The sequence below is a fragment of the Rhipicephalus microplus genome, chromosome 1 (genome assembly GCF_043290135.1).
Source record: "Rhipicephalus microplus isolate Deutch F79 chromosome 1, USDA_Rmic, whole genome shotgun sequence".
Taxonomy (NCBI): domain Eukaryota; kingdom Metazoa; phylum Arthropoda; class Arachnida; order Ixodida; family Ixodidae; genus Rhipicephalus; species Rhipicephalus microplus.
Genome location: NC_134700.1, coordinates 292,924,961 through 293,032,968, shown reverse-complemented (window position 1 = coordinate 293,032,968; position 108,008 = coordinate 292,924,961). Strand labels below are relative to the sequence as shown.

Sequence of the window (108,008 nt, the reverse complement as noted above, 5' to 3'; positions counted from 1 at the left end):
CATTGGCAGACGAGATGCAGGAGGCATTGCCGCGACGGCCGCATAAGTCAGTGGCGCGGCAACAGGCGTTGGTTGAGAGGCAGGCGTAGGTAATGGCAACGCCTCGGAGACCTGCTCCTGAATAGCCTGTCTTATTGTCGGCGTTAGGCGGTTCGTTGGTGCTTCGGTGGTCGGCAGATACGAGAGACATGAAAGTTGTCGTGCGACCTCTTCGCGTACATATTCTTTTATCTGCTCCAGCAGGGAGCTGTCACCACCGACGGCCAGGGCAGCGAGAGAGTCGTCTGCAGTCGTCGACCTCCGAACTGCTGCACGTTGTTTCCGAATCTCTTCCAAGCTCTGGCACAAGGTCACAAGTTCGGATACGGTACTTGGGCTCTTTGCCAGCAACATTTGATAGGCATCATCGTCTATGCCTTTCAAGATATGCCTGATCTTGTCATGTTCGGTCATCTCAGGGTTGAAGCGCCGGCATAAATCGATTACATCTTCAATATAGCTTGTGAAGTTTTCGCCCTGCCTTTGTGCACGTCCGCGTAGGCGCTGCTCAGCACGCAGCTTGCGCACTGCGGGGCGATCGAACACCGCTGCGAGGGTGGTCTTGAAACCGGCCCAAGTGATAAATTCAGTGCGGTGGTTTGTGAACCACAGGCTGGCGACGTCTTTGAGATAAAATGGGACATACTCTAATTTCGAGGGGTCGTCCCACTTGTTGGCGGCGCTCACCTTCTCAAACAGCTGCAACCAGTCTTCCACATCTTGGTCCTCGGTGCCACTGAAGAAGGGCGGATCTCGTTGGCGCAGGGTGGTAGGCACGATGACCAGTTGAGATTGGGCCGTGCTTTGCTGGGTGGTGCCTTGCTCGGTCGTCTGATCAGGCATTGCTGATGTAGTGGGCAGCTTCCGGCTTCGAAGTTCCAGGTTTGCGTACCCCGCACACTTCCACCACTTTGCAAGGGGGTTTATTAGCGACGCCAGGTAATAGGCAGACAGCCGGTACAGAGACAAATGCTCGGGCAGTCCAGTGTTGTTGTTGTTGTTGTTCTCCTATCGTTAGTGGCGCATACCCACTGTGGGGGATTGGCCAAGAATCGAGTGGCTTTAAAATTTACTGTTCAGATTTAGAATGATGGAGGTATAACAGAAAGATTACCGATAGCCTATAGGCAAGTGTGGTGCTTAATGTAATGCATAGAAATATTTACATAAACAAATTTATTCTTAGATTAGAGCAATAGTCTGATTTTATACGTATATAATTAGGTGAACATGTTAAGATAATGAAACTGGTTAATTAGTCAACCTATTAGTTTCATCAATATAGTCCCGGACGGCCGCGCATACTGTGCCATTACAGAAACCAGAAATGGAAGCTCCAAAAGACAAAATGACAGGCAGAGATAAGTCCATACCAATGCCACGCAAAGGTATTTCTAATAGGGTTTTTCGTAATGTGTTAAACCGCCTGCAGGTCAAAAAGAAATGGTCTATTGTTTCCAGTTCATCACAGAATGCACACAGTGGCGAAGGTGCCTGAGCAGACCTGTGTTTATAGAAATTTAGATTTGGTACCCGGCAGCGCAGCCTTGTGATAGCTACTTCTTGTTTTCGAGTGCGGCAAAAGTCTCTTCGCCAGGGATATAATAAATGGCGATATTCTGTAGAGTTTGTTAGTGCTGAACCTTTAAAGACTTGCATAAGCGTACGTCTGCGGAATCGAGCAGCAGTCACATAAGCGGATGATGGACAGAGCGGTAGAATTGGTTCGCTGATTGACGACTTAGCTAAGGAATCTGCTATTTCATTAAGAAACAAACCTTTATGTCCAGGCACCCAAACTAATCGCACTTTTCTTAAATGCGCAGGTACTAATGCACGGAACGCCTTTGTTACGTGATTATCAGCACCAACAGAAAGTGCCGCACAAAGAGATAGGGAATCTGTTATTATGACAGCTGATGTAATTGCTGTATCTAACTTGCGTAAGGCGAGCACTACTGCCAGAAACTCAGCCACAAAAACGGGTATGAAATCGGGTAGTCGAAGGGAATAAATCCAATTTAAAATAGGGCTGAAAATACCAACCCCTGACTTTTCGTCATATTGCGATGCGTCTGTAGCAATAATAACGTTCGTTGTAATACGGCGCAGGTGATCTTGGAGTAAACCATCCAAAATATTATGGGGAAGTAATTTGGCATTATTAGGAAAAATGTCGTCGAATTGAATTTCTACCGGGGCTGAATTATAACGACTCGGCATGATGTCGCATATACGTACGTTTAGAGGCTCCAGTAAATTTTGCACAAATATAATTTGTGGCGTGTGAAATCGCGGCCATCTGGCAGCAAAAAATGATTCCGGTGTGGAAATAAAGGCTGTTTCTGAATGTCGTAATGGTGATTCATAAATTCTTAAGAATGTCTGAACAGTCAGAAGGCGAATTCGACAAGAAAGCGGAGGGACCCTCGATTCGAGATATAACACATTGTTGGCGACTGTTTTGGGAAGGCCAAGGCATAAGCGTAAAGCTTCTCTTTCCAGAAGAATTAGAGGCCGCAACTTGTAAGCTGGAACTCCAGAGAAAAGCACACAACCAAATTCCAAAATGGGACGAACATACATGCGATATATCATTAATAATGTGTCTCTTCTCATACCTATGCGGTAGTTACTTAGCCTACGTAATATGCCAATGGCCCGCACACCTTTTCCGGCGATATATTCGATATGAGATCGCCAGTTGAGCGATGTGTGATAAATTACTCCAAGGTATTTAACAGATTCCACCTGTGGTATATCCTCATGATGGTAAGACAGAGAGATGTTCACAGGGTATTGCAGCGGGAAAACAAGGAGGGCACATTTACTTGGATTAAGTAAAAAGCTGTTGCCATCGAGCCAGCTCTCCAATATATTAAGGTAAGTCTGCAGCCGTTCATATAAGGTCTGAATGTTATCTGCCATTGCAAAAAATGCGATATCGTCTGCATAAACATAAGTTGTTATATCCTGTTTACGTGGGATGGTGCTCATTAGTAAATTAAATAGCACCGGGGAAAGCACCGAGCCTTGCGGTACTCCCCTCGTTTGGGTATGAGTAGATGATGAAAACCCATCTTTAAAACAATAAAATTTCCTGTCTGCGAGAAAATTGTGAACCCACGCTACTATGTATGATGGAAAATCAAGGTATTCTAATCGATCTATCAAAATACAGTGCTCCACGGTATCATATGCTTTAGCGATGTCTAAGGTAACTAAAGCTGCATATTTTTTATGTAGCCGAGCTAATTGAAGCCTACTTTCTAAGTCAACGTGGGCATCCCAAATTGAACAACCAGCCCTGAACCCAATTTGACAGGGACTTAGAATAGACCTCATGGTAATAAGTTCATTAATTCGTATATTGATGATTCTCTCAACCAATTTCACTAAGTTTGATGTCAGTGCGATCGGCCTTATGTTATCCAACGTGTATGCATCATTTTCATTTTTTAGCAACAATACAATTTTGGCAAGTTTCCATTCTGGAGGTATCCATGCATTCCCCAAAGAGTAATTCACTAGTTCTAGCAAAAGATTAGGCGATTCCTGGAGTAAACATTTCAACATAGAGTTCGTAATCCCATCTGGTCCGGGAGCCGTCCTCGGTAAGCATAATACTGTCTGATTCAATTCAGCTAAAGAAACTTCTGGAAATTCATGCAAGTTTACCAGAACGGACTGAATAGCCGAAAAATTCGCAGTGAAGCGGCGTTCTAAACCCATGACCTACTACACTCCTGACCTGTTCAGATAGCGGGGTTCCTATGGGAGCGCGTGTCCCCGCTCTCGTTCAATCGCTCGCCGTAGGTGGCGCTACCTATAACCTGTTCGTCTGCTACTGTGCGGCCGGCAGGAGGGCGACGGACTGATACCATGCGTCTGCTTCTGTGACAAACTGCCTATACGTGTGATTGTTTTTTGCTGAAAAGGCTAACGTGTGCTATGTGTTACATTTTAGTAGTTAGGCTATACTGGTTGATTGACTTCTAAAGCTGTATATTTGCGTAGAAATGTCTTGCTGCATGGTTGTTTTTGCCATTCCAGCCTAAAAAAACTTCAATTTAGTATTCATAAAGCTTTTGACTAATAATGTACTCATTGGTAATAGAATATCAAACTGATTTTAGGTTGTTTAGGACGCGTCAGGTGAAACGCAGTGCCCCTGTTGAGCACTTACCTTGGACACTCGCCCTGGACAGGTGTTACACTTGTAGTCAATTGATAGAAGAGAATAATGCACATACGCCCACGGACGCATATCAAGGAGAGACACAGGAATTGAAGCTTTAACTCTTACTGTGACCTACACAACAAAAATTGTGCGTCAAATTTCGCTACGGGAGTTTGTCTGCTGGAACGGGGAGCGCTGGCCGATGCGCGTTTCTATGATTTTATATGTCCGTGCGATGAGACGATATGGTAAAGGCAGTGATGTGCCTATCGAGGGCAACACATTGCGACCCCAATAAAGTTTTTATCGTCATCATTATCATCATCTTGTCGAGCATAGTTAATAATAATAATAATAATAATAATAATAATAATAATAATAATAATAATAATAATAATAATAATAATAATAATAATAATAATAATAATAATAATAATAATAATGTTTTATTTTTCATCAATAGTTTGATGAAGGACAGCGGCAGGTAAAAGCTGCTCTTCGAAAGAGGCAGCTTGACATAGGCCCACAGACGCCTTTAGCACGACAGCACTGGCAAACAGTTAGCAATGTTATCTAAGCAACAATTACAAAAATATCAAGTTCAAATTCTAAAAATAAAAATAGCAACCATGATAACAATGTAGCAACTGCAAAGAAATCTTGAAAACTATACATGTGTATATCGTGCAATTGAGTTCGGGTACAGAGTAAGAAATCTATGCCAGCTTTCACATATTTATCAATTAACGTAGAAACTGTGTAGAACAACCTATCTGTGGAGTAGTTTGTTCTCGAAGTTTTTATTTTCCATGTTTCTTTATGTCATGTTTCGAACAAATTATTTGGCTGCAGTTTCGAGAGGTCGTACAAATAATGTCGACTTTCTTGAAATTGACGCCTGACCACCAATGCTAACTTAAAATCGTAGAGACGATGTAGGGGTGGTATTCCAGCCTGTTGAAACAATTCACTTCTGCGAGCATCATACGACCAGTAAAAAATTATTCTAATATACGTCTTTTGCATCAGGTACAGTTTTTGTAAGCGCGTGTTAGTCGTAGTCCTTCATACCAAGAAACAATAAGCAAGATGCCAACAGAACAGTCATTTATAAAGTAAGAATTTTACCTTGTATAGTAGAACAGTTTTGCCACTGTACACCGTGCCCTCTACGCGAGATAACTGACCCAGCACACTGTAAATGCGATCGTTTCAAAGCATATTGCTCGAAAATGTAACTCCAAGAATTTTTATACAATTTACTAACTCAATAATAGTATCGCCATACTTGAAATGTATGTTTTCATTAACAGACTTATTTTTAGGGCGGAATAGTACCGCCTTTGTTGTACTAGTGGTTATGTTTGATTGATAGCGCCCAAGGGCGACACCCGCAGTTGGGGCGCGTACACATGCTGAAAATGTGCCATTATACTCGTTTGTCAATGAAAAGCAGATCCCTCAAAGTGATATCAAGGTTTCTGCTAAAAGAATTTGGCGAGTGTATGCGTGTGATTCGAGCAATGTTACAGCACTTCAAAATGAAACAAAACACATTTGTCGCTTTACTTATGCGTGCCACAATATGCCAGTTAAAGCTGATGTTTCAAACAAAGTTTCTGCACTTTCGAAGAATATCCTACTTGCTGGCACACAGTGACGGCTTGTGTCTGCAATAAAGAAAAACATATGTACGCGTACAGAGCTGCGTGCATTTGGGTCATAGTTCAATAAAATGTGCTAGCAAGGTTCTGGGCGCGTACATGATACAATGGAGGCATGCAACTAAACTTTTAAAATCTTGCGAGATTTTGGCTTTTCGGCTATTCTCTTTCTCTTTCCTTCTTTGGCTGTTTTGTCCCGCACGTAGTTTGAGAAGAAAGGACGGCTAAATTTTTGCAACACTAGCCGCGCCATGGCTTCTCGGTGCTCGCTAGTAGCGCCTTTATGGCTGAAAAGAGGGTTCAAGGCCACTGCAGGTAGCACAGTTTGCACAAAAAGTGCCATCGGCCTCTTTTTGGAAATGGCCAATGGCGCAAATGCTTCCGCGGCCCTTTCTAGAGTGCTCACAAAGGAAAGAAATGAGATCGTTGGGTATGAAAGCCCTCCCCTGTCTAAATTAAATATCACAGCAGTAGCTGGTCCAGATGAGCTGGGAGCCTTGATTTTGCCGATGCAGTCGTCGCAAGTAATGCAATCCTCAGCTGCTTTCACCAGGAAGCCCGCTATAAGGCCAAGCGTGCTGGCCCTTATGCCTGGCTGTGGGGCACCTGTGGGAAGGTAGAAATGAAAAGTGTGCAAGAATTTTATCAGTATATAGATAAGCATGCATGATTAAACCGACACGTGTCCGTATACAAAATATGAGAATATATATATATATATATATATATATATATATATATATATATATATATATATATATATATATATATATATATATATATATATATATATATATATATATATATATATATATATATATATATATATATATATATATGGATGTTAATGCGCTTTCAGATAACAACTGTTGCCCCACCGCGGTGGTCTAGTGGCTAAGGTACTCGGCTGCTGACCCGCAGGTCGCGGGACCGAATCCCGGCTTCGGCGGCTGCACTTTCGATGGAGGTGAAAATGCCGTAGGCCCGCGTTCTCAGATTTGGGCGCACGTTAAAGAACCCCAGGTGGTCGAAATTTCTGGAGCCCTTCACTACGGTGTCTCTCATAATAATATGGTGGTTTTGGAACGTTAAACCCCACATATCATCAAGATAACTGTTCATTCAGCCGACGTTTGCGTCGGGAGAGCCCCGTCTTTTTCAAGGTATAATAATATTTACACATTTTCCGCGTCGATTTATAGCTTGTCACGACAGGAGGGAAGAAGTCCGGAGAATAGTATAAACAACAACATAAAAAAAACTGAGGGAGAAACGTTTAAAAATAAAAAAAAATCTAGGAGAAGAAGCAAGAGAAAGACGACGGGATTAGGAAGGGACAGCATCTCAAGAGAGTAAGGCGAACGCAAACGAGCCATGCCATCATCTGTGTGCCAGTTATGACAGCGATTCAAAACCGCCGAAAATTTCTTCCCCGATTGCGGGAAAGGGACGTCGGTTAGTCGAGTTGTGTGGGCGCCTGGTGAAAGCATGTTATATTTTTAAATGTAAGCCATAGTACCTGCTTGTACCATGGACTTATCGTTACATACATACACAGTATAACTGATTGAGAAGCATGTTTTCATCTACATCGTGCACTGACGCAAACGCTGCCTCACGCGGCTTGCATGTAACACAGTAAGCAGCGCAGAGTTTATAATATATGCATAATATCGTATAGTGGGGAATTGTTGGACGGTGTGTAATAATTTTTAAATAATGTAAATCATTCCATTACACGGAATCAACGAGATATGAAAAGCGCACCACGGCAAGTCTGCAGGGCTTCTAGATGTGGCCGCATCGTCTGGGTTATAGTAGCAGATGTCGATGCCGCGCACTCGCCTGACGACCCTTGATTCTGGTTTACTAGCGAGTGCATTTCCAGAGGTTGTCCGGCTTGCTTTACTGCTGTGGAGCACGACGCCTGCCTTGCACTGGGCGATCCAAGAGGAGACGTTGTTTGCTCTGTACTGCCGCTTGGTGATGAGTGCATCATTCCCATCACGAGGACTTTCTGCAGTGATGAAAGCGCAGCACGGGCGTCTGTCTGATCGTTGCTTCCTTGAAGCTGTCTGATGGTGGAAAAAAGTGCTTCGACAGGGTCACTGGAGAATTTGGCAGTCAACACGTATAGGAAACCTGAACGGATGAGAAATTGTGTGCACTGTACTGTGGACATTGTGGTCAGTTGGAGAGCTTCGTATGTTTCAAGAGATATGAATGCCCTCTTATGTGGTGCCGCGGCTTTCCATGCTGCGAAAAAGGGCAGAAATTCCTGCTCCAGCCATATCAACCTGAAAATAAAGCAGTTTATTGTAGAAAATATGAAACCTAGCGGGATAAATGGAATGTACCTGTCATCATCTGGGGAACTGAACGGCATCCTGTTTTGGTCCCGGCTTACTACGTGGAAGGTTGTATTTCTTATGTTGTGTATGGTGAACCATTTAAATATCATTTCCATCAGCTCGATGGTTGGCAGGCAGTCTTCAAACCCGAAAATGCCAAATCTGCGGCCGTATTGTAAGAGGTATCGTAAGGCCGATGTCACCTAGAAACCAAGGAGACGCGACATATTAAAAATGATCGGAATTATTTAGAGAGAGGTTTCTAAGCTTGGACGTTCGTATACAGCAAGTGAGACGAGTTACAAGTGGCACTGCAGTCATCAATAACGTGCACTTTTAAGTGAGTTTGTGTTAGTGAACATATATTTATAGAAGCTCTAATGATACGTAATTATTGTGTGGTAAGCAATACGCGCAGGTACATTCGTTAAGAAAGGGAAATTGTATGTTCAGATAACCATGCGCTGTTAGCAGCAGCAGTAGCAGCAGCTCATGTGCATGTTTTTATGTGACCATACTGATAAATATGTTAGCAGTTATATACGTATTGAATTACATTTTCACCATTTGCTTCCGTTTGGGTTCTACAAACAAATAAACCAGAAACTAACATGAATATTCACGTATCGTTTGCGGTGAATTACTATTAAAAGGCAGTTTTTGTACTGCTTCATTTGAACGAAAAGCTGCAAAATTTTTTCTGCTTCTGCATGAACATTCACTTGACGTAATATGATGTAAAATGAGTTGTGGCGTAATATTAGCGCATAAAAGTTTGCCCGAGCGCGCCAAAGAATTTGAGAAGTATAAACGTCACTACTGATAGAAAACTGCGAGCATGATTCTAGCTCAATTAGATGTATTTTTTTGTGTAATACAGGTTGCAGGAAGCATACATAATTTACAGCTAACGAAAAGGCATTTCCTGCATGACCTGTGTGCGTCACGCATTGTGATGTCTACAAGGAATACAGAGAATCTGGGAGTGTGTGACACTAACGCTAAATGGGTTTACACCTTTTCTTATACATGCCTGTGGAGAGAACACTTCAACGGCCCTCTTCACGCTTAATTTCTCGAAGTTCGTCGGGTAAACGTGCTTCTGCGTAAGGTTCCGAACAAGCTTGAACGACGACTGTTTTTCTGTTATGTCCAGCAACTTTCTCAAATACGTGGGGCTGTAGTAATGCCCATTGTTGAACAGAACGCGTTTGGTGGACAACATCTGGTTGCGGAGATTTTTCAGGATGTGGCAGTGGTCAAAAGAAAGGAAGAGCCTCCGATTCATATCCATTGGATGTCTGCAACAACAACAAAAAAAAATGAATAAATAAATTGGAGAAAGGCGGCGTTTGCGGTGTGAATAATTAGTTGCATATACGGTTTTCTGTTTTTTACCAAAGTAATGTAAATGTTAGCCATTCGAAGGACGTGTGCGTTGTTAATTATTACCTTATTATAAAATTTCTCCACTCATGCCATGATCCTGCAGGTCTGTGTGTGTGTTTTATTGAGATTACCTACACCTTAAATCTTCCGAAACTTTAAGTATACTCACCCATTCATACAGTCGCATGCAGGTGCGCATACATTACGCAAACGCGTAACGTCAATTGATTTGTAAAGACGGGCTATTTACAGCGATTGTACTGTTGATAGCAATCTTGTTATGGACACGGCTTTCTTATATGGCAGCGCTGATTAAAAAAAAAGAAGGGGGGGGGGGGGCTCTGATGCTGATACAGGCTTTTTTTTTTGTGCGACCAAGTCTTTTGTTTTTTTTTTCACTCAAACACGGCATGCATGCGCGTGCATACATTGATTGATAGATATGTGGGGTTTAACGTCCCAAAACCACCATATGATTTTGAGAGACGCCGTAGTGGAGGGCTCCGGAAATTTCGACCACCTGGGGTTCTTTAACGTGCACCCAAATCTGAGAACGCGGGCCTACAACATTTCCGCCTCCATCGGAAAAGCAGCAGCCGCAGCTGGGATTCGATCCATGCATACATTGAGGGCACACTGCGAATACATATAAAAAAATATTTACACTAGGCATTGCGCACAGCTTAATGCGAGCTGAGAGCAAAAATATATACTTAGCAACTTACGGCACAACTGGCATCATACGACCATTCCCTAACATGGTGAACATCTTTTTGTTCGAAGCGTGGTTGTCAGCTACAAGTCGGACCACTTGGAATCCTGCTTCTTCGATGGACTTAATTACTTCAAGTGTTAGTTGATGCAGGTGGTCTCCTTTTACTGACTGCGTGAAATAATATCCCACGGGTAGCCTGAAAAAGATAAAAATTAGCAGTATTCTGTAGCGTCGGTGTCAGCTGGGCTTAAAATCTCACTCCGTTGGAGAGAGGAGGAGAGCCAATTGCTCATCTCGAGTGCTTGTCAAATAAGTGCACAATGCTAAAGTTGACTTGCCGGGGGAAAGGGGGGGGGGAGCCCTCCTTAAAAAATAGAAGACGACTCCCCCTGCCCCTCCCCAGACTTTCAGCCCTGGTCGCGGAATAGCACATCATTGGTTAATTAAAGACAACGTTTTCTTTTTATATCTATAGGTGGGGTTAGTCTTTCAGTCACAGCGAAACGTATAGTGATAGACAAAGTGATGATTCACTTACGTGTAGTGCGTTGATAAGCCTACAAATACAAAGGCGAGAAGGTGTGTGGCCAGCTCGTTCTGAATGCCCACTTCTTTTTCTAGGCCTCCCATTTCGACTAGGCCATGGACTTTGTCTCCTTTTTTTTCGTACGTCAGTGCTTGCTTTAAAGACATTTCATCCACAATCAAAGAGCCCATTTTTTCCTAACAAAAAAAATGGGGGGGGGGGGAATTCACTGTTAACAGACATGCGTTATATATCGGCGGAGACAGTTAATTATATAAATAACCTTCTTTGTTGTTCCGTACATGACCCATAATTTAACAGAAATGATTAGGGTTTAGAGCAAACATAGCGCACTGCCGTATACTCTTAAACAATACATCTTACGTTCGAGTAATCCTTGCCACAGGTCTGGTCCCTGTTTATTCACTTTAAATCACTTTTCATTCGGCTATACTAGCATGTATTTTGATCAGTCAAACACTGCCGCGTGCGCTGCTTCCTTCGTTATTCGCGTGCATATTGTAAATAATTCTGATCGAAGTAACGTACCCGTTCGGACAAGTGTGTGCTTTCCGTGTGCAGCCTTTGCTTCATTAGCGACGAAACAACTGCTCCAGTACAGTAGCCAATGTAACGCTTCAGTGTCATGCGACTTGGAAGGGTGAGGCACCCAGACCTCCGCAACATTTCGTACCCGCAGGGTGATTTAGCTTGCCACATTATGGCCTGCCTGATGGTCACCTCTTTCCAACGGTGATTTTTCTCACGCAGGCATTGCAATTGCTCCTTCAAAAATTCAGCCTTCTTGTCGTTCTCGTCCAGCATTTCCTGATGATGAAAGGGCAGTTGAAATGCGTAAATCACGCGCAAGATAACATACTGGAAGAAAGCGGAAGTGCAGGGGAGAATGGAAGCTTGACCCGCTGAAACATCGTAGAGCAGGGAATGCCGGCGCATCCAACAATTCGACATTTACGTACTGGACTTGCCCTTGTCAAGACAAGTTTAGATGTTGTGGGAGAGTGAGCAAACGTTCACACACACGCTACTAAAGGAGGCTGTTGCTGTCCTGACAAAGAATAGTGCACCTGATTGTCGAAACCTTGCATTTGGCATCATTCCTTATTCAACAATTCATAATCGCGAGAAAAGATATGCGTTTACTCTTAAGACAATAATAGATGTTTCATGTCACCACGTGGACATTCAATTGCAGCTATGCTACATTAATGAATTGCGCAACTTCAGACTTGCGTCATGTTCAGTAACCGGCCACCGACTCACACATACGGACTAGCGGAAACTGTTCACTTACACTTTCCAAACCATTCCTTCCTTTTTGAATGCAATGCTGCTCGCTCAAGTTTATAAGGCAGACATCACATGTGCGTCAAGCGTGGCTTCCTGTACGAGCATAAACCGATCGGCCCATAGCACCAACACAACACAGCTTGCAAATTACTGTCTTTCCAGTTGTCAGTCCAATGTCCCTAATTGTTTGCGACGACAGAAATTTGAACTCGTTGTTCGCAGGATAAAGGAATAAACTCGGGGTGCGCCAATCACGCAAGGGGGTACACACCGACCTTCGTATCTTAAACACTTGCTCATGTGCGCGCTTACCCACCAACCTTCTTTTATTCCGTGTCCTTATGTCAGGCCTACACCTTCGTATGACCAGAAAGATTGCCAGCATCGGCGTACACTAAAATGTCACGTAAATTTATATGAAGAAGAAAATCTATAAACAGAGTTTCTCTCGAGCAGACATCATGACAGCGGACTTGTCATCCTTAAGGCTATAATTGTATTTCAGTCTTTCAGAAAACAAGCCTGCTTGTCGAAACGCCGCCTCGAAACAACTTTGCTAAAACTACTGATTAAGCGAGTTGGTTCATGATTATTTTCAGTGTTTGTGTGTGTGTAAACAGCGATTAAAGAATGGGAACAACCCCTGTTCACAGGTTTTTTACTGCAAGCTTCCATCCTCCCCTTTCTGACGTTTCTTACAAAAAAGTATAGGGACACTAAGTTAATAGACTGATAAATGAGTACCTGATAATTCTCTATCGTTCCTGTTCCGATCATACGACTATTAGAACAGAAAAAATTAAGACTAGGTTTAATGTTCTGAGTTTGGCGAACAATCTTCGACACGTGCACGTCGCTTTATGTTGCGTCGCTCCTTGTGTACTTGGCCGCATTGGCTGAGAACATTTCTTTGAAACTTGCTACTTCAGACCTTGCATCTACTAACACAGCAGTCTTAGACATTACCTGAGGCCGTCAAAGTATGACGTCACTGCTAGCCGATGCGCGAGAACTTAAGGGTAGCATCGCCACCTTTACAATCTCTTATAGTTTCGAGAATTCCTTCGCTCACCGGACGTCCTCTCGTAGTACGGGTGATGTTGATAGAATTGACTTACTCCTAAATTGTTATTATGTTCAGAGTCATTTAAAATTAAGTGCGAATATAAAAGGATTAATATAACATTCGTCCACTGACGTAACTGCGTACCTGCAGCGTTAGAGCGCCATTCGCCTCGGCGAGGGCTTTCATCTCGAAAAAATCTTTCTTTAGCTTCTCTAGCTGTGAATGCAAATTACTGTTCATTTCTTTCAGCCTGCTGCACTTCCGCCGCAACGTCTTAGTTGCCGCGACCAGGGAGCGCATCTTCTTCAAACCGATCGACGTTTGCGACGTCATGGAGCGCCGCACTGGCCTCTTCTGGTGTTCCCCTTGTATAACTGAACTACAGTCCTCCATGTTGTCCTGACTTGATGGAAAATGCAACCACTCGGCCTCTTGTGCAGTTTCAATTGGGTTTTCAGAACTATATACTTCCCCAGGCTCCGCTGATGCTCGCTCTTCTTGAGAAGAATCTGCGTTGGACGTTCCCCTGTTAAGCCGAAAAAATAGCGAAGCATGACAGATATATTGTCCCGCTAAACGCATAAGGGAATACTGCTAACATTATTCTTATCCGTTGTTGTGTTAGACTTCAAGTTTTACTTACAGTATTTTTACTTGTATGGGTGCCAGCGTTGTTTCCCCCTGCGTTCGTTTTAGCCGCTTTTTCCGCGGCATTGGATCTTGCCCACGTGGATCAGGAGAAGCGGGAAATAAGGAAGGCACGGCTGTGGGCTTCAACATCTTCCTTTTCGTCACTGTTCTGTAATCTTCAGCGGTAAAATGCAGGCTGCATACCTTCGACCGGTCGCTGGGCTCCCAGCGATGCTTTCCTGAACCTTCATCAAAGGTAAAGGCGTATACGCATGGCTAGCAAGATTGCAAAATAACAGTCCATAACACCTTTTTTGTAATTAATTTTTCCAAAATGTAACAAGCCAAATGGGGAGGTTAAGAAAAAGCATAGCCACGATTTTATTCTGGGGAAGTACCTGTATACCCATTTAGTGCATTTTCATATTTTCTCGCAGCCTTTGTAAATGTCTTTTTAGATGACTACATTCGTCGATTGATGTTTAGTGATGGTACGTGGTCGAGTCCAGTGGCATACTTGAAGCCCTTTATTCGAAGAGCTCATTGGCTATACAAGGTTTCATAACAAAGCTGAATTTCCTAATGGCTGCTCAGTAACGAAGCGCGACCCAATACGACAGAGCCGAAACCGAGGCGCACTTGAGCGCCTTGGTCTTGGTTTAGAGCGCAAACCTCTAACCTGTACAATGACTCCGCCGTTGACGACGATGACTTCAGTGGTTTTTGTTCTTTTGCATTCTCCAAAACGAATCTTTGTCATGCATGATGTAATCTCAGATGCAGCACGCACATAAATAGAGTATCTGTCGCTGATTATTCCAGGTTCCTCATTTCGGTTTCACCGGCTGGGTCTCTTAACCCTCACAGAGCCGATGGGCTCATTGCACGAAGGACTTCAATTATGTCATTATACCCGACCGCCTGCCAGCCCTATATAGAGTGAACAGTTAATCGCCACATTTCGTTACCGGCGTAACGTTTCTAATTACCTTAAGTAAGCTTATACAGAAACGAACAAAGCTGTATGGGAAGATAGAGGTTTGAGATGAGAAATACATTTGACCAAATTCGGTCGCTAACTTCAGTGACACCCAGTGTTCAAGAGTTGTCCATCGCTAAACACACACACACACACACACACACACACACACACACACACACACACACACACACACACACACACACACACACACAGAGAGACAAACTGTGGAGGCAGCACGTAAATATTTCATATCATTAATTTTTTTATGGATTTCGGCGGCATTTGTTGAGGCAGCCTTCGGGAAGGGTGCTCGAACCCCTCGCAACCCACCGCTACGCATTTTTACATAATTTACAGATTTCGTATATTTACTTTTTTCTTGTGTGCTATATTTAAATTTCTTGGCACTATTTGTGGAGCCTGCCATATTAGCCGCGGTACTTTAAAAAAGCTTTCATGTTTTTTAGCTCAGTGAATTAGCATAACACACGGAAATAAAGTTTACTAAAGCACCCTGGTGCTTCTTGCTAGCTTGCAACTCGTTCTGAATTGAAACGACTCTCAAAAACACAAGACTCACCTTTTCTTCCAATTGCCTCGATCCATTCTTCCCGTATGTCTGTGGCAGGAAACTCGTGAAAACTTACTTTACTTTGTTTGCCTTGTTCCGATTTGCAATATGGCACGCAGCAATACACCATACTTACATTTGAGGTGTCAGCTCATCTAAAAAAAAAAAACTGCACGCGGCCACTATTAGAGCTGACTACTGCAGCTATCTGCCGTCTGCAAGTTTCTGCACACGACCTACTGTGTTTCTGCGTATCTTCTGCAATTTGTGTATGCGTATCGTCTGGAACCATCGTGATTCAGTGTGAACAATGAATGCCTAACAATAGTTTTTTTATCTCGTTGGACTACGTTTTCATTCAAGAAATATTTTCATAATAAATTTTCCTTCATTTGTAGAAAAGTTCCCGTCTGCTTGCCACTGTGACCCTTTGTGTGCTTTTTTTACGGTTCTATTTCTGCTTCAAACGTCCACACGAATGCAGCCAACTCTGACGAGGAATCATATCGCTTTATTTGCCATATTTTACACATTCATACACAATTCATGCACAATAAGAACGATTTGCACTGCCACAGCGATGGCTGAAGCAGACGACAGCGAACAGGTGCTGCCTAGCGCCACGCCGCTCGTAGGTGACGGCCCTAGCGGCAGAAGGTATGAACTAGAACGTGGGCGCTGGAAGAGGTGCTCTCTGGGCAGGTCAGGAGTGTAGTAGGTCATGTCTAAACCTTGCGCTATGTCTTCTAGAGAAGTGTTCATTTCTACCGGCGTCAAGACACATGACTGCAACGTTAAAGGTGCTGGTAGTACTTTTCTTGTCCGAAGATAAGCGAACAAAGCACGCTTATTCTTTGATTTAGAAAGATAATCAAAATGTCTACTCTCGTATTCTTCTTTCGCGCGGTCCAGTGTCTACAGCTCGTGCTCGCGCTTCGCACTCAGCGATGGTCCCACTATCATTGCCTTGCGAATTCCCCACTACAATATATATATATATATATATATATATATATATATATATATATATATATATATATATATATATATATATATATATATATATATATATATATATATATATATATATATATATATATATATATATATATATATATATATATATATATATATATATATATATATATATTGGTTACTTTACTGTTGGCGAGTCAGTCCGGTTAAAATAACGTAATTTGTGCACAATTATCAATTTCGTTCGGAGAGATCAAGGACAATATTCAATAAAACTGAAATTGCGATTGAACTCTCAAAACAAATTACACTGTGATTATGCGCGCCTCGAGTCTTACTTACTAGGAGAATGGAAAATCGTTTCCGTCACGTAAAAAAACACAAAAAGATATTTGTAAAAAATCAAAACCAAAACTAAAAAAACGTTTGTAAAAAAACAATTAAAATGTAAGCTAACTTTTTAATTTATCTAGAAATTTTTACATATTTTTCATTTCTATTTGTGCTTTGAAATTGTTATTGCGAATTATTGATGGTCCTATAAACAATGTTACTTGCCAACTGCAGCGAAACATTTGACGTTAGTCAACAACACTGCGCAGCGCATGCATGCAGCATTGCGGTTCCGTATTTGTGTGTGGTGTTCTGCTGCAGCGTGAAATCTCCCAGCAGCGCGTTTTTCTGTAACGCGCTCTGAAAGTAGTAGCCATGCGGAATTTGCAGCTTCGACATACTTTAACTAAAAAGCTGCCATTGGCCGGCACAAACAGCCGCATTTGTTCCGACGCCGATTCCGGCAACGTTTACGTCGTGGATGGAAACTGCATCTTTTCTCTCGGCAGAGACCTAGAGGTACTCATTCTGATTTTAGTTTCCGCACGCTGCATGGTACTACCAGTATTGTTAGTGGATGTGGTATTCACGACCGTCATGATTATTTGAGTGAACTGCTGCTCTTTAGGAGACGAAGACACTGGTTGACGAGCTTGGAAATGACAGCGATGTCGTATCAAGCTTCGTTTTCATTTCGGAGTTCCAGTCATTATGCATCGGAAAGAAGTCTGGTGATATACTGATGTACGATGTCAGTCAGTGCAAGGTAAGCAACGTGGTTTCTTTTGAACGAGCTTCACTGCGTGAGTGTTTTTTTACGCTACCGTTGTGAAAACGGGCTGAGGATGTTACACCTGAGGATGTTGGCTCTGAAGTTAATGAAGGAAGAGGAACAAACGTAGTGATGAATGCGTTGCAGTGATCGCGTGCTGTAACCGAAACATGGCGCAGTTCTAATGTGGTACAGTTTTATGTTCTTGTTTTACTTACATTTGTACTTATCCTGAACGCTTGAGATGTTTGAACCCGTTAAACAAGCATCGTGCTCACTTTAGCTTTTGAAGTATGTGTCCTTGATTGCCCTCCAATTCGGCTGTCTGTAGGCTCAAGCTGTTGGCAGTGTTACGGGTGGAATTTTGGCCATGCAATGGAGTCCAGATTATGAGCTCGTCGTTGTTATATCAGGTGCGTACATTTTCTCTTTTGTCAATTCTACCGGTCGCCCTCGTGGATTGCCTATTTTGTGAAATTATGCAAGTACGACCTCAAATAATAGCTGAATAAAATGACTGAAAAAATTGCGGTACAGTCAATTGCTGCTGAGAACGAAGTTAGGGAGGAGACAGGAAATGAAGTAGAATGTACTCGTGCTTGTACTGTCCACTTCATTTCTTGTCTTCTCTCTAACTTCGTTCTCCGCAGCAACTGTAGTGCATTTTTTTTTTTCAGTTATGGAAAACCAACTAGCCCAATACCTCACTTTGCTCAAATAAATGGAGGGAAGGCATCATCAGTCACTGAGCTAGGTGAAGCTTCAGTCTCGAGCCATTCTTTCAACTAGGACACTCGTGTGACAGAGATAAGACGCCTTGTCACAACATTTGGTTTAAGCGAGGCCCATTGTATATCCATTGCTGATCGTCGATGGCAAACGTTGGTGATGTCTGTATACAGCTACGATGATGATATTATATAAATTATTCCTAGTTGTGGTTTTTAGATCGCCAGTTGATCTTTTCAGGGGATTTTCAAATGACGTGCTGGTGTTCGAAAAATAATGAAAAAATGACCACTATATTCATGTAATTATCAAAGCAGCATGAATTTTCTTGGTTAAAGTTATGTTCCCATAACGCACGTTCTGCACGTGAGTAAAGGAATCGCAGTAGGGGTTTTGACACGATCTTTTCAAATAGTGCCACCTGCTGTCGATGCTGTAGGTTCACATAGTGTGTATTACAAGTTCAACATTCTTTATTCCTTTGACGTACTTAATAAACTGCATACCTTTTTATCTGCAGCCCATTCTTATCTAAGAGCTCACCATAGAAAGAAAAATAATGAGGTGCTATCATAGGACATTGTTCTTACATATAAAATTCGTAACTTGAATATGTTGAAGCTCTTCATTACAAAAACCAGATGTTTGAAAGATACCATATTCTCGTATATAAGCTGAGGTGAATGAGGTAGTAAGATGTTGTACTTAGCGCTACTACTGATTACCGTTGCCACTATGATTATTGTTACAATGCCTTTGTTCATTGAATTTTAGGTGAAAACAAAGTGTTGCTTATGACAAAGGACTTTGATGTGATCTCAGAAAAAGATCTCCATGCTGAGGAATTTGGTGAATGTAAGTAATTGGCATATGTTTAATATTATTAGTTGTTCTGACCTTGTGTGTTCTCTCTAATTCTGTCTTGTATCCTTGAAACCTTCAGGAACTAAAACTATTTTAGCACCGTGATCATAAAACTAGATGTAGTAGACATACTGCCTGTGGTGGGAAAATACATTTTTAAAAAGTTTAGTGACACTTTTAAAATTGCCTTAAATAAAATCATTCTTGGGGCAGACTCTGCTAAGGCTGAATGAGGCCAAATAACACTGCTCACATCAGCATCATTTGGCCTTATTCATCTTTGGCTATGTTCGTTGCATGTGCACTAGTGTAGTGCACAACTTGCCAGCCTGTTTTGCTGAGCTCACTGTATTTTTCATTGGCATAGGGCATGACATCTAAGTAGTGTTTCATACTCTTTAGTTGTTAATTAATATGTGTTGCTGATTAATGCATTACAGTTCTATAATTTAAAAAAAAAGTCAAGGTGTGGAATGATGTTTTGGGAACATTATGTTGTGTCCTCATGATATAAGTGTAACAAAATACTGGAGTGGTGCTCTTTCATTAAGATTGTTGCACTTTCTTGTACTTGCAATTATGCAAACAATCTAGACAAGCATTCCTAGTAGATGTGTTGTTTACAATGAGAAAAGTCTTCCTGGAGTGTTCATATAATTGATAGTACAATGAAATGTTGGAATATTACTGACTGTATTTTTTGTACTTTGTGTCATCACATGCTGTATACGCTAGGTAAATGCTATATTTCTCAAACATCATAGTTTCTCAGGTCATTGATTCTAGTGCCGGCGGGTTACATTGAAAAATTGCTTTAAAATTGCTGGTTCCGAACAGTGGTCATAAAAAGCTTTATTCACAGAATGTGCCTTTGATGAGCTGTGCAAATAGCAAAATTTTAGAAGCAAAGCAACTTCGAATACTTCCAAGTGAAATCGCAGAAGCAAAGTTGGAGAGGATTCCTAGGCATACGCTGATGAGATAGCAACATGAGAGTGTTTGTTTTGCTAGGTTCGTGAGGTGCTTGCCAGGTAGTGTTTTATAGTTATCCTATCAAGAATGAAGTAATGCAGAGGCCAAATTGCATAGATGTACATGATTTGGTTCAACCAAAGTGTTGTCAATAACACTTTACATGTGAAAAGAAAGTATGTCATTTCCTCAGCCTCTCTTTAATGTCTGTGGAAGCCCAACTGACGTGGTGGACAAGGGTGTGCTCCTTTTGAGTCCGTAGTTGTAAATCTGCCTCATAAACGTCAATATATCAGAAAATCTGAAATTTTGGGGGTTAAATATTTTTTTTGTCCGAGTTTTTGGACTGCCTGACCAAATTCCAAGTCCAAAACAGCATTAATTGAGCCCATTTTTTTGCAGTATTTATTATACCCCACATGTAAACCAGCATTTTCTTGACCTAATACACAGGCAACAGTAGCAGAGCTTGAAAGGCAGCTTTGCCGCAACACGTGAATGTGATGCGGCAGTGATTCGGGTGAAGCATATTGAAAATTTCAAGAAGCCACTGGCAATCAATCGTACATTGACTGTATTTATCTTTGGGAAGTTCATATAGTAAAACTTCGGTGCAAGAATTAATTAGCAAACACCATTAAAGAAATATTCAAATATTTGCACACCCCTTGTCGTTTGTCTTAAGTGTTCTTTTACAGTGAAAAAAAATTTCAGTACAAGGTTAACAGCCATCACGTTAATGTAATTTCACTGGCTTATTCAAAAGTGCTTTTTTCTATCAGTGAATTTATACCAACGCAATGGCAATATACACCCAACTTGGCACTCTAAAGCTTGTAAGGATACCAGAAGACGTGGTGCACCTGCGTATTTTGCATATGGATATAGTGAATATGTAAATGGTTAGTGCATCACCTGAGTAGTCTAAGCCCAATGCTTAACCCTGCTATCTCTGCCAATGCTTTACCCTTTGAGTAAACCAACAGTAATTTTTTACATATCACTAAAAGGGTAAAAACTTGAGCTTGTTGGCGTGGATTTATCGTAAAAAAGCAGTGTGGGTAAACAAGAGAAGGAAGGCAACAGGACAGGGCCTTCGCCCTGTTGTCTTTCTTCTCTTGTTTACCTGCTCTGTTTGTTTACAGCGATTACATGTGATATTAGGAGAGCTTAATAAAAAGGACCAACATTTGAAGGTGTAAAAGCCAGGAAAGCCTAGCAAGCTGGAACATCTGTGATGTTCGTGTGCACTTTTCAATTTATTTTATGTACTTCCACAGATATCGAACCAATTGTTTATTTGAAAAGCTCGATATAGAATTGCTCGTTTACAACTCTATATTTTGCAGGTGCTCCCATCACTGCTGGCTGGGGCTCCAAAGAAACCCAGTTTCATGGGTCTGAAGGAAAGCAGGCTGCCAAGGTGGAGGATAAGGTAGTGTCTCAAGAACACGTGTCACTGGATGCAAGCTTTCTGAAGCTACAGTAAACTGCCAGCTGTTTAAAATTAAGGCAGGACTTTCAACTTTGCATGCTCCTATATTTATTGCTAAATTATTCTTTATATTTTTAGGCCTGTCACTGCTTAGTTGGATGACTAATGAAAAAGCAATGTATATTGTGTTGTCAACATTTTGCAATGTGCAGCCTCCTGAGCCTGCCTTCTGGTGGGATGACAAGTGTCCTCGTGTCTCATGGCGTGGTGATGGCCAGTACTTCGTCACTTCTAGCATTAATCCTGCTGTAGGTATGTCATATGAAGCCTCCTGAAATCGTTTTGTGGAATTGAAGTTTTAGGTAACCTTCATGTTTCTTTTCTTTAAAACTTAACAGAATCTCCTTATCTCATAAGACTCAATTACATCAACTTAAAACCAAGTCTATACAAAACATGCCAACAAGTGTTGTTTTAATCAAATGTAGGTTTTGCTATGTATGATTTTATGATTGCTGGATGCAAGAATATTACATGACTGCTCCAACATGTCACTATCAGTACCAGAGGTGGAACACCAACTTTCTGATTAACCTTGCAGGAAATCGTAAGTTGAGGTTATGGAGCCGAGATGGCACGCTGCAGTACACGGGTGCAGACATGCATGGCCTGGAACAAGCCCTTGGTTGGAAGTAAGTGTCTAAAGCACTACAGTTAATTTATGTTCTCTAATTCTTGGCTGCCTAGTGGTTGCCACAGTTTCTTTTCCTAAACTTGCTGCACTCTCAAGTGAAAAAATGCAGAGGTGAAGTTGCTTGAACTTTAACTGTATATATGGCTACTTTATTGATGCTAAACTAGCAGTAGCCAGAGTTTAGAGTAGTGCTGAAGTTTCATGACCATCATGGTCTGTTCGTCAGCGGTTGAATATCACCTATGTCAACCTGATAAGAGTGCTTCTCCTCAAGTTGTGGTTTGTTCAGAACTATTCCAACAACATCGGGGATGCTGCCTGCATAATGTTGGTCCATGTATTTTGCGTCAGGATAAAGAGGGAGAATGAGCAGCAAGAAGAGAAGGGAAAAGATGATAGATCTTTCCACAGCTTCGATCAACTCCTCACAAAGGGACCAGTGCCGACACATCAAGACTTCGTAAACGTTTCGGATGCCAATTCGGTCTCAAGAATTTTCCACCCAGTTAGATAAACTTCTGTAGAACTTGTTAACATATGAGTATTGCAAACAATACTGTATGTCACTGTCAGTGCTCTACTTCTATGAGTGTGCAAGCTGTTCCCATTAGCAATAATGAGAAGCTCACTTGCATCACTAGAAGTTAGCATCATAATAAGATGCATTGCTTTATATCTTTTCAGTTTTTTCAGTCCTTGCATAGGCATTAGTTTTTCTTTTTTTGCTTCGTAATAAAGATCCTCGCTTGGTTAATCTCTGGTTTTTATGTTGGATACACTAGAGGAGCAGTAAAGGGGGGCTCATTGGAAATGAATGAACATTCGTGAACTAAGGGAATTTCATTGCAATCTAATGTAAATCACTTAGACAAAATAAGCCATAGGCTTGATTCATGTTCTAAATATTTGATTCAAGGAAGATGACTGCTGTAAAATTTATTTAAGGTTTATGCACAGCCCTGTAATTTAAAAATACATTAGAGAGACTTCACCTAAACGAATATATGTATTTGTTGAAAACTTTGGCTGGTGTGCATCTCTTGCGGTAAGAAAATTCTGGTTTCAGACAATGCTTTGACAAAGCAACTTGTCTTCATCATTGCCCCAACAAAGATAAGTCACCTTACTGAAATGTTACCTTCAGTCTTGGTGCTTGCTTCGTACCCTTATTCAACCACACTCACCATAATTTAAAATGATAACATCTTGTTGAAAAAATCCTAAGTGGTCAGGATTATTCGCCCATCTCGCCCAGTGCCATGTCTCACAATCAGATGGTATTTCTGGCACATATTATGTCAGTGTTCAATATTATAACATCTTTTTTTTTTTTCAATCTGCAGGCAATGTTGATCACTTCAATATTTCCTTTTATGCTTTGTACCTTTACCATGTTTGGACATTTAGTGCATAGGGCATTCTTCTCGTAGATCATTTAACGCATTTTGATCAGAATAGTGTGGTTTGGTGACAAAGTGGGTGGTTTCTCGTGTACGAATTGCCTTTGACCTTTACAATTTATTATAAAAGTTAAGGCAATTCTACTGAAAATCTCTGGTTGTTTCCCAAATGGTCTGCTTTTTTTTTTAGTGTTAAGGCATTTCTAGTGAAAATATTTGGTTCTTTTCCAAATTGTCTGCCTTTTCTTTTTTTTTTTCTCAGACCGTCAGGCAGTGTGATTGCTTCAAGTCAGCGTCTACCAAACAAGCACATGATTGTCTTTTTTGAGAAGAATGGTTTAAATCATGGAAGTTTCCAGCTGCCCTTTAGATCGAATGAATTTCAGGTACTTTCCTGCCTCTTCTGTTTTCTTCTTAGTGGAGCATGAATTGACCTCAGCCTGCACCTTGTTTTCTTGCAGCTGAAGGAGGTATCCTGGAGTCCCGACTCCACCATACTGGCGGTGGTTGGGTCAATGTTTCCAGTTGATCAATCGTCACCACCTCCCAAAGAACTGGGTAAGTGCACTTTCTATATTTTAATAAAGAATAAAAACAATGTACGCATGTTTTAATTATTTTTGCGAATAATTTTTTTCATTATTTTCGTGGCAAGAAAATACAGTACACTCCTGTTAAGATGAACTTGACGGGACCGCAGTCATTTGTTCGTCTTATCAGGAGATTGGCTTATCAGAAGTGCCCCCAAAAAAGGAATGTGAACATGCCAAGTGCAGGGGTGAAACAGCTGCGCCAATTGTGCCAATTTGATATTTCTGCGCCGAGCTGTGCCCATTTCTGCGCCGTTTCTGCGCCGAGCTGTGCCAAAACCATAAATTACACTAAAATTGGGCCACGCTGCACCAAAATGTCTGTGCTGCTTCCAAATTTTCTTAGTTGCGCTAACTTGAGCGAGAAATGGAGGCCACCCGCAGTTTGCGTCATCAATTAGCCTAAGCGCACAGACCCTAACTCTAAACCACTGCGTATATTCATTAGGTCAGGACACTAGCAAGATATGATCGACCTAATAAAGTAACAACGCCAGGCGCCCGTAGGTCTGCTGACCCCAGCATATGCCGATTGATGGGACGACGCAGTTTAAACCCAAAGATAATTTGCCATAGCCAACAACGTATCGCTGGAAACATGAACTTTTTTGCGAAGGAATGTGGCTATGGCATTTTAGGAACTAAAGCTGGAAGCGTGTGTTGGGTTTTTCGCACGCGAACAAACTTGAAGGGCTGCTAATGCCGGCAGTGCCGGTGACCATGTTGATTTCCATAAAAACAGCGCATAAAACATTTTTATGTCTTGAAGTTGCGTCGTCCCCGCGATGGATAACCCAGGGCCGTCACCACACCAGTGGATGCGTGCCACTGTTACTTTATCTGTTTGGACGTGCCTTGCAAGCGAGCCAAAAAATTGTGCCCCATACTTAACCCCATCCTGAAAGGAAAAAAAAAGAAGAGGGGGGGGGGGGGGGGGGATAACGGAGTGGGTATAGTAATTCAAAAAATTTCTTGGCTCTGTATTCAGCTGCGCAGAATGCTGCTTCAGCCACCTTTTTCGCAACACAATGGTGCCCTGTAAAAAAGCACAGTCAGAATTTGAAAAGGGCTGTCACGGGACACACATTTCTTCGGATTACTCATGCTTGCATACGCCGCATAATTGTGAGCACCAGTATGACCGCTGATATATAAAAAGGAAAAAGGTTACTGGCTTACTGGCAGTTATTTGGAGCAGTATATTACATTTCTGCAGCTGTGAAAAAAAAACTGTACGTCATTTTATTTTGCTCGCCACTCCTACTTCTTAGTTATACAAACCTCCTGAACCACATTTGAATTTGCAGAGTCTGTCTAAGCATTTGACAGGTGCAGCAAGTGTTAATGTGGAATCCATTATTGCAGTGGGGTTGTTCAAAATACTACTTTTATTGAAACACAGTTAAACCTGGATATAACAAAATTGATAAATTCTCAGAAAAATTCGTTATATAGAAGTTTTCGTTACATCGAAGTTCGGTACAAAAATTCGGAAAATAAACGTGCAAATTAAACAAAAGGGGGACTGAAGGCAGAGCTAACCCCAAGCACTCATTTTACAGTAAAAAACTGCGTTATTATTGCGATAGCAATTATATAGGCCTTCTCGGCAAGTTCTTGCTGTCGCCACCATGTTCTGCAACAAGTCCAAATTGACAACATGCTCCCGCGCATTGTAACTTTCACAAGCGGGTAAAAGCACGCGAGCGCTGCTGAAGCAGAGATCACGTGAGTCGGCCCATCCCTATCGCTTGGAAAGTGCATAACATCTCCCGCGTGTTAGAACTGCCATTGAATGCTCAAACAGAAAGTAAACCATGTGTCTTAAACGAGCATGAAACAACGTGGGCAGGAGGTGGGGGGAATCGCTCAAGTACCAATAATAAACTCGGACTTTAAGGGCCGTCGTGATCGCTGATGCGCTTGCTATCTCTGCGAGTATCAGTGCGCTTTCAACGCGAAGGGACTGTGTGAAAAGAGCAAACGCAATCTTTCCGGTCAAAGTCGAAGGCGCGCGATTCTCCCCACCAAAAAATAAGCGCGCGCGCACGAGCATATAACCCCCCTCTTCCCCCTCCGCATTTGCAGGGCAAAGTACGCGTAGGAGATAAGCGCCCATTGGCACATCGTGATGAGCTGAGCGCCGAGCGTGGGTGCCCCCCCCCCCCCTTTTTTTTCTTGTATTTTCATATATATACATATATAGGTACGTATACACAGTGAATAAAGGCGGCGGTGGCAAAAACCCAGCCGTAACTGCCCATATACACAATTGCTATCGCAATAAAAAAAAAAGCAAAGCTGAACGTCATGGGGGGGGGGGGGGCACCATGCGCGCGCAGTGAAACTATGCACATGCGCACGGCGTTGAAAACGAAGAGTGAAAGACACGGACACAGACACGGTTACCGCAGAAACTATTCAGTAAAGAGCCCCGCATATGCAACGCGGCCCCACATGTGTGACGCTAACTAAAAGCGTGGCACTGCCAACGCGCAAAAGTAGCTTTCTTTATTATTTTGGTTTGTAAAAGAGGGGGGGGGGGGGGGGGCACACCCACGCATGCGACCGCGGTGGTGAGAAAGGGGTTAACGCTGGCCCGTAAAATGTAGGCCCACCCGCCCGCCTCACGTGGACGCGGCCCACGTACTCGCCGCTACAGCTTCGGCGATGGCGGGGCAGCGGCGGAAGATGCATGGTCGTAGCAAAATGCCGAAATGCGGAGCAAAGCTCCAAGATTGTCGGTGGGGAAAATTCGTTATATCAAGGTTGTCTCCTGCAGTTACTTTGTTACATCGAGGTTGCAAATACATGTGCCCCTATGGAGCGACGGTGGGGAATAGAAAACTTCGTTATATGCAGGAATTCGTTATATGGAGGTTGGCTATTAGCAGGTTTAACTGTAGCAGTGCTTATGTTCACTCTGCACAATTTAGGTGATGTTAAAACATTTGCACATAATTTTCTTTTTCTAAACGTAATTTTTAATACTGCACCAAATTTGATCTTTCGTGATAAAAATGGATGTTTTTTTTGTAACTTGCTTGTAAATTGGATTTTAGTGCTCGGAATGTAAAATTTTGCTGCTCCAAAAACTGCTCCAAACTCTATTTTGGCTGTTGCATCCCTACAAACACATTTAAATGTGTTGCTTAAAAATACTGAATGGAGTATACTTACAATGTGAGGAAGTGAACAAGAAAAAACATTCATTTTGAAGTAGAGTATTTGCAGTAACCTAACCAGCACTCAATTTCGTAACTTCATAATACAGTCAAACGAGGTTATAGAAAACCTCAGATAAACAATTAGCTATCAGATTGATGACTTTTTTGAAAATCTCTCTCCGAATGTTCATTGGTTTAATGTAAGAATATTTCACTACTACGAATTTCAGAATGAGGAATGCTTCAGAATAATGTATTGAATTTTGTACCCCTTATAGTATTTCCGCAACACTTCAAAATAACAAATAGCAATTTTAAAAAGTTACTCACGGCTGTACAATAATGCTCAACTGCCACTGTCATCATCATCAGAACGCCCGCGTATTTCTCTATCTGCCTGCCCTATGCAATTGTGTGATAGCCTTATCGCCATCATGGTTGCCTGGGAGTACTTGTTTTTCTGGTCAGACTTTGCCCCATTCTCTTTGTTTTGGTCAGGGAGCTTTACTTGCGTGCTTGTTACACTGCTGTTTTCTGGCCTTTTGGTTGGCGATTGAACGTTCAGAATGAGCTCCAGGAGAACCACAAAAGGAACGCTATGACAGTGAAAAATGTGACGCGAGTGACCTACGGGATGAAGTTGCCCATGATTACCCGTGAAGCATGCATGTGAGCTTAGCTGATTGATGACCGATATGATCCATACTATTTGTTGTGATGAGAAAACGGTGATGAGAGTGAAAATGGTGTTAAGGAAACAGCCTGTGCAGAATGTGAAGAATCGGTATTTTAACGCCGATGCTTCACGATGCGTAATAAGGAAGCGCACGCTTGAGAGTTCGTCTTTCAGCAGTTGAGCTGCCCACATCCGTATAGATTGTGCTTTTTCCCAAATAAACCTAGTTTTGTAGTATTTTATGTTTTTTTCATTTTTTCACGCTTTTTAGAGTATAACACGGTCGCAAATGTGTACACAGCACAGGTAGGCGACTCACGTCATTGTGTCTATGATTTTTGTGCAAATTTTTAATACTTTTACTTCAACAATTTTTCAAACAACAAATGATTTTTAGGGATCTCTTGAGATTTGCTGTATCGAGATTTTTCTAGAAATATGCTCATGAATAAATTGCTACAACATTTTCACAGCAGAACTGTATGACCCTATTTTGAAGATTAGACAAAAAAAGAAGGGGAGGAGGGGGAGACAAGTATAATTTTCCTTCAAAAACTGGAAAATTTATTCTTGTGTCTGTTCACCTTCTATGAGCCTGTTTTACTTGCCTTGATATCACTTTTGAATACGCCTCTGTTGCATGCTGTTACCTTGAGAAAGTAAATATAGGCAGAGTTGCTTAAAGGGGTACTGACAGAAAATTTCGCAGCCGAGCTTGCCTGAGGGATTGATTCCCCTGAAAATGCGTATATCAACTGCAAAATATCAACAGTGAATATAGCGTGGAATGTATTCTACAGCAATTTTCAAGCTTGAATATTGAAGGTATTGACACCACCTAAATGAACCCCTTGGGGTAGACGCCCTTACTTCCCTCACGCCATCTTGCTGCAGTCAATAAAACAAATTATGATGCCGTCATAGCTGCCATTTTTTTTTTGTCACATTTGTTCCAGCAGTCTATACTTCTTGGTGGCTGGTAACGAGTGCATGGTCGCGGTGCACGCGTTGAAAGTTCTGTGTTTGGCGACACTGCAGTTCTGTTTCTTATTCGAAAGGAATTCTTGATGTGGACTGTGTGGAAGTGCATCACAATTCTGTGTGCTGATGGGTCGAGAGCTGCACACGCTAGGTGGCGATAGTTTCACCTGGCTGCTTGTTGTTTTCGGAGCTCTCTCAAACTGAAATTGAAACTGGTCAATAATGAGGGGCCTGTAATTAATCATCTCTCGCATGCTGCAGCAAACGATGTGCCATGCTATTACCAACAAGCTCTTAGCAACAGATTGGTGCAAACAAATGCGAGGACAAAGTTTTTGTGTCAGTACCTCATTAAGCAAGCCTGCAAGCTTTTCTTTGAGGTTTGTATATTTTCTCATTTTCAGACCACAGTAACTTTTCCCGATTGTTGTGCAGCTGGAGATTTCAGTTTGTGCTACTCACAGTCACAAGCCGTGGGCACGTAGAAAAGACACAACGGAGCTATATTTAGTGTGCAAAATTAACTTCCTTCGTCGTGCACTTTCATAATGAAAATGGCACATGACAATTTGCACTTCACTGGGAACAGATACAACACACACTCGCCCTATGCAAAACAACATGAACTGACCACAACATGAGCTTGGACACCATTGTGTGAAGGTGATCACAATTCATCGAACCCGTCTGATAGTAGTGCTAGCGTTCCAAATATGGTTTCGGTTTCATATGCGATTATAACGCACATAAATTTTTTTGTTCCCGTTTTCACTTTCATTTTGCTTTTTTTGTTGCACCCCTTCCCTCACACTTTCCCCTCTAGCCAAGCTCTTGTGTTCTTCTGTTCTCTATTCTACTCCTATGGGGGACTCTGGGACGTGGGAGAATGAAAGTATGCAATGACCAAAGGGCCCTGTAGTTAGACTTGTTAGGTGGTTCGCTTTAAGGGAACATGTGTGTGTTTTTGTTTCTTGTTTTTATTTTTACACCAAAGTTACCAGATCACAAGGGCCGTTGAATTGTAGTGGTCCATCTCCGCCGGTGTTCGTAGCAACCACTTTGCACGAAATAAACTAGAAAACTAAGTAAAAAAGAACACCGAGCGAAGACTGGGATTCGGACCCGCGGGTCCTGCCAGCCACCCCTGTATTTTACCACTGTGCTGTGCCGGCATTTCAAACGCCATTGCGAACTGACTCTATGCAGGCTTCATGTCGAGAAAAGAATTGCGTTAATGTGTGTTATAAAGCATTTTAAAACAGCAAAGGAACAATCAAGCATCACACAATGTGAATTGCAAAATGAGTTGGTCTTCGAATGCTCCGACCCTATACAATGGCATTAGGCGCAATTCCTGGTCAGACACAGCGTCAAAGGAATTGCACAAAATTGCTTGCAATTCTGTAGTGGGTACCCCACTTCTCCAAATAATGAGGAAAAGTGGCATAGTGGATGCCTTACTACTTCACAAAAATATCATTTATGGTGTATTGGGCACCCTGCAAGAGTGCCCAATACACCTGAACAATCTCACAGAACGTCGGCATTGCAGAAATATTTTACTGTTCAGTCTCATTATCTATGAATCGCAATTTATGTCTGTGCTTTAACAGGTTGCAAGGCTACACGGTGACACTGGCAAATGGTACATTTCTTTTAAAAATGTTGTTGCCTATACCTTCCTTGGCCTCATTATCTGCTGATTTTTGTTAAGTTTGTGTCGAATAGAGAACCAAGCCCTAGAAAATGTTCTTTCCTTACACAGGATGCCAATAATTCAAACTGTATTTATTTCACTGATTCTTTATTTGTCAGCACTGCCGTGTAGTACTGGCACAGCACGACTGCACATTTGATGGGTAATCTGAGAATTGATTCATTAGGCTGTGGTACCTAGTATTTAACAGGCTGTGGCTGTTTAACAGCGTTGTGAAAGCTGGCAGTAAGACAGCCGTTAATGCGACACTTTTGCTGCGCCATGTCTGTGCTAAAAATAACCAAGCTGACACCGCGTCGAAGGGCAGCTGCCACCAAGCCGTTTCCACAGCAATCGCCACAGTTTCTTACACTTTGGCTCGGGGGGCAACAGTCTCGGCATAATTCGAGTGGCAAGCCTTGCGCATATTCCAGGTCCACCCATCGCCGTCTCTTGGCTGCTGCTTCTTCGGCCAAGCATGTTTGATCCAATCACCGTAGGCATTGTGATTCTTGTTAAGCAGCTTAACAAGCTGAGGATCAACCAGCTTTGCTGTTCTGGGCTTTGTGACACTTGGTGCAAGCTTTCGACATTTCATTCAATGTAAATAAATCTAAAAGAAATCTAAGTGGGCTCAATTTCAGCTCATAGTTGTGGATGCTGTGCTTTGCTAATGTAACACACGCATTACGTTATTGTTCATATTGTAGTTGCTGCGACTAACAGGGTCCCAGAAATTGGAGATGAGTCTTTTCGTGAAAAGGTCTATTTCGGGCAGGCTAGGTGACCACTATGGCCTTACATGTTGCTTTTTCTTTAGTGCTGCTGTATAGCATGAAGAACTACCAGTGGTACCTGAAGCAGACACTACAGTTCAGCACCGGTGGACTTGGCAGGCTTGCCGACCTGCACTGGGACGAGGGTAACATGCTCACTCTGCACGTGCTGTCTGTGGATGGGCAGTACTGGCATTACGCGTGGTCGTGGGCTGTGCACCAGAGCCACTGCTGGACACAGGAGAGCACTGCCAACGTGGCTGTCATCGATGGAGGTAACGAGATAGCCGTGTGACCACTGAAATCTGAAATTTCACTGAAATTACACTGCCCAAATGCTTAGTAGTTATGGCATGTTCTGTTAAATAGAAGGCCACAGTTTGTTGTCCGCGTAAATGATGCAAAAAAAAGGCAAAATGCTAAAGGAGTGATGAACTTACTTAGGTGCACAGCTATAAAAACCAAGCAGTTCCTCTTAACCCAATGACAGTCGAATGTTTTTGTCAAATGCAACCCGCCAGGGTAAATGCTTGTCTTGCCGATTTAATTTATTCACCGTGACCTTAAATCAGGCAAAAAATTGTCAATATTTTTTAGGGAGACCATAAAGTGACAAAAATATTGGAAGAAAGATACTCAAAAAAGCTTATATGGCTGTTAAAAAATTGTGTTACTTCAAAAGTTTAAATTGTGGATGTTCTTACTACAATGTAATCCATAAAGCTAAAAGTGGCTTGTGTCCGTGATAGTTTCGTACATGGCTGCATTCTATGTAATGGGTAGCATGCTTTAAACCACATGGAGTCATATGCGTAAAATATTTTCGAACTTGCCACGAAACCCACTACGTGGCCATGAAGGAATAAAAGCAGTATTGTGTGTGCCTTTTGTAGTAGGTGGCCGACTTTAAATCACGAAGTTATTATGATAATCGCATGTGCTGACGCCCGTTGGCTACGTACGCTTGTACCAAGCATTATTAATGCGACATTACATGTTGTATTGTGAAGCCTGTATACTGGGCGCGTGTGTTCGTAAAGCATGAAAGTTACTTTCACAGTACTTCTAAGCAGAGGAAGTTATTTTCACTGCATTTCCTAGCAGATGCGTAGCTGTGTGGTAGAACGCCTGCATGCCATGCAAACAATCTGGGTGTGATCATCACTCGCACACACAATGTTTTATTATTTATTTTATTTGCATCTTTCTCAATTTCTCTGTCACGCACAAGATGATGATCTTTCGCACACAACCAACCACGCCGATGCTGGAATTTCTGCAAAACGAGCTCTTTATCGCTGTCGCGATAATAAGTGCATGAAAAAAAGGAAAGCCGGCGTCGTCTTGCTGCGCACCCTTTTGAGATCTCACTTGCTCATCAACATTAAGGTCTAAACTTGTATCAACTCCTCGTACAAAGGGTTGATATCCAACAAATCAGACTCTCACTTGCCAGACAAGTGATGATTTGGGGGAATTGCTGCTAGACTCACATGCAGCTTATAAAGTGGTGTTTACTTTCACAGCGCAAGCAAGCTTCACTCGCAAATCCACTCAAAAAAACTGTATGGCATATTGCACGTCCAGAAAGCACATACGAGTCAGAAACCCATAATAATCCTCCATCTTATTTCCAACGAGATGGAAGCGAGAGTCCTCGAAACAGAAAATACAACCACAGTGACATCGTTTGCGTCCATAAGCACGTGCACAGAAACGGGCGTAATCGCACCTCATGGAGCAGTAAACGAGAGAGCAGCAACATGAGAGATTCTACACCAGACAGCCATCAATTGTACGAGTGCAATAAGCCGGAACTGACCGAAGGGCAATACTGAAGCTAGCCGTCACACCGCCCTAGCAGCAGTAAATGTAGATGCCATATGTTAATAGTTCTTTCCATCATTGCTGCATGTCATTGACACTGAAAAGGTTAATGTGCAGTTCTCTACTGAGGCTTTCTTGACCAGTCATCGCGCAGGAAAACTTTTTAAATTACCTATTCCTTACATCAACCGTTTTCCTTGTGGACGAGCAAATTTTTTCATGCTGACTTGTATGGTAACACAATAATGGCATGTGCAATTAGGCATAAATTAGGCACGTCAACAGTTGGCATTATTGTGTAGTGGCCATTGCCACAGTAGTAGCACATTTGGGTTTGGCGTGGAACCAAGTGTGCGAGGAAAAGTTTGTGTTACCCTCATTTCGTTCAGTTTTCTTTCTTTCACTACTGCTAATATGAACAAATGTACAGGATATTTAAAGATATAGTTTTCGTCACCTCCTTTTGCTATTTCTGCAGATACTGTTCTGGCAACACTGTTCAAGGAGGCTGTTGTACCCCCACCAATGTGTAGCTACAAAGTCAAGACAGGTGCACCTGTCAATGACGTGGCATTTGGAATTGGACAGCATGAGAATGATTTTGCCATTGTACTTCAAGAGGAAAACAGCCTCTTGTTCGTGCTCAGCAGCCCAGGTGTGTATGATAATCTTTGCCATTTTTCTATAGTCTGTTCATTTACTTTACCAATTAAATGTTGCTCAAGCTGAGCTACTGCTATGTTCAGTGCATGCATATTGAGAAAAAACCTTTAGCCAGCACTCAGCTTTAACATGTCTGCTGTTAAGGTATACAGTAAACCACTTCACAAGAGGCATGCTTCGGGCAGGAGTTCTCGTCTTTAATATGAGAGGTTTCTTATAAGCAGGGTACCTCGCATGCATTTTCTTGTCAACCCATATTTTACTGTAGGCACACTTGTGTCTCTTTTACCCATTTGTCACTTATATGAGTGTCTCTTATAGAGGGGTTTGACTGTATATGCAAGGGTGTTTGCATGATACCATGTTACTGGATGCTTCAAGTAACACCCTGTGAAACTTCATCTAACTACTCTTATTTGCATGTTTTCTTGTTTTTGACAAGTTTTTATCTCCGAAAAATAACAAAAAAGTATATACCTGACATGTTTGCGATTTTGATGCTGCTGCAAATTTACATCAGCAACGAAGTTTCTGATGTAATGGCTGCATTTGACAGATCAGGCTTTGCACCACCAGGTGGTGCTATCACTTTGGTCATTCACATTTGCTTCCAGTTATTCATCAGCACTAGTAAGTCTCCGAACCAATTAAAACACTTTACCTTCATGTATTTGAAATTTACAGTAAAAAAAAAGATACAAAGTCCCCCCCCCCCCCTCATTCATTTGCACACAGCTTATCACAGAACACTTGATAGGGATCGTACGAAAGAGTTGTGCAGTCAGTCATCTCACTTTGCAGGAGATTTTGTGAAGCCATCCAGTGGCAGTTGCACACTGCAGCTTGAAGGTGCAGGTGGAGAAAATGGCTTCAGGATTACATCAAGCATACCTGAATGCTATGGGCCTTACAGGTTGGTACTACCCTACTCCCTTATTGATTGCTGTCATTGGGTGCTACATATTGAAATATTTAACCCTTAGTATAATGAGCAACAGTAATTATCAACCATATAATTGGGACAATAGCCAATTCGGTGAGCATCTTGTTTCCTCTGTCAGCTGTACCTATTTTTTGATGACAGATTTCTTAATATTGCCTCGTTACAATATCATTGCTTGATTCAATTAGAGTGTACTAGAACAAGGAGAGTGCCCGGAACGGCCGCAGCACCAATGCATTAAAAGTGAAGCCCAAAGAGGGTCATCCGCTTGTGGCGCTGCGATCGGTAGTGTGTAATGTGTCATCGTTTTAAGAACCGCGCGCAGTTCCCCCGAAGTGGTCGAGGGGTAGAATGCTCGCTTCTCACTCAAAAGACCCAGGTTCGAATCTCAGTTGTGGATGACTGGATTTTTTTTTTTAAATTTTATTTGCCAAGTTGTCTTGGTTGGCTTTTATTTTTTTAAATCTAGCTTCAGTTGCTACATAATGCTACAAAAAATTCCACGAAATATGAAGCAAAAAAAAAAATTGACAGCGAGCACATTTATTTTTAGCGCTACCACACGAGATTCAACGAAAACTTAGAAGCATGGCTTTTGTCGTATTATTCTTCTCCTGTTCCCCCCCCCCCCCCCCCCCCCCCCCGTCAGGACGTTGTTGTCAGCTGAGTATAGCAGGCATTGCTCCGACTGCAAGCTTTGGCTGGTCACGGGGCAACCTGACCTCTTTACCGCCTATAATGTGCACGAAGTCTCGAAGCACATGATGCGGCTCGAAATGTGCCTCGTAGACCACACTTGAACTTTTCATATGCCCTCTTGGCAAGCGTAAGCTGTATTCCCATTTCGCCCTCTGGGTCGGACATGTTGGTACAGCGAATAGTGAACACTTAGTGCATTCAGTCGATTCTCTCTAGGTAACCCTGCTGCCAAGCACACAGCAGTGGCCCTCTCACGTTGGTTTCATTTGCGAAAAGGTGTAACAGGACATGAGACTCTCACTTGTACAGAGGGGTCCACATTTGAAGGGGAACACGCGCATTGTCTGCTCGCCTCTACCGTTGGCCCGCTGCGGCAACTATGAAGTTTCGCGCACGAGCGCTGTGGACGGCGCTTTTTTATCGTCTGCTACAAAAATATCAACACGTTCGCTTGTCTGTTCCCGCACAACTCGTGATCACTGTAATAAATGTTACACGCCAATAGCTTCCGTCTTTTGTGTCAGAAGGAACACTGAAAACTCGGACAAACCATCGCTGCTTTACCAGTATTCAAACCTTCGCAATTTCTCGCTGACCGAAGATCGTTTACATTCAGTTGGTATTTTTTTTTCTAAGCGAGCCAGTGGACGACGACCGCTGGCGAGTGACAGCACACAGTTTCTCTTATTCGCTAAAATCTCGGAAGCCATGCTTTTAAGTCTTCGTTGAATCTCGTGTGGTAGCGCTAAAAATAAATGCGCTCGCCGTCGAGTTTTTTTTTTCTTACTTCATATTTCGTGGGATTTTTTGTAGCATTATGTTGCAACTGAAGCTAGATTTAAAAAAATAAAAGCCAACCAAGACACCTTTGTAAATAAAATTTAAAAAAAATTTATCGTCCACAAGTGGGATTCAAACCTGGGTCTTTTGAGTGGGAAGCGAGCATTCTACCGCTCGACTACTTCAAGGGAACTGCGCGCGGCTCTTAAAACGACGACACATTACACACTACCGATCGCAGCGCCACAAGCGGATTGACCCTCTTTGGGCATTACTTTTCGGAGCTCGGTACAGGGCACTCCCCTTATTCTAGTACACTCTAATTCAATTTAACCTTAACTATGTTGATTCTTTCTACACTGATTTTATTACCCAATGATGGTGCCAATTATCTGTTCAAGTGATTACAAGACATGCCTGGCTCCACTCTTTGCTCATAGAGCTTTATGTGATCAGCTGAACTTACAGCCTAAGGTTTATTTAGTACATAGCACTCCTTATTTACATTCCTCAAGTTTAATTCCTTTTAATTTTCTTCACTAGTCTTTAGAATCATAATTCGAATTCTATGGCAAAATAATTTCTGACCCGACTATCGTTCGCTTTTTCACAAAGTAAGAAAGGGGACAGTGCAGTTATCTGGTTAAGGCACAGCAAGAAATTCTAACATAATTCTGTTTCTCACATTATATTGTCACGGGGTCGTGACGTGGCCGAAGACAGGAGACTTTTTGTAGGAATTTAACTGTTTATTTGGGCGAACCTTTGCCAGGTAAACGGAAAATCCGATTACAGTAGCAGTCTTGGACTGATAGCGGCGAACGGAGCGTCTGCCGTCGATCAACTACTCACAAGCGGCGAAGTGCGTCGACATTTATACTCTTGCCATCGAATGTTCTAGCGTTATCGCTGGCGGTGGCGTAGGTTCCAGAATAATCTGTACAGTTCGCAGAGTGGGCGTGATCTTATCGAAATGATCTACTAAAGTCTGGAAGCTTCTCGAAAACTGCAGGCGTGGTTTGCGCTTAGAATTGTGTAGTGTTTTGGGGCGATAACAAAACTTGAGAAATAGAACGTGGCAATATCACTATTTGCATTTTTTTCTATTCTCGTATTGGGTTGCACTTAATGGAAGCAGTCAACCCGCTTTTATTGGTGTGTCTCATTTCTTCCTTATATTTAGCCGCTGAATGTTTTCGCATCTATTAGAATCCTTTTGATCATCTACACCAATAAACTGACCAACTACTCCACTGCAAATTACCTACGGGTAAAATTTGGACGGTGCAACGATACAAGATTACATAAAGTTATTTTAAAAAGGCCTCAAGTGCAACGCTTTCATTCTTCAATCGCACCACAGCACAAACTGAATGGCATGTTGTATTTTTATAGAATAAAACCTGATGGAATTCAAATACCTCAGCATGCTATGAGCCTGCACCACTGGATATGGCCCGCCAAAGATTATTTGCTATGTGTGTGTACTAGTGAGGAATCCCATCACCTACTGCGAGTGGACATCAGACATGAACAAGAAACACATCTCGTTGCAAAGTAAGTGATTAGCCTTTGAAGAATAACTGCAGCCTAAACCTTGATGCTAGTATACTATACAAAGCACGAATGCTATTTACTGTTACGTTACCATGCCTATTCAAATTGATCAATGGTGATCAGCACTTTGGATCATTGATTTTGGCATGTTGAATTTGTTTCTCGTGCACCCAGTGCTTTCTAGTAGTTGGTCCAGCCACTCAACTTTAAGAATTAATTTAAATCTGCCCATTTTGGAAACACTTTTGACAAACCCTTGTGCAAACCAATGTGCGTGTAGTTTGGGAAAATGCACTTGGCTGGCGAATTTGACAGAAGTGCGTGCCCTCGTAGTTATGCAGCAGCATCAAATTTCTGTTGTCGAAAGAGTGTTTGCAAGTCAAATAACAAATCTATGTGTCAGCTTCACAATCTGACAATGTTGAGCAGTAATAACTGCCAGAAATTTATGCCACCTATTTAATAGAGAGCTGTGTTCAATAGAGAAGTCAGGGAATATTTAGTCTACAAAAAATATTTCTGAAGGTCTGCCACATGTATAAAGTGTGAAGGCAGCCTCCTCAGCCAGTTTCCAGCAGCTCTAGTTTTGCTTGTAACCTTATATCAGGCAGAAGGCAGCATCTAGTGTCACTAGTCTCTCCTATGGTGACGTCTTCATGTACGCATGGGTTCACACTTGTGCTGCGAGAAACACGCGCCACTCAAAATTGTATTGCAGCTGCACCTGAATTGAGTGAGGATGAGCTTAGAGTTTGACGATGACAACACCTCAGCTTCAAGTGTTGTGGCGACGATGTTTTGCGTTGGCCTGAGACATTCGCAGCCGTTCATGAATTTGTTTTGTTAACGGCCTCAAGTTGTCTCCTCTGCAGCAAGTGTGTAGCTGCTGACCTTTGTGTACAATGTTATAGCTGCTCTCTCTGGTTATGTGGGACGTCAAAACCTCGCTGAGGTGTGGTGTGCTGGCGCCGGCTGCAGAGCTTCTTATCACGATAAGAAGGCCACTGGAGCACATCTTGGTCCTAACTACGGAGCAGCGTGGAACATTGTAGATATGCCGCAACATCGTTTTTTAAACCATGTGCAAAAAATTCAAAGAAAAATTAGGGAACCGTAAAGCTTCGGCTTTAGGAGTTGAACACGATAGCGACATCCTGTTCCCAGTGTGCGTTTCAAACACTTAGTGCAGGAAATCTTTTCATATTTGCTATGCACCCACTATACGTGGCCTTAAGGGAATAGGCATAGTAGCGTGCACGCCTTTTGTAGTGAGGCACCTGCTTTCAACCAGTGAGCTATTATGATAATCACATATTCTGATGCCCACTGGTAATGGGCGCTTGTACGATGCATTATTACTGCAATATTTCATTTTGCATTGTGAAGCATGTATACAGGGTACGTGTGTTTGTGAAGCATGAAAACTACTTTCACTGCATTTTCAAGCAGAGGAAGTTCTTTTCACTGTTTTCACAAGCAGAGGCGTGGCCGTGTGGTAGAAAATTCGCTTGCAACGCAAACAACTCGGTTTCGATCCCCACTTGAATACAAACAACCCTGGTTCGGTCCCCACTCAGCTCCAGGTTTTCTTTATCATTTATTTACTTTATATTCATCATTGTCAATTTTTCAGTCATGCATAAGATGATAATTTTTGCTCACTATCAGCGAGACTGACACCGACACCAGATTATCTGCGAAACGAGCTATTTAATGCTAATTGTTAATATTGTTACGTGAGTAACGAGACAAAGTATTGCGAATATATTCGAAAAATATATTTGCAAGAGCGGTTGCAGCACTGGCCAGTCTGGCTCCGAGCTCGAGCAGCCAGCGAGCCTCATCTTCTTCGTCGGGCGCACACGCGCATTCGCACTATGGTTTGTGGCAGCCTACAGGTAGCATATAACCCCCGTCGGCAAAGGCGCCGTCTCGGCGCATCTAGATGTCAAGATCATTGGGCGAGTGGTACTGCTTCAGGCGTGCGACGTGTACGATGTCGCTGGCCCTAGGGGTGGATGAAGACGGCGAGGCAGCAGGAGTGATTTCATAAGTGACGGGAGTCACCTCACGAAGCACTCTGTAGGGCCCTGTGTACCGAGAGAGCAGCTTGTCAGACAGGCCAACGTGCCTGGTCGGAGACCACAGCAGAACCAACGAACCGGGCGAAAAGTGCACATCGCGGTGTCGTTGGTCGTACCGACGCCGTTGGTTTGCTTGGGAGGTCAGAAGGCGAGCACGAGCGGTTTCGCGTGCGTGGGCGGCCCGGCTGATGGCGTCCAGAGCATATTGTGAAGTTGGAGCTGCTGGTAACGGAATCGTCGTATCGAGGGGTAATGTGGGTTCGCGGCCGAACAGCAAGAAAAAAGGGGAGTAACCAGCCGTGTCGTGGCGCGAAGAATTGTAGGCAAATGTCACGTATGGTAAAGCGATGTCCCAGTCAGAGTGATCTGAGGAAACGTACTTTGCAAGCATGTCAGTTAGGGTTCGGTTCAGGCGTTCTGTGAGGCCATTTGTTTGCGGATGGTACGACGTAGTGAGCTTGTGGCGTGTTGCACAAGAGCGTAGAATGTCCGCTATGACTTTCGATAGAAATGTGCGGCCTCGGTCCGTGAGCAGCTGGCGTGGAGCACCATGTTGCAAGATCACGTCGTGTAGAAGAAAATCGGCGACGTCAGTGGCGCAACTTGTTGGAAGGGCGCGTGTGATTGCGTAGCGTGTGGCGTAGTCTGTGGCCACAGCTATCCACCTGTTGCCAGCAGAAGACAGAGGAAAAGGGCCGAGTAAGTCCAAGCCGACGCGAAAGAAAGGTTCAGTAGAAATATCGAGTGGTTGAAGGCGCCCAGCCGGAAGCGTCGATGGTGTTTTGCGGCGCTGACATTCCTCACACGCCGCGACGTATCTTCTGACGGACCGTGCCAGACCTGGCCAATAGAAGCGACGGCGAATCCGGTCGTATGTGCGGGACACACCCAGGTGACCGGCAGTAGGAACGTCATGAAGTTCGTGGAGTACAGCCAAGCGGAGGTGTTTGGGTATGGCAAGCAGCAGAGATGGGCCGTCTGGATGGAAGTTATGCCGGTATAATGTGCCATTCTGGAGTACGAACGAGCGATAGGATCGGTTCGATGGGGAGGAGTCGAGGCGCTCAATGATAGCTCGTAGGGCTGCATCACGGCGTTGCTCGTCGGCTATGTGGTTCAGTTGAGAAACGGAGCACACGCAGGCGTCGTTGTCAGGTATGGTGGCCGATGGGTCAACTGGATAGCGAGAAAGGCAATCGGCGTCCTGGTGCAGGCGTCCAGACTTGTATATCACAGAAAAGGTGTATTCTTGCAGTCGCAGAGCCCAGCGACCAAGTCGACCTGTAGGATCTCTTAAGGATGAAAGCCAGCAGAGCGCGTGGTGGTCGGTGACGACGGAAAAGTGAGTGCCATATAAATATGGACGGAATTTTGAGACCGCCCAGACAAGAGCAAGGCATTCTCGCTCTGTGATCGAATAGTTACGCTCTGCAGGTGTAAGGAGGCGGCTAGCATACGCGATAACGCGGTCGTGTCCCTGTTGGCATTGGGCGAGAACGGCTCCGATACCGTGACCACTGGCATCAGTTCGGACCTCAGTTCGGGCAGATGGGTCAAAGTGGGCGAGGATAGGGGGCGTCGTCAAAAGTGTTATGAGGTGAGAGAAGGCGGCAGCTTGAGTGGACCCCCACGAAAATGGAACGCCTTTCTTCAAAAGATCGGTAAGTGGTTGGGCGATTGCCGCAAAATCTTTCACGAACCGCCTAAAGTAGGAGCAAAGTCCCACAAAGCTCCGGACATCTTTGGCGGATTGGGGTACTGGGAAATTCGTGACGGCACGAATTTTCTCAGGGTCCGGTCTCACACCAGAAGCATCGACAAGGTGGCCCAGCACGGTAATCTGTCGGCGGCCGAAGTGACACTTCGAGGAGTTCAACTGGAGGCCAGCTTTGCGGAAGACGTCGAGAATGGCCGACAGACGCTCAAGGTGGGTCTCAAACGTAGGTGCAAATACGAGGACGTCGTCTAGGTAACACAGGCATGTTGACCATTTGAACCCGTGTAGCAGAGAGTCCATCATACGTTCGAACGTGGCGGGGGCATTGCATAGGCCGAAGGGCATAACCTTGAATTGGTATAGGCCATCTGGAGTGATGAAGGCGGTCTTTTCTTGGTCTTTCTCGTCTACGGCAATCTGCCAATAACCAGAACGAAGGTCGATGGATGAAAAGTAGCGTGCGCCGTGGAGACAATCGAGGGCGTCATCAATACGTGGTAAAGGATACACGTCCTTTTTGGTGATTCGATTTAGATGCCGGTAATCGATGCAAAAACGCCATGTGTTGTCCTTCTTTTTAACCAGGACGACGGGTGACGCCCATGGGCTTGATGAGGGCTCAATAATGCCTTTAGTTAACATCTTATTCACTTCAGCTTGAATAATCTGGCGCTCCGACGCGGACACGCGATACGGTCGACGGTGAATGGGAGCAGCATCACCGGTGTTGATGCGGTGCTTTACAAGAGAAGTTTGGCCGAGTGGGCGGTCGTCAAGGTCGAAGATGTCACGGTAGGAAGCTAGAAGGCGTGCGAGAGCGGCTGATTGCGCTGGGGGAAGGTCAGGGTCGATCATGGGACGTATTGACATGTCGAGGCATGTGGCATCGAGTGGGCGAGAAGGAAAATTGGGGCATGCGTCGGCTGCGAAAGTGGTGACGTGATCATCGGCTAAGGACCGCAACGTGGCAATTAGGATGCCTTCAGGGAGGACTTGCTTTGTGAAGCCGAAATTTATGACGGGTAGACGGGTCCGGTTGGAGGCTACAGTTACGATGCAGTGAGGGACGGTGACGTCACGTGCCAGTAGGACATCAGGAATCGGCGTGACGATGTAATTCCCATCCAATACGGGTGAGGTCGTGGCGAATTCGGTGAATGTGAGGGCTTTAGGCGGTAAGCGGAGGAAGTCTGTGGCAGAAAGGCCGTGTTGAGGTTCAGGGTGAATATCCGGCTGAAGAGGAAGGTCTAAGCAAAGAGTACCAGCGGAACAGTCGATCAGAGCAGAATGGGTCGACAGGAAGTCCATCCCTAAGATGAGGTCATGAGGACAGTTCTGGAGCACCGTGAATAGAACAGGGATGTAACGGTCGGCGATGCGTATGCGAGCCGTACACATGCCAATGACAGGAACAGTGCCGCCATCGGCCACACGTACAGCTTCGGTAGCAGGGGGCGTGAGTACTTTTCTTAAGCGGCGACAAAGATGAACGCTGATTATGGATACATGAGCGCCAGTATCGACTAGTGCCGACAGAGAAATACCGTCCACGTGTACATCGACAAGATTTTTGTTCGTATGAAGCGTCAATGGAGGGTTTGGTTCAGACAGGGATGATGCAGCACTACCTCCAGGGGCTGCACTGTCTAGTTTTCCGTCGGGTACGATGAAAAGTTAGGCGGCGAGTGATGGCGGCGTGGCTGGGGCGACGGGGAACGACGGCGTTGAGGGGACGGAGAACGAGCAGGAAGGCGGCTGTTAGACGTGTCGAAAGCAGGGGCGGTACGGCTGGACGAATACCGGCGAAGATCTTCATATGGGCTATAAGGTGCGAAAAACTGGCTCCTATGTGGCGGCGTCCAGGAGGCACGGCAGTAGCGGGAGACATGTCCAACGCGGTGGCACCGGAAGCAGATCGGTTTGTCGTCAGGAGTTCGCCATTCCGCCGGGTTGCGAGATCGTGGAGCAACAAATGGGTCACGTCGAGGTGCATTAATGGGAATTGGTCTGGAGGAGGGGCAAGAGATGGGGCAAGCATCAGGGAACCCGCGGTTGGCGAATTCTTGTCGTACGACCGCCTGAATAACGGAGATCGCGGGGGTTGTCGGTATCGTATGTTCGAAAGAAGTGGGCTGAAGCGGCGCTGGACTTGCTGCTTCAAGTTCCCGTCGAACGATACGCGTTACACTCTGCTCAAAGGGCGGTGTGACGGTAGAATCGGAGCAGGTGGACGTAGCCGCCGTGTTTGGCAACCGAGAAAAAGGAGGGCGCACCCGACGGCTTTTTGCTGTTTCGAAACGGCGGCATTCTTGAATTACACGGTCGATGGTCGAGACGTTAGTGTACACCAGCAAATTGAAGGCGTCGTCCGCGATCCCCTTCAAAACGTGTCCAACCTTTTCAGCCTCAGACACCTCCACCCGCACCTCCACCAAATACCCCGCACCTCCACCAAATATGTTACGTGAGTAACGAGACAAAGTATTGCGAATATATTCGAAAAATATATTTGCAAGAGCGGTTGCAGCACTGGCCAGTCTGGCTCCGAGCTCGAGCAGCCAGCGAGCCTCATCTTCTTCGTCGGGCGCACACGCGCATTCGCACTATGGTTTGTGGCAGCCTACAGGTAGCAATATGCTTGGATTCACATATTGGAACGCCAACCCATGTGGAGTGAGGTGGCTCATGGAAAGAGTTGTCGCTAAATGAGATGGCCAAGTTCATTGGGCACCTGATTTATGATGGGATTATTCACATAATGGGCATCTATCTATATTGGAACACCTGCCGACTTTTATTGCAAAAAAACAAAAATTTACTGTGAAAAGTGTACAAGTTCTCTTTTGTCTTGCGAAAAAACAAGTAATGCTTGACTGCATGGCACGAGCAATGAAGCAGCACCTCAGTTCCAGTTTTCTTTGTGTATGTGAATAGAAACTTCTTGTACAGCATTTATTTTTTTTTATGCTATCCTCTAAATGTAGGTCCTGAATTTTCCTTGTTTTGAATATTTTGCATATAGTGTTCTTCATTGCACTGCTTACTAGCTGGCAACCAAAAATTACGGCACTTTCCACATCTTTATCGTTCCAAAATAGTTTTATTGCTCTACAACATATATTTTTGGGAAAGAGCATTTCATTGTGCAAATTTGGTGTGCTGCAATGCGTGCTGAGATACTTTTCAAACTGGCAATAACCATCTTCCTGTGACATATGAAAAATAACCATTTGTACACAGTAACAAAAGAGTTAGGCATCTTCTGAGAATTCTGCAATGTATGTAGAAATACCTTCGTTGCATGTGATATTTATTATCAGATAATATGCTCACATAGAAAAATAAGCATAAGATTGAAACTTCCAACGGTATTGCTGCAAGGGCGAAGCAGCATCAAATTTGAATGTTGTGCAAGGTAAGGTGAGTAGCAGGGTGGAATATTGGACTAGTTTGTATAGGTTCACCTCTGCTAACAGCGCGACAAAGGCAGATGAAGAAGAGCCATGCGGTGTGTTCTCTTCTTTTTCATTATTCGTGCATATGTGTTTGTAACTTTTGAAGCCAGTCGAACAAGCTCATTTCCCAACGATGGAGGCATTAATTCATCTTTGATGTACGTGCAAATTATCTGTTCTATACTCAATTAATAATAGTCTCATTTGTACGACACATGTTTTGTCTTGACATTAGCATTGTTTGTAATGGCACTACAGGTTCTTCGAGCATATTATGATCTCTGCGCTGTTCCTTCACACTTTGTACTGTTTGTTATAATTTCTTACGGCTTTTGGGAGAACAAGCAGCGGTATAAAAGGTTCTTACTACTTACCTGTTAACAAAAGCAGAAAAAGCTTACTTGGGCATTAGTTTATAGTGAAAGAGAGATAAAGTAATTGAAAGAAAAGCAATAATACCGAATCTGAAGGTGCTGTTGTTGTTGTCTTGCAAAAGTGTTATACTATAGTATTACTAGTATATCTACATTATATGACTATGTTCTCCATTATACTTTCTTAGATTGTTGTGTACACTGAAAGACTCTGTGTTAACCATCTCTACAAGTTCAAATGGGATCGTCTGCATTCAGTATCAGGATGGTAGTTGTGCTTACTTGGGCATTAGTTTCTAGTGAAAGAGAGATAAAGTAATTAAAAGAAAAGCAATAATACTGAATCTGAAGGTGCTGTTGTTGTTGTCTTGCAAAAGTGTTATACTATAGCATTACTAGTATATCTACATTATATGACTATGTTCTCCATTATGCTTTCTTAGATTATTGTGTACACTGAAAGACTCTGTGTTAACCATCTCTACAAGTTCAAATGGGATCGTCTGCATTCAGTATCAGGATGGTAGTTGTGCTTCTCCAAATCCAGGTAAGGTGACACATTGAACATTATTCATCTTTTGAGGCATCACATGTCGGAATTTTTCAACTGCATATGAAATGTATGTGTTCGTCTGAATTTTCCACATGCATACATGCACACTTGACTTTGTTTTCTGCATCTACCAAATACAATTATCTGAGAAGCATCTGCTAACTGACATCACCTGGCTTGCCCCTCAAATAGGCACACTTAATTTGTACACTGTCTTTAGGATGAACTTTCTTCTTCTGTTGATTTGCTCAAATTCTGGGAAAATTACTGTCAATTGCTGTATGGCAAAGAATGGAAAGGTGTCAAAGTTTTAGAACGTGTGTGAGAGTTCTGTGCACAAGCTTTTTCTGTTCTTTTCATGTAGATAATCAACAGAAACGTAGCAATTTCACCTCGTTGTCATGATGTATCAGTAAGTTTTAGCCTTTTTTCATAACTTACGGGTAACTGCTATTTTGTACATCATATTCAATAGAAAGGCTTCTGACATACCAAAGAATGGCTTAGAAAGGCCCTATGACTAAATTTGGTAGCGTGCATTTGTGCTTTTATGTGTATGTGGATTTCATCACCTTTTAGCTAGGCTTGCACGTGGGCTGACATTATCACCTTTCACTATCCTTTTCTGTGATAGATGGAGTTGTGGTTCGGTGGCTCTGCGGTGATGGATCTCCACTTAAGCTTCCGAAACCCTGCGCAACTGTTGCTGTGTGCGAAGTCCTGAAACAGGTGCGTTCGTGCCATTGACGAGTTGTCACATATTCGACAGTATGTAATTGCAACAAGTTTCTTTAGATCTCTTTGTGGCGGGAACAGATTATTGTACTGTGTCTTGTTCTGAGGGTCTTTTGAGACGATTTGACTTTTTGTACTATAATTTAATCACAATAAAACTCTTTTTAATAGCACAAGTTTTAGGCAACACATCAATTGATTGTGTTGGAAATATAAGCAATGATAGCATATTTCTTGATGAAGTGTGTTAAACAAAACCGCTGGATTATCTGAATGCAGCAAGTGCATTTGATTTCTTTAGATGTAATTTATTGCATGTTTACTAATTGGAGGTGCAAGATAACAGTGATACCACATTATGTTCTCAACAGGCGAGAGTGATAGCCCTCTCAGACCGTTTTGAGCTGTTCTGCGACACGGTGAAGATATGCGACGATTGCACATCCTTCAAGATCCATGGGAAATTCATTTTACTCACAACACATCGTCACACCCTACGCTGTCTGCTGTTGGACTTTGATGTAGCAAGTATGTGTGTAAGCTCCTCTGTCTCTAGTGATATATAACACAATTGGTAACATTACTAATAAATATTTTTAAAAGTAGCATTAAAGTGCAGTATTCAATGTGATCAAAAACTCAATTGGCTGTGTTGTCTTTTCAGATCTATGAATCTGTGAGGGTGCGTGTCTCATTTAAGAAAAGCCTAAAGGATATGTTACTAGTGATGGATAGGAGGATGAATGGTTTGAAGAGATGGAAAAGCCACCTTCAAACTTGACAGCTCATGGCTGGTCAATTCATTGCAAATGCAGGACGATGAGCCACTTAAACAGCTTATCAAACATTCAGCCAGGCATGTTCATTCATGATTTGCACAGGTTTTATGATGGTGGCATAGCACATATACAGTATATATGGGCTGGTTTCTTCTATGTTACGTTATTTCTACCTTTTCATGATCAAAAATGTACAATAGGCATATCAACAATATGAACGAATATTGCTGTCGTGTTTTAGCCGGTGACATGGGCTTTGAGCGTTATATTGATGATCATTTTACATTGCTTGTGACTTGCAACATTCGTGTGCAAAAAAAGGGCTGAAGTTATTTTTGTTTGGCATGGCATTACAGCAATAGATAAATTTCTGCCTGTCATTATCTCTGGAAACTGTCCACATCAGATGAAGTTTCTGGATGATGCTATAGTATTTTATATGTCGAATAATAGTTTTGTAAGAATACAATATATGTCTCAGATTCAGTGTGCTTTCTGGCAATTGCACACCCATAGTTTAATTGTGTGTAGTAAGCTGCTGCTTAATCTGCACTGTTTATACAAGTATCCATTTAGTAACGGCAAGAAGCAAGTGCATCTTTCAATTTGTTCAGCTCATTTGATACTTGCAAAAAAATTGCTAGGCTTGCACTGCAGCCTATACACACTAACTAGTAGAGCATATGTCACTTATGGTAGTCTGCATTTAGGGATATAGCGGCTACTACAAATAGCTATCGGTGTCTTATTCCTCCTGCTTATGTTCAAGTCCAGTTTAACAAAGTACGGGTTGTACAAGTTACTGTGTAGATTGCTGATTCACCTGAGAGATGACTTTATGGTGTACTGCTGTTCTCTTAGTGCTCAGCAATAAAGGCATTGCAGGGATAATTACTGGATGTGGTTTGCAGACCTTTTGAAGGGTGGGTCAATGGAGTCCCTCAACGATGCCCCACGAGAGCTGGAGAGTGGCTCATTACTGGTGACCAGTGTTCCAGCCGACGGGCGTGTCGTTCTCCAGCTTCCACGGGGAAACCTGGAGACCATATCGCCAAGACCTCTCGTGTTGGACACAGTCTGTAGTCATCTTGACAGGTCGGTTAATCCTGGGCACTGCTGTTCTCCGCTTAAAGTTGTCACCTGTTTCCTTGGCCCACCTCCGCATCAAATTTTCTGTGTAATCTATCTATTTCAGGAAAGAATACAAGGATGCATTTGTTTTGATGAAGGTGAATCGTATTGACTTGAACCTTCTGTGTGACCATGACCCTTCAGTGAGTGCACTCTTTCCTTTTTCAAGGTTTAAGCTTAGTTGTGGTAGGGAAAGGTCGTTTCGCTAAATTAGCAAAAGATAACTTTCTTGTTAAACCACTTGCTTACCTGCCAAAATCTTACCGAGTGGTTGCAGTTTGCTATGCGCTCTGTTTAGGTCACTTCGTCTCAAGCAGAGTGCTCATTTGTTTCATTCAGAAAAAGGCAGAAACGTGCATCATCTGCTGTGATGCTAAACAAAAACTCTACGTTTATGCCTATCAAGGCTTGTGATGCAGATTCACTAGGAGGAACTGCAGTGCCATTCACCGCCTGCAATCCAAATCAACAACACATTCTTTCTAACTTATTGCAGCTGTTCTGATCTCCACCATGTCTTTTTTTTTCTCATTGAGTTGTTTTAACTGAACTAAAAAGGGGCAGCTTTCCATCTATTTCTTTTCCTTAATTTGTGCCGTTTATGACCTGAAAAAGTCAATGATTATAACTTCTTTGACTATTATTGTTATTGTTGTTGACTATTTCCATAGAGGACAGTTCATTGTCATAGCATTGATAGCACCTCCATGCCTTTAATCGAGAAAAAAACTTTTACTGTTGGACTCTACTTTATAAGATAGACTATAAACTCGTTCTGGCTAGAACGGGCAAAATCTACATCCAAACATGGGCATAATACACAGCGTAGCACCTGCTGTGTGAGAAATCTAACTTTGCACTAGTTGCACATTCAGTCACAAGAACCATCATGGCTCTTTTACGGTGCATTCACTCTGGTGATTAAGGGGGGTCGCATGACTTATTATGAATGGTGGCTAAGATTTGATAGCAACAGCCAGTGTTGATGCTGCATCATCTGTCATTGTGATGCCAAAACGTCTTGTGGTAGTTGATGTCTGTTACGTCTGGTGTCGCTCAAAATGAGTTTGGGCCTCCATGATTAAGTAGGATAAAGGACAGCTCAAGAAATATGTCTTGTTTATCATACAAGCAAGACGTTGCTCTAGCATGTGCATTTTAGATGAGCTAGAAAATGCTATCCAGTGGGTTTGCTATATTTACCAGCATGAACACATTCTTATCAATGTACTGGCACTACGTATAAAAAAGTATAGAATTGCAGGAAATGTAGCCAGCAGCGATAGGTTGGGATTCTGTTGATCTGTGATTTGACTGCTATAATTGCACAAGTGATTGGGCAAAGTGTTAAGACAATTGAACTAATAAAATTATGCTTTCTCTTTTCTCTGACGGAAGATTCTAATGTGGTGTGTAAGGGGTTTGCTCTGAGTGAGCAAAAATGTTCAAACAATACAGTGAAATATGATTGCAGTGCATAGTGATTGGAGTACACAGTGCTTACCTCATGGTTTCTATGTTTTTGCTTAACACTACCATTTTATTTCACTATAAATTATGTTATTGTACTATTTAGTTTATATATAAATATGCTGTCATATTACTATGTTTTACACATTTGGTGCTAGCTACGTCATATGCTCTGGCTGGCAAGCAGCATGTTCTGTGAGCTCCTCTGTTCCTTTTTTTGTTTTCTCCTCAGGCTTTTCTGAGCAGCTTGTCAGAGTTTGTTCAGCAAGTGAAAGAGCCAACAGACCTCAACCTGTTCATAACAGGACTCATGTAAGTGAATAGATTCAAGAAGTGCATTTTTTTTAGCTTCAGACCTTAATCCTTTTGCATATCTTACATGGGCTGCTTGTGTGCATGTTGTGTAATACATAAGCGCACACACTTGGACAAAGGGGGCCTAGTGCATTGCAACTCACTGTTTTTCTGACATTCATCACCTAGAGATAAAGATGTCTCAGCCACAATGTATGCATCAGCATACCGTGCCAGGAGGCGTGTTCCCTTTGTGTTCAAAAAGAACAAGAGAGATGAGATCTGTGATGGTCTGAGAAGTGTGCTTGAGCAACTAGACTTTGACAGGCAAGTCGTCTGGAAGTTCTTCTTTCTTTGTCCTAATGCAACAGTTACAACTATAGTGGTGGGAAGGCTGTACTGGTGTGAACATTGTGGGGTCTCGAATTGGCGAGCGAGCACCACGCTCTTGGATTAAACGGACACAGCAGACACGGTCGGTACAAACCAAACAATAACACATTTATTTAACTGCTTTTGAATGACGATATCATCCGCCGAATCGATGCATTGATCGTGATCAACAACCTAGGACATCCGTACACAATATAGCCATACACTCCATGACGAACACAATCACACGACAAACACACAGTAACATGACAAACACAATAACACACACAAGGCAACGTCACCAACGCTTGACTTACCACGAGAAACCCCAGCGCGCGGCCCGCGGTGCCGAGCACCAGGGGCCTATGCTAGAGACAACCGTCCGTGGCAATCGCCATGCACAGAAGATACTCGCTCAACTCTCGCCCGCCACCAAAGCTTGCCTTCCACCAGGGGTCACCGCCGGCGCTACCACTGTAACAACCATGACGATGATAGTAGTACTCAACGCGAACACAACGTTATCTATCGCCCAGTGGTTGTAACCCGAAGTGCGGCTTTTGGGCGTGACAAGTGCGCCATGCAGCGCGAACAACTTTACTGGGGAGTTTTAGTACTTTTGCAACATGTGTTATGCAACGTATCTGTGTTTCCCTAGCAGAGTTAGATCAAAATTCTTCGTTAATTTGAGGAGTCCTGCCATGCTGGAAACATAGTGTTCTCATTCTATTCAAAACTTGCACATAGTTACAAAATTATTGTTCATTCATACTTGACTTGCCTGAAAGACATTTGATAGTAAATGCTCAACTTACTTTTATCCTTAATTATCAAGTTTATTGGAACTATAAGAAATAGTATATTCCTCATAACAATTCAATGCCATAGCGTCATTGTAACAAGGTACTGATGTGCTCTCATTGCTTCTGTGACACAACCTGTGTTTGCTCCTAGATACTTCCTATCTATATTGACATGTCATGCTAAAAAGACAGACCCAGAGCTTGATGAAGCATTGTCCAAGATCTACAGCCTTAAAGGTAAAACTGGCGTTTTTACCTACTACCGTAACGCTTGTTGCATCGTATCTCACACAGAATTATGTGTCCCACTTTGCAGAATTTGTAATTTTATTGCCCTGCAATTTTTGTAAACTTCAACATTTGGTGTTTCTCTTTTTCTTTTTATTGTCATGTCATGTTTGTATAGACTGAGGGAAATGGTACTCTATCGTTTGCAGATTCTGGGAACAGAGCAGGCATAACATGTGATGCAGCACTGAAGTACCTTTTCTACCTTGTGGATAGAAAAGACTTGTTTGATGTTGCACTTGGGACGTACAACTTTGACATTGTTCTCATGGTTGCAGAAAATTCTCAGAAGGTGAGAGCACAGTGGTGTGTGCGTAGAAGCAGTATATTGGTGTTATCAGTTGTATTGGCATGTTGTCGCGTTGTATTGTGTTGTCTCACTGTATCAGTTATATTGGTGTGTACTTGCTAGCATGTTAAGTTGTTTATCCAGGTATCAGCAGTATAAATTACAGTGTAATTTGGAAGACACTGGTCAAAACTATTATTTCGTGTCATTGTGCAAAGGTGTGACATTCAAGCACTCCTCCAGCCGTCTTCTAGGCATGGTGCAGTTCTAAGTGGGCGCTTTGAATTCTGTGTCAGGTCAACAGTTGCAAATTCAGGCCCACCCGGAAGTGCAAGAATGCATTTCAGTCGTTTACAATTTGTTGACATTGGGATTTATTGGGAACTAGTACACTGACTGTGCAGCACCTGAAATAAGAGTATACAACCACATAATGTGGTACTATTAAAAAAGGTGTTACATTGAGCCTTGAGCAGTGCTGTCATCCTTAAAGCCTAGCCAAACACAGGAGTGCAGTATAGCAATGGTACTTTGAAATTAAAAATCTAGAAAGGCCCCGTACAAGCAAATGTTTTAGGTCACGCAGCGTGATGTAATATGACAGTGCTCATTTAGTCTGATGAAATACCGAATGTGTGCAAGATATTGCTAAACATTGAAGTACGATAATGAAATTCAGTGAAGTTTAATTAAACGTAGAATGTCACTGGGGTCAATGTTTTGACAAAAAATCTGTCTACGATGCGGCAGCAATAGCTTTTGGTTTCCTCATTAGCGTTATTTTGTATGCATAGCTAACTCACCTTCATTCGCAATTTGATAAGAGGAGAATCATAAGCATGAAGTATTAACAGTATATATGGTAAACAGTCCGTTGTATGGCTAGCTGTTGCATAACATTTAGAAGAATATGCATGAGCAGAAGTGGAGACATATCCACACACTGCAAGTAAGGAAACCTTACAGGATGTCACCCTGGTGGGTCTCGAATTGACGAGCATGCCAGGCTCTAGGAGAGAATGGACACAGTAAACACGGTCGGTACAAACGAAACCAAACACACATTCATTTAACTACTTTTTGATCGACGATATCGTCAGCCAAATTATTATACATCAATTGTAATTAACATGCTAAGACATCTTTGCACAATATTAAACAACACTCAACAACATGACAAACAAGGCAGTGTCACTAACGCCTGACTCACCACGTGGGCCTACCGCAGACAGCCCTCGGTGCCGTCCACGGCAGAACCACCGCTGCAGGCAACCTGTCCGCGCCACCGCCCCACGCCTAAAGAGACTCGCTCAACTCTCTCGTCCGCCACCAAGGCTTGCCTTCCGCCAGGGGTCACCACCGGCGCTACCACTCTACCAACCATGATGATGATAGTGGTGATCACCGCTCGCAAACACAACGCTACCTATCGCTCAATAGTTGTCACCCCCGAAATACGGCTTCTGTGCGAGACACGTGCGCCACGCGGCGCAAACAACTTTACAAGGGGTGTCAGCACCCCACAATTTTTATGTCCAAAAATTGTGAGAAGGCTAAATTGTGCACAGGGACATGATCCTCCCATTCTGTCATTGTAAAATGGCTGAGCAGGCATAGTGCGAAATATATCCGAAACGGGCTTTTCTGGGAAATGTTGCAATTGTGTTGAGTAAAACTAATGCGGCCCCGCCGCGGTGGTCTAGTGGCTAAGGTACTCGGCTGCTCACCGGCAGGTCGCAGGATCGAATTTCGGCTGCGGCGGCTGTATTTCCGATGGCGGCGGAAATGTTGTAGGCCCGTGTGCTCAGATTTGGGTGCACGTTAAAGAACCCCAGATGGTCGAAATTTCCGGAGCCCTTCACTACGGCGTCTCTCATAATCATATGGTGGTTTTGGGACGTTAAGCCCCACATATAAATCAATTAAAACTAATGCGTATTGTGTCCTTATTCAAGCTTTATTCCTAGCCAAGCCATATTAGGTATACTTGGCAATTGTAGGTTCATGTATTGCTGAATAATTCCATCCTGTCGTATGTGCTATTCCATTGTATTTCACGTGCTATGCTTCCATCACTGCAAGTTGTCATGTGACATAATGCTCACAGCAAATGTGTCACCAGGTAGGAATTGCCACTCTTTTGACATTGTGTCCTGCTGATGACAATCGATCAGTAAAATATTTGGTTGCGTGCTTCGCAACGGCAGTAGCACCTGGTTACATTAAGACCAGGGCACCAGCATCTCTTAGCTGGCAAATAACAGGCTTGTGCCATCTAATGTCCTGTGTGCTGACTATAATTTCTTCAGCAATACCAGAAAGTGATTCTAAGGAAATGTGAATCTCAATGGTTGCTGCAGGATCCCAAAGAATATGTTCCATTTCTGAACAAACTGAACCAGCTGGAGCCCAATTATCGCCGCTTCACGATAGACATGCACTTGGAGCACTACAAGAAGGCCCTCAAGAACATCAGCCTATGTGGCAAGTAATTCATCTCCTAGTCTGTGCACACTTTCTCTACATTGCTTGCTTTCTGTGGCTGTGCACATTGTGCAGTATAGCGATGATTCTGTGCCCTGGCAATTCCATTCTGCTGCTAAGCATAAAATCACACATTTAGCTTCTGGTCACCATGGCATCATGAGTGCAGGATGAAAAGACTCCCATGTGCGTTGGTCACGGCTCAAAATGCAAAGTCAATACTCTTAGTATAATCACTGCTATGCTCAAGTGCTTGGGATGACTGTGTCGGCTCACTGTGAATCTGGCTGCTGAAATTATTGTTGGCTTCGGTGTATGCGTTCAAGTCAAAGCTAAGCTGATATCACGTGAATTGATGATGGTGAAAAACGACAGTATGTTACCGTATAATGATCACACTTTTTTTTTTTTTTTTCAAAAGATTGACTCCAACTTCGGGATGCGATCATTACGCGGGGTAAATTTTCCGTGAAAAAATATTCTGAGCACCAGAAATGCAAAAATGTCGCTAATCAGAATTCTTACGGTAGCTATCATGAACATGACCAAAAATAAAAGTAAATTAAGGCTTACCTTTGTAATAAAATGCACATAATACGCAGGAGCTACATGCATGGCACACTGCCCTTTTATTTTTTACCTCTCTGACCCCCTAACGTTCATTCAGACTCCGAAGCGTCACTGGCATCAGTGTCGTCGCCGCACGATTCCCTGTTGGAACCGACAGTGTCTTCACTGTCCCACAGAGGGTCATCTTCCGTTCCGTTGTGCTTTAGAAATGCCAGCGACAGTCCATTCCGCTGCATGAAGCGTGTCGTACAGCCAGAACTGGCGCGGAAGTCCTTTGTGGCTATTCCCAGCCTCCGGGAAACTGTGCACGCCTGCGTTCGTATCATGTCTAATGACACTGCATAACCGTCCTTGCGCATGTCCTTCACGTATTCGAGGACTGCCTTTTCAATGTCAGGGAACTTGCCAGATTTCGGCCCGCGGAAAGCCCATCGCGTGCTGTTAGTAGCCATGAGCATGTCGCGCTGGTTTTTTTTTCAATATCGGATCCGTATTTCGTCGTCGCTGAAATGTCTGCCGGCAGCGCGGTTGCCGTGCTCTAGCGCGTAGTCAAGCGCCTTCAGCTTGAACGCGGCAGTAAAGCTCGCATACCACCCCATGGTGAAAGGCCGCTAACAGATGATCACAAAGCACACACAAAAAAAAAAGAAAGGCGTGGTCTCAGGAAAAAAAAACATTTCTGTGGGATGCACACAGGTCGACCAACAGGCGGCCGCCGCTGTAACAGTGCGGGATGTCAAAACAAACATGGCGGCTGACGGAGTGAAGCACTCCGTGGAGCGAAGCCACCGCATTTTTTTTTTCTTTGCGTCAGTTATGAAGGTTGTGAGTGCGTCACACGCGTCAAAACAGTTTCTTCCATCTAAATAAGGAATGCTTTCATTTAAATCAGTAAATTTACGGCATTATCATAGTGATGCCCGCTTTCAGATCACAGAAACAATGATAGGCGTGTTCAGCTAGACTTGGCACATGACATGTGGATGCGGCAAGTTCATGGTACAATCATTACGCGGGGGAAAAAAATGTCGAATTTAGACGACAAAATTTAGGGGTGTGATCATTATGCGAGTGCGATCATTACGCGAGTAAATACGGTTTGCTTCAATCTGTCAGTCACACTTGCGTTGGAATTAATAAGTCCCAGGTGGTTTTAATTTGTATGGAGCACCCAATAACTCAAACAGTAGACTCGTATTAAACGAAACTCTCTTAAATGAAATTGCTGCTTGAATGGAACAACTGCCCCTAATATGTTTGGTTTTATATTTGAATATTATCAAATATAAAACCTGTTTATCTTTCAGTAAACAAAACTCCTCTTATAGGAAACACATTTTACTGGTCCCTTCAGGTTTCATTTAAAAGGAGTCTACTGTATGTAGCCTCCGGGTGTTAAGGCCCATAATTTGGACAAAGGCTGGTGTACTGTTTGGAAGACCACAAAAAAAACAATTGTTTCATTGCTGAAGTTCTTTTGCTTGCTTTCATTCCTGTTTAGTCTAGTGCATTCATTTGCCTGTTCCGAATTTCTCACGCAGGAGAAGCCCACTTCAGTGAATGTCTCAGTCTTATCAAAACACAAAGGCTGTACACAACAGCACTCGACCTATTTCCTGAAGGTTCACAGAAAAGGAAGGTAATCTAAAATATTGTACCTTTATATTTAATAACAATTCTTATCTCACTGCCTCTTCCCAATATTTCTTTGTGCTTCGTTCCCATTGTTATTACATTGATAAGCGTTAAAGAGAGATGCATATCAGAGATCTAGTTTATGAAAAATATAAATTTTATTTGTAAATTTAAGTGGTAAGTTCAGAATTTCCTGTAAAAGGGTTGGGCTTTGCAGGCAATGACTTGTTCACGCTTTCACACTAGTTGTGGCTTGTAAAACTCACATTCAGTCTTTCCTCAAATATTATAGTTGCATTGTATGGAATCCATGAAGAAGATGTGATATTGAAAAACTAGAATGGGTGCAAAATTAAGCAGTGCATTTTCTTTGTAGAAGATATCAGGATTTTTGCCAGCTAATTTTTATTCATGCCCACCTTGGTCTCATCACTCTTGCATTGCCAAATGCCTAAAATTGCTTCGCATATCCGACTCTCCTCATCTCATCTCAAAACCTTCATTACCATGCCCTAAATAGAGTAGACTCTCAACAATTCAAACTTGAGGGGACCTCAGGATTTTATCGCAAGTTCCATAAAATACGACTCGGGGCTACATACCAACTAGTACTGTGGTTTTTATTGTTTCTCAGTGTCACAGCAGCATCCCAAACAGCTCAGCATGATCGTTAGTAAAGTTTTTAAATAACAGTGATCATACTGGAACACATTATTATACAAAACGTGCACACCTGTTTACTTAATGGACAAAATGTGTTGTGTCAAGTGACGGCTGATAGCCCCTTCGCACTCTTAGGATTTACTCTTTTGCCTGACACCATTGTACTGCGGCGAAAATGGCCTTAAGAGGCGTTCAGAACAAGACAAACCTCTGCCAGACTGTCCTAGATTTTGATTTTTTCCCTCTTTCAATCAGCATGTGACTGTTAGTGCCTATGGTTTGGCTAGCTTGGTGATGCTGTACGCAGGCAGTTTGCTTTATTTACGAATTTTCATGGCAAAAGAAAAAGAAACTAAGAAACTAGAATTTTCAGCTAAAAGCAACAAAGCCAGCAGATGTTTCCAGGTGTAGACAAGCAAAAAGTTTGAATTAATCGAATTAGTGCAGTTAGACAGCTTGAATTAAGTGGTTTTCAAGTACAGTGAGAACATGGCAGGCCGATCAAACATTTATTATTTGTTTGAATTAACTGAAAGTTTGAATTTTTAGAGTCTACTGTATCTCGCCTTTTTTGCCCTCACTATCTCCTTTAGCTATAGTTTTTTCTCATCAATAATTGATACCTTGGGTTCATTATTCGGAAACATCCATTCACTACCATTGAAAGAATTTGTCGAAGCTTGCTTATGAATGTTCGCATGTTTGTCCATCCCGCTGCTGTATTAGCCTCAGTAAGGCTGCAGTATCAATGAATGATACCTTGGGTTCATTATTGGGAAACATCCATTCACTACCGTTGAAAGAATTTTTCGAAGCTTGTTTATGAATGTTCGCATGTTTGTTCATCCCGCTGCTGCATTAGCCTCAGTAAGGCTGCAGTATGAATGAATGATACCTTGGGTTCATTATTGGGAAACATTCATTCACTACCATTGAAAGAATTTGTCGAAGCTTGCTTATGAATGTTCGCATGTTTGTTCATCCCGCTGCTGCATTAGCCTCAGTAAGGCTGCAGTATGAATGAATGAATGAATGAATGAATGAATGAATAAATAAATAAATAAATAAATAAATAAATAAATAAGTACTCCCGTGGGACTGTATGTATGTTGTGAGGAAAGACTGTATGGCAATAAAACATATTCAAAGAAAAGCGGCGCACAAAAAAGACGGAGACAAAGAAGAGAACCACACACAGCGCTGCACTCACAACTGAGTTGTGAGTGCAGCGCTGTGTGTGGTTCTCTTCTTTGTCTCCGTCTTTTTTGTGCGCCGCTTTTCTTTGAATATGAATACACACCAACTCGCCCAACTTTCTATTCTGTTACAATATATGGCAATAAAACTTGATTTTTCTTGATTTTTTTCCTTACCTGAATTAATCTGTTGTATATGATGTGGAAATATATGAGCGCACAAGGTAGAAGGAAGGAAGCACTTGACAGGAAAGACGCTCTTTCCTGTCAAGTGCTTCCTTCCTTCTATCTTGTGCGCTCATATATTTCCACATTATGTTTTACCAACTAGCCCAGCATTCCACTTTATTGTTCTATATGATTATAGCTAATCTTATCACCCACCTAGGCAGCAACTATATTTATTTTTTTATTTCAGGAAGTATGGGATATTTACGGAGATTATCTCCTTGAAAAGAAACACTACGAGGAGGCTGGACTTGTCTACTGGCGCTCTGAAAACCTGCAGAAAGCTGCGAAGGCCTTTGAGTTGTGTCTAAATTGGAACTTGCTGCTTACAACAGCTTACCAGATGAAGTACAACCAAGACAGTCTACAAGCCCTTGCAAACAGAACACTTGGTGAGAGGCACTGTGGCTGTAGTTCTGCCTCAAAGCTTAGCCAATTCTTGCATTCTTTGAAATCCTGCGTCTGTGTCAATAGCTGTGTGCATCGTTTACAAAAAGAAAAAAACACTTATTAAAGAAAAAAAGTGTAACTTTTAGCCGCTACACATCGGTGAGAACTTGCCACCATACTGCAGCGGCAGTTATGACACATATGTGAATACTAAGTAGTTATAAAGAGCCTGTGGCAACACCATGCCATAGGGCAGTGCTGTTGCTGCAATGAGTGATGGCTGTGACATGGTTCAATGAGCAGTGGTGTTGACAAGGATTCCCAAGTCACACTAAACAAAAATGTGCACTCACTGTCGATATGAGCTCTAAAAGCTACTGGCAGTAATGTTCTCTCGCTACAATATAGTGGCCCTTTCACTTTCACCACAAAGAACAAAAGTGTCCTTTGCATTGTTTGTTTTTTTCTCATAGAAATCACTTTTGCATTTCTTCTGTATTCCGGCATTATCTGAATCATGCATTCATTGATTGTTACAGAGCATTTCACATTGCCCTAATATTACTCTGTTCATTTGATTTTCTAATGATTAGATAATTGTATCATTAGATTGCAATGTAAGCATAAAAGAAAGTTTTCGATGGTGAGGTTAGCATTAAATGAATGACTATTTCACAAGACTGGTGCAGTATCCTTATGACATGTTGTGTGTGTTTGCAGATGCTTTGGTGCTCGCCAAACGTTACAAAGAGGCCTCTGAAATTTCAGAAACTTTCCTAAAGGTACGAGGTCATTTTGTGTGAATAAGTACCTGGAAGCCAACAGTTAGTGTAGTGCAAGAGTTGGATGCCTGGTCAAAGGGCAGTATAGTGTGTGTAAAATGGTTGTTTTTTAAAATAGAAATAAGTTGTGTCTCAAAGTAGGTCGACAACTAATGGTGGAGCTTACTCAGGCTCGCTCAAGAAATATATTTTGTGTTTAGGGCGCTCTCGAACTCAGCCTCACCAATATTTACCTCCACCTTACTCACTTGGAAAACTCGCCAAAATATCACTCACCATGACTCACAGGAACTCATACTCATAAACTGATGGCTCGATCCGAGTCTTAGCGAGTCGATTCATGAATGAGTTTGCCCAAATATGCTGTAGTCTTCAAGTTGTTGTTTTTCATTTCCATTTTACACTCAAGCCTCGGTATAAAGAAATATTGGTTATAATTAAGTAAATGAAAAAGTCTTGCAATAAATATAAAGCTAGAAAAAATTCTTTATAACAAATTTTCGAATATAACAAGCCTATTTTCGTGTATGATGCAACTTTGTTATAATGAGGTTTGAGTGTACAACTGCTATGTTTCAGGATGAAGAAAGAACGGTTCGTATTCTGCTTGATGCACACATGTGGAACGTTGCACTGGCAAAGGTACGTTTTCATGCTGAGAGACATGCACTTAGTATAACGTTGTACATTTCGAGATAGTAGTGAAGATACTTAGAAGATGGGACTGACTATCTCTTTTGTAGCAGCCCATTGATAAATTTAGTCAATACCACAAGAACTTTCAAATGCTTTTCTTCTCTGCAATGTCATTTTTGGGCCTGGCCACGCTTACTTTCAAACCATTGTCACAGTTTCGATGCAAGCTGCTCCTACGGTGTTGGAGTGATGATGAGATTTCGACGATAATACCAAGAGAAGATGTATAGCACACTACCTGAAGTATGCAAACTCAAGTTTAAAGGCAAACATTTTGCATACTAAGTATGTGCCAGGCCACCAGTTGTGCTGTGGTTGCCTGTTCATGCGCATAAAAATAGCATGTGGGCAAGTTAGATAGTTAAATAATGAAAGAGAATAACTGAAAGAAAAAAGAAAATAAATTGGTGCTGCTTGCCATGGATCCTTATTAGATGATTTAATCTTTCATTCAGGTATGTGCAAATGTTGGGGTGCGTAATTTAGTTTGTCTCGTAACTGCATCGTGTACAACGAAAAAAAGTTTGCTGTGTTGTTTCCTCTGCATTTTAGATTCATCAGTTCAACAAGATAGAGCTAACCGAGAAAATGTGGAAGCCAGCTGTCACTGGCGAGCTGGAAGTCATGTTAGAAACTGTGGATTCACTCAAAAACACGTGGTCCAAGCACGTGGCACGACTGACGACTGTTCGTGAGCACAAGGCCAACGAGGACCAAGGTAAAATCGAGGGTTTGACGAAATCCCGTCTGGTCGAGAGAAGGCATTGCAAAAGGAAAAGAAATGCCGACCACTATGAAAAACACTCAAACTAAACGAGACATATCATTCAATTTTAAAGTTTTTGTGGTTGGTGTTCTTTTTTTCTTGCAAGGACCAAGGTAATTTACCGAAATGCTTCTAGTGTTGTTCCACAGTGATGCACAAGTACGAATTGTTCATCCAGAGTTTTATGAACAGCTGCTTAACACTAGTCTTGACCACACTGATATGGTGTGAAGAACGTCTATAAGTAAGGCAATAAATCGCCAGTGGAAGACACCTCATGGCACAGCACACTACGTGTATATATAACGGTACTCAGATTTAGGAGCTGTAGAATACATGTATACAGTATTCTACTGTATGCATGTTAATCCTGCGCAATGTCGTGCATACCTGTGCTTGCTTTGTTCAGTCAGAAAAAAAGATGTAGCACGTGTTCTGCACTCTTCGTGGAATTCGTTTGATTTTTCTCATTGCGTTGAATTGTTGAGTTACAATACACAACCACTGATTTGTACTTGTATATTCTGGCGTGTTCAAGGGGAAGAAGATTTTGGCGATGGTGCATTTTCCGACGTGGCAAGCGTGACATCCAGGACAGTCGGTGGAAGTGTGACTGGTGGAAGCTCCGTTTCAGGGTGAGTAATTACTTTGCTCGTATAGTGATCGCACTTTGAAATCGCTGCTTCAATATGTTTTTGAAAGGTGAGCTACTCTATTCTTTCAGATCAATTGCCACCATGAGGACTTCGAGGAATCGTAAGAAACAAGAACGCAAAAAGTATGTGTTGAAGGAAGGCTCTCGTTACGAAGACTTGGCACTAATCATCGCACTCAACGAGGTTGCCTCATCGTCCGACAAGCTACAAGGTTATCTCATTTGCTATGAACACTCCGGAAAATTTTTTAAGGCTTCGATTGTGCGGGCACAAAACAACACTAGCTTTTCAGTAGCAGCTTCTGCAAATACATGGCAATCTTTACATAAATGACCAATTTAAGAAATGCAGTTTATAGCATAGCAGCACAGTAATTGTAATCTGTGTACACTAGTATAAGATATTGCACCTTAAAACAAGATTATGCATTTGCATAACCTGTTATTGTTCATACATCACAGCGTCCAGCCTGTTGTGAAGTTTTGCCATACCTTTCAGAGGAGTGCAGGGACCTTCTGCAAGCTCTGGTACTGTGCGGCTTGGACCAGGAAGCCAAGAGCCTTCAGCATCAGTTTGCAGAATTGCTACACATTATAGAAAAGGATATTCCCAACGTTTGGCCTCCAGTAACAGCCGAGAGTTCACTGGTAAGTCTTGTTGTTTGTGTGCGTCATTGTTTCCAATGCAGCAAAAGTTAGTTTTACCATGCACCACATTATATTAAAGCAGAAAGAGGGAGCTGTGAAAGCGCCCAAAAACTATTCTTGCATGTCCTGTTAAGACTGTGTACACATACATAAGTGGGATCAAAATAAGTGTCCTTGGTGTTCTCTTACTGTAATTGGACCCTTCCACACCTTTCTGTTCACCACAGTGTTTTAGTAGTTATTGTGCTCGGCTGCTGACCTAAAACTGCGGTGGTCACATTTTGATGGAGGCGAAATGGTAGAGACTTTTATGCTGTGTGATGTCAGTACACATTGAAGAACACCAGATGCTCAAAAATTTACGTAGCCCTCTACTGCGCCGTGCATCATGATGATATGGTGCTGGTACGTGAAACACCAGATATTATTCTTCACGCCTTTTATGTGCACCTTACCATGCCAGCTTTTCCATGCCTTCTTTAATGTTCACATGTTCATGCTTCTTCTACTATCTTACAAACACTGTATCTTGTTTCTTTTCTGAGGAAGTATTTATCAATTGCCAATCACTTGATTCTCTAAATATTGAAGTGTGAAATTAAAGAAAACAATGATGAACTCATGTTTTACTCATAATGTTGCTGGAAACAGTTGACTCCTATAACTTGACCGTGAAGCCTTTGATTTGAACTATCCTGCAAAGTCCCGGTGAGAAATCACACTATGCCAGTGAAGGAAAACCTGTTCAGTTGAACATAATGCCAAAGGAGACGGCATTAGTTTGTTCAATGTTCGCTGGTGCTCTCTCGTGCACGCGGCAGTTTAGAGCTTGGAAACACAAAAAGTTATGCAAAGGCAGCCACTGCCTCATTTCCGAAGCAGTTTTATTTTAATCTTTTCAGTGGCTGATGGTCCATCTATCTGGTCAAGCCATACGCTTTCACTTCATGTTGTTTCATGTAACTAACTTGAAAAGTTGAAATCTTCCAAGTTATATATATATCTTCCAACAAATAAATATATAATATATATATATATATTTTGGAACTTTTCACTGCGTGTTTGTTGAGTCCCATGTAAGATTTATGTGTGAGAATACATTGCACACTACTTCAAACAGTAAAGGATTACTTGAATTTGAACTCACTTTTGATTTTGTAGCTGCTTGTTAATTAAACCTTTCATATTATTTGACAAAATCTTATGGTACAGCTAGGATGTAATGAAAGGCGGCCAGTTGTATGACCTGAGGAACTTTTCCTCATTGTTAATTCTAGAAAGAAAAAAAAAGCAATTAATTTATTCAAACACAAAAGTTTGGGCGTGCTCATGAGCTTGAGCTAAGTTTTAGATCTCTCCAGTACAACAAAGATAACAGTGCCGCACTGCATCAGTAGAACTGTAAAAAGCAACTAAAACAGCGTACCTCTGTATTCAAACAGCCTCTTGGGCCACACTCGTCATCGACAATGATTGCCGAGGCAGTACAAAAACAAAAGATTGTGGAGCACATAATATCAGGTATGTTTCAGAAGGTCTTCTTGGTATTGAACCTTTGACAAATATGCATTACGACTCATTTCAGATCCAGAACTCCGACAGCCACCTGCACTTCAAAGAAACTTTTGCTGGAAACTTCAGATGCTAACCTGATCAACTGTGCAGTGTGGTGCAGAAAGTGCAATGTACAGCAGTTGACTGTAAATATGTGCTACAGGTTCTATATGCTGTGTCATGCTTGCGATACTCTGTTTACGACACTACAAGCTGTAGTGTCGCTTATAAGTTTAGCAAGACCGTCCCACATACTTTGCTGAAGTCCTCATTGGCAAGCAGTGTCACGCATGTTCAATGTACTCATTATATAGGTATGTTGCCGTATATACTTTTTCACCCTTCATACTCTCAGCATCTGAATCTAATGTCTATAGAACATACCTCTTTCTTAATTTGGCCAATATTAGAGCTGAGGAATGCTTTTAATTTTAATTCTCGTAAGAAGGGTCAAGCAGCACTACGACTTTGATGATGCTGCAATATATATATATCTTTGAATGTCAGGCCAGGCAAGAATTTCCTTTTTAAATATCAAAACTTTACTGAAAAAATAATAATAATTGAAACAAAAAAGTAACGGCTATACACTGACGCAAGAGAACATACTACTTTAGATTAATGTGTGGCGAGGGCGGAGCATCTTTATGCCACTTGTAAATCTTGACCCACATCGGCACTTCATTCTTGATAGCCTCTCTCAGATTGAAGCGGCAGTCATAGGTCATCATCCACGATTTCAGTTGCTCTTGCCTCTCTTCTTCGGGTCGAGTGTCCACGCCTAGGTACGGACGAAGCTCGATCCCTTCAGGTGCTTCAGGTTGGCGAAGCACGAACCGGAGCAGGAGCTTAAACACACTGTCATCAATGCCTTTCAGTTGTCCATTCTCGTACGCTTCGAAAAGACGTAGATTGCCGGACGACCAGCACAGGTTACGAAGCGGGTTGCTTTCATAATAGTCATAATGTAAACGAAGTGTGTTCAGTTGGTAGACTGCAAACGTCCAGTGTTGTCCATCTGTATTGACAACATGGCTGACCAGAGGATAGGTTGGGTCGTGATAAATTGTGAACCCTGAAAAAAGAGCAAAAAAAAAAAAAAAAATTTCTAGAGATTTTTTTGATACAGTAGACTGTCATTAAATAAAACCTAAATGGGCTGGGAAAAAAACTGCCATTTACCGAGAGATGAACAAGGGGCAAAATTCAAGTAAAGTAAATTGCACTGAAGGTAGTCCTAATTAGTTAGCAGATTTGTTTAATAAATTTACATTTACTTAAAGTCTACTGAATTTGATGGGTTGTTGTTAAACTATCTCTATCTAAACATCACAATCATATGAAGAAGAATTGCCAATGTTGCAAGAACTTTAAACCAACTTTCATGCTATTAACAATCTGCTCCATAACATGTGATGCCTAGTTACAGAAGTTAAAGAATTCAAGAATGCTGGCAGAGTTAGACATTACGTAATTGGAAAAGTGCATGGGGGCAATTGTACTCCCTGTTTGAAGACCGTGCATGTGGTCACAAAGAAGAAGATTAAAAAAGCCCTTTCATGCTATTTTGCAAACCACAGTAATAGTGACATAGATATTGCATAACATGTTTGCTTATTCAGGATTTCTGCTGGGATATGTAAGTTCATGATTAAATCAATTATTAAAGGACTTTTCATTTCACCAAACAGCTACAACAAGCGTAGGCTAGAAGCATCACAACGTATGGTGCTGCAAGGAGGTTCAAAAACTTCTAGGCAATCTCTCAGAATTTCACATAAACCTTTTCTTACAAACACCACCTCTCCTTGCAGAGGGCTGGCAAGCAGCAATGGAATGACACCTTTTAAGATATCACACAAATACTGAGGCCAACATTTAAATGAACACAACACACATGACCAGTCATTACAATCGGAGAAAAATCTGGAGCTTTTGCTGCTGTTCAAAACAACGAAAATACACAACAATCATACCCAGCTGTGTTGCCACTCCATTGAGCCAGCCAAAGCCTGACAGTATGGCTGCAGCATTTGCGGCATCTTGCACCTCTTCAGCTGTTTTGAATGGAGAATCGTGGTGACCAATCAACTGACTGCGCTGCCGTATGGTCAGCAAAGGAAAGTTGCACTCGTGGAGGGGCCAAGTACCTGAAAAATTACGAAAACGTGTTATGCTCAAGGAGAATTTGAGAAGTTTCACTTTTCCATGTGGAAAATGTGGGGCCAAGAAAACATTAAAGAATGATGACGAGGAATGTCCCAATGCAACAAGTTGTCTGTACCCTAGTGTTCTCACTTCAAAGAAACCAACGCCTTGTCACTCTCCCAATTTTTATGCAGACTACTACATTACTTGGTACCTATGTAAAGAGCATGTGACAACTCAGTTTAGATGCATTGTAAGATGTAAATGTTTTACATTAGCATAAACACTCGCGATGCACAGGGAGTGAACACTTTAAGGATTTTCTGTACGTTCGCTTTCCATATGTAAAATAGAGAAGGTGCATAAATGCAGGCATGTTAGCATACACTTTCCCTCCCCCTCATGGAAAGAAAGAGACTTGCCAGGCAAACTTGTCTGATACTTCTTTTTCCACTTGAACTTCATGTAAGAAGGGTGGTAAGGAAAGTCTGGAACCTCTTGGCTGTGTACGAGTGGGTCATCCATGCTCACTATCTACAAAGAGGACACAATGTTGTGTTTGGCCACATGTTTGTAAAATTACGCTTGTCCCTTCATTACTGGAGCATGAGCAGCTAATGGCTTCACTAAAAGAAAGGAGGCATGCACACGGGGGAGGGGCAGGTGCCCCCTTGGTCATCTAGAGGGGGGAGGGGGTGCTGTGCAAAGTCTGTGCCATACATGGACTTATTGGGGGGGGGGGGGGGGGGCACTGTGACAAACGTTTGCCCCCCCCCCCCGGTTGGGGAACCATGCGCATGCTTACAAGGGCTGAACGATTTAGTTATGATTGATTACAGCATATTCATTTATAAAAGAGTAATAAGACTCGTGGGATGAGGGGATCACTAAAACCAACCGTCCCAGTGCCCGTTTACTTCATATTATAATAGTCTACATGCATGTATTCAGCCAGTAAGAATGACAAGTGTTGTATCTGTGAAATGAAAAACATTCTGGAGTTTCACTTGCTTGTGCCATGTTACTATCGTGAGGCAAACCTCATTAAGGACACTCTGAATCAAAAGTTCTTCTGTTTTTTTTCTTAGACTCCAAAATGAAAGCTTCTACTAGAATCGTATGTGGAAACACATTCATACCCTTGCATGCTCTAACTACACATGCAGCTCACCTAAAATAGCTGAGTTCTAGGATCAAAAAAGCCTACAGATAAAAAACAAGCTACACCACTATCCTCTTTAGTATCGACCATGCCAGGTGTCTACATATTGGCCTTACAACAGGAAGAGGTTTGGTAATCCGGACTTGAGCATCAGGTGTATCCATGAACTGCAAGTTCATTGTCATGGTGTCCCTGTCTCTGAATCGTCTCCTTTCATTTGGGTAGTATCGCCCATGCTTCCAGAAGGCATCGCAACGTGGCCTATAATCCACCTGGAAGAGAAACAAGCATTGCATTTGGCAAACCATGGCATCCTAAGAGGTGCAGTGTAGTGACAGGCTTATTTGTACACAACAGCCCTGACACGAACGCATTTTTCCAATCAATCAATGATTTGTTTTGCGAGGCACTAATAATAACAAGGAGGATATGCTAAAGAAGGTCCCAAGGTCTGGAGACCGTACCTTTAGACCCTTTGACCTTGCTGTCATGCATGCCATTTCTTTGGGTTTTTACCATCTAGAGGCGAACAAGAAACATTGTTGCACTTGTTAATGAAACTCATTTGTTTACGTTTTCTCGCCAAGGACATGCTCTTGCGGCTTGTCCACTGATAATCCTCCATTTCATTAAGAGAAAAAATTGTACACCGATGAGACGGCACGCAGAAGAACCGTTGTTTAACTTGTCTTAACTCGTATCTGTTTAGTAGCCTATCCAGGTAGACAAAGCGCTTATGGCGTTCAGCGGTCATGCAGGCATAACGGCGCTCCGATTATGTAAAGAACTATAGCATTTGTTTTCGCTTTTAAAATATCTCAAACGTGCATCTAAGATGCCTACTTTGTGAGCCGTTTAGTTGTGTAACCCTCGGCTGCTGACCCGCAGGTCGCGGGACCGAATCCCGGCTGCGGCGGCTGCATTTCCGATGGAGGCGGAAATGTTGTAGGCCCGTGTGGTCACATTTGGGTGCACGTTAAAGAACCCCAAGTGGTCGAAATTTCCGGAGCCCTCCACTACGGCGTCTCTCATAATCATATGGTGGTTTTGGGACGTTAAACCCCACATATCAATTAGTTGTGTAACCGCGATCACTCTGATCGCAATGAAATTATGCATTATCTTTGAGATCTGAACTACAGCAGTACACCTAGCTCATCTGGCTTAGATGACACCCAATGCCACGCCGTCTGTTGTTCCTTCACCGTCCAACATCCAGCGCTGTTTGTTCCGGTCTTTAGGTCTGAATTAAACAGTCAACTTCGCGCTAAAATCACAACCACACAGAAGAAGACAACACATAAACAGGTCCTGTCTATGTATTTTCTTCTGTGCGGTTGTGAATTTGGTGCGAAGTTCGACTATTGAACTCGGACATGTACCAACTAGCCCAACAGCGAGCTCTACTAAAGTATATCCCGTCTTTATCTTCAAGATCAGCGCATTCGAACACGGTCACTTCAGGCCACAACGCAGCGCATTTCGTCACAAGCAAGCAGCGAATTCCACCGACCTGCGAGGTCTGAAGGTGAGGCGCGTCCTTGGCCAGGCCTCTCAACAACACCGACAGAACACTAGTGATGATTTTCTCCTGTTTTATGGACTCGGAAGGATTCTCCCTGCATTTGTCGCCGCTTTCGAGCAACTCCAACTCTGTGGCGATAGCATCGACGAGATGAGGTTTGAGTCGCGCGTACGCGTCCTCGACGTCGATTTTCTCGTACACGTCCGGCAGACTTTCGATCAGGTGCGTCCGCGTCGCGTACTGGTATGCGGGGAGGCAGTTGTAGTACAGGGTATCCGGCTGCGCCAAATAACAGAACTGCAGACCCTTTTCGGTCATCTTATCCAGTTTCTGTTGAACAGTGGGCATCGCCTTGATGCTCTCTCTCCATTCCTCTCGCGCGCGCCTCAAGGTGGCTTTGTGGTGGGTATCTAAGATCGGCGGATACTTGGGTTCTTTGGTGTACACGTATTCCGATTCTATGTCCGGGTTAAGGAGCTTGGGATAGTGACTCGTGAAGCGTGAATTGCGGGCGCATTCTAAAATGCGGCGGTTCGTCAGTATTTTGGTCGCCATTTTGTAAAAAGAAAACATGGTGTTCTACATGGTTGCCGAGCGAAAACACGCGAGTCGCTAAATTTAATAAAAAATGTGAGTAAAAGTTCAGTCTAGATCTAGAAACAGCAGCACAAATAAAAAGCTAATTGCTTACAAAACAAGGTTTTAGTTTTTTGTGCTTTCAGTTTTCTTCAATTGTAGGAGTATTATATTTGCATAACTCGAATTGATCGCTCGCAGTAGCGGTGCGGTGCGAAGAGCATGGCGCCATTTTTGACCTTGTGATGCAGCATGCAGCAGACGTCCATGTTTGCTGCTTTTATGTGATGGGTGTTATGTGGTGTTCCCGGACTTTCCATGTCCTTTGTTGTTGCATTTATATTACTGCTGCGTAGGAAGTGCCTTGTACCACTGCGTGCTGCATGCACTTGTAAAAGTGCCCAAGCAATAACACATTGTTGCTCGTCGAGTAGCATCAAGTCAAATTTTGGTCAACTGCGTGGTTTACGGTTGCTCCAATCGCACAAGAAACAAGCACAACAAGAGAACATTCAACGAGTAGTCTTTATGCTGTGCCGAGAGTCAAACTATGACTGTGTGCGAAGCCGATTGAGCAGTTTTCAAGGCTCTGTGGTTGTGTCGCGAAAAACTGGACGAATCGACGTTGCACTACGGAGTTTGCGGGGCACGCTGCGTCACCGTGTGAGCACGCCTAACCTAGGTTTGCTATGCATGCGTGTGCAGTGCGTCACAGAATTTCTCAGTCGGCCTTAATCAGTAGCCATAGCAGCAGTGGTTTTCCTTGAATGCCTGCGAGCATGAGACCTGCTCAGCGACGGTAAGTAAGTCAGTCAATTATATACAACGAGCGCGACATCTCGCGCGAGAAACACCAATAATATATCCGTAACCTGGCTACCGACCTAATGAATAGCGGCGAGAAAGTACGATGGCCTGGGCGCAACATCAGGCGCGACTGATTACTCGCGCCTATCGCCTACTATAGCTAGAAAAGCCGCTAAGTCACTCATATGCGGTACATCATGTCTGCAGCCTGCCTTTGCAACGACGAAGATTAACTTCACTCTTCGTTGCTAGACAGCTGGTGACGTAATTATGGACGTCCAGGGATGTGTAGCTGTTTGACTGTTTTCACGTTTGATTGATTTGTGGGGTTTATCGTCCCAAAACCACTATTTGATTATGAGAGACGCCGTAGTGAAGGGCTCCGGAAATTTTAACCACCTGGGGTTCCTTAACGTGCTGTTTTCACGTTTAGAGGTTTGTCCTGTGAAACACACAGCTTTTGATGTCCGCATGGTTTACACTAGGATAAGAGCAAGCATCGTTTGTGAAGTAATCGTCGGATAGGGCCAAAGAGCCATCAGGTGATCGCCACCGCATTTTGCGACTTTATGTAACTGTTGCGCCTGGAGTAAGATAGGGACTTTGTGTAGTCTCCCATGTCGCTGATCGAGCTTCATCTTTCACCAAGGGCGTAGCCAGAGTTTTTTTTTTTTTTTTTTTTGGCGAAGGAGGGGGTTCACACCTATACCCGACGGGGTGCTTGGGGGGGGGGGGGGGGGGACACAGGCATCAGCTTTTTTTCTGTGACGTAACTATCGGTGGTAGTTTAAGCAGATTGTGCAGATGTATACCAAAGTTATGATGTATATCAATGTTATCGTGGTTTCTTTTAAACGCGAAGCATTTCTTAGCGAACGTCGGCAACTTTGAGCGTATATATAGCCGCTTACGTTTGGGTGCTCTCGTAGCCACCCCCTTAGCTTGGCGTGAACCAAAATTAGCATGGAAGGGGTAAGATGATTTGACGAATATGACGCGCTGGTCAAGACATGAATAATGTCGGAATCCCGTCGTGTACGTCGTGAAACACTTCCCGCCAGACAGTGGTACATACCCACGGGCGGGTATGTGCCGCTGGTATGCGGGTATGTGCCACAGGCGATTGAAACTTGGTGTCTACCCTGGAACGACGAGAACGCACATGAGCAATTTTAACGCGTGAGCGTTAAGCAATACCCGATATCGGTAGCGTCGACTCAATGAAGGCATAGAATAAATGCCAGTGTTAAGAAAAACCTGAAATAGGCAGCGTTGACGTCCGACGAATGCAAATAATAAATTTCAGAGTCCCAGGAGGAATCGAACCTAAACATTCTGCGTGGAAATCAAGCATTTTACCACAAAGCCTCGACAGGTCTCAGAACTTCTCTTTAAAAAGACCTTATATATATATATATATAGGCAACAAATCATACCAATTGCACACGTGACGTGAAATAATTATCTCAAGGTCAAGTGCTTCTGTGGGTAACGTCAGAGCACAAGTGTCTAGGTAGAGGAGTGACGTCAAAGCACTACGATCTACGTATAGGGCGATTCCTTCTCATACGTCATCCCCTCATGCGCTGGGCTCACACGTACTAGAAAAAGGGAAAGCAGCATTCATCTTGAAATTTGACCAATTTCCACGGCACATAGCGTTGGGAATTTCGGAAGACGTGATCGTGAACAGCCAGAGTATGCATTGTGCTCATCAGCTCAAAATGGTCAGGCCTGGTGGGGGGCCCTTTAAGGAAAGCAACTCAGAAGTAACGATTACATTTATGTAGTTGCATATTTACTTTTCTGGGGCTGTAATTTAATACAGTAATCACATTTTAAAGGAAGTAATTCATATTGTAATTGGTTACTTATTTTCTGTAACATGTGTAAGTCTACTTTTTTTATTTTTTTCTTTTCTTAAACGGAATTCTGTCGCGGGACGTCCTAGCTGAGTAAACTGCCTAGCGGCTCGTTCTGGATTCTTGTGTTGCTTCGTTTCTGATGCGCAAACCCGCACGCGTGTTAGCTACGCGTTCTATACATATACCGTTCAAGTTGTGATCATATAGTCGAGCGCTGACTGAACGTTGTCGGCAGTGTGGTACAGTCTATGCTTTCTCGAAATCCCTCAAATCTTTCCACAATGCTACCCTATATCGCAGTGTATTCTCCCGGCAACCGGGATAGTTGTTCAAAAAGGGTTTCTCCCGGCAGTTGCCTCCGGTTGGCTCTCATATCTCACGTGACTAACTGCCGGGGGGGTGGAGGGTAGAGAAGAGGAAGAACTGGCATATACTGTCTTCATTTTACAACTTTTTTTTTCCTTTTTTTTTTGTTCCAAGCAATAGTGCAGTTATTGTCCATACGAGACTATATGTTCTCTTGGTCAATCCCCCAGAGTGGGTATGAGCCATGGATTCTAGGCTACAAACAAACTGCGGGACAGGCTGGACAGATGTGTCCTAGCGTGGGTTAGGTTAGCTTAGGTCAAGTTCTCCCGGTTGCCGGGAGAATAATAAAAAAATTGCCCGGCAATTAGTCAATTGACGGGTGATAGCCGGTGGGAGCTAATACATTTATTTTGGTTTCAACCATGTTGCGCTATGCCCTCCAGGCTCCATGGTAGTGTCTCGGATACGTGAAGCGGAGGGCGGAGGGTAGACACGAAAAATGATGAAGCAGACAATATAGAGAGTGTATTTTTGCTTTATGCAGGATCATATATTGCAATTTTGATATAATCAGATACTGATCACTTATTAAGCATGCCAAAGAAACTTGTAGAAGCTGTATCAGGAGTGCAGTGTAGCAATGCACTATCTTAAGCACATGACGAAAATAGTTTTAAAGAGAAGTGCATATGTGTAGCACCTCCTGACAGTAGTGAATTGATTTCACAAGAAGCTTAGGAAGCAAATTCATTTTTTCAAGGTACCTTCCTCGGCTCTTTTCCATTATGAAGGCCTTGATATCATCCACCACTTCCTTAGCCTGGGGGAGGAAACAGACATGGTCAATGAACTCTTAATGTTTTTCAACAAACAAGAGCCTATAGAGCAGGAGTGCAAGTTCAGTAATTGTTAACACTTTTGACAAATTAATGCAAAGATGACAGTTTACTACACTACATCTGAATGCTAATGTGGTGCCCTTTATACATTCTCAACATCTTGCACTCAGCAATGTATGTCTGGCTCACTCGGAGCGCTTAGAAGTGCCCTGACTTTCATTTTGTATGACGGTGCCCTGTCCAGTGCCAAAACTTCTATTGGCAACACAATGCTGCGATAGGATTTAGGCATGTGTGCACCCTGTATGTACACGTTTGTTCAGCCTAGGCTTATCATGGCCCTAATCTTTACAAGATTACGTACAACTGCAGTCCAAGCTTTAGCCCGCTATTAACCTCTCAAGTGTATTATACTTAAATAAAGCCAAGGAAAAAAAGCGGCTTTTCAACATACAGGACCCCTACCATGCAACGGCACCTCCATGTCATCGTGATATTGTCGCAACTACATAGGCATCATTAGCAGCTTCCCTGATAGCTCCAGTGCAGCATCCGAATTCTCACATGTAGAGAAGTGTTGGTGTTTTCTTTTGCATCTCTAGTGAACTTGATTTCATTTGGTTTTGCAACGTGGTGGGTCACACTGGGCTTACTATGCAACAACTGATGAAAGCCGAGCAGCTCCCAGTTCGAATTAACCGTTGTGGATACCGATGTGTTCCGAGTTATTAAGAGTTTTTCTCCAGAGAAGTACACAGGGCTGTGCTCGAATCAGGGCGTCAGTTTGAATCAACTGTAAGTTAAACAAACCAATTTAAAATTAACGAGCTTTTACTGTACGATTTTAAAGCAGGGCAAAGTGTGTGGCTCCGTAAATTTTGCCATCTGGTGTTCTTTAACATGCACTGCCATCGAATAACACACAGCCTTCTAGCATCCAGCCTCCATCGAAACGCGACTGCTGAGGTTGGCATCAAACCCGCAACCTTAGGGTCAGCAGCCAAGCATCGTAACTGCTACACTGCTTTGGTGGAAATTTACACAATACAAGTAAAATCGTTTGTTTCTTCAGTTACAGCATTGGCCGAATGTGGCTGAGGACGGGAATATGTAAAAGAATGTGAATGCTGAATGTGGCTGAGTAAACTCACTGAGATGCGGACACATGGAAAGATATGCATCTCGGCCTGCTCTTGCTGGCTAGAAGAGGTTGGGTCATCTTGGACCACAAACACCAGGATGTTGTTGTACAACTCTCGTGGGTCGTCCGATGTGAAAGCTGTTGGGTCGCTGATCAGACTCATGGGAAAGCGCTCCACCACATCCTGCATGTAAAAACATGAGCAATCAGCTGCAGTAAATCTCATTGAAGAGCAATACACAACTGCACATTCTATGTCGTATACATTATATGACAGTAGGAATACTGCTGTATACTTCAATGTACAGTGGTGGTTAAAAGCTGCCAGGCCATGCTGTCATAGGAATACATAAAATAGTGGCCTGGGGACTTTAACAAACCGTGAAAATGTACAGTAGTCACTAATGAAATGCGGAAGTTTTAAACCGATTAATGAAGATACTTTTGTTTCTAGCGTCGACAGCTGGTGTCATGTTGACGTAGTCTTTACTAAAACACTTCAATCGTAGCCAATTTTACTTTTGGCTGCCAGATTGGCAGTGTGTGACGTGGTTTTCATAAGCAATTGTCAATAGGAGTCATTATAGGAAAAAAAAGTCATCTCGCATTTTAATGCATCAGTACTTTAAAGCTACACATCTGCGTTGTCATTCTACTTAGCTTTACAATTAATACGCTTCCTGTTATGATTCATAATACACTTTTTAATGTCATAGATATCAGAAGTCGCATATAAACCTGTGAATTGGTCAGCTGCATTTTACCGAGTAGATCTGCTATTCTGGATTTCGTTTTATCTTTGAATATATTTGTTGATACTTCTCAAGTCCTTGTGCAGACATATGTTTTTAGCCTTAGCAATTCTTTGGCTGCGGCGATGGCGTAGTGGTTAGAGCATCCGCCTCGCATGCAAGAGGTCCGTGGTTCAAATCCCGGTGCCGCGCAGTTCCCAACCGGATTAAAAAAAAAAATCCGCGTGTTGATGGAACTGCATTAAAAGGCCTGGGGTGCGGCCTCACCGGTAACCACCGCCGGAAACGCACTCCCTCACCAGAGAAGGATTGGCCACCCTGGTGCAGTATCTGGCCACTACCTCCCACATGCATACGTCAAATAACTCACGGCCCTCAGTCCCCAGCAGCTGCGAAGCAACTGACCACGGCGGCGGTCAGATCTGCAACGCAGCACAAGGTGCTAAGAATCTCTGGATCCGGACAGGCCGCCATTGGAACCTGAACTTGGCAACGTACGTTTAACGTTAGAACATTATAGTGAGGGAAGTCTAGCTGTACTATTCGAGGAGCTAGAGGGTGTTAAATAGGATATAATAGGGCTCAGTGAGGTTAGGAGGACAGATGAGGCCTATACGGTGCTGCAGAATGGGCACGTCCTTTGCTATCGGGGCTTGGGAGACAGAAGAGAACTGGGAGTGGGGTTCCTAATTCACAGAAACATAGCTGGCAACATAGAGGAACACTATAGCATTAATGAAAGGGTGGTAGGTATCGTAATTAAACTGGATAAAAGATACAAGATGAAGGTAGTACAGGTTTACGCGCCTACATCCAGCCATGATGACGCTTCAGTTGAAAGCTTCTATGAAGACGTGGAATCGGCAATGAGTAAGGTAAAAACACAGTATACTATAGTGATGGGCGACTTTAATGCAAAGTTAGGGAAGAAGCAGGCTGGAGACCAAGCAGTAGGAGATTATGGCATCGGTACTAGAAACGCCAGAGGAGAGCTACTAGTAGAATTCGCAGAACGCAATAATTTACGAATTTTGAATACCTTAATTTTACCGAAAACGAGAGAACCGCAAATGGACATGGAGGAGCCCTAATGGCGAAAATAAGAACTAAATAGACTTTATAATGAGTGCACACCTAGGAATCGTGCACGGTGGAAGTGGTTGGCAAGGTACGATGCAGGGACCATAGAATGGTACGGTCTCAAATGCGCCTAGACTTGAAGAAGGAACGACAGAAACTGATACGCAAGAAGCCAATCAATGAGCTAGCCCTAAGAGGGAAAGTACAGGAATTCAGAGTGTCGCTGCAGAACAGGTACTTGGCTCTTAATGAGGAAACCAACCTTAGCGTAGATACAATGAATAATAATCTGACGAGTATCATTACGGAGTGTGCAGTGGAAGTTGGAGGCAGGGTAGTTAGACAGGACACTGGCAAGCTTTCCCAGGAAACGAAGAACCTAATTAAGAAGCGTCAAATCATGAAAGTGTCAAGTACAACAGACAAAATAGAACTGGCAGAGCTTTCGAAGTTGATTAACAGGCGTAAGGTATCCGATGTAAGAAGGTGGAGAGAATTAAACACGCTCTGAAAAATGGTGGCAGCGTCAAAGCAGTGAAGAGGAAACTTGGGATAGGCAGAAGTCGGATGTATGCACTAAGGGACAAAGAAGGCAAAATAACTACCAATATGGATAGGATAGTTAAAATAGTGGAGGAGTTTTACAGAGATCTGTACAGTAGCCGAGACAACCACGACCTTAATACTATAAGCAATAACCCAGATGACACCCCACCAGTAATGATAGAAGAAGTCAGAAAAGCTTTGGAGAGCGTGCAAAGAGGCAAAGCTGCTGGTGAGGATCAGGTAACATCAGATCTGCTGAAAGATGGAGGACAGATTGTGTTAGAAAAACTAGCCACCCTGTTTACGAGGTGTCTCCTGACGGGAAGAGTACCAGAGTCTTGGAACAACGCTAACATCATCTTAATACATAAGAAAGGAGATGACAAGGACTTGAAGAATTACAGGCTGATCAGCTTGCTCTCTGTAGTATACAAGCTATTTACAAAGGTAATTGCTAACAGAGTAAAGAAAACATTAGAATTCAATCAACCTAAGGAACAAGCAGGATTTCGAACAGGCTACTCAACAATTGACCACATCCATACTATCAATCAGGTAATAGAAAATGCTCAGAGTATAACCAACCACTATACATAGCCTTCATAGATTACGAGAAGGCATTTGATTCAGTAGAAATATCAGCCGTTATGCAGACACTGTGGAATCAGGGCGTAGATGAAGTATATATAAACATTCTGGAAGAAATCTACAGGGGATCAACTGCTACCATAGTGCTTCATAAAGGAAGCAACAGAATACCAATCAAGAAGGGTGTAAGGCAGGGGGACACAATCTCCCCAATGCTATTTACCGCGTGCTTACAGGAAGTTTTCAGAAGCCTAGAATGGGAACAGTTAAGGATAAGAGTTAATGCAGAATACCTTAGTAACCTGCGCTTCGCCGATGACATTGCATTGCTGAGTAACTAAGGGGACGAATGGCAACTCATGATTAAGGAGTTAGACAAGGAGAGCAGAAAGGTGGGTCTTAAAATTAATGTTCAGAAAACGAAAGTAATGTACAACAACCTCGGAAAGGAGCAGCGCTTCGAAATAGGTAATAGTGCACTTGAAGTTGTAAATGATTATGTCTACTTAGGGCAGGTAATAACCGCAGAGCCGAACCACGAGATGAAGTAACTAGAAGAATAAGAATGGGGTGGAGCACATTCGGCAAGCACTCCCAAATTATGACAGGTAGATTGCCACTATCCCTTAAAAGGAAGGTATATAACAGCTGTATCTTGCCGGTACTTAGCTACGGAGCAGAAACCTGGATACTTACATAGAGGGTTCAGCTTAAATTGAGGACGACGCAGCGATCAATGGAAAGAAAACTGGTAGGTGTAACCTTAAGAGACAAGAAGATAGCAGAGTGGATTAGGGGACAAACGGGGGTTAAGGATATCAAAATAAAGAAGAGGAAATGGACATGGGCCGGGCATGTAGCGCGTAGACAGGATAACCGCTGGTCATTAAGGGTATAACTGGATTCCCAGAGAAGTGAAGCGGCTTAGGGGGAGACAGAAGGTTAGGTGGGCAGATGAGATTAAGAAGTTTGCGGGTATAATTTGGCAGCAGCAAGCACAGGACCGGGTTAACTGGCGGAACATGGGAGAGGCCTTTGTCCTGCAGTGGACGTAGTCAGGCTGATGACGATGATTATATATATATATATATATATATATATATATATATATATATATATATATATATATATATATATATATATATATATATATATATATATATATATATATATATGTGTGTGTGTGTGTGTGTGTGTGTGTGTGTGTGTGTGTGTGTGTGTGTGTGTGTGTGTGTGTGTGTGTGTGTATAAGAGCATCGAACGCGTTATTCGAAGGTCGTAGGTTCGATTGCTGCTCACGGCTGGTTATTTTTTCATCCACTTTTCTTTCTTCTTATTTACATTCCACTGGTTCTAATAACTTCCCCTGTACATTCCTTGGCATTACTGTCTGTTAGATCTCATTAATATTGTGTTAAAACACGGAAAAACGAGCCCTTAGGTATACACTTCTTTCCCTTATATATATATATATATATATATATATATATATATATATATATATATATATATATATATATATATATATATATATATATATATATACTGTAGGCATTCATTAAGCACATCTACTATCTTTACACAAGCCCCGCCGTGTTGATCTAGTAACTAAGGTACTCGGCTGCTGACCCGCAGGTCGCGGGTTCGAATACCGGCTGCGGCGGCTGCATTTCCGATGGAGGCGGAAATGTTGTAGGCCCGTGTGCTCAGATTTGGGTGCACGTTAAAGAACCCCAGGTGGTCGAAATTTCCGGAGCCCCCCACTATACGGCGTCTCTCATAATCATATGGTGGTTTTGGGACGTTAAGCCCCACATATCAATCAATCACTATCTTTACACATATTCATCATCATAAGTGGTCGTGATCTTTATCTGCTGTGGGGACTTGGCTTGTCTGAGTTCTGTGACTTGGGCGTGGTCGCTTCATCGTGTCTTCTGGGCGTAATAAAGGTTGCCTTCACCGTTACATCACAAGTGGTGGAGTGTGCTCTACGATCTTCCGTCCTCTCCCAGCCCGATCTGCCTCCTGGAGCTCCGCTCAGGTCGTCGTTTGTGCCAGGTGTCTGGTAGCATGACCCAGGACAAGCCAACCGGCGCTTCTGCGTCTACCTCCACGGCCCCGGCTACCGCGGCCTATCCATCGTGGATTATCACCGGGCACCAGCGTGAGCCGCCCATGTTCGCCGGACTTCGAGGTGAAGATGTGGAGGATTGGTTGGACTAGTTCAGTCGAGCGAGTTCCACTAACAACTGGGATGATCCTACCAAGCTTCGCCGTGTTTCCTTCTATCTGACAGGCGTAGCGAAAACATGGTTTTTCAATCATGAAACGGACATTACGGACTGGACATGTTTCAAGCAACAGCTTCCCCAAATTTTCGGCACCCTGGGGGTTTGTTCAGCTCTCGCGAAGAAGACACTGGATGCTCGCAAGCAACAATGCGGTGAGTCTTACACATCCTTCATAGAGGATGTGATTGCTCTCTGTCACCGTTTCAACACGTACATGTCTGATTCAGAGAGAGTTCGTCATCTATTGAAAGGGATCGGCACGGTCGCGTTCAATGCCTTGATCATTCAAAACCCGACTACAGTCGCTGACGTTGTTGCCACGTGCCAACGCCTAGAGGAACTTGAATCCCAACAGTTACCGCCAGACAGCGCTGAAAACACCACCACGACTGCATGATGCCTCATTGCGTGCCATCATCCGGGCGATTATACGGGAAGAGCTGCAATCTTTCAGCCTCTCAATGACACCGAGTCCACCTCCCCCCTCCAACACTGTTTTGCGCGACGTTATCAAAGAGGAGTTGGCGTCCATGACTGGGCCAGCGTATGTAGACTCTCCAGTACCTCGACTCCAGCCGACGTACGCACAAGTTCTCGCTGGATCACCACCCGTCGTACAACCGATGCCCGCACACTCGACGCCTGTCCCGCTGGCTTCGTTGACTCCGAGTGCGCCTAGCCAACCCTTTCACCCACCGTTGCGGCCGCCTCGTCCAATCTGTTATTACAGCGGCTATCGGGGCCACATTGCACGCGTCTGTCGGAAGCGTCAGCAGGACGAAAATCGTGAATTCGACACCTACGGACGGGATGATGGGACAAACTGGTACGCTTTCCAACGTCGTCCTTATGATCCGCCGCTACGTCGCTCACCGTCTCCAACTGCGACATCTGAGCCAACCAGTTCTTACCGCTCTACTAGACGCCGCTCACCCTCACCCCTTCGCCGCTCCACGTCTCCATTGCGACCTGTCTCGCAATTCACCAACCAACGCCCGGAAAACTAACCTCTGCAGCTTTTGGAGGAAAAGCTGCGTCGAACGAAAACACAGAAATTCCTCCAGTGCGTCCATATAATACGATATCTGTTTTAATAGAAGGTGTGTACGTGGACGCTTTAATAGACACTGGTGCTTGTTTATCTGTGATTGATCGTTCTTTGTGCTCACGTCTGCGAAGTCACCACTCCTTATGATGGACCTACACTGCACGCTGCTCAAGGGGACGCCATTAGACCTGTCGCTATGTGCACCGCTCGTGTTTTCATAGCTGGTCTTCTTCATTTTGTGCAATTTGCTGTGCTGAGTTCGTGTGCCCACCAGCTTATATTAGGCTGGGATATTCTGTCTACGGCGAACGCTTCCATCTGCTGTCGATAAAATGTTGTTCATATGATGGAAACTGACTATGCCCTGTATGCGGATGACAAGCCCGTTCGCTTGCTCGCTGCTGAAGATACCGAGCTACCACCTGGTCATCAGCGGATAGTTGCCATCACTTCTAATGTGATCGACTCTGGTGACGTGTTTGTGCAACCATCTGCACGCTGTCTCGCAAGAGGTATAGCCCTTGCTTCAGGTCTAGCGCGGTTCCAGAATGGCTCCGGACTTCTCTACGCTACAAACCAGACTTCTGAGAAAATTCTCATTCCTAAAGGCACCACAATGGCTTGCGTTTCTGAATCTCAACCTGTCTCTGTTGTCCCGCTTATGCCAGCGTGTTCTGACCTTTCTTCTATTGGACGTTCATCAAGCGTTTCTGTTCTTGCTGCGACTATTAGTCCAGAACTGACCTCTTCACAGACAGATGAGTTGCTTGCCTTGCTACAAAAGCATAGGACATTGTTTGATGCCCATTCCTCATCTCTGGGACAGACGTCCATTATTAGGCATCGTATACAGACCGATGGCACTTCCATCGTACGCCGTCGACCATATCGCGTCTCTTCGTCCGAGCGTGAGATCATTGAACAAAATGTAGCCGATATGCTGCAACGGAACATTATACGTCCCTCCGCGAGTCTTTGGTCATACACTGTTGTTTTAGTAAGAAAAAAAGATGGCTCCGTGCGATTTTGCGTGGACTACAGAGCACTTAATAAGATTACCCACAAGGATGTTTACCCCATGCTGCGCATAGACAATGCTTTGGATTCACTGCAAGGTGCTGAGTACTTCTCAAGCCTAGACCTGCGTTCAGGTTACTGGCAAATACCCATGCATGAGGATGACAAAGAAAAGACAGCGTTTTCAACACCAGATGGGCTGTACGAATTCAACGTCATGCCATTCGGCCTTTGCATTGCTCCAGCAACATTCCAGCGGATGATCGACACTGTTTTGCGAGGCTTGAAGTGGAAAACTTGCTTGTGCTATTTAGACGATATCGTTATTTTCTCGTCAACCTTCCCTCAGCACTTGCAACGACTGGACGAAGTTCTTACGTGCCTTGCAAACGCAGGCCTTCAGCTGATCACCAAGAATTGCCGTTCTGTGAGCAAGACGATTAAAGTGTTAGGCCACATCGTAAGCAAGGACGGTATTCGTCCCGATCCTGACAAGATTTCCGCTGTCCAACACTTCCCGCGTCCTGAAAAAGCCAAAGATTTGCGCAGTTTCCTCGGCCTCGCTTCTTATTTTCGCCGATTCATTCGAGACTTCTCCTCAATAGCTTCACCATTGCACAAGTTGCTCGGATCAGGCGTCACCTTTGTGTGGTCTCCTGAATGTGAAGCGGCGTTCGCCCAACTGAAGTGTGCACTCACATTCGAACCAGTCCTCTGCCATTTTGACGAAACCGCGCCTACGCTCCTGCATACAGACGCTAGTGGTCGAGGCATTGGTGGAATTCTCCTACAGCGAGACAAATCTTCACGTGAGAAAGTCGTTGCATACGCGAGCCGTGCACTGACCCCTGCCGAAAAGAATTATACCATCACCGAACAGGAGTGCCTAGCGGTCGCATGGTCGATACAAAAGTTTCGACGTTATCTCCACGGCCGCCAATTTACTGCGGTTACGGACCATCACGCCTTGTGCTGGCTCTCGACAATCAAGAACTTGTCCGGCCGCCTTGGTCGCTGGATTCTTCGCTTACAAGAATACGACTTCACGATCACATACAAGTCGGGAAACAAGCATCAAGACGCTGACGCACTTTCGCGTTGCCCGCTCTCTTCGGAGCCACTTAACAAACCCACCACTGCCGCACTCGAGAAGCTTTCGGCCGTCTCTTCCCTACATGTTTCGTCATTAGCTACTGTGAACCCAACTTCTCCAAGCGAGTGTGGTTTGTTCTTATCTCACCAACGTTCTGACCCTTACTGTCGCCGCATCATGGACCGTCTTGACGGGACTTGCCGGCCTCCTAACGCCCGTCTTCGCCGACAGCTGACGCAATTAAAGCTCAAAAACCACGTCCTGTACCGTCATATCTACCACCCTGATGGTCAACGCTGGGTGCCCGTTCTACCTCGCTCTCTTCGGGCTCAAGTCCTCAAGACATCACGACGACATGTCTGCTGGACACATGGGCTTCCAGAAAACGTATGACCGCATAAGATGTCACTACTACTGGCCGGGCTTGTCCACCTGTGTCGCTAAGTACGGTGCCTCATGCGCCCTTTGTCAGCGTTGCAAGCTACCTACATCAACTCGAAGTGGACAATTACAACCGCTCCCGTGTCCCCTGCAACCATTCGAGGTAGTTGGCATTGACCTGTATGGTCCGCTTCCTATGACTGTCACGAGCAATCGATGGATAGTTACAGCTGTCGACCACCTGACCCGCTACGCCGAAACAGCTCCCGTGCCTTCTGCATCAGCTTCGGAAGTGGCCGACTTCATCCTTCGAGCAATAATCCTTTGACACGGAGCTCCTCGTGTAATACTGAGCGACCGTGGAAGAGTATTTCTTTCAGAACTCGTCGAAGAACTGCTCAAGGCATCCGGCGCTACACACAAAACAAGCTCCAGTTACCATCCTTAGACGAACGGTTTGACTGAGCGCTTTCATCGTACACTGTCAGATATGATAGCGATGTATATCGAACCCGACCACAGAAACTGGGACACCATTTTGCCATTTGTCACTTCTGCGTATAATACCTCTATACAGCGCACAAACGGTTACTCGCCGTTCTACCTCGTCCACGGTCGCTTCCCTTCTTCTTTCCTCGATGTTTCGTTCTTCTCTGTGCCTGTCAAACCATGTTCATCTTCAAGTGAAGAATACGTGTCTCGTCTACTTCATTGCCGCCAGCTGGCTCGCGTCAACACTGAAGCCAAGCAACAGGATCGCAAGCTTGAATATGATGCCTCTCATCGTGCCGTGTCTTTCAGCCCTGGCGACGAAGTCCTCCTTCTTACACCCATTCGCACTCCCGGACTGTGCGAGAAGTTTCAATTACGTTTTATTGGCCCCTACACTGTCTTGGAGCAAACGTCTCCTGTGAATTATCGCGTGGCACCCGTTCTTCTTCCGACGAACCGCCGCTACAGGGCAGCAGAAATAGTCCACGTATCCCGCATGAAGCCTTTCATACGGCGTTCATCTTCGCTTTAAACTGCGGCCAAGAACTGCAGTCAGGATGACCGCTTTCACGGGGGGGGGGGGGGAGTTAGTGTAGGCATTTATTAAGCACATCTACTATTTTTACACATATTCATCATCATGAGTGGTCGTCATCTTCATCTGCTGTGGGGACTTGGCTTGTCTGAGTTCTGTGCCTTGGGCGTGGTCGCTTCATCGTGTCTTCTGGGCCTAATAAAGGTTGCCTTCACCGTTACATCACAATATATATATAGTGTTCGTGAAACGTCAATAGTGGTTGCAGTGCTGCTTACACAAATTTTATAATTAATTCATATGTACTACTTTGATACAGCCGTCACGTCGGGTGAACGTCAATTGTGGTTATGTGGTGTGCGCTGAAGTTGATTTATGTAGCAGTGTCCAGGGCCAGCATCTTCGCGAGCAACGGCGCTTCATATCAGCTTCTAGTGTTGCTAATACGCATGTTCCAGTTTACATCATTGCGCAAGTGCTAACAACTGGTTATATAAACATCTGCAACTCTTCAACTTATGTCGCCCCGCTGCGGTGGTCTAGTGGCTAAGGTACTCGGCTGCTGACCCGTAGGTCGCGGGTTCGTATCCCGGCTGCGGTGGCTGCATTTCCGATAGAGGCGGAAATGTTGTAGGCCCGTGTGCTCAGATTTTGGTGCACGTTAAAGAAGCCCAGGTGGTCAAAATTTGGCGTTGTATTTGTTCGTTACAATATGATCCAAAACCAGTTGCCACCACTGGTGTCCGGGACGCACTGGGCTCGAGGGCAACGAGAGGGCGGACGCTCTAGCTCGCAGCCATCTCTCTCTCTCTCTCTCTCTCTCTCTCTCTCTCTCTCTCTCTCTCTCTCACACACACACACACACACACACACACACACACACACACACACACACACACACACACACACACACACGATTGTAATGTAAATGCTAAGAAAGAAAAGTGGGTGAAAAGATTACTTGCCGTGAACAGGAACCGAACCTGCGACCTTTGAATAACGCGTTCGATGCTCTACCACTGAGCTACCTTGGCGGCTATCCCCCAGCCACTTTATTGTGTTTATATGTGAATTTAAACTTGGGAGTGTCAGTCAGCGCCACCTGTAGCCATGGCGGCGAGTGTGGGACACTCTTAATGAGCTTGTATGGCTTCAGTAGCACGTGAACTTATTACGCACACACACACGCCGATATTGTCTGTCTGTCTGTCTGTCTGTCTGTCTGTCTGTCTGTCTGTCTGTCTGTCTGTGTGTCCGTGTGTGTGTGTGTGCATGTGTGTGTGTGTGTGTGTGTGTGTGTGTCGGCTGTGCACGCGCGTTTCGGTATTCTCATGCAAATAATTTTTCTAATTAAACTGCAGCTGTAAGCAAACGTCTTTCCTGTCAGGTGATTTCCTTCCTTTTACCTTGTGCGCTCATATATTTCCACATTATGTTGCACTAAATGGCCCATGCATTTCACCATTTTGCTCCATAGCTCGCGCATTTCGTGATCGAGTGAATTTTGTCGGCCGTATCAGTAGTACATATGAGGAGGTTGTTGCTCACCAGTGCTTTACGCGTATTAACCAACCTCCTCTGACGCCGCTCTTTTATGTCCTGTAATTTTCAGTGCGTTCCACCCTGGCAATTTCTTGCTCATAGACAGAGAAGGAAATCAAGGACAAAGAAAAGGAACCAGCGGGAGCGCAGATGAAGCTCGCACCACGGTCACACTTACCGCATGGCGCAAGCGTGGGCGCAGAGATACACAAGCGCGCAAGGCGGCAAACCAATTGCGAGCCACTCGCCTTTCACTTTGCATGATCACGTGCTTATGGTATACAAATGTACCATAAGCACGTGATCCCCTTGTATAGTCTTTTTTGTAGGGGTGGCGGGCAGGATGGTGTGGCTTTAATGCTGTGCGTTTCTCCCTGCATTTTTCGGTACTTCTTAGCCAATCGTTAGAAAGATAAATCTCAGGGAATTGCAGGCTGCATCAAATCATCGCAGACAAGCACCGTCAAAATTGTAACAGAGATAGCAGCGACGAAATAAGTCTGAATTTCACCGCTACCAGCTAATGATATTTGCACCCTTTGGCAACCTAAGCTCCAATCGTATACGCTTGCAAACTACATTGTTTACCGCTGACTTGCAGAAACATCGCGCTCATGAGACTTATCTGTCATGAGATGATGTCGGAGCGCCGCCGAAAGCTGATGCCGATATCGATCAATCACACTTGGTCGCAGTAACTTCCAGAAACGCCTCTTCAGCCTTGTCACTGCTTGGCATGTGAGGCACAGTCTCCACTACGAATTATAAGAATAAATCCAGCCTGATTCAATCAAGGAAATGAATCATTCTATTATATATATATATATATATATATTAGTTACGTGGAGTGCGTTTCCACTTGGCAGAGCACGCGAGCGAAGTGTCGTGCGAACGATGCACTTCAAGTCTCAGTGTGTGTACACACACACAAGCCGCCGAGATCGTGGTTGCAGACGTGGGCAATAACGAAACAGCGCCGAGAGACAAAAGCGGGGCGGCTGGACCCCCGGAAGACAAAAGGTGCCTCTCTGTACAATCCCTAACGAGAATCGGAAGACAATACGGTCGCCGGAGAGCGGGAGGGGAAGGACGGACCGGAACGTGGAAGAACCACCGAGTCCGCTTCCGAGCCGGATGTCCCCACGGGGCCGCCCGCGGTGCTGGAGGTCGTGTACTGTACTAAATAAAGATCCCAGTCACGAATCGCCCGGCAAATCTCGTTTTTGCGTGTTTCGCGAGACGCTGCAGGAGCGTCTATTTCACCGTCCTTCTTGCCTCGGTCCACTAATGACGGACTCGAAAACCGCGCAGGCCGAAGCTGCCCCGTTTACTGTCACCGACCTGTCGCGGTGTCATGACAGTTCAATGTGCTGGTGGCGCGAGCGTCCGCATATGCGTGTTTAGCTTGATATATTAAGGCCAACAACTTATAGCTAGATGCCTCATCAAACGCGAAAATTAACGTTCAGCGTCGGTATCAACGCGAGTGATGCAAAAAAACAAACAAAAAAACGTCGTCATGCACGTGGTGAAACCACCATGTCACGTCTTCATGACGTAACAGTTGGCGATAGTTTGTGACGTTTTCACGGCGTCATTGTGACGTAATCACATGACATCATCGCTTGGTCATAGTTGGGCTGATTCTAATCACGGAGGCATTGCAAAACCAGACTAGGCGCAGAAAGCCAGTGACGCCTCCAATCCTGGAGGACGTGCAAAACCACGTTAGGGGGAGAAATCTTTTGGATGGGCGTGGGAGAAGTGCACCCACTGCGAAGACGAGGGAAAAGATGGCGTTAGCCTTCGAGTCATTTAGGCGACTGCACGAGGGACCTCGTGAGCTTTTGTTCGATTGAGAAGAGCGATGATTCCGGCTGCTTGGCAACCCATATTATTAGCTGAACATGCATATAAGACATGGGATACGTTACAGGTAGGGGCGCCAATGACATGTACAAGCGTATGGCTAAACTTTATGCCCCGCCGTGGTGGTCGATAGCCTGGTTACTCGGCTGCCGACCCCCATGTCGTGGGATCAAATCCCAGCCGCGGCGGCTGCATTTTTTTATGGAAGCGGAATCGCTGTAGGCCCGTATGCGCAGATTTGGGTGCGCGTTAAAGAACCCTATAGGTGGTCGAAATTTCCGGAGCCCTCCACTACGGCGTCTCTTATACTCATAAGGTGGTTTTGAGACGTGAAACCCCACATATCAATATCAATCAATGACCGCGATTTTTATTCTCAGTGCGTCTCAACGTCTCTGTTATAACGATTCAAACGGTGAAAGAACGTAAACTAGTTTTCATCACACATTATGTTGTTTAAGTGTATATGTGTACACAGTGCAGCCTATGCGTACCAGTGCATGAACCTATTGTATGGCAAATGTCTAATTTCAATTTCGCTTGCCTATTTGTTCAATTCGATTCCTGACAACGCTGACTAGTATCGTTCGATTTGTTCAAATGCGTCCTATATGCGCCCGCGAATGAAACCCGTGGCCTCGTGCCAATGGTTTGCGTGTGTCTATGCTCGACATTTATCAAATAGATCAATAAATAGTTACACGGCATGTTATACTTACGTGCTGATTTATCTACAACCTTGATGAATTAATGAACAACTTTATCCCGGTTTGAAGGGAAGGGGCCAAGTGGATTGACGGGGGGGGGGGGGGGGGGCTAATTGAAGTAGGCCTTCTCTGCCTTCTCACCCCACTCCTGAATATCGGACCTTAAACTAGTTCCGCAATGCCTGGCACACTCCCGCTGCTCCTCACTGGAGAGTAGGTGTCTCAAGAAAAGTGTAAAAGGGTGCTTAGGGCAGCGCAGAATTTACTAAAGTGAGAAGGGCAACTGGGGGATGCGTACAGCTGCAGACTCGCGCCTTTTCTTCCCCTTACGGTCTCCCTTTGAAACTCGTTAAGTATCGCCATAGGCTCTGGTATCACTAAACTCCCCCCCCCCCTCTCCTTTTTTACCGCACAAAGGATGTGATTCGTACATCAACAATTTTGTTTTCCTCTACTGCCGTGCCAAATGTGAAACACTGATCAAGAGATGGACGCCAATAGTAAAGGCGTTTAGTTATTACCCAGAAGAACCTATAATATTTGAGAGGGAATCCGTCAAACATAACATAACAAAGAATTTATCACTAATATCGCCTTGGACACAACCATACTTGCCTTCGCAGTTGAGAAGATGCTGTCTTTTACTCCCCTTTTCCCACTCTCATGCACAGGGCAGCAAACCGGAGACTTCCTCGGGTTGACCTCCCTGCCTTACTTTATATTTTCTCTCTATCACGCGTTCTTTTTCTTCCTCTTTTTCAAGCTTGCCCAAGCCGTGGTTCGCGGCATGCAGCCTGCCACTCCGTGGTGTCTCTCACCGCCTCGCCGCACAGCCGGCCGGCGGCGGTTATTTACACTGTTGTCAGCGCCCGATACAGGAAGCTAGCGAACACTGCATCCTCCTACTCCGGAAGCAACGACAGGGAGACGCAGAAACCGGAAGTCGAGATACTCGACACGCCGAACCTTCACCTCGACGTTTTATCCCCCCCCCCCTTCCTTCGATTTTTTTTTTTTTTACCTTGATGTGACGAACGTGACACCCGAAAACAACCTCTACACGCCTCCTTCTTTCGATACATCTCTTGTAATTTGCTCTCAGGACCGAAATGAAAAAAAAAAAAGGGAGGGGGGAGCTTCGAATGGTCTTATTTACTTCTCATGTATATACTACTGTGTCCGCACTCCTCTTTATAGATAAAACAAATAATGTAACCAAGGCGCTTTTTTTTAGCGTTTTATCATGGCTGCCAATCGCATCGAAGCTTCGGTCACGCCATGCAGCTACGATCGAAGGGTTTGTTTACGCGCTCTCGGTCGTTTCCAAATTTCGAGTTTTATTGATTGATATGTGAGGTTTAACGTCCCGAAACCACCATATGATTATGAGAGATGCCGTAGGGGAGGGCTCCGGAAATTGCAACCACCTGGGATTCTTTAACGTGCTTCGAGATTAATAAAATTTGTATTTAAGTCTCAGTACAGCTCCAGGGTTATCACCATCCACTTTTATTTATTTATTTATTTATTTATTTATTTATTTATTTACTTAAACCTCGTCATCTTCATGCCATGGTCGTCTTGGTGCGCAGTCATGTCTGAAAAAGAAAAAAAAAACATTCTCCGGCTTAACACTTTTTTTACTCATGATTTCACCCGACTTCTGGGTGAAACATTCCAGAAGACAAACTACTCTAAATTATATAGGGTTATCAATGCGGCTAGTTTTCCGTTATACCCCGAGAAAGGTAAGAACGCTACTTGAAGTCTATTATGATTCACTTATGAAAAAAAAAATACCAACATCCCCAAAAGCCTACAAAACATGCTCACGAAAGATGTAAAGAAAAAATCTACCACTAATGTGTGAAAAGAAAGAAAAAAGGAAAGAAAGAAAGCGTTGTTGGACACAAATCACTACCTTCGAAAAAAGGCCAAATGACAGCAACAGTGTACGCCCGTAATCGCCTCAACAAAACGAAAAAAAAATATCAACAGAAAACTCCCAGATACTAAAGATACAACCAGTGACTGTCGATTGCATATGGCGTCAGGACTTCATCTTCGCCAGACGACGTCGCTGTCATTGTGTACCTCGATAATCCCACATAGCGGCGCTCCGCAATGTTGTGCGCCGCCCGCATCACCGCAGTATGCGACTATACCGTGCACTGCGAACGAACGCTGGCTTTTCCTGTCTTCGCACAGGCAAGCTGCATTCGCAGGGAGCACTCACCGCGGATTAATCTCGTCCGACGCACAAAAATCCCCCACGCTTGTGTTGCTAGCGCTCCCAGATTCCCGGCTTCTAAATACGGTACGTTCGGAAGATGATTAGCTTTCGATTCCTTCCTGCAACTCATTGTCTGTCCAACCACAACAACGCCACCAGGTGGGTTATATTGTAGCACGATGCTACGCCACTGTAGGTAAGCAGGTAGCTTATAGAGATGCTGCTACTTGGTTTGTGGCTGACTTGCAGGCGCCTTCGTATCTCTCATTGCTGGCTGAATCGGGACCGTGTATTGTGCTTCAGATGAAGAGCGCAGTGTATGGCACGCTTTCTTCGACAGTAGGTGCGTGAGCGTGCCTCCCCCCCTCCACCCCACATGCATACACACACACGCAGGCACGCTATATTAGAAGACTGTCAAAAATCTCCTCATCTTCAAGGTGAGATCGAAATTAATGGCCAGCATTTTTTAGCGAACCAAAGAAAAAAATTGAACGTATCTATCTATCTATCTATCTATCTATCTATCTATCTATCTATCTATCTATCTATCTATCTATCTATCTATCTATCTATCTATCTATCTATCTATCTATCTATCTATCTATCTATCTATCTATCTATCTATCTATCTATCTATCTATCTGTCTATCTATCTATCTATCTATCTATCTATCTATCTATCTATCTATCTATCTATCTATCTATCTATCTATCTATCTATCTATCTATCTGTCTGTCTGTCTGTCTGTCTGTCTGTCTGTGTCTGTCCCTGTCTGTCTGTCCGTGTCTGTCTATCTATCTATCTATCTATCTATCTATCTATCTATCTATCTATCTATCTATCTATCTATCTATCTATCTATCTATCTATCTATCTATCTATCTATCTATCTATCTATCTATCTGTCTGTCTGTCTGTCTGTCTGTCTGTCTGTCTGTCTGTCTGTCTGTCTGTCTGTCTGTCTGTCTGTCTGTCTGTCTGTCTGTCTGTCTGTCTGTCTGTCTGTCTGTCTGTCTAGACGCCTACTTCTGGGTGTTCTCTATCGTGATCGCCTCTTTATCATGCTGTAGACCGAACTGTCTGTTCATCCGTCCGTCCGTCTGTCTGTCTGTCCGTTCGTACATCTGTCCATCCTTATGTCTGTCTGTACTTCCGTCCGTCCAGCTGTCTGTCTGTCTGTGTCTAGCCGCCTACATATGGGTGTTCTCGATCGTGATCGCCTCTTTATTATGTTGTATTGCTATGGTAAGTTAAGAGAGTTTGATGAATATGACTATCTGGTCATAGCATGAATAACGCGAAAATCGCGTCGTGAGTATGTCGTCAAACCTTTCGCACCACGCACGTGTGGCACCTACGCGTATACCACGAGCTGCATTATATGCGGTTATGCGCTACGGTGATGATGATGATCAAAACTTTATTACTCCCAAAATAGGGGACCGGCCGATAGGTCGGTTACGCTGCTTTTATGGTCATATATATCTTTCAAGGAATGGTGAGAGCATACATTTGTAATTTTAGTGGCACAGCAGCGTCAATAAAAATGTCGACATGGGCCGTGGGGAACCAACGCTTGCAGAATAATAAATATAAAAAATCAGGATCCCAGTAAGAACCAAACCAACGCAGTATATGCGTGGCAGTCACCATGGAGCCACACAAGGTTTTCAAGCTGCTTTGGAATTTGTGGTTGCAATTCTGGCTATCTGATTTCACAATGAAACAATAAACATTTCATATGTACTCCTGTGATACAGTCGTCATGTCGGGTTGACGTCAATAGTGGTTTCAATCCTGGTCCGTTCTTTTATCAGCCTCATAAACATCACGTTTGTATTCCTGCTATTCAGTCACCCATATTCAAACACTGCTTGACCCAGGAGAAATAAGCTAGCGAAAACCACGTGATAACGAACTTATGAAAGCATACTGTACATTACCACGTTAACATTTTTCAGTGTTATGCTATATGTGTTTATAGGAGCTCATTTTTTAAATTTTGGGTAACCTTTCTTTATTTTCTTTTTTCGCTACAGAATTTATCAAAATGAAGTAGTCGATGTAATATGAACCATAATCTCTCCAGAGATAGAACAGAACAGACATCGCACCATAAAGTGCACTTTGTTTCGATCATTCTGACGTCTTTCGTCGGACGTGAGTGCTGTTATTGAGTCAGGCCATAAGTTACCTTCTAAACTCCAGTGTAGGCGACGTTAAGCCCATAGTTTGCGTGCAATTAACTGTTACAATCACAGAAACACGTCTATACACTTTGTAATGCTTTACGCATAGCCAAAAAAAAAATGCAGCATAGACAATGACTCTCCGACTGCTCTCGATAAAACCGATTCGCAGTAGGCCTGGCATCTTCTGCATTGTTTTTTTTTTCATTCTCCTTTTTCTTCTGCCACTCAAAGTGCAACACTGAAGAACAAGTTAAAAGACTACCAGCTCAGCTCAGTGAAGTAGTTAATAATTTTTCCCAATAAAAAGTCTCCTTTATGTCAGTAAAACGAATACATTAAATGTATTTTGCTTTGTGATTGTTGCATTCACGAACGTCTCGCTCAGACATGCCGCTTGTATAGTTACTATTCGATGAATGGCTGCTTGTACTTTCTCCCTGGTTTAAACAAAAAAAAATGAGAGAAAATAACCGCTTGTTGGTGCCTCGCTCTGCCTGTCTAAAAGTTGAAATGTCTTGTTTTTTTTTAATTCGCTGTAAGTAAATTAACGTGACCCGCTTCATTTTTCAATTTTTTTTTCTTCATTTGTACGGAGTCATTTGTACAGAGAAAGGGATGGTGTGATTACAGGATGGGAGCACAGAAAGTTTGGCATTTTTCTCAATAGCTGAGAAAGCACGCTACTTCACTTTGGTTACGCGGCTCCTTCGACGAATTGCACTATCAAGTTGAACACGGGATAAAAAAAAATAGGTATCCAACACCGTCACATCTGTCACGTGCAAAGTTAGATGGACTATGCCCAGACAATTCCGTATGCTATTAAAAAATATAAGAAATTACGAAGAAAACAGGTTCTTTCTGACCCACAAATTCAAAGTTTCATGTCTTTTTTTAAAGTAAATGATCGATGCATCTTCCTTCCTTTCAATCACAACGTTGGACCGTTTAGCTTTATGGCGAAGGACCAAGGAGATGACAGTTGTAGAAGCAGTTGTTTGACAAAAATCTAGTATAGATAACATTACCGAGTCATTATTTCGTCCAATCACTTATTTGTCTGTTCTAAGAGTATGGTGAGTGCGTCGACTGTTTCGGGGAACTTTTGTTCCGACTGGCAGTCTATGTCCGCGCAAATTCGGTAGCATGCAATATGCTATACCTTGCTATCAGAGGAAATAAGAAAACGCTCGGAACGTAAGCCTTTTTTCTTAAAAATCGTAACTAACATGAATTGAGAGTGCTTTGCGGCGCATACTTGACGCCTTTTTCTTTCTTTTTTTTTATGCAAACAAATTTCTGTCGACAAGTTTTCTTTGTGGCATGAGACAATGACGATGATGTTTCGGTAGCACTTTGGACTCAGATACGGCTTTCTGAATGATGAGCCTAACAAAAACCGATCGGGGACATGCATGCACGCTAAAGCCGCTCCGATATTGTTCCTGTAGAGCTGAGAGCACCACCCGCCCTGTACAAGCTACTTTGCTCATTTGCATGGCTGAGCACGTGCACACGGACACAGCGCACGCACGCACGCGTCTCAACACCGGTGAGCCACGCGACATGTGGCTCGTGCGATTGCTTCCTGCGATCCCCGCATTTTCCGTGCAGCGTTGGACAGTCCACTGAAAATGCACTCTGCAGTGCTTGCCGTGCGTCTACTGACGATCACTTGCGAAGAACATATTTTAGTTAGCTTTACCATAAGCTCAATAAGAGGAGTGTATTGCAACAGCAAGGCTAAAATGTTTGAATAGCTTTGAATTTTTTTTTGCTAAGAAATTTTAAGTTTTTAGCAGCGCAACCATTGTGATGAAGTAAAATTTCACACGTTTTTTTTTAAAGATGCTCGACCTAAGTGATTACCCTCTATTAAGGATGTTAAGCCGGCGGTGAAAGTAAACGCACCGTGTAATGAATACGGTTTACTCTATTTAAACAACGAAAAGGTTCAAGAGAAGACATTAACAAGTGTGTACCACCGAAAACCCCTTTTCCAGCAAGATGGCAAGATGTTTGGGAATAAACTTCGTTACAGGCACAAGACGAATGGAGGTGCACGTTTCTTCCTTTTCTCCTTGTTGCGCTGTAACCAGTTTAAATACGAAATCCCCTGTTCCGGGATTTTCATCAGTGTACTCATCGGGACACGTGGTAGTATCGTTTCGACAGCAGTGCACATAAGTTGTGTGGCGAAGTGTGTCTGCGCGTAAGCAGCAAGCAAAGCTGGTTCTCTGTGCGTACTGTTGCAGGCAACGCGGTAAGTAGGGATCGGGAAAAGTGAGGAGAAAGGGCGCTGTGGTTACGTTGCGCGAGTTCTACTCGGTTGCCCGAAAAGCGCGACACGTGGCGTGGATTTACGTCTGACCGCGTTCCAATGATCGTGGCTCCTCCCGCCCTGCGATGAGCCCGAGAAGGTCACGTGTCCGCCGCGACGGGAGCTCTTTTCTTTCAGAGAGCGTTCGTGAGTGGCGCCGCACGCGGCAGCCCTCGAATACAATGGGAAGGTCTATGGAATCATTTCTCGCGCTACCGAAGCCACGTGGTCTTTCGTTTGGTTCGTGAGAATGGCTGCTATTCGCAGAGAGCTAACAGCGGCGCAAATGGGGCTTACTTTGTTGCGCTCGTTATTTATTTTATTTTGCGCTTAGGGTTCGCCTTTCTGAATGTGAAAGTGTCGTCTCATTGAATGATGCATGTCGATGCGTGTGGAAGACCGCAATCCTTAATCCCGCTGAATTATTCATATACGTTTTAAGAAAAGAAAAAACAAATATTTTCTTGCATGATTTGTATTTCAGCGGAAAAAAAAAGCTTTTGACGTCAGTGAGGAGAGTCATGAAAACTGTCAATCGTCCGTTTGGATTTACGTACTCGAAACCGAGTACGCAACAGATGAGCTGCGTACTCGGATTCGTGTGTTTTGTTACGTACTCTAGAAACACAGGGATATGCCAGCAGCATGAATAATTTATGTAGTGGGCGCTGAAATGGGAGGCCTTAATTATCTATTTATATTTGGCGAAATATGGGAAGGTATGCTATGTTCGAGTCGGCTATGCCAGCATCGTGACAGTAATCTACAAGACAAACAGAAAAATACGAAAAAGTTAAGAAGAAAAAAAAACTAATCAGAGTTACTGTGCACATGTATACACTATAGGGCTTATAACGCGTGAATGAACACAGTACATATGGACATAGTTCAGTTCATGTGTTGGAAACACATTACGGATAGAGTCCGTACAAATAGTAGCTTTCCTATAGGATTATTACCTCAGAAGTCGTTTCATATTACTCTTTCATGTTGTTTGTCTTCCTTGAATTATACCTTATTTTTAAGGGTGCGCACGCGCGCGCGCGCGCGCGTGTGTGTGTGTGTGTGTGTGTGTGTGTGTGTGTGTGTGTGTGTGTGTGTGTGTGTGTGTGTGTGTGTGTGTGTGTGTGTGTGTGTATTTGTGTCTGCATGCGTGTGTGCTTACATTATTTATTTTACCACACACCATTATCATATCTACCTCTTGCACATAATCCCGCCGTTTCTGAAGCACGTGCTTCATCCTATAGCTTGTTGTCATACGGCAAAGCGTGCTTTGCAGAGATAACACATCTGAACAGCTTTTCATTAGACTGGCCTGTATGGAGGGCATTAAGCGTTCATGTATGCTAAAACACGAAGAAGTGGCCCCCATAGACTTTTAGAATTCGCACATGCATTCGAATGTGCCAAATTCTCTCGAGGCGTGGTTAAACCAGAAGCGCGTTGGGAAGCTGAGAACTTTAATCTGCCGGATATCTCTTGCCGCGGGGAAAAAGAGAAAGCTATAGGCGGTCATATAGTGCTTAGGAATAATAATTAGTCATTGTAAAATGTTTGAATGGTTATCCTTGGGACACTTTTACGACGCTACTAAGCTTCACCGGGACAGGTTTAGAGACGGCATTCGAGCCAGTATTTCGCTCCCACAAAAGATCATTACGCGCTTTTGTGGGAGCGATATCTTTTCCGCACTCTTTGGAGTCAATGAGATCGCAAGTATGTGGAAACCACGGTGGCGGCACCTGAATGCAACTGGTACGCCGTCCGTCAATGCGGACTAAATGAGCATTAAAATGTTTCCTGCAGTTATTTATTTGTTCTGTTCCCGTACTTTCCGCAACATCCTAGCAGTGTGCATTGAATGTTAGTTAATCCGTACTACTGAGGACGAGCGAGCGTGCGAATCGCATTGCTCGAATCGTAATAAAAAGGCCAACAGCTTCCCAGGGTGAATGGGGCGAAGATTAACGTTCGCTCAGACGCCAAGAACAGCAGGAAACTCTCGCCTTAGAAAGCGAATGAGGTTGTTCCCTCGTTGGCTTCTCTTTTGCGGTTGCCCCTTATACTCAAAGCTCGGTTTACACACCGGAGCGGCCTTCGTTCGTGCAGCGCACACTCCCGAGGGGAGAGGATAACTCGATGATCGGTAGCTACACTATACTCGCCGCACATCGTCAATCGAATTTTCTTCGCAAGCTCTGAAAAAAAAAAAAGTGGCGAGTGTATGGCCACCACTTAGGCCAAGCAAGGCTACACAACCGGCAGGCCTACGTGATGTTTCTGCGGCTGCGTGTGTTTGTACGTACGTATATATCTGTGTATATATGGAAACTAGTGGATCTTTCTCCACACGCCCACGGTGTAGAGCCTTATTATACGTATCGCCCGGAAAACTACCACGCCTCTATCGCAGCACCGGCTGCCGATGAAAGAACGTCCCGGGCCAAATATCGTTTGCATCGAGGGTGCCGGACGTGCTTTGTCGAAAGCTCGACTGCGCCCAAAACTTGCTTAGAGAACGCATTAAGCGGGCGAGCTCGGTGCTTCTTTTTTGCGCAAGATCAAAGCGACTGCAGCATTTACGCCAAAAACATCCCGTTCGTATGCCTCGGCTTTCTGGAAACACGACTTTTCGGTTTTCACCTAACTGTATGACAAAGTTTGGTACATAATTAGGATGCGTGCTTTCGAAGTTATCGTGAACAGATTAGATTATACCGTCTTTTATCTTTCACGTTACGAGATTTCGAACGCTTCCGCTTCAACAAAATAAAGAAAAACCTAAGTATGTGAAGCATGCCATAGTGTTCTTGCAGACATAAATGACGTTCACAGCGCAGACGAAGCGTACCTAAATTTTTTATCATATCTCAACTTGGCAATGTTTTACTCCGTCTTTCGTTCTTCTTATCAAGTAACGGTGTAATTTCCATAACTGCAGTGGCGACGCGAAGATTCGGTTCTCATTTTTTACGGGATCTGCGCACGTTTTTCACCTTGTTTTGTGGGGTCTCCGTTTTGCTGTAACAGTAATTTTTGAGCCACATCTAATATGGTTTACACGTTCAGTCGTTCCGTCTAACAGCTGCCCCACCAAATATTATCTGTAGCCAGATAGTTATCCCGTCGCTGCGCATGATCAGACGCGAGAAGAGACTATACAGTGTGCGCTGTTTATACTAGAGTGATAGCTGCGGCAGCCAAATGGTAGGCTGGCGTAGTAATTAAGTTCGATTCGCAGTGCCGCTTGGCGCCCACTTGTTTTTTCTAGCGGAAAGATGGGTTCCCCGACCTGCATGTATCCATCCAGAAGTGCCCTCTCCTCTATCCTTCACGTACCATTCCCCTCACTTACGACGCATATGCAGTTTTCTCTTATGGGCAGCATAAATTAGCGTATTTGTCACACCACAATCTAAACAAAATGATACACGCTTGTCGCGGTTATAGCGAGTCTTATGGAAATCATGTATCCCGTTTTTTTTTTCTTACGAGAAATACGCAGAAATACCCAGGGGCTTAACAGCCTCTGGGTATTTGGAGTTAATATAGACGTGGGTTCGTGAGTTTGAATTACGCTTGTTTTTCAATCGACACAGAATGCAGTGCAGCCACGTGTGTTAGATTTAGGTGTATACTAACTGTATACGTGTGCTCACGCCAATATATAAAGCCACACATTGGGGTGTTAATGAGTCCCTATAGTTCAAAACGCCAGACTGTGAAGGCGCGTTCGTTTATCGGAGTACATACTGTCCGATTTTCAGCTTTGTTAACTGCATGGTAAAATGGGCCACTGGTTGGTTTTACACGCGATGATGGATGGATGGTAAAACTTTATTTCGCCAGAAAGCAACTGCGGATGATTCCGTGTTAGATGGCCATCAACCCAAGGTTGGCGGCACTGTCTGAAGAATAGAACGTCTGCAGAGTACAACGAAATGTAACAAGGTCGTCACTACAGTGTAGTAACATTGTTTTTTTTCTCTGTAACTTACACTTGTGTACCATTATATCGACGCATACGCGCTTTATATTAAAAAAAACAATAAAAGCGAAGAAGCGTATATCAGATTAGGCGGTGGAGTAAGTGGCTGTGCAGACGGAAGCGATGAGAACAGCAAACTAATAAGCGAGGCGGAGAAGCTCGATGCCATGTAAGATAAGGTACCTAGTACAACCTGCGAACACACAAAGCCCGGGTCCAGGAAACAAACGACAAACCAGCGTCTGTGCCGCGGGGTGGTAACAGGCGCGCTAAGTGAGTTTGTGCTCGGGGCTGCATCGCACGCGGCCGGGCGCTCGTCGGCACAGCTTCGCACCACCACAGCGCCGGAGCCGAGCCCGCTCGTTCACTCGCGTGCTTTCTTGCTCGTCGCTTTTCGGCTTGTTCGTACCGCGGCGTGTGTGTTTACGCCGACAGGCGTGTACACATGCGTGCGTGCGTTCGCTCTCGCTCACGCACAACCGCGGTGCGATCCCTCCGAGTGGATGGGGGGTCGTGCTATGTTCACATGCGACGTGGTGCTATTTGTACTATGACAGGGTAGTGCAGGGCCCGCACTCTCTCTCTCTCTCTCTCTCTCTCTCTCTCTCTCTCTCTCTCTCTATATATATATATATATATATATATATATATACATATATATATATATATATATATATATATATATATATATATATATATATATATATATATATATATATATATATATATATATATATATATATATATATCGCGTTTGTATATGCCTCGTGCTATCGTCGGTTTAAAGTTATGCCGATTTGTAGTCCGATGTATACATTATTCGTCGCCAACAGAGTGATTGCAGTTTCCCTCGGATACTTTGAAGCTACCTGTCGTGTTGAAACAAGTTTCACTTGAACTTGTGTTTGGGCTTCCCTCTTTATAGCTATTGGGGACTTCGATAGATCGTTAAATACATTCACGAGCACTGTATCCCTCGATATCTGTAACTCTCACGTGCCAATGCGCTAATGCTGTACTGCTTACAAAGGCTATCAGCTACTCTTCAGCGGGAAGCGGCTCCGAAACGGTTTAAAGTAGTGAGCGTCTCCTTGATTTGCTGATAGTGCTGCAGCCGCTGTAACTGGCTTCTTGTCCAACATTCACGTCCGGTTTCTACTTCTCTCAGATCATTTCCTGTCTCCAGTTCACTCATGGTAATAGCATGGCCGTAAAAGAAGGCCCCTGAGACACGTTCATCCACAAGTGGTCGCGGACATCGTGCCTCGTTACAGAAAGTAGGCGGAAGTGGCTTAGGAAGAAGACGAACTTCACATCGTGCGTCGTTTTTTTGTTTGCTTTAATAGACGCTGAACGCAACGGCAAAAAGTCTATCCGCAATCATGGCTCGTTTCACAGGCGGCGTGTACGTTAGTGTGCCATGACGGCAGGTTTACTTCGTCGGAACGCTGGCATCGAGGCACCCTATGCTATGTCATCGATGCCAGCGTTCCTATGAAGGAACCCTGGCATGCGCAAAGCGTTGTAGCGGCCTGGAAACAAACGACTCCCGCTCCGGTGGAGAAGTCTCGTCAGGCGGTAACTTCACAGACGCTCTTCCCCGCTGCTTCTGCTTCTCTTCTACCCTGGCTCCAATCGCATTAGCCAACAGCTAAACGCTTCTGTTACGTGTCGAGTACTCGCGCGGCGTCTCATCGATTGTGCGCCCGGCGCGCGTCGATGTGTGGCGGCGGCAACTCGACGCGCAAAAGCTTTTTTTTTTTTTTTTTCTCGGGGAGTACGCTCCGTCATTTGCTGTTTGTCCACGGAGCCGCGCGCTGAAATGGCGGTACCGCCCCTCCGCGCCCCGCTCTTTCCCGTAACTCGGCTCCACTGCCTCTGTCATTTCATTTTCCCTTTGTTTTCTTCGTTTTTATCTTCGGGATAACCGCCTTCCTGCCCCGAGGTTCACAACGCACGCACAGGGTGGCACTCACTGTCTCTTCTCTTTCTCTTCCACGCGTCTTGTAGCATTTAGCGAGCTTTTACCGCCACAAGCGCCACCTCGCGCACAAACGGTTCCCGAAGTTTCCTTCGTCGTCTGCGTGGTACACACGTTCTCCGCTCGGGAGTGCACTTAATTCCATGCGACTGGCTGTGGGCGGGTCCCGATGTTCAACGCGCCGGTCTCCCCCCCCCCCCCCCCCGCTCTCTGTGACTCGAGTTTTGTGATGCACACGCCAGCGCTGGATCGCGGAAGAGTCTTGTTTGAAGAAGAGCTGGTTAACCGTCCTTCACTTCTCCCCCCCGTTTGCCCGCTCTGCGTTGTTATTCGATTCGCACGCGCGTCTCGTGATGGCGCTTTGATCGCCCCGACTTCTTTTGCGAAGCGACCTGCAGGTTTCTGCGCTAGAGAAAGGCGGACGGTTGGTTCCCGGAAAAATCAGTGCTGACAGGTCAGCCCGTGGCCGGTTGTTACAAGCAATTGGTCTTTTAATATTCTGTGGCATATTTCGCGTGCGTCTTGTAGCGTAGGCGTAAAGCTTGTAATGCGTTAGAGTGAATGTGAGAGCTCTTTGATGAGAAAGCAACTTGCAGCGCGAGTGCACACGTGTCCAGTAGATACGCAGAGTGAGGCGATGGTTAGCCAGCCTTTGTGGTCGTCCCTACATCAGACGAAGACAAGGAAGGTATACAGAAAAGATAATCTCTAGTCTTATAGATGTAGTGCAATTAGGATGTGAATGCGCAGAAAATAAAGCAGACGAAAATACTACTTGCGGTCGGTATAGGGACCGAACTTACAACCTTCGAATAGCGTGTTCGATTCTCTAGCAGTTAAACTTTAGTTGCTATTATCCTCCCGTTCACGTTGTTGGGTACTTCATAGTTGAGTATTTTCTCTGTCGGTGAAGATCATCTGATGTACACTTATGCGCTTCCATCTGTCTGAAGTGTCTGGTACAGCCGTTTTCGTCTGTCTCTTTTTATTGTCCCGCAAGAAATCCATAGCAAACTTTTATCCTCAAGAAACAAACCTCAGAACAATCACTCAGCTTATTTAATTTGAATTTCCAGGCCATTATGTTGCCTAAGGAAAGAAAGAAAAAAAATCACAGTATATCCACGGAGTGAATGATGATTGGTGGGGCGCAGCGTTCGTCAGTCTGTCTGTCCATTCGTTCTTGCGTCCGCCTATCTGTGTGATCCTTGGTGCATCCGTCCGTTTGTTCATTCGTCTGTCTGTCCGTCCATCTCTTTTTGCGGCCATCCCTCTGTCTGTCCTTCCGTCCATGCGCCCCTCTGTCTGTCCGTCCATGCGTGTGTCAGTCCGTTCATCCGTCCATATGTCTAGAGACAACTCCAAGCACAGCCATCTTACATCTTTTCATGATGTATTCATCATTTACAATTGTCCCCATCCTGCAGACATTGTAAGTACCGCTATTTCGGGTATGTGCCACTGGTGGTTACGTACAATGAGGGACGCACAAGCCACGCCATGAGGAGCTTCGCCCCTAAAAAGTTTTCCAGTAATATGTTGTGATAATTTATATTCAATGTAAAGCGATAGTTGTGTGTGTCAGAGAAGTGGAGGGGAAAAAACAATAAGGAAGACAAGGCGATGCGACTACAGAGACTACGCTATTATAGCGCTTATCTTGTTTATGCGAAAAGAAATGGCTGGTCTCGCTTAGACGGGCCAGCATATTCTAAGCTTCGCGCGATGTAAAAAGAGCACAAAAATAAAAAGAAAAGCAATTCGCACTCGAGGGCTCTTCTTCTTCTGCCCTCGCATTACGCCCACGCAAATCGGCTTCCTCTCACATCGCCCTGTGTATGCCCCGAGGACGGAACACTCGGCGAGAATCCGGCAGCTGAAACACCGGCGCGCGTGTTTATGTATATAGGCTCCCCGGGCTTGGGCAAGTCGTCCACGGGTCGCGCTGTAACACGCGCTCGGGAGGGAACTCACATGCACACGGGAGCGTCGGGACGTGGCCGCCTCCGGGGCCGCTAATTGTTTGCGCCCGTTGTTTTAGCAAATGCTCATCGGCATGCATAATGAAGCGGAGGACGACGCCGAGAGGAAAGAGGGGCCCGAAAGCAGCGTGCGCGCGCATTTGCCTAATTGCCCTAACTGAGGACGACGCGGCTGTGATGTCTCGGGGGCAAGCCGTGGTACGTGTATTGCCGCCGCTCGTCGTTTGCCAGAAGCCCTGCATGCAGCAGCCGTGTCTTGGCCCTCGCACTGTAACTGCGTTCGCGCGCGTTTTCGTTCCCTGGTCGCACTCCCCCCGTTCCCCGTGAGGCTGTTTAAATGCGCGCCAATTTGCATCGCAAAATGTTCGCCGGCGTCGCCAGAGGCCGTTCGCGGACCCGCCAAGCTTAGGTACAGCTGAAACGAGTAACAGCTTTGCTGTCGGAAGGCTGCGGTGATGTCACGGCGCTTAGGTACAGCTTAAACGAGTAACAGCTTTGCTGTCGGAAGGCTGCGGTGATGTCACGGCGCTTAGGTACAGCTTGAACGAGTAACAGCTTTGCTGTCGGAAGGCTGCGGTGATGTCACGGCGCTTAGGTACAGCTTGAACGAGTAACAGCTTTGCTGTCGGAAGGCTGCGGTGATGTCACGGCGCTTAGGTACAGCTTAAACGAGTGACAGCTTTGCTGTCGGAAGGCTGCGGTGATGTCACGGCGCTGAACACATTCGTAGTGGGTCACAAGTTCGACTCCCGACATCATTCAGAGGACGTCGGAGAGCAAATGGAACAGTGACTTTGAGGATTCATTGAGCAGTATGTTCCTTAAAGGAACCAACGACCCCAAAAGCCAACAATGGCGCCTAAATTTCTGCAAAACGAGCTATTTAACGTTAGTACGGTAATACAGTATTATACAGCACTACCGTTATACAGTATAACGGTAGTGCGGTAGTACAGTATTTGAAATTTACGTGGAATATAATTTTCAGTTATTTAGCACCCCCTCCCCTTCCCGTCTAAATTGTTGTAAACATTCTTTTGTAATACATAGGGCATGATATCACGCATCACGCGAGAATAGACAAGGCTAAAGGTATCTCTTTCGATAACCGAAAGCTCTCGTTGTCGCGCTGCTCTGGCGTGATACGGAGCGCCTCACAATGAAGAATGCGTGCACGTTTGACCTAAGACAAGCATTTATTCTTGTTCCTCGTTTCATTATTTTTTCTACACAGCGTATACATAAAGGTCGAATTGTGCAACCCTAAAAACTTCAGACGCGCAGAACATCGCGCCTAAGATGAAAAGTTGTTTTATAGTTCCTATACACTCCAAACACCAAAGAGCTGAAGTCTAACCTCCCATACGAGTACGCCCGTATGCGTTAAGCAGGCGAGGTACCACGTCACACAAAAACCCCACAGCTCAACGAGGCCAATGCTGAGAACTCTCATTGTAAATTAGTCTATGTTGAAGCGTGCGTTCAACAGTATAATGAACCGATCAGCGATCCGTCCTTACGGCTCCTTTCAAGACTTGCACGCAGGCGCTGAAGTGTTTCCCAAGCGCGAACACAAACAAATCCCAGCACAGTGCAGCTTCCCACTCGATAAACTTTAATACTTCGGTTTTGCCCCTCAGTATTCCCCTGCTGTACACCGAGGCCCGATGCCATTGACGTGTAGGTATACTAAATAAAATATATATATATATTGCAAGACGCAGAGAAATCTAAATACTTGGAATGCAGACCTGTCAAGGACGCCATGCCTTGCGATGTCTTCTTCATCCTGTGTATTGCATAACCAGAAAAACCGTGCCATTGGAGTTCTAGAGCGAAAAGTTATATCGGCGCAAACCATATAATAAGGCCTTAGCACTGTTTGTTCTTTTTTTCCCGTAGGTTCACCGGTGGGCTTGAACTTAGATTTTCAACAAAAAGCGCAGGACTAGACGAGAGACGGGAACCTGGACAAGCGCTTATACTTTCAAGCTTATTTAGTTGGAAGTCAGTGCCTGTCCACGCCGCTTTCTCTGTCCACTCCTGCGCTGTTTGTTGAAGATGGATTACCAACTAGCTCATGCAGCCTCAAACTTTCTTTGAATTAGGGTGCGTGAAATTCGGTTGCAGTCACTCACGGCGTATATTATGCATGGGGCTCTGTTGTTTCGGGGATTATTTTACTTGAAATTGAGACAGCGTTTTTCGGAGTCTATTTTGTTTTTGGCAGAAATTTCATTCATCGAAGTTTGTTTCTCGTGAATCCCAAATGCTTCGAAAATCAGAATTGAATTTTCATTATTCTCACTACCTCACAATGAAATATTGGAATATGAAAAAATCAGAACACGCCACGTGATTCAGTTTTTTGTAAAGACCCAGGCGTACACATGCATATGCACAGGAGAACAAATACTTAAATAAAAAAGCACCTAGGTCTGCGTGCAGTCTGAAAGCTTGCTTTATTAGAAGTTTGCACAAACGACGGCCGCGGAGTAGGCGGCTACTTTGCTGTCACCGCCAGTCCAGAAGTGCACACGGCACCTCGCTCGGGGAATGCTGGCACGGCGGTGCACTGTGTCGTTGTGGGTTGTGCCAGTCGCACGCAAAGGCGAGGAAGTTGCAGTCGAAGAAGGATAGTCCGTGCCCGTCAACGAGCGTGACAGGATGAAGGACTCTATCGGAGCAGTGCCGGCGTGGATGACCCACTCACAAGCCCGACAAGCATCACATCTGCCCCCCCCCCCGCCTCCCCCCCGCTTCATTTAAGTTGCTATTCGAAGTTTCTCCTGCTTCGGTAGTTCTGTTAGCCTACTTACACGCAAAACATATAGGCCCCTGCTGGGACTTCGCTAAGCTGATGCGCCTCCACATGCGAGGTCATTCTTTAACGTGGCCTTCGCTGTTTCTGCAAGTGAGACACCGTATACGGGAGAGAGATATGAACTTTGTTTCACCCATGGAATTTCCCAAAGTTAACTATAGAGGGCACTCTGGCTCTGCAATCGTTCAGTGACCATGGGAATGATGGGTAGTACACACATTTGCCTACTCTTCGTACTTGCGGGCGGCGAATCGTACTTGCGGCTTCGTTTATTGCTGGTTACGGTTTTGTTTTGAAAGAAAGAACGAACCCTCTTGAACTTAGTGACTTGATTCGAAATGGTAAGCCTAAAAGAATAAGGTTGTGAAGCGCAAACGGTGAACATTTGCTAATTTATGTTTTCGTGAAAAAACAGCTTCAAGCCATACGAACACACACGGAGCCAAAATCAGGCCAGAAGTACGTAAATTAGACAAATGTGTGTTCTACCCATCATTCCCATGCTCGCTGAAGCGCTGTGTGTTGCAGCTCCCATAGACACTAGTGCCAGAGTTTTCTCTAGTGTATATTAAGAAACTCTATGGTTTCCCCAAGCTCCTTGTACTTCAGCCCTGCACTGGGAGGCCTCTTTCTCAGCTCAGCTGGCCATGGCGCACTGCTGCCACCAGAGCCCTGTTCACCAATCGTAGCTGGTTGAATATACGAACAGCGCAGCCTAGAAGTAGTTATAGCGTAACTACGGAAGTGATAAACAAGGACAGAAAAGAGCGTGGACTTTGACCAATGATTTAATAGCGGAGTGGCGTACATATATTGGTGAAAAAAGGAATGGATATGCGTAGACTGGTGCAGTTAACAAGCACTGCGATACAATGTCAACAAGCTCTTGTCACTTGTTAATTGAGCTGGAATCAAGTACACAGCTTAAAATGATCGAGATACGCAATCTCTTTTGCAATCGCGCAACTGATGGGGAATTTACGCATGTACCTTGATTGATTTGTGGGGTTTAACGTCCCAAAACCACCATATGATTATGAGAGACGCCGTAGTGGAGGGCTCCGGAAATTTCGACCACCTGCGGTTCTTTAACGTGCACCCAAATCTGAACACAAAGGCCTAAAGCATTGTCGCCTCCATCGGAAATGCAGCTGCCACAGCCGGGATTTGATCCCGAGACCTGCGAGTCAGCAGCCGAGTACCTTAATTACCTTTGACCACTGCGGCGGGGCTATGCGGAACTTTGTGCTGATAAGGGACTGCAGCACAGTTCTTAGTAAATGACGCATTTTTAGGGAGAGATTGTCCTCGATTTTTTTTATCAGTTTCAAAATCTTTTCCGCAACAGCAGAAATCGGGGTGTTCAAGTAACCAGCGCTTAAGAGGCACATGATCTGTGCTTTAAAACTGCGTTGCATCGAGTGCGGGAATGACCTCCTCAGATAGTTAACAAGGCAAACATTAACGATATCTCTTTTCACCAGTTTTGAATGAGCTGAGGGGGAATGTAAAGGTGGTTTTTCACGTCTCGGCGAGAACAGACAGCACAAATGATTGCTCCGAAGACTGAGCGTTAAGTATAAAAGAACATGATCAAATTA

At 44.0% G+C, this 108,008-nt stretch overlaps 2 protein-coding genes across 2 annotated transcripts; one reads left to right on the top strand and one right to left on the bottom strand.

The window, feature by feature from the left end:
- The first annotated feature begins 16,997 nt into the window (after window positions 1-16,997).
- On the top strand, window positions 16,998-64,733 carry LOC119159411 (elongator complex protein 1). The gene is made up of 33 exons (XM_075865159.1): window positions 16,998-17,251; window positions 17,361-17,498; window positions 17,836-17,917; window positions 19,008-19,088; window positions 21,419-21,504; window positions 21,717-21,816; window positions 22,106-22,196; window positions 23,861-23,984; window positions 24,060-24,156; window positions 31,529-31,759; window positions 33,790-33,966; window positions 34,776-34,887; window positions 37,792-37,953; window positions 46,027-46,130; window positions 46,771-46,865; window positions 47,243-47,399; window positions 48,562-48,745; window positions 48,846-48,924; window positions 50,484-50,563; window positions 50,735-50,872; window positions 51,872-51,957; window positions 52,158-52,300; window positions 54,658-54,781; window positions 56,893-56,990; window positions 59,264-59,465; window positions 60,184-60,245; window positions 60,825-60,887; window positions 61,494-61,659; window positions 62,246-62,342; window positions 62,432-62,574; window positions 62,862-63,010; window positions 64,453-64,531; window positions 64,596-64,733. The coding sequence occupies exons 1-33, from the start codon at window positions 17,108-17,110 to the stop codon at window positions 64,661-64,663; spliced, it is 3,942 nt and encodes a 1,313-aa protein (XP_075721274.1). The 5' UTR covers window positions 16,998-17,107; the 3' UTR covers window positions 64,664-64,733.
- A 350-nt stretch (window positions 64,734-65,083) lies between these two features.
- Window positions 65,084-69,976, bottom strand: LOC119159412 (mitochondrial ribosomal protein S30). The gene is made up of 5 exons (XM_037412160.2): window positions 69,388-69,976; window positions 67,991-68,146; window positions 67,135-67,246; window positions 66,541-66,714; window positions 65,084-65,639 (listed from the first exon to the last, which is right to left on the bottom strand). Exons 1-5 carry the CDS (start codon window positions 69,970-69,972, stop codon window positions 65,173-65,175), a joined length of 1,494 nt encoding a protein of 497 aa, XP_037268057.2. The 5' UTR covers window positions 69,973-69,976; the 3' UTR covers window positions 65,084-65,172.
- Window positions 69,977-108,008: the final 38,032 nt, after the last annotated feature.

What these genes read in the sequence shown, in the direction of transcription:
- LOC119159411 (XM_075865159.1), top strand. Translation starts at nt 17,108, where the DNA reads ATGCGGAATTTGCAGCTTCGACATACTTTAACTAAAAAGCTGCCATTG. An exon ending in GAACAAGCCCTTGGTTGGAA is followed by an intron (nt 22,197 to 23,860) that starts GTAAGTGTCTAA and finishes TTTTTTTCTCAG; the next exon opens with ACCGTCAGGCAGTGTGATTG. An exon ending in GGTGGAAGCTCCGTTTCAGG is followed by an intron (nt 62,343 to 62,431) that starts GTGAGTAATTAC and finishes CTATTCTTTCAG; the next exon opens with ATCAATTGCCACCATGAGGA.
- LOC119159412 (XM_037412160.2), bottom strand. Translation starts at nt 69,972, where the DNA reads ATGTTTTCTTTTTACAAAATGGCGACCAAAATACTGACGAACCGCCGC. An exon ending in CTCACCTTCAGACCTCGCAG is followed by an intron (nt 68,147 to 69,387) that starts GTCGGTGGAATT and finishes TTTCTCTTCCAG; the next exon opens with GTGGATTATAGGCCACGTTG. An exon ending in TGGAGTGGCAACACAGCTGG is followed by an intron (nt 65,640 to 66,540) that starts GTATGATTGTTG and finishes CTCTTTTTTCAG; the next exon opens with GGTTCACAATTTATCACGAC.